The sequence below is a fragment of the Clytia hemisphaerica genome, unplaced genomic scaffold (genome assembly GCF_902728285.1).
Source record: "Clytia hemisphaerica strain Z4C2 unplaced genomic scaffold, Clytia hemisphaerica genome assembly, whole genome shotgun sequence".
NCBI lineage: Eukaryota > Metazoa > Cnidaria > Hydrozoa > Leptothecata > Clytiidae > Clytia > Clytia hemisphaerica.
The window spans coordinates 224,755-368,933 of NW_027103608.1; the positions used below are offsets into that span (position 1 = coordinate 224,755).

The 144,179-nt window shown below is 35.0% G+C and overlaps 7 protein-coding genes across 10 annotated transcripts in view; all 7 read left to right on the top strand.

Moving 5' to 3' along the window:
* Positions 1-14,533, top strand: part of LOC136802169 (probable UDP-sugar transporter protein SLC35A4) — a 17,918-nt gene extending 3,385 nt beyond the window's left edge. The window contains exons 4-7 of the mRNA XM_067058889.1: positions 1,153-1,211; positions 4,362-4,424; positions 5,131-5,255; positions 14,427-14,533. Coding sequence (XP_066914990.1) covers positions 1,153-1,211; positions 4,362-4,424; positions 5,131-5,255; positions 14,427-14,494 — 315 coding nt within the window. The 3' untranslated portion in view covers positions 14,495-14,533. The remainder of the gene's footprint in view (positions 1-1,152; positions 1,212-4,361; positions 4,425-5,130; positions 5,256-14,426) is intronic.
* An 8,452-nt stretch (positions 14,534-22,985) lies between these two features.
* On the top strand, positions 22,986-30,791 carry LOC136802143 (F-box only protein 36-like). Of its 2 annotated transcripts, XM_067058862.1 has the most exons (5): positions 22,986-23,037; positions 23,212-23,485; positions 24,767-24,802; positions 29,357-29,838; positions 30,301-30,791. In XM_067058862.1, exons 4-5 carry the CDS (start codon positions 29,374-29,376, stop codon positions 30,484-30,486), a joined length of 651 nt encoding a protein of 216 aa, XP_066914963.1. In that variant the 5' UTR covers positions 22,986-23,037; positions 23,212-23,485; positions 24,767-24,802; positions 29,357-29,373; the 3' UTR covers positions 30,487-30,791. The 2 variants fall into 2 exon arrangements, with proteins under 2 accessions (XP_066914963.1, XP_066914964.1); XM_067058863.1 differs by lacking the exon at positions 23,212-23,485.
* A 3,417-nt stretch (positions 30,792-34,208) lies between these two features.
* On the top strand, positions 34,209-36,261 carry LOC136802140 (uncharacterized). Its single transcript, XM_067058857.1, has one exon. It carries the CDS (start codon positions 34,264-34,266, stop codon positions 36,127-36,129), a length of 1,866 nt encoding a protein of 621 aa, XP_066914958.1. The 5' UTR covers positions 34,209-34,263; the 3' UTR covers positions 36,130-36,261.
* Positions 36,262-43,665: 7,404 nt separating this feature from the next.
* Positions 43,666-59,156, top strand: LOC136802158 (G kinase-anchoring protein 1-like). The gene is made up of 11 exons (XM_067058880.1): positions 43,666-43,902; positions 51,222-51,419; positions 51,819-51,899; positions 52,471-52,603; positions 53,345-53,382; positions 54,589-54,735; positions 55,547-55,627; positions 56,918-56,981; positions 57,719-57,789; positions 58,537-58,614; positions 59,115-59,156. Exons 1-11 carry the CDS (start codon positions 43,726-43,728, stop codon positions 59,154-59,156), a joined length of 1,110 nt encoding a protein of 369 aa, XP_066914981.1. The 5' UTR covers positions 43,666-43,725.
* On the top strand, positions 51,231-59,168 carry LOC136802159 (G kinase-anchoring protein 1-like). Its single transcript, XM_067058881.1, has 10 exons — positions 51,231-51,419; positions 51,819-51,899; positions 52,471-52,603; positions 53,273-53,382; positions 54,589-54,735; positions 55,547-55,672; positions 56,918-56,981; positions 57,719-57,789; positions 58,537-58,614; positions 59,115-59,168. The coding sequence occupies exons 1-10, from the start codon at positions 51,231-51,233 to the stop codon at positions 59,154-59,156; spliced, it is 1,041 nt and encodes a 346-aa protein (XP_066914982.1). The 3' UTR covers positions 59,157-59,168.
* Positions 59,169-60,431: 1,263 nt separating this feature from the next.
* LOC136802141 (uncharacterized) lies at positions 60,432-84,767 on the top strand. 3 transcript variants are annotated; one of them, XM_067058860.1, is made up of 4 exons: positions 60,432-60,528; positions 63,565-63,768; positions 81,340-81,412; positions 84,249-84,767. In XM_067058860.1, the coding sequence occupies exons 2-4, from the start codon at positions 63,757-63,759 to the stop codon at positions 84,713-84,715; spliced, it is 552 nt and encodes a 183-aa protein (XP_066914961.1). In that variant the 5' UTR covers positions 60,432-60,528; positions 63,565-63,756; the 3' UTR covers positions 84,716-84,767. The 3 variants fall into 3 exon arrangements, with proteins under 3 accessions (XP_066914961.1, XP_066914960.1, XP_066914959.1); XM_067058859.1 differs by lacking the exons at positions 60,432-60,528; positions 63,565-63,768 and adding an exon at positions 70,759-70,853; XM_067058858.1 differs by lacking the exons at positions 60,432-60,528; positions 63,565-63,768 and adding an exon at positions 75,285-75,620.
* Positions 84,768-117,404: 32,637 nt separating this feature from the next.
* On the top strand, positions 117,405-121,588 carry LOC136802142 (uncharacterized). The gene is made up of 2 exons (XM_067058861.1): positions 117,405-117,917; positions 119,524-121,588. Exons 1-2 carry the CDS (start codon positions 117,563-117,565, stop codon positions 120,591-120,593), a joined length of 1,425 nt encoding a protein of 474 aa, XP_066914962.1. The 5' UTR covers positions 117,405-117,562; the 3' UTR covers positions 120,594-121,588.
* The last annotated feature ends 22,591 nt before the right edge of the window (positions 121,589-144,179 follow it).

The window sequence follows — 144,179 nt, forward strand, 5'->3', positions numbered from 1 at the left end:
AAAACTTGCGTTGGATGAAGCGAAAATCAAGGCCGGGGCAAACCGATCCAACATTTCATCCGACATGACTTGGAAAAAAATGAAAATTCAAAAAAATAAAGAAAAAAGTACCACCAAACCAATCCAACACGATAAATTACACAATTCAATGAGAGAGCTTCTTTGATCTCGCCGCAAATGTTGGATGAAATGTTTGATGGCGATCAAACTTCATCCAACACCGTCCAACACGATTTTTTTCTTCTTTTTTGAATTTTCATCTTTTTCCAAAAATTTGAATTGACGCAAACTGGTCCAACATTTTATCCAACATCAGAAAAAAGGCATGTTGGATGAAATGTTGGATCGGTTTGCCCTGGCCTCAATCATGTTGGATGAAAATGTTTGACGTTTTTGTGCAAATGACTTTTCATGCAACTTTTCGAATTTTGCCACGTGACTTTTCGTCCAACATTTTGTCCAACAATGAATTGGAAATGTTGGATTGAATGTTGGATTCATTTGCGCCGGCCTTAAGAAACGCAATGAAAAATTCCGTTTTTTGGTGAGGTGCCCGCTATAGTCAAGCATGCTTGCTAGACTACGTTTCAGGTAGATTTGTGATGCAACGAAGTAAAAAATCGTCAAAAACTTCTAACTTTGATTTCCTATTAGAATATACTTTTTAAGAATGGTCAACAATGTTTCTCACATGTTGTCTCATTGAAGTCAAATGCGTGAATATTTCAGAATTTGGGATAAGTGGAAGACAATTTGAGGCTGGTCCAATAAACACTACTGCACATAAAACTTAAGACATTATTTGAATAACCGTCTCATATTTTCCTAAGTATTGATACTATTAATTTTGATAGAAATGTCTTTGATTAGACTATGCTTTAGTCTAAGACGAAAAATCACTATCTAAGAAATGAGCCCAAAACCCAAAAAGATAATTCGCAAAACGGGCTTTCTTTTGGCGAAAAGAGTTTGCAGTCAGTAGAGTTTGCCAGTCTTATCTTCGAAACTCTTCCGCTGAATTTTTCTCCGTATACCGCCATAATGCCATACCGCCATATTTTCCCGCCTTTACTATCACTGTAACGGACGATAACATCATCTTGTCCTTGATCTAATTTGATAAACTATACATATGCTTCTTTTCCTTTTTAGCTTCTGAACAACTTGAAAATTGTCAGCACAGCTTTTTTGTACAAGTTGATCATCAAAAAGTAAGAATGAAATTTCTAACCTGAGGATCATAGCGTTATTGTTTTCTGCACACCACGCTTTCTGTGGCTGTGAAAAGATTTTATTAATGACTGGTCGAAATATTAAGAACTTAAGTAGAAAACTAGAAATCCAAACAGAAAATAGACAACGAAAAATGTAAAGTCAAGTTCTCAAGTTCTTGTAAAAACGACAGTAAAAATAATTTTGCTTCTACTAGCACAACACACAAAAACGCTCTCTTTCTCTCTCTGTGTCGAACTAGTTTACAAACAAAATAGTTACAAAATATAAACCCAATTTAATTTCCCATGAGGGGCAATTATCTAGACGCAAGGGAATGTGACGCAATGCAAAACAAAGAAGCCTCATGAGACGCAATGAAATGAAAAGACACTAAACAAAAGAACTTATATACACCCGGGATTACAAATTAAACATAATTAAAACTAAACAAGAATCGCAAAATTGCGACTAAATATTTCCTTAAAAATGAAGGTCATTATTGACATATATAAAAAAGGGATAATTAGCCTTAGTAAAAGAAAGGTGAGAGTTACAAGTTACGTGGTTCTAAAGGTTCCTCCAAGTTCTTGTTTACGACTATGAGAATCAAACAAATACAATTTTGAATGTTTTAAGGGTTTTTTTTCTTTTAAAATCGAGATGTAATTGCCTTCAATAACAAGGAAGTTTTTATCAATAATGTCATCTTTGTCAGAATGTCACATTTCAACAGAAAAATCAACTTGTCCAATGACAGTGATATCAAAGTAATTATTTTCAAAAATAATCCGAGGAAGCTCATCATTTAACAAAAATCTTTTAATTCCAGTATTTTTATAAAACTGGGTCTCCTTTGTGTAAAAAATAATCTAGATCATAATCTTTTCAAATATTAACACAACGAACTTTTGTCCAACATATTGAAAAAAGTGTGTTAGTAGCACACTGCTTACCCGCAGTCTCTCCAAACATTTTGTGTGCCTGATTAAAGTTACCTTGGAGCGTTTTATTAGCAAGAGCTTTTATCGTGAGAAAATAATATTTTAATCCACGAAAGTGGTAAAAAATACTTAGAGAAAATGGTACTATGAAAGCCCATTCTATACTCCTAAATGATAGTTGAAAGATCATCAGTTGAGAGGGTTGATTAAAATAGAAATCAAAGCACACATAATAAAGTATACATATATATTTGTCCAGAAAGAACTGGCATGTTGTTTGCTTTGTTTTGGTGTTTAAAAATATGTACTTATCAGTCCTAAAAAAAAATACAAATTTGAATATAATGAGGGCAATAAGTCTGGTAAAACGTTACTTTATTCACAAGATTTAAGGATTACTGAAAAAATACTACTGCAGATGAACTAAACTCAAAAACTAAAACTTTACAATAAATTTACATTACGACAAAGTAAAAATTCATCTTTAATAGCAACAAAAAAAAAATATGCCTCAAAGTTTTAAAGCATTTAAATAGCTTTAAACAGAGCTAGTCAGAGCTTCAATTCAGTTCAGTAGGTATAGAGAATTCAAGATTTGAAAACAGACACTGCGTTGGTTTACAAGACTAGAGAAAGATGTCCATACGGTTCATGAAAAAAATAAAGTATTTATCAAAAAAAAGTTCTCTTTTTTTTGGTAATCAATTCCAACAAACAACAATCAAGATACCCTAACAGGATCCCACGGTGTAAACATTATCAACCAACAAAACCCACACCACCAAAATTGTAAAAATAAGTCAATATAATTTCTACGACAATTTCTCGTAAAATGTTTTTTTTCCAACATTCTGATACCAATCATGACTGGAGTCATCATGTGTAGAGTGACTGTGTATAACAACAAAAGTTTATTGAAAATCATCCCACGGTCATGGTAAAGCTAAAGATTTATCAACCAAACAAAACTGACGCCAAGTCAAATCTGTCGATTAAAAATTTCCATGAAAATTATAATTGAAACTTATCTCATAAAATGCTTTTTCAACATTCTGGAGGTGCTCAAAGTTAGAGGTATCATATGTAGAGCCAAGCAATACATGAAAAGTCATTTGCTATCCCAATTGCCATGAGATATATGAGTCAAGAAATCAAACAAAAACAAACAAATCAAAAAACCAACAAGTCTCTTCACTTTCATGTCACATCGAATCGTGTTTATTTATATGGGGTAACCAGAAAGTCAATCCACAAGAACAGCCATCTTCCTTTATTATGGAGTGTTCCAAAACTATTGGTAGGTTGTTTGGAAGTAAAGAAACCCACACAGTTTGATTTATTTTAAAAATTTAACTTGAAAACAAAACAAACTGCATCTTTCTAGCAAAAACTCATGTTTCAACCTGCTACATAACAATTGCCAGTCGGGTCTGCTACTAACATGTAATAGTTTTATTATAACCGGGCTTGAGAATCCGTAAGGAAGTTGTAACATATATTATATATATAGTTTACCAGTCGACTTGAATCATGATACATTACTTATATTTCACTGGATGCATTTTTCGCTGTGAAATTAAAAACGGGCGTCAGTCAGGGCGTACGGAAGGCGTTTTGACACGGGAAATTATTATGACGGAGAAAGCCCGTTTTAACAAATATTTCCCTTTTGGAAACGGGAAATATTTAATTATAAAGTTCATTAAAGATGGCTTTTCTGCCATCAACACTTTCTTCGAATAGTTAGGTTTCAAGCGTCTCAGAGTTCTTTACCGTGCGCGTAGGAAAAGTTATGGCCATCAGTTATCAGGTTAGAAATTTCCGAATGGAGAAAGTTTAAAAATGAAATAAATGATTCCTATATCGACCATGGACGTGTCAGATAAGCCAGGATATCGAACACATATCTTTCCTGACAACACACGAGGGTGACAGTGGTAGTTCCCTGCCGTAAAAACGCTTACTGCGCCCATTGGTTTATCCTTAGAAGCAACACAACATCAACTATAACATCACAAACATCATCGTCCAATATATATCTTTCCTGTCTAATATCTAACAAAAGCTCCATCACTCAGAGTTTATTGTGCCCTTATTAATTTCCTAAACAAAACCCAGTGAAACAAGGCGACCCTGAAATTCTGAATTTAAAGCATCCGTTTCCTTTCGTTTCAATTTGGATCTTCTTTTTATATTTCTCTTTAGGGAAATCACAAGTAGAAAATGGATGGCTATTTTTCTCCTTTTCATCGGTGGCTCAGTAAACAGGTCGGTGCTTCGAAAAGATACTTTTCTATTGAAAAGCATGTTTTTCTTGAAAAACAGTAATCCTGGAACCTAAAAGACTGATTGAACTTTTCATAAATTACGTCACGAACATCACTTGCCTCGTATTCAAACAATTATCATGATGATTGTGTTCCTTGAGACATGAAATGATTTTTTTATGAATAGGAAGTAGTTTTAAGAAAATCCACTGGGAGTTAATCGCCATGGCAATAATTTCAAAACGAGGCAAGTGATATTCGTGACATAATTTATGAAAATGTCTATTGACTGGATGATTCAGAGGATCAGCACTAAATAATACATGTTTTTATTACCTATTTTAGGGAGCCTTTCCTTCAAACATTTTGTCTTCTTGTTTTCCATAACCCATAACGTCAACCATCGTAATTAGCAAAATTGAAATTTCAAATCTCAAGAAAACAATTATTAACACATTTAACTTTCCATCCAAATGTTTCTCCTTTACAGCTACTTGTTTCAAATAAACGCCCCACCTAGAGGGAGGCGTTTATTCGAAGGGGGCGTTCACATAAGTTTACATGTAGCGTTTATGAAACATTTTTCCTTTAGGGGGCGTTTATCTGAAGTAATATGGTAGCTGAAGCCGTCTACCATTCTATTTAGTTTTTCCAAATCTCAAGTGATGATTTTCAAATATCTAATATGACCCTTCTCTTGTTTACAGCATGAGAGGTCTTGTGAAAACCGAAGAAAAACATACAAATGAGCTGAAAAGCTACATTACAACCACTGGTCTATTGTTGGTGCTCATTTACTGTGGTGCTTCCAGTTTAGCTGGCGTCTACACAGGTATTACATAGTTTCTACCCCCTACATTTAGGGGGGTCTTGGGTTTTGGTGAACCAAAAGTAAGGGGGTGTTAAAAGTATGACTTTCCTAAGGGGGTTTCCAGTTAAGGGGGGTCTTCTTACCTAAGGGGGGGGGGTCTTCTTAGATAAGGGGGGGGGGTCTTCCTTGAATTATGCGAAATTTCAATTTTTGGACCTACCCCGGTGGGCTGTAGGTCCTATAAGGGATCTTCTCAAAAATAAATTCGCTTAAATAATCGAATTTAAGCGAAAAATTCGCTTAAATAATCGAAGTACTTCGATTATTTAACAATCGAAATTCGATTATTTAGTCACCTCAGTTCGATTATTTAGTCCCCTCAGTTCGATTATTTAGTCCCCTCGGTTCGACTATTTAATCTTATTATTCGATTAATTAATCCTTTTAATTCCAAAATATAATCGAATTTTTTCCAAAAGCAAAACATAATCGAATATCGGTTATTTTTTCTTACGTAGATCGAAAACAGTGCAAACAAGCCTTTGTCTACTGTGGATTTGAAAGACAAGAAAAAATATTTTCAAAAAGCCGTAGTCAAATCAACCAATGACTGCATAATTCTTCTTACCTTTAAGGATTTTTGATCTACCAAGGGGCATCATAAATTATGAAATGATAGAATAATCCTTTTGTGAATCACATTATCGCATGATCTTTAAGTTTCTTAATGTTTGGATAACAATTCCACGATCCCTCCACGATAAAATACTTCTATCTTTTTCTATCTTTTTAATTTCCACACACTTTCCTCTGTCATCAACCTCTCAACACAGTTGCTTCTTATTTCTTTGTTATTGTTTTTCGATTCGAAAATAGCACTCCATCGTTGTGTTCATGTTCAAATCAAAAAGGCAAAACAAAAAAAAAGATAAAAGGATAAAAGGGAGAGCGCTCACAAGATCAAGAATACGTCATTACGTCATATAAAAGCAGGAAAAAAACATTCTTTTGCTCTATTGTTCTGTTCGCAAATGTCAATCATGGCGTTTTGATTGGTCAATGCAACATTTTTTTCTTACAAGTTACGTCATGCTCTATTATTCTGTTTGCAAGAATTGATTCGAATTTTACATCCAGGTTTTTTTTAATGGCTAGATAAGAGATCGAATCATCGCACAGAATTGATGCTGCACTATTTGTCATCTAAAAAATGAAGTCGTTGCATTGTTTTTCGCGCGAGTTCTATTTTCTGCAAATCAAATTGCGTCACGCATTCGAAAGATTCGAAAATGTTGCAATCAAAACATTGAATTCATTTGTGAGTTTGGTTTTGAGAAGAAAACATTTTCTGAAAATTAAACCTAAAATATTGTGATCTTATTCATATTTTGAAAAGACTTTGAAAACAGAAAGTTATAAAATTTATTACATTGAGATATGGTTGTAAGAGGTATGTATGTATGGAAATGGAATGCTTTGTTTGCTTCAGTTTTCACTTACAGACTTTCCTCCCCTCGAAATTCAGTTTTCGATGGGAGCCTTTATCTATCTAAACTTTGTTTTTATTAATGGTGATTCATTTTTGGATATCAAAAACTCCCAAGGATAACCAGTAAGTTTTATTTATTTTGGAGGTAAAAAATGCTAAAGAGAATGAGTAGATATGTGTCGGTGATTTGTAAAATAAAGGGATTTCTTTTTCGAAATTGCGCTTCCATTGAAACGTGAAGTTAAAATTGACGTTACAGCATTTGAAAAAAGATATAACTTCAAGGCAATGAAAAATCGATGAAAATTGGATTACAACCTGTACTTTTTTATATATATTTTTTTAGCATTTTTTATCCTCTTTCACTTGCGATGGGTGGGAAAATTGTCCAAAACAAACAGCCGAATTTAACCGAAAACCATTTTACCGAAATTCGGTATTTTTGAGAGGATCCCTAAGATATAAGCGAAAAAGGATTAATTAATCGAATACAAGGATTAAATAATCGAATAAAGGAGATTAAATAATCGAATATAGGAGATTAAATAGTCGAAGCTATTCGACTAAACAACGGCAGCTATTCGATTAAATAGTCGAATCATTAATCGAACTTAATAATCGAAAATCGATTATATTTTTGAGAAGATCCCTAAATTAACCTTTGTCCGTCCGTCCGTCCGTTAGTTACCAGCTTTTCTCGAGATTGGCTCGCTCATTAGTTTTTTCTGATTTTTTGCACAATGATGCAAAACGGCAATGCTCAAAATGTGACGGAGCCCGATTTTTGAAAAAAAAAATTTTCCGGCCGAAAATGGCGGAAATATGCCGGAAAAACTGGTTTTTCGGCATTTTCTCGAGATTTCATCATTAGTTTTTTCTGATTTTTTGCTCAAAGATGCGTATTAACAATGCCCAAAACATGGCGTAGTCCGATTCTCGAGAAAAAATATTTTCCGGTCGAAAATGCTGGAAATCGCCGTTTTTCTAGGTTTTCATTGGACTTTTTCCTTATAATTGGTTGTTTTTTCATTCAAAAACATTATCAATAGCAATGCCCACCATCAAGCATGTTTCAATTTTCAATAAAATTGATTTTTGAAGCCGGAACTATTTTAAAAGTCGCCGGAACAACCTATTTTCGCCGGAAAGACAGTATTTCTTGAATTTCTCGAGCTGTACTTTATATTTTTTTATGAAATTTTGCACATTGATGCAATATGACAATACCTAAAATGTGACGGACCCCGATTTTCGAAAAAGAAAATTCGGAAAAATCGGTTTTTTGATATTTTCTCGAATTTTCATTTTTAGTATTCGCAATGTTCAAAACATGGACGAGTTCGATTTTTGAGAAAAAAAATTTTCCGGTTGAAAATGCCGGAAATCGCCGTATAGTTAATTTATTGTGTTGTGTATTTTCGGTAAACGCTATATTTTCTGACTGATTTTTTTCATTTTTCTTTTCGCATTGCTATCTAACTTTAATCATCAGGTAGGTCCATTCAGCATATTGCTTGTTTCATTTATACTGATTTTCTAGGGGGGGGGGGGTGTGAAATTTTAAATGAATTTCCTAAGGGGGGTGGTTAGCACTTAAGGGGGGTCCTCTTACCTAAGGGGGGGGGTCCTCTTACCTAAGGGGGCGGTCTTGACCCCTCTAGAAACTATGTAATTAAATTACCACAGTATATAACTCTGTTCTATTAAGTTAAAGTTAAAGTTATTGGTATTCAGGACATTGTACTCTCAAGTGCCCAATAAACGGGCCTGCCACGTTTTTTTACCTCCCCCGAACCTTACTTCGACCTCCCCCCGTTTATTAATTTTTGAAAATATTTTCATCTGTCAAAAGAAGAGTCCCTTGCTTTACTTTTAAATAGTCTGGTTTTAGTCTATTTATTCATTGATCAAAGTTCTTCCGTCTCAGACGGATTTCCGTCTCACTGAAATTGTTGTCAAAGTTTTCCGTCTCAGTTAGAAATGATTATTTAGCAACAAATAGTGATTTTATTCTCTAGAATAATTCCATCAGAAAGATATATCGTATTAAAACTGTGTTTCTGGCTGATTTTACATTTTGGTCATGTTTATTTTTAAACCTTTTTAGATAAATGTGTATTTTCGCTGTATGATCGGCATTTTAAGAACATTTTGAGTTGTTTTAATTAACAAATTTTAGAGCCTTTCTAGCCAATCTAGGGGGTAAAAAATCTGAAAATTTTCTGGCCCTCGCCTCGGCCCCAACCATGGTGGGGCCTGCGGGTGTCACTGTACGCCAAAATATCTCTATTAAGAAATTTTCCGTCTCACAGAAAAAAAACATCTTTGACCACTGATTTATTACATTTTGGGGGGGGGGGAGTTATAAGTATAATTTCCATCCCCAGGCAATAAGTTCCCCCGTTTATTAGACACCCTAGAGAAGTTGCAGGGATAGTAAAATTATCTTGATCTGATTAAATACGAGCATGAATGTCTTAGTTTTAGTGTCTCGTGATTAAAAAAAATTTGTTTTTTTTTAATAAGAGTGATATCGTTTGCTTACTCGTCAATTTTAACTCGCAAGCTTATTTGGACCTACCGGGAGGTCCTTTAATTTGACCGTTGTCCGTTCGTCTGTTACAAGCTTTTCTCGGGATTGGCTCATTATTTTTTTTTAATTTTTTGCACAATGATACAAAATAGCAATGCCTGAAAAGTGACGGAGCCCGATTTTTGAAAAAAAAATTTGGGGGGCAAATTTGGGCCAAAAACTACCTAAAAATAAGGTTTTTTGGACTTGCAAAATTGCTTCATTAGTTTTTCTTGATTTTTGGCAGAAAGATAGAGTGCAAGGTACCCTAAAATGTGGCTGAAGTAATTTATCTCGGAAAATTTTCTTTCGTCGTAAAATACGGATTTTCGTTTTTTGGGGAAATTCCCTTTTACCATTTTCCTGTTAGCAGCTTTTCTCGGGATCGGCTCATTATTTTTTTTTCATTTTTTGCACAATGATACAAAATAGCAATGCCTAAAAAGTGACGGAGCCCGATTTTGAAAACAAATTTGGGGGGCAAATTTGGGCCAAAAACTACCTAAAAATAAGGTTTTTTGGACTTGCTTGGTGCAAAATTGCTTCATTAGTTTTCCCTGATTTTTGTCAGAAAGATAGAGTGCAAGGTACCTTAAAATGTGGCTGAAGTAATTTTTCTCGGAAAATTTTTTTTCGTCGTCAAATTTTCAAAAAAAGACGACCAAGTTACACAATGATAAAAGAAAATAAATCAGACGTTTTTGCATTGTTCTAAAACTTACTGTGTTTGCTCAATACCAATAGTAAAATGTAGAACACCTACTTTTATCTGATTTTGATCAACAGGTAGGTCCATTCAGCATGTTGCTTGTTAATTTCGCATAGCGAAAGTATTACGATTGTCTTTCGCGGTGCGGAATAAAATTTAGAAAACGAAAGTGGTTTTCATATTTCTAGAACATTCTCGAATATTCTAAGCATGGACTCACTCGCTAAGATTAAATCTAACGTTTTTCACTCCGCAAGTATTAGGTAGGCGTAACCAAGGATTTGTAAACATTACTAGATTTTAGAAATGGCGGCTTGCAGGATGCTGTAAGAACTGCATTTGCAATTTGGTTGTTTGGTTGTTTGTAATTTTATCATGTTTTTGCTTTTTTTTTGAGTATTTAAAGATATTAATATTTCTTTTAGCATAGTATTTTATGTTTGTGTAGTTAGTAAATGCACCAATATAGTAATGGGAATTACAATTAAAGAGTTGCTCTTCAACATCACCACCAACTACAACCACACAGACTCAGACATGACAAGCAAGCAAGGTACGGTATGATCTTCTTTTTTACAGGTAGAAATATGTGTTGATAGTTGATTTAGTTGTAAGACAGATTATCAGTTACTAAGTATTTTAGTGAATTTTACAGAGGGATTTATGGCAGGGTGTCAATCTAAGTGACAAAAGTTATATACTGTAGCTGTACAGTATGTAACTGTCCTACCGTGAGATAATGGATATAAACTTGCATCAGTCAGTGGAGGCAAACATGCATAGCCCTCAAATGAATGACCTGTCTGGTCATTGAAATAAAACAAAAAGATAGAGTAGATCTGCGAGCAGAGCTACGTAGTTCATTTGTTTTTAAATTTTGCCGCTTTGTTGATTGGTCAGTCATTTGATGGCTATGTAAGTTTCCCTCTACTGATGCAAGTTACACGCTTTTTTTTTATAAGAATAGTGTACTTTGGTTGAGGGTAAGCATTATTCTTATTTTTCTATTGTTCTAAACAATAGGCCTATTGTTTTAAACCCGAAATCTCACCCTGATATTCTTATAGAAGTTATTCTTATAAAAAAAAAGCGTGTACCTGACTTCACGGTATACTAGATATAATTAATCCAACACAACTAATTGAACCGTATTTTTAATCAAACTTTGTCAAACTTAGTTGTCCGATTAGTATTCAACTAAATTGGGTTCTTGAACTTTACCGGACTACTTAAAAATTCGATTAAATTTGATTTAAAGAAATCAAACTTAAAAGAACTTTAAAAAAAAAGACCTTAATAGTTGGATTATTTTGATTACATTAATCAAACTTAATCAAACTTTGTTGAATTTAATCGAGCAGTAATTTGAGAAAAACTCTTCAAACAGAATTTTCGTCAAATTTGTTGAACAGATTTATTGTCGAATTGTCAAACTTTTTTTGTTTTCAAACTTTTTCGAATGTAGATTTTTGTCAATCAAATTTGTCAAATTTGTTGCACATTTCTTGTTGTCGAACTTTGTTGAACACGATATCTTTTGTTGAACTTAATCGAATACTCACAATGCTACGCAGGTGACTGAGATTTCGATTTACGGTTTCACTTGGTAAGTGAACGAAAGTTCGCCCAGGTCAACCCAAAATGCAAGGGAAACATAACAATAACCAAAGTTATCCTTGCCGCAACCATTGAAACGTGGAGTTAAGTTTTTCTGATTTGTGCTGGAGTATTAATTATATATCCAACATGACATTGCGCCTCTAGCAAAAGGTCCATTGAATCAAGATGATCCAACCCAATCAAAAAGCAAAATAGACCTTTTCGCCTTTGCGTCCGCCATATTGAATTGTATGCAAAAATTATGGTTGCCGAATTGCCGTGGTGAAATTCCCTTAGAAAGTATGCAAAACATATGCAAAAAGAAAGTATTAAATAAAAACTTAGATGCATAATTGGCATTATATTAAAGTGTAATCTTGTAGAAGAAAGATTAAATTTGCTTCTCTTGAAAACTAAAAACAATTATATTCACTCATCTCTTAGAACAAGCACTTCAAAAGACCATAACATTAGACAGAATCTCAAACTGAAAAATCACCCGCGAAGGTAAAAAACAATCCTTATTCGGCTGACGGCAAATTATTCTCCTGGGAATAGAGCCGCCAAATGATCAAATCAAAACATTGATAAAGTGTGACGTCATAATTACTGCTTTCAGTTTGCGTGTTTTGAAAGTTTGATGTGTGTACTCCGTCTTCGTGGAATTTCTTAATGGCATGAAAACAGAATATGCAATGTCTTTAAGAACAAATTCCTAAAAGGCTTTTGTTGTTCTGTAAATATTTCCTTTTGGATTAAGAAATTCCATCTTTTATTGTTCTAATGATTATAATATTTATTTATAAGATGCTTTGTTGTCTTTTTAATCTTTGTGTAAACTTGCATATGTTTTGCATACATTCCAACTAAATCCAACCACGGCATTTTCGTTCCTGTATTTTTGCATACAATTCAATATGGCGGACGCAAAGGCGAAAAGGTCTATTGATTCAAGCTCAATTGAAGATTAATTTTTACTGATGAATATTTAGTTAGGAAAAGTGTGTATTTATAATATTTTCTTGACATTATTTTAATGCTGAAGTTTGTAGATGTTTGATGGGAATATTTCTACACGCACAAATTTCTTCCCTTAAGATTGGGCATCAACAGATGAATGATTCATCTTGGAAAATAGGCAGTTGAACTCTATTAGCTTTAAAGCTATTACAGATTTGTACACATTTTTCGACTTTAAGAATATATACATTAACATTAACATTAAGATATATAAATCATTAAAACCAATTGATTGGCCATTGATTAAGTGGGCGAGTCTCTGCTTTATGAGAAATGGAAGTCAATCAAAGTTGATCGACCTGCTCAAATGATAACGTCAGTATAATTCCATGTCTCAATGATATGGATCTGAGGCAAACAACAGCAATTACAAAGTTTTAGTTTTAAGGAAAAAAATTTATGTAGTACTGAAGTTGGCCTTAAAATTTATTTGAAATCCAAACTTAATTTCCACCAAATTTAGAATATTTCATGTACTTTCCAAATTTGTGCTCTATCGAGCTTTAAAAACAGTTATTTTTCTTATCTAATATATCAATATTTTGCCAAAAATACCCCCACAATGGCTAAAACTGAACTCTTGTTATATTTATTTTCCAAGGCTTTAGCAAAACTAATTGCCTCCTGCCAAAGTTGATTGTGTTTGATTTTGCTTGATTGGGTTAGTATTGTATCTAATGTCATTAAAGTCTGTCATCTAAAAAAGTATGTGGATACTTTATTTTTCAAACAATTTCTCAGCACCAAGTTATGCTAAGGTAGATAGTTAAACACCGTTGGAAAGATACATTAGAGATGAATAATCTAAATGATTAAAGGTTTTTGAAATTTGAGATAAATACTATTAAGAAAAATGAAAGAAGAGTAAAAAATGAGGAATTTTACTTTTTGCTTGATATGACGTGACACTTACTATAATATATATACCTGGCACAGAATTTACAGCCAAATTTATCAAAATAGCATATATACCTTGAGCTCTTTTATCTGATTTCGTTTAATTTTGGATATTGTATTCCCGGATTGTATTGTTGTTTTTTTGCTTTATCTACCAGGTGCTAACATCTTAATATTTTTTTAAACAATCAAAGATAATATGCAACTAAGCCACACTGGGACCGTTCACTTTTAGGTGACAATAAAGCTTTTTTCTAGCCCCGTTCTATTTATTGCATTCTATTTACAACGAGGATGGGTGGTAACGTAACCTGGCATAACTAAAACTAGGTGTTAAGTATGGGCTGAACCTAAGGTTCTGTTTTTGACGTTCCCAAGTCTCTGAAAAAGTCAAAAAAATCTCTAAAAGAATCTAAGAATCACTTTTTCGCCATTTCTTCTTTAAGGTTAACTTTGCTCTCCAATCAACTTTCTTCTCTATTAGGGCCAGTTTTCTCAGGTCCGATCTAAAATTCTGCAACCGCAGTACTTCCCGGTCGTTTAATATGATTATTTCATCTATGAATAATCGAACAATATGCGAAATTTTCGACTCTGAGTCGTCTTGTTTCACATTGAATTCACACGGATGTGGAGCAAGACTGGTCAGAAAGAGGCAAAGAAAAACATTCTCTCACTTATAATTATGCTGATAGTATAACAAAAGGAAGACATTGCCCTGATATGAAATATGTGTCTGATATGAAACGGGAACATGTAAAAATAAAACCTTTAACCCCTTCAAAACGTCAGAAAAGGCAATTTTACAAAGAGCCATAATTTTTAATCGAAACTTACACAGTTGCTCTTGTTCTCTTCTTTCTTAAAAAGATTTTTCACTGAAACCTTTCTTTTTTACTTTTTTAGAAGCGGTTTTAAAGAAATATCGAACGGTAAGCAGCATGGTCAAGTGGTCAAAGGTGTCAGCGTCTTAAACCATGGATTCGCTGTTCGAATCCTCACTCCTTCCAATGTTCCGTTCAGTTCATATATAGCCGAGCTGGCTGGCCATGAACGCCTTGAAAACAATCGAAATACATTCTAAAAGTCCTAGATCACTGGGCTATCCACGTAAAATATCTAGCATTTCATTTGAAGTTGTTTTTTGTTCACTCAAAGCTTTTTTACGTCCACGATGAAGAGGGGAGAAGGTTAGAAATCTTCAAGGATTGACAATAGATATTATTTTTTCTGGCCAGGATTGTGCCCTTTTTCGGTATGATCAGAAAGGTCTGAGAAAAACATTAATATCGTTAAAATTCCATTGTATTTATGCTAAAACTAAAAACTTTGCAACATGAGTATCTTGACTTTGGAAAGTTATCTAGCATTTGGATGGTTTTTCGTAGGAGGGTCACAAGACCATAGAATAAATCTACAGGCCAAAGATCTCAAACAATCTGAAAATCCATTTTAAGTGAAAATTGGTTCATTCATTGAATGGCTCTTTTTATTTCTTTCCGACTATATTGATAGAACAAATGTGGCAAATCAATGTCATCAATGTCAATTGAATTCTCTACCTGGTCAGGAAATCCCGGCTAAAAGGTTGAAGTTCATTTTGTTTTGGTCACGTGATCGAAACGCATGGGTAGGTTTTCGGCGGAGGCGAGTCTGCTACCTTAGGACTGTTCAAAAAAGTAAACATTACCTTTTGTTTTTCATGGAAACAAGATGGCTGAGCACCTTGGAACTGAAATCTTTGAAGAAATGGTTGAATCTGATACAGAATTTGACTTACTGGACCCCAATGAAGATATTTCTGCATTCTTTGAGGTTTTAGATGAGGATCTCGAATTGGGTGAGGTTGTCGTGGGCATGTCGAAGAAGTCCTCCCTAGTGAAGCTTCTTCAGAAGAGAAGGGGGAATCATCAAAAACTCAGTTTGTTTGTAAATATTGTGGTAAAATAACAAAATCAAAAGGGGGTTAACGAGGCAGCATGTCTTGCATGCATTAGAGTACAACTATGTAAATTACTATCAATCTAAGTTAGACGTGGCTCGTTGCATGACTTGATCAAGAAGCCATAGCAGAGCTTGAAAAAGACCTCTGCTATCCAAAGAAGTGAGATAATTTTCAAGTGCTATAAACAACCAAGTCTGTGAAACGCTCATTAAAGAAGCAAAAAGAAATTTTTCAAAATCCTTGAAAAAAATCTGGAAATGTTGGTAAGTTTCTCGACAGCTTTTTTGATGCGTTTGCCCCTTGATTCTTGCAGTTACTTTCCATCCTTCATTTTTCCTGCTGCTACTCTTTTGATAACAAGGTTAGGTGAGAAGATGGTCCATTTTTAAAATCACCTCAAGCTGAGCCTGATGAGAAAAAAACCAAGTCAAGCCCATTTCTAAGACTGAGAGAATGCCCTGCAATACTTGTCAGGATATGTTGTGCGTAAAAGTATAAAAAAGGCAAGAAACAAAAAATTTTCCAAAACACGTAACCAGCCATTATAAGTATATTAGAAAATGGTTATCGTTAGCGATGAAGGACAGACATTGATTGAAAGCTCAAAACAGGGGTGGTTTATGTTGTGTAAATGAAGATTTTCAAGCCATTTTCATTGAAACAGAAAAAGTATTCAGAAAAGAGACCTCTAAGGCTAATATAAGATCGATCGATATACCCTTCATTGTAAGTGTTTCTGTCTAAAAATGATACTGTTGTTGGCCATTATCAAAATATCATTCAAAGTTTTGACAATGTCCCTGAAGATATTTTGACAGAATTACTCAAATGTTTGATAGAGTTTGTATGTTAGAGGGCGCTCATTTTCATTTGCTAAAGATATCAGTCAAAAATACAAAATAAAAGAGAAAGCCAGAAAATCAAAGGGGAGTCTACGAAAACAACTTAAGAAAATAACGATAAAAAAAAAAAAAACTGTTGAAAATTTATTGGCTTGTTAAAGATATTTTTTGTTAATGTTCTTTTTTTTTCTATGATTATGGGTTAGATTTGTTCTTGTTAGTTACATGATGTTATACTATAGTGTTCAAATTTTTTTTTGAATTTGCATTCATGCAAAATTAACAACAAATGCAGTTTAATGAGATTGTCTCACAGACTTTCTTTAAAAGTGCTTTTTGTTGATTGATCTTTTGTTTTTTTGAAAAATGATCCTTTGTTTGCTCCAAAAAAATAATACACACAGTTTAGTGAGGGGTCAGGATCATCTCTAAAACTGCAATTTGTGTATTTTGTTAAGTTCTCTTGTTTATTGAATTAATAGTTGTTATTGTTACGTGTTGTTTTGATTATTCTGAGCTGATGTGTACGTTTGATTTTTGTTGAAAATCACTTTGTGCAGTTTAGTAGGCCAATTTTTGGTCCTTAAAACGCTATTTGTGTACCTCTGAGGGAGGTAACTCACCATTCCTGGTCCAAGCCCAGGAGTGTCAACATGTCTCTTTAACAAAACATGGGTAAAAACTAATTTCATTACATAACCAAATTTTGTGGAGCTGGGCTGACATGTTGACAAAGCAGGATGGACTCCCTCATGAAACTAAAGTTATTTTTTAAAGTAAAAGAATAAACTTCATTCTGCTTCATTGGCATTTTTGATTTTTGATTTTTGATTTTTTTGTGATTTTTCTAAAGGATGTACGTAATTTTTTTCAGTACTTAAAAACCCCTCGCATAAATCCATAATTATTACATGGCAAATTGAGGAATGTTCAGGGTCAACCTGTGTTAGGTATTTGCTTTATGCACTTTAACAGGTAAGTATGTAAATTGGCACTTTCTGCCTAACAGCCAGCAACTCCTCATATTTGCTATGTAATAATAAAATCTTAAGATGAATTCCCTCTCTCACCTTTACTTTGAAGTGAAGCGAAGTGAACTTCTTTCTTTCAGAGTCGATTTCCAAAATTTATCTGCCCCGTCTAGGATTTGAACCTAGATCTCCTATATCATATATAGGTGCTTTACATTAAGCTAACGTGGCAACTCATCCGCAATTTTTCTAAATAAAGGAAAAATACAAATTTAGATCAAGGAACATGAACACATCTGCAGTTTTTCAAAAGTTTAAGTTGATAATAAAAAATTACAGGCTACCGGTCCCCCGCAAAATCGTGTGCGTACTATCCACTCAGAGGTGGGGGTTTCACGACTGCCAAGGTACGCTCATTGTTGCCGGCTTCCAAATTTCAATTCGAGTTTAGACTACAATACAATAGTTGACCTGCCAGGACATTATTGGAAAAGCTAATTTTTGCTAAAAAATTAAACTCAAAAACCCGTGAAATACAATTTTTATGCCAGTTTCACCCAAAATTTACAAAACCCCTAGTAAAAAAAGGAAAGAAAATTTGTCTAAAAAGGCAAAAGGGCCAAAACCGCAAAAATTAATTCCACGAAATGCAATTTTTTCGTTTTAATTTTTCAACCGCGAAAATTATTCCCTTAAGGTAGACATGATTTCAATTTTTGATTTTTTTATTTCTATTTTCTGGTTTTTAAATTTCAAAACTTTCAATAATTTATATATTTACATGATTATTAAAGGAAATTATTACAATTCCGAATTTTTACAAAACTTCAATTCATGAATAAAAATAATAAATAAATAGCTGTATATTTCAATTTAATTTTTAAAATATTTTTTAAAAACATACTTTTAACCTGTTTTAACACAATTTTAAACATCTTGAAAATATTTAAAAGCAATAAGTAATGGCTTTGTAGTAAACATTGATAAAAATACATACATAATTTTTTTGCTATAAAAAATAAATTTCAAGTTTCTTTCCATGGGAAAATTGGCAAAGTTATTTCAAATACTGTATATCAGCAAAAAACATATTTTATAACTAATATCTTTTGGGAAAGAAACCTGTTGAATAACAAGGAAAGTATTTTAACTTTATTCATAAATGTAATATAGGAATGTTTAATTAGTCTAAAAACATGCAAACAAAATAGACTTGAAACTTATTACAAAGATCATGCTATTGTTAGGGAATTGGCAAAAAACGATGCTCTACATTTATTGGATGAGAAGCAACAGGCAAAAACAGAAAAAAACTGTGATTGGAAACACCGACAGAATGATTCATATAATATTATAAACAACTGAAGAAAGAAAATTCAAAATCTTGAATGTGAACCGATTAAGAACTTCAATTAAAAGTAAAAAAGAAGGAAAAAGGACAAAGCTATCACTGGGCATGTAGTCTTTTTATTAATTCTACTTATTCAAAGGACAAAAGGATAAAATTTCATTTTCTATCTATTACTGGACAAAACATTTAAAAGCAAAGTCTTTTTAAAATTTGACAAGGACAGAAGGACAGAATTCATTTCTTAATTTGACAAGAGGACATTGGCAGAAAGAAAAACTAAAGAATTTATTATTTAAGCTCAAAACAGCAGCAATGCAGAACAAACCAACCCGAAAACTCAAGAATTTATTATTTTAAGCTTATTAAAACAGCAACAAGACAGAACAAACCAACCCAAAAAATATTAAACAAAAAAGTTAAAATCTATAAGCGGGATAAAAAGGTAAAGTTACTGACGGCGAGAAACAGGAAGATGAGCAGGAAAAGGTACCGGATACATTGGTTGTTGGTAATTGAAAATGCCAGTTTGAAAAAATGGATGTTGTTGCTGTTGGAAGGATGGTAAGCTTTGACAGATGGTTGGAGGTTGACAGATGGTTGGAGGTTGAAGGATGGTTGGAGGTTGATGGATGGTTGGAGGTTGAAGGTTGAAGGTGGAAGGTTGATTGGTTGGAAAACTATTTAAAAGGGTACGTCGGGCTGGGTAATGGCGGTGTAACGATGCTTTGTTCTGCTTTGCTGCTGTAATGTTTTTGTAACGGTTTTGCTTGAAATTTTTCTTTTTCCAGCGTTTACAATTATTGTTTGTTTTAGTGTTCTTTGTTTCTGTGTCCTTCTTTTTGTCCTTGTCTGTTGTTTTGTTCTTTGTTTTATCGGTGTCTTCTTTATCCTCAATGTCCATACTTACTTCTGTTTCCTTTGGGTTTGACAGGCTCAATTTGTCCATTAAATCCTTGTTTTTTTGTTTTAAAACTGCAATTTCTTGCTCATGAAGTTTTTTTTGTTTATTCTGTCGGTGTCTTCGTTGCCGGTTTTTTTCTGTTTTTGCCTCTTTCTTTTCGTCCAAAATAAGGCGGGCATCATTTTTTGCCAACTCAAGGTCGAAAGCACAATCTTTGTAATACAACTCGAGCATTTTATTTATTTTTTGCTGTAAAAAGAAAGAAATTGAAGTAATTTAAAAGGTCAGAACTTGACATTTTTGAGCTCAAAACCTGTGTTGCAAGACTGACAGTCATTGAAGAGTATGAAGTTAGGTTGATGTGTGCCAGAGATAATTTTGGCAGCAACTTCAAACTGCGATACATGTCATCTTGAACCACATGCACAATTTGATTCCATAAAATTGGATTTCCATTCCACAAATCTCTTGTCCCTGTGCCATCCCTGCGAGAGTGGTAGATAGCATTTCGCATAGTTTTCATAAGATGTGGAGCATCTGAGAAAAAGAAAATGAACCTTCTTTCTGGGGAAAATATATTTATTGTCCTATAAATTACACTGGAGGAAGACTGGGATAACTCTTTGTGGCATTTAAAAAAAGCCCTGTTAAATGAAGCCCCATCAGACACAGTGACAATTACTCTTAACTTGCAAGTCAGCTCTAGTATGGAGACAGCTCTCCAAAAAAGTAACATCAATTGAGAGCCCGTGGCACCAACAGTGGCAAAGTAAGCGAAGCTGAACTTAAGATCTGTTGATATACCACGCACATAAAAGACAAGACAATGAGTTGCAACAGTATCTGATTCTTTTTAAAAGTAGAGTAGTTAATATCAGGGTCCCCAAGATCAACAAACCGATAAGTTCCCCAGTGTGCTTATCAAAAACAAGGTCTTCTTGGACTTTCACTTCATCAAAAGACAATGTGATGTTCTTTTGGTGGCCTTTCAAAATCTTTGTCAAATCTACCAGTTCTTTGAACAACTTCATGATTGAACCCAACGGTTGGTCGAATGGCATTTTTGTAGTCACGGAGAGTTCTTCTGCTTGGCAAGACTAAAACTTTGGAATCTCGCAACTCATCGTAAGCCTTGGCTGACTTTGAAGCTAAAGACAGACAAAAGCGTATCATCATGGGATGGTAAACATAGTTTCCCTGAGAAGACAGTTTTTTCTGCTCGCGCCAAAAAAGCTTCATGAAAGGCGATGAATCTTCACTTTGGTTTTTCATAATGGCATTGAATCATCAGCCATACCAGACGAACAGCAATACCTTTAGACTCCATTTCATTTTTTGAGGTGTTCAATATCAATCGTTAGCTTCTTTGTTAGGGCTCTTTCTTGTTGCAGGGCTAAGATGACTTTCTGCGGGTTCGTCTTTGATAGTGGTGCAAAACTTTGAAAGCTGGGTGAGGTTACTTTGTCTTTAACATCTTTCTTCTTTTCTGAGGAATTACAAATTCTACATATTTCTCTACTGCCTGGAACTAGAACTTCGCAAACATCACTTCTATAACGAATCTCTGACGGAACTTGAACTTCTTTGTCATATTTAAGAGGGATAGCATGCAATGTTGACTTTGGAGCAGTGGCAGAAGAAACACCTTTACAAAGTTCTAATTTCAAAATATCTGAGCAGAAGTCAGTTAATAAGATCTTTCTGATGGACCGGTTATGCTGTTTGTAAACATTGTGGTCATCAGGCAAATACCAACCTATACCCTCACTGTGAAATCAAGAGATGAGTTTATAATGATTTCAAGTTTTGGTATGGAAAACTTGGAATCCTCAAGCTCATAAGTGAGAAAGCATTGCTCACCAGTGAAAACAACCTTCCAATTAGAAAGTTTCCACTTCGAACATTGACTCTTGAAATCCTCATAAGTTTCAAATACAACAACCTCAACATCAGTTTTTCTTCTTCAAACCACACAAACCGGAGTTGGGTCTGCAACAGGTGGTGGGAGGCACACGAACAAGTAACCCTTCGAGGAGTAGTACACTTTTTTATGAGATTTCTCAGGAAGATTGATCGTAGGCAAGGCATTTAACTTTGGTTTTGTCTCACTCCACTTAATGTAAACTCAAAGTCAGAATCTTTGTAATGCTTCCCACATATCCAAACTTTAGATCTCTCAATTCTCTTTTTTAAATCACTGTCAATAACACGATATACTTTTATCACATCCACCAAATTTTTCTTCCACTCAGCATCAATTGGCCTAGAAGGCAGCTTGAACAAACCTACTCCTTTATATTGGGGAGAACCACGATAGACAGGACAGCCAGGGAAGACACATCCATCTCCATTCACCTTCACCATTTTTTTCTATTTGAAAAAAAATTGTTTGTTTTGATATTTGGAAAAAAATGTTTTGTTTATGTTGTTGTTTGGGTGACTAATTATTTTTGTCCGAAAGTATGTTAATAAATTATAATAATTGAAATAATTACAAGTTTCAGTCCTAAAGTAGCACCTTCGCCTCCTCCTTCTCCGCCGACTTTTACCCATGCGTTTTGATCACGTGACCAAAATAGAAAAAATCTCAACCTCGGGTCTCGCGCAAACCCGATTTCCTGACCATGTATTTCTTCAATTGACATTGATGTCATAGAGTGCTCGATCAGTTCAAAAAACCAGAGCCATGTATCAATATTTTTAAAAGTTATCTTCCATTTAAAAAAACTAAATAAAGTACATTACTATGAGTTTCGTGCTTTCACACTAATCATATGTACAATAATGATTGAAAAATCTGAAATTCGACGTAAAAAGTTCGAATCGGTCCCCCCGGACAAATCATAAATTTTATTTTCAATACTTTTTTAATGCTTTCATCATTGTTTTTATTACCTAGTTTTATTGCACCAATTATCCAGTTTTTTAAATTTCACGTCGAATTTCAGATTTTTCAATCATTATTGTACATATGATTAGTGTGAAAGCACGAAACTCATAGTAATGTACTTTATCAAGAAACTTGACTTTATTTAGTTTTTTTAAATGGAAGATAATTTTTGAAAATATTGACTATATTGATAGAATTTTTGGAATTTCTTATTTTAGACTTCGATCAACCTACAGAACTCCGTCTTGTACACTTTTGGTCTATTGGCTAATGTTTGTGTGTTTTTGTTTTCAAGTAATGATCAAAACAAACCAATAACAATCACAGGTATAAGTTGTTTGTCGTTAATTCTAATCTTGGTAGCTTTTTTATCTATAATCAGGAGAGAGATCAGAATTTTTAGGTAGGTTTTGTGATGGATAGCTTATTTCTACGTTTTTATTACACAAGATACACGACCAGTAGGCTCGGTTATCTACGAGGTGAACGTGACCCTGAAGAAGTGGTGACGTCTGGAAGATAGCTCTGTGCTCTTATTAAATTCGACATTTTGTTTGTTTTGTTTAGGCTTCTTTGATGGGTTTTCAATATACACCTGGCTCATTGTTTTGACGCAGGTATACAATGTCACAATTCTTTACTATGATTCATTAAATCATGGCCTCAATATGCTCTTTTTCGTGTAAACAAGCTCATTGGTGCAAATTAATGTCCTTGAGCTTTCGTCCTTTATCTCCATAAGGTTTTTCAATCATTTTTTTATCTCTTGCATTTCGATTCATACTTTTTAGGCACTGAATGGACTTCTTATCTCCCTAATAATGAAGTATCTCAGCAATATCGTGCGTCTATTCATGATTGCGTCATCTATGCTACTGACCACACTTCTATCAAGTGTCATCTTTGGTTACAAGCCAGATATCTACTTTGCTTTGGCCTTTCTTTTGGTTATATTCGCCCTCTATATATATCATTTTGATGGTTCACAATCTGGTATCAAAACGAACAAGAAAACAGTGAAAGACATTTGAAGATGAAATAAGAAGAAGATAATTTTTATTGGAGGTACACATTAGTTTATAAGAACATCCAGAATTTTTAAAGCTTTTGGATGTTCTTAACTTCTTCTTATTTTCACCATGTTTTAGAGTCTGCAAAGCCTTAAAATGTTCTTAGCTGGGCCTTCATGTAGGTTCTGCTTCTTGTTTTAGCTTTAAAAGCTGATGGAAGAGGCCCCCAAGCGGTTTTCGTTAAGACGTAATAGCGACTTTTTTGCAGCGTGATAACGTGATTTGGAATTTTTTTCTTCGTGATTGCGTGATGAGAAGTCAAAACGTGATCGTGATTTGAAAAATCACCACCCCGATACACGAGTTAGACTTTTTCAAAGGGATGCGTGATTATCCAAGTTTTTTGTTGTTTTGTCTGATCGTGATTGAAGGCAAAAAATTGCGTGAGATATCGTGATCAGAGTTACCGCTGGGCTGGGCCTCTATGGAACACGGTGAAATAAAGGAACATGAGAACAGGAATGACCCTGTGGATATTGATTGTACCGAATTTTAATACTGTAATGAACAAAATGATTTATGAATTAGATATTTTTCTAAACATTTTATATACATTTATAAGACTTATTTATTTGCACTTTTTTTATCAAAAGAAAAATCTATTCGTCCATTCAAAGAAATTTATGCATGATTTTTCATTTCATTCACCTCAAGTAATTTAACAGAAACTCCCTTCGCCACCTATCGCTTAGATATTGGGGTATGCCAGTAAGACTGTTGATGTTCTCACCCTTATAAAATTGGTAAAAATTATATTTTGTATTTATCGTGTAAGCCTTTCTACTCTACACGTTTTTTTTATAAGAACATCCAAAAATTTTTAAGCCTACGGATGTTCTTAACTTTTTGGATGTTAAGCCTGAAAATGTTCTTAAAATGTTCTTATTTTCTCCATTTTGTGACCATTTTTACCCATTTTTCTAAAAGATCGGGTGTTTTCGAATCTGAAAAAATGTGTTCTTCTTCTTATGTTCTTATATAGTTTGTTCTTATAAAAAAAACGTGTACGTTAAGAGTAAAAGCATCAGCGAGATATCAAACAAAAGATTTCATTTTGACCTAAAAAAAAAAGCTCTTTTGTGAAAAAATGCTTTTAAATGTTTGCGAAATTCTTAATTAAGACCATGAGCAATTTAATCTTAATTAGGGAAAGAATATTATTTAATTCTTTCGATTTCCCACAGCAATAATGATTTCTTTTTGAAATTTTGAAATATCAAAAATTCCGTTTTTCTTCTTTATCATGATTTTTCCATGTTTCGCATCTTGTTGTTAGGTTTGCAGAAGGAAAACTTCAAAGTTGATGGATGAGGTATTTACATTTTTATCACTTTTACAATTTTCATATTTTTAAAATTCCACGATTGTGTAGTGAGTTTCAGGAATATTTCACGTGCATAAAGTTTTCAAAGAAGAACATCCAAAATTTTCGAAGCCTTCAGATGTTATTAACTTTTGGAGTTTTAAGCCTAAAAGTGTCTTAAAATGTTTTTAATATTTTAACCATCGGAGCCTTGTGTTCTTATGTAGTTTGTTCTCGTAAAAAAATAGAAGAACATTATAAGGTATTATATAGAGGTATTATTTATTAAACCTAAAATTCATTAGTTTTGCCCTAGAAACTGCAACAAGACAACAAGGCTTAAAGTTCCAAAAAAATGAGATTAGCCATGCCTCATCAATCAGAGTGTAGCTGAGTCTAAATATAACCAAGGACCAATGAGTGTTCTGCTAAGGTCCCGGGGGGGGAGCACTCAAGGTAAATGACCTACCAGACGTTCGGCCCTTAAGGGTAGGTTTTTCATAGTTCAGCTAGTGCACTGTAAGGGTAGGAAATTGTGATAAAAGGCATTTTTTGGTAAAATTGGCACAAAATTGGTCAATTTTGGAGGAAAAATTCCACATTTTCTTGGAAAATTGCGACAAATTTTGAAACAGTGCACTTTAAGGGTATGATTTTTCATGGAAATTCACTGCACTGTAAGGGTCCGATTTTAGAAACCAAATTTTGGGTCGAACGTATGGTTGTTTTCAGATCGAGTGCCCCCCCCCCCCCGGGGCTAAGGTTAGAGATTTCCAATAAAGGCCATTGGTCGTTGGAAATTGCACACACGCACAACAAACAATACGTGCACGTTTTTTTATAAGAACAAACTATATAAGAACATAAGGACTCGATGGCCAAAATGTTAAGAACAAGTTTAGAACATTTTGAGACTTTAGGACTCTAAAACACCCGATTTCTTAGAAAAACGCACAAAAATACCCACAAAACGGCGAAAATAAGAACATGTTAAGAACATTTTTAGGCTTAAATCTGAAAAAGTTAAGAGCAACTGGAGGCTTCAAAAATTTTGCATGTTCTTATAAAAGAAACGTATATGGGAATTTGTGAAGGGTGCACAGGCACAGGGTCTCTGGGTTTTGTACCCGTTTAGTTTCAGGGTATAACCCGATGACTTCTTACTCCGAAATATGAAGCTATTGGTTCATCTTTTAAAGTAATAATCACGTTCAAGCTAACAATATAAAAGATGGGGAAATTTTAGAAAGTTTGAAATATGAGTCTCCAATATATTACTTTTCGAATAAGACACTCCTTTGAAAATCATTTTAATCTGCAGTTCCTTTTCAAAAAAGTATGTTTTTTCATTTTCTTTATTTCTCATTTTCACAACTATTTTTGGAGTGTGCCATTTTATATTAAAGCGATTTCTACATTCTTAACACTTTATTTAAATTTGGTTTTGAGATTTTAACTTCAACTTGATTTCCTATTTGCTAACCTTGAATGTAGTTTTTTGTATAGCTCTGACGGTGCTGACAAGTTGGTTGCAATTTGTAGCTTGACTTTTCCGATAAATTAATATTTCCATAACTGTCTTTGAAGATTTTTGAGGATATTTCTCGCTCTGTGTTTTCTAGGCAGTTCTGCTTTTTGGGTATTTCTTCTCGGACCGAAATTGGGTCGAAGGATCATCCTTCTTAAATTTAACATACTTCCAAAGGCTCATAATATACTACATGTGTTTTTATTAGTACACGTTTTTTAGTAAGAACATCCAAAAATTTTGAAGCCTTCGAATGTTCTTAACTTTTTGAATTTTAAGCCTAAAAATGTTCTTAGCATATTCTTATCTACGCGCCATTTTTTGAGTATTTTTTGAGTATTTTTCTAAGAAATTAGGTGTTTTAGTGCCCGCGAATCCTTAAAATGTTCTTACTTGTTCTTAACATTTTGGCAATCGAAGCCTTATGTTCTAATATAGTTTGTTCTTATAAAAAAATGTGTAAAACCAAATTCATATAATGCTGCAGCTTTCCCGCCTTACCGGGGTTCATGAATTCGCTGGACGGCTTCCAGCGCTCCAGGTCCAACATTGCAGTACTTAGTTCTTGTGTTGGACATGTTTTTTTTCTTCATAAGAACAAACTATATAAGAACATAAGGGTTCGACGGCAAAAATGTTAAGAACAAGTTAAGAACATTTTAAGACTTTATGGACTCAAAAACACTCGATTTCTTAGGAAATTGGATAAAAATGGTAAAAAATTGGTTAAGATAAGAACATGTTAAAAACATGAAGGCTTCAAAAATTTTGGATTTTCTTATAGAAAAAATTATTAGTTTTCGTCCTGAGTATCCAAGCCATTACTTAGACTTCAGATTTCAATTTTATTTCTAAAGTGACTGTTTTTCTTGTAAAACCTCACTCTTGAATTAAAACCTTTGGAAAATCCTTTTTATGAGTTTTGAAAAATATACAATTTTTTATAAGAGCAATTAAATAAGAACACCAGCCTCAAATGGGCGAACACCTAAGAACAAATTAAAAACGCTGCCAGCCTAAAATTTCGGGTTATAAGATGTTGACTTAAGTGAATGAAGAATTGATTGGCTGAATGAAGAAAGTATATTTTATTCATTTAGCCTTGGAAAGATGAAATTGAAAGCTGCGAAATTTACTGGGTTTCTTATAAAGAGCCTATATTAAGAAATATAAGCTTTGTCTCACAGTAGCCCTGCTATTTATATATCTCAAAAACCAAGAAGAATTATACTTACAACTTGAAGTTTTCATATCTGAAAATATTTTTGACCTTCTTATTACTTCAGAAGATGGCAAGTGTGGGATTACAATCAAATAGTGATTCCTTATGTTACAATCATAGTCGAATTATATTGAGATTTTAGTGTATTTTAACGTTTATCAGAATTTAAAGAGAATTGCTATTTTAGCACTTCAACTTTCTTTCATTGAATTTAAAACTCTATATTCCAACTGTAGTTTAACGCGCTTAAAAATCATTTGTGATGTTTAAAATCTCGCAGGGAAATCGCATTTGTCTCAAATATTTTGTCCATGATTGTAGTTATGTGAAAGGGTTATCAGATACATAGTGCGCTTGGAGATACAGCTGAAGCTCTCTAATTCGACGTTTTACTACTCGATACGCTTCATTATTCAATCGAAAATCGAACTAAAGAGCGCGGAGTGTACGTTAAAAATGTTATTTCAAACTGAGATAAAGTATAGTCTTTTTAATTCGAACCTTTATAACTCGAATGTCTCCTTAAATCGAACAAGTTTCCTCGCCCCTTCAGTTAACAATGTCTTATAAACCTTACTCCATAACTCGAGATTCCCTCAACATAGAACAAATTTGTGACCCCCGTTCGTATTGGAGTTATAGAGACTCTACTGTATTTAGCATGTGGTTTCAAAATTTTGAAAAATAAGCTTCCACGTCAAATCTTTTTCGCGCAAAATAATTCAGATTCATTGAATTCAGCTTTTGCAAATAATTTAGAATTCTCAAAAAATCTCAAAAAGTTAAGAACAGTCAAAGGCTTCAAAATTTTGGATGATACAGTGCAAGTATTCATTCACAACTTCCTAAAACGCTCATCCTTACAAAAGTGGGTCATCAAGTTAAACTGTAAACAAATGACGTCACTTTTTGAGGGGTGAATTTGGTATCATTTAAAAAAAATAGACATTTTTTCTTTTAATTCTGTAAGTTGACGTGGGTTAAATATTTACTCTGAAACTTATTACTTAACTTTGTGCCAAGTAAAATATAGTTTATATTAGAGAAAAGAAGGGAAGAGTAATATAAGAAGTTTGGCTTGGAGTAGTATTTTTTTATCACAATCAGTAACGTTGGTTGGTCGAGGAAAGCTGGGGGAAGGGACAGTTTCGATAGTTGAGATTTTGGCGCCCTTTCTTAAAATTAAATTATCTTTGTAAAATGACGCGAGTGAAGTGAGCAAGAAAATGTTTGGGTGTTTTTTTTTCTCTTTTTGGCTGAAAACTGCTAATTCTAAGGTGTAAAAAAGCAAAGGGGCGCCAAAATTAGTAATCAGAGGCGCCTTTTCCTACCAGAAAAATCGGCCGTTGCCCCCTTGCCACCACGCCACGCTACTGATCACAATCTTGTCGTAAAAATGGCACTTCAATCCCTATTCAAACTCGACTAGGGAGTTCTTTCTTACGAATTAAAGTAGAGTGGAGTCTCAATAACTCAAACACGCACGGGGGACACAATAGCGAGGTTAAGCACGGGTTTATTTTGACCGTAAAGTGCGATACCGTAGGCCTGTACATAACTTGCCAAAGCAAACCATGCAAGTGAAATCTTATGTACAGGCCTACGGTATCGCACTTTACGGTCAAAATAAACCCGTGCTCAACCTCGCTAATCTTGTTAGAGTATTTAAGAAAATTTCGAGTTATGGAGTATGGCTTATAAAATCATTAACTGGAGGGTAAAGAAAACTTGTTCGAGTTAAGGAGGTATCCGAGTTATATTTTTTCCTCTTTCATGATATTTAACCTAGAAATTTTTTCTTTTTTCTTTTCAGTAAAAGTTACACACAAAATGACCAGTTATCAAAAATCAATACACCATTATTCAAACTTCAAAGTTCTTGAAGATAAAGGAACATTTGGCTCGCCATTTACACAGAGAGCCAAAACTACCAAAAAGAAAACAGAACCACCCACATTGAAAAAGAAGATCTATTGTGTTACGGGTACCGCTCCGGCACCCTGTAAAGACTTTTTCGAACTAGTCGTTCACGTAGATGAAGTAATATTTCGGAAATGGCGCGTCAAGTTTAATAAAAATGGTAAAAGTGGCGTCCCATCAGAAGATCGTATGAACCATGAGCGGTTTTTAGATAGTGATGTCGTTCAGGGTGAAATTGAACGTAATCTAGGCGGTGACGCCCTACATATGGCGGTCGGTCATATCACTCAAGATTGGTTGCCAAGGTTACCTATCAAAGCATTGACAAACATTACGTCATATTTGGAACTGTCCGATATTTCAAGATTGCACCAGGTAGATATAGGAAGCTTTTTTTGGAGTGAAGAAAATCCCTTCCTCACCGATTAAATCTGATTTTACTCGTTAGACTAACAAACTAACCTATTGATCAATCAGGGCAGAGGGTGGGAATAACTGGGCGGTTGAGCGGTCGTTTGTTTGACTAAAATATGAGCTACGTTGGAGAGCGAGGAAAAGTGGGCGAAATGTTGCTAATAAATCGCTTTCAACCCATCCCACCGATAATTTCTCTTCGTACACTTGGCTAACTTTTACTCTCACTTTTTCCGGGTGATATTGTTCTAGCCTCGATTCTAGGCCTACTGGCGTACCAGTCTAATTTGCTCGAGTTTCAACTTTTGGTGCGAGAGTCTATAAAACTTTCTGAGATTTCGTATAGATAAAGCAATCCGATTTGATAGTTATTATAAACATTTTCCGTATGATTTTTTAATATCCAACATCGATTTTCTTTAGGTGTGTTCAGTGTTCAATAAACGTCTCCAACAAGATGAAATATGGAATGATCTTCTGTCACTTCATTTTGAAATAATTGTGGACGAAAATCTACGCGCGAAAAATCCTCGAAAATCACTGAAATGGATATACAGACAAGAACTCATTAAAATGAAGGAAAACGAAATTGATTGGGATAACATCTGAGAACTGTTTTTTCAAATCGAATTGAGTATACAGTCAATTTTCTCTAATTCGAACCTCTACTATTCGAATTTTTCTATAATTTGAACTAAAGTATTGGTCAGTTTAGCTGGAAAGTAGTATACATTTTTTTAATAAGCAACCGAGTTGTTAAGTTGCTAAGGCTCCAGCCCTGAGAATGGCCAAAATATTAAGCAACTTTGCCTTAGCAACCTAGAAAATCGAGGTTGCTTATAAAAAAATGTGTATGAAATAGTCTCTGTAATTTGAAACTTTCGAAGAGAATTCTTCTGCCAACTGTAATCTTGATTATTGGCCCAGCGCTAGCGATAGGGCCTTTCATTTGCAACTTTCCGTCCGCTGTCTGTCCGTCCGTTTTGGTAGAAACGGCGCTTGAAACCATAGTAACACACTTTTTAGTTTTGCCGTTTGGAGAGGGAAAAGGTTGCTAAAGTCGGATACTGGCTATAGAAGATATATTTTCTGATTTCGCGCTCCTTCAAAAACAAATTTCAAAACAAATCAAGATGGCGGTCGAAGCGAGGAGGTTGATTCATACTTTCTTGAACATTTTCTTTGCTTTAGTGGTCAAGAGACTTTCAAACCAAAGATATTTTGTAATGATTTTCTTTTATAAACCTTTTTCAACATTCTGCCATATCTTATAGTCTTTGCTCAAGTTTTCATAAAGTTTTATGAGTGAAAATTCTACCTTAAATCACTTTTATTTTTAGTTTATTGGTTTCGCAAAAAGACTTTATTTTTAGAAAATAATGGCTTCTGATATAGAAATAAATAAACTGAAATGCAGCTCATGTGTAAATTTGAATAAGATTGGAACTTTTTTCTTGATGCTACACAAGAAAACAGTCACTTCTGGATCTGTCGCTAACAACGGTCAGTGGCTGGTGGGACGTGGTATGATTTTCAAACTCAACACATGATTATTAAAAGTAAACTGATTCTAGAATTTGGTAATGGACACTAAAATGGAGCTCATGTGTAAATTGGAACAAGATTGGTACTTTTTCCATGAGGCTACGCGTGAAAATGGTTATTTTTGGATCGGTCTCGTTTAACGATTGGTGCGGTGGCTTGATTTTTCAAACTCGACACATAATTATTTCAAATCTGATTATTGGAATATGTTAGCGGAGACTAAAATGCAGCTCATGTGTAAACTTTAACAAGATTGGGACTTTTTTCATGATTCTACACATTAAATAAAATGGTCAATTCTGGATCTGTCGCATTAAACAGTTGGTGGCTTGATTTTTCAAACTCGACTCGCATACCGTCAACCGTCTCTAACTTGGGACGATTGGTCGAAACATGGGACTGTTGCATATCTGGTCTGTATTTTCACTTACTGTAAAATCGAAAGAGAAATCGTGTATTTTTAAATACGCCTTTCCTTAACTCAAATCAAATGACTTTGGAAGTTCGGTGAAATGGTGGCCGAATTGCCGTCCCATGTTTTTTCAGATAGTCCCAAGTTGGAGCAGTTGATGGTAATTATTTAAAGTATATAAACTAATTCTGGAATCTGTTAATGGCACTAAAATGCAGCTCATGGGTAAATTCAAACTAGATTGAACATTTCTCATGGTTGCAAGGCATGAACAGTGAAAATGGAAATTTATGGAAAAAGCTGACCTTGTGAAAAAAGATGAACAAATGAAAATGAAAACACAGGTTCATTTCTAAACAAAATAGAAAGGAGCCTTTTTAAAATGTGGCCTGATGTGGCTGATGTTTTGATGTAGTTTAAAGTAGTTTTGAAATTTTTTGAGTTTGTAAAAGAGGTTATATGGTAAGTTAATTATGTGTGTCTGCCTGGGTTTTGATAGTCTGTCACCAAGGGTTCACTCACAGGCAGTATCAAACAAACTGTACCCGACATTTTTAGTTACACCTTATAAGATTTTTTTTTCTGAAATTTTGAGTCTAGATACACAGGCTAGAATTTTATTGGAAAGTTGAACCTGCGCCTGTGTAGGCCCGGTTGGTAGGAAACCATTCAATAAATTTCAAGCGTCTAACCAATGAGAAGTACCGCGGTGATTTTGAAATTTTTTTTCCTGTCTTCACTTTGATCCATGTCAACGGGGTCATGCATTTGCTGTTTTGCACGCTCGTTTTCAACACGTTACTTTTCGCTGGGCCTTCACGCCCAACGGGCTTCTTGTTATATATTATATATAGCTGATGCACGTCGTTTCATCATTTTTCTAACGTTAAAACGACGTTATGTGGACGTTAAGCAGATATTTTGTTAACGTGTAGTGGACTGGAAAGTTCGAAACTTAAAATCAGGTCCTTGCAAACATTGTTTCCTGCGAATTATCGGATTTTCGATGCCCACTGTATTATGTATAGCACCAGATGATTCTCTGGTCCTTCAGTAACATATATAAAGCTTGGGATACAACATGGAGGCGAGGTTGGGTCTTTGCTTGAGGGTTAAATTGATGTAACCTGCATTAGAGTAAATTCTTTATTTTTCGAGAGAATGAAAATTTCGATTTTGATTGCGGAGAATGAACATAATCTGGTCACGTTGGCCAAAATCGCATCAGCGTTGTACCTGAGAAGCAAAGGATCCTTCTAGAAGTGTATCACAAAAACCCCATTCACTTTTTTGATTTTTAAAGAGTGTTCAAAATGTCATAAGTTTCTCGATTCTTTATATTTTTAAAGAACTTTTTCCCCTTGAATCTTAAAAATTGTCTCCTTGCCGTTCATTTTCGGGCTTTATATAGAAGAATTTAGTTTGATTGTTTTATGACTGTTTTTTTTATGGGGGAATGTGTGTTATCTGTTTATTTGAAATATTTTTTATACCTATAAGCTATTTGTATTGTACTTCCATTATATGGCAATTGCGAATTACAAAGACCTCTAATCAATCATAAATTGAGATTGAAAATATCTAGCCTAAAATCATGGCCAAAAATTTTGAGAAAAAAGTAAATCCCCTCCCCCCCATTTGCAATGTTAAGTTAACAGTTGCACGGCCGTGCACACTGAACATATCAGTTGCAGTTGGGGGAGGGCTATCTTTTTTCTAAATTTCTGAACTGACTTTCAGTGTTTTTCTTTAACATTTCTGTTCATGATTGTATCCTTGATACTCAAAAACTTGTTTGGTGTGAATTCAATTTTTATTTTTGTTGGACAGACATTATTCATTCAATCAATAGCGCTGATTTTTTGAAGCTGCTATCCTTGTTTTATCAAATCTTTCTTCGAATGCTCACCCATGCATGTTAGAATGTTTCCAAAACAAAAACAAAAAAGTTTCGTTTAAAAAGTTCGAAAAATATTTAATAAGTAAACAAAGTTTATATTGGAAAAAAGAAAGATGGCAGCTATCAAGGGGATTATGGAGAGAAAGTTCATTGTAACTTGGACTTGAGAACCTTTAATCAAACATAACATTAAAAATCATATTGGCTTCGTGTAATGCTTTATTTATGTTACAACTTGTAGTCCTGGTAGTCTATCCTACTTGATGGTGCTACAGATCTTTACGTTTGTTAAACTATACATACCAATGCCAACAAAGACTGACCAAAATCGGACTTCAGAAACAAAATGAATCAACGATTGAACGGAATCACATACTTAATAATCACTTTTATTTATTCTTTCCTAACTTTCATCGTCCTGTTACCTGAAGTCAGGAATAAACTCTACTCCAAATGTGTATGGAGGCTAGATTTCGTATCATGTAACAAACTGTTGGGAGTCGAGGCTGCATACCGATTAACGTTAACCATGTTTGTTTTTTACGTCACGCTGTCAATGGTAACAATAAATTGCCGTGGAAACCAACTTATCGCGTATTGCCAAGATTCTTGTTTCACGAAACTTATTGTACTCATTTTATCCAACCTTGCTGGCTTCTTATTTCCTTTCACACGACAAACGATGGAGAGCCTATTTCACATTTTTCTGGTCTCCTCTGCATTGTTTTTATTCGTCATGTTTTTCACGTATTTAGACTGTGCTCATGCGTTTCGCATTATATGGCTTCGCAAGGCTAGACGTTCAGCTGATGAGCCGACCTGTTATTTATGTACATGGCTATTTCTCATCCATCTCACGACTGCATTCTTGTATGCCATTTCACTGGATTTGATTCTAGCGTTTTTCTTTTTCAACAAATTGGAACAGTGCTTATCGACGATCGTGTTCTTGGGAATCAACATTTGTTTATGTCTAATATGTTGCACTATATCTTATTTCCCAAATCTACGGCAACGAGAATCGTCAAGCCAAATCGTATTCGCAACGCTTTTTTGTTCTGTTAGTTACGTCACGTGGATAGCTCTTTCAGACCCTGAAAATGAGCATTGTAATATGTATGGAACAATTTTCACTGGATCCATTTTAGAGAGTTCAACAAGTTTTCGTTCCTTGGCTTCACTTACTATGTTAATACCAGTCGTTTTGTATCAGTGCTTAAAGAAAACAGACACAAGCTCTTATACTCTATCGCTACTTATTGAAAACGCTGGTATCAATTTAATCCAATGTTTTGATAATTTTATTGTTCACATATCAATGGCAACTGCGTCAGCCTTTGTTTTAATGTCTGTTACTAACTCATACGAGCCTGTGCTCTCCATAGTCGAAACACTAGGCTCAGCTCCTAAAAGTTCGGTCGTCTATTTCGAAGGCTATAATCGAATTCGTTTTTTATTATTTTGTGCGGTGAGCTCTCTCCTCCCTATATGTTATTTACTCGTGCTACTGTACCGTGTTGTTGTGACGCTTGTTCAGAATTGTAAGCAATATAGAGAAGAACAACGGCGGATGAGAGAGAATGGTGAAACAGCATCAACGGTGGAGAACGGAGAGTTTGTTTACATTAGAATCTCCTTCGCGGAGGCTGTTCGTCAACTACAGCTCAGTCGAAGAGAATTAGAAGCTCTACCTTACAATCAGAATGAAACGACCCTTCAATACCTCTTATTGCAATGTTTTTATATTACGGGTCATGATCTAGCTTATTGGCATTTCCCAAGACATATATCGCAGACTTATTTCAAAGGTCGAAACGGGAGTAACGCTTGTACCGTGATTTCTATGATTGTCGGGCGGTTTTTTGCCCGTTCTGATCTCGCCTTTCAGAATGATGGTTATTTGAATACTGATTGGTTAAATTTGATTTACACCGCTATTGAGGATGGCAATCGTTATTATGACACCCTTATCAAGGAGGTTGGTGTTTTAGATTTGAGTATAGAAGAGGTTTATGAGCGCCTTGGTCCCGCCCTAAATGTGGCGTTGGTTCATCCTTCACTACCAATCTCATTTGAAGCAGAAGTCGAGACTGCAACTATCATCTATCAACTGAAACAACTTTTATTGAAGCGTCAAAAAATGGTTTGTTTGTTTATTCATAAGAAGCGAACTTCATCCTTTCTTATCTATGAAACGGGACAGATGGTTTACGTGGACTCGCACGCCTTTGGTGAAAATGGCGCACTAATGGTTTCATCATCAAGTGAAGATACTCTGCAAAACCTTTTAATATTTCTGAGAGATATTTTATGTGGCTCAGACAACCAGTTGGCTACACTGACTATCGTAGATTATGAAAAACGAAAAACTAAAGAAAATATGTTTTATAAATAGTGTAAATGTATGACCTTATCATTAGAAAATTCTGATATAAAATTTTGTTATTTTTTAACGACGAATATTTTCAGACGGATTAGTGTCGGCTTTTTTGAGGGATAAAGGCTGGAACACATTAACAAGCTGAAATATCATATAAATTCCTTTTAGTTTCTTGTGCATTCCTCCTTATCGTAACGTAAGTAACAAATTAGCCAAAATCCAGTGCTAAGATGTCAAATTTTAAACAAAGGATACCATATTACACGAATATTACTAGTCATTTTATTAACACGAATTGAAAAGTTTCGTGTTAAGAAAGAACCCCTTAATTAAAACCAGCCGTGGTGTACCCTGAGTATCAGAGGTTAAGTTTTCAAAGAAAATAGTAACCTCTGAAGACAAATAATAGAAATTTTATCGCGCATGTGTCAATCTAATCACTGTAGAAAAAATCAAAGATGAAGAGCAAATATTACCATATTAATGTCTAGCAGACTGTATCAGTATGCAGTTTACTATTTACGAATTCCCCAGAAACCTCCAAGTGTAGTTGAAATGAGTTTATTTCGAAAGAAATCTTTTACATGATCCCCAAATGTATAACAGTAATTACTAAACTTTTAATTATGGAAATGTCACTTTAATTGAATCGAAATAATAGACAGACTTTATGTTAAGATTCTCTACCACTGACTCTTTTTATAAAGCATTGATGACTTTTTGTAAGTTGTGTTTTCAACGACGGGAATAAAAATATCGACTATGACGCTCATCCAAGAACTTGGATGGTCGTCATGGTGACTTTTGTCTTCGCTGATTGCGCGATGAATAGAATCTCGATTCGTCGGCACAGCGTAAATATGATTTTGAGCTGTGCTTTTCACGGTAGCCGTGGTGTCCTTGAAAAAGCAAATAAAATTCGTGTTAATTTTTTGCGTGTTAATTTCAACGCCGTTGAATACTTGCCTAGTAATATTCGTGTAATAAGGTAGTCAAATTAAGGGCTCTGACCATAGTGAATTTTTCATAATTGCTGTGTTTAAAATGTGTTTTCTGACTGATGTAACCAGCAAAACTATGGCATGTTATACATTTTCTGTTAGACAAACTATTCCTGAATCTGAAAATTCAAAAATTGCATTGAAAAAATTTGATGAAGAAGAAAATGAAGACTTTTGCGAGGAAGAGTATTTCAACTTTGAAGAGCTTAGTTTAGGCGAAGAAAAAACATTTTGAAAAATTTTTCGCAGTAGATGGTGTATCTTTTACCGAACAATAAAAATTTTTGCGGAAAATTTTTGTAAATGCTTCTTTGTCTCGAAATCTTCAAAATAGTGGTTTTTCATCAATTTTTCATCTGGATTTTGCTTAAAGAAACATCCATAACTTTTGATACATCTTTTTAGAAAAATTCTCCGCAAAATTTAAAATAGTTCAATTCTTTGCGGACAGTTTGAAAAAAGTTCGAAACAAAAAGGTTAATTACCCATTAAAACTTAGCACTTTTTATAAAAGAAGGTGATGCAACATATTATTAACGTCTTTTTAAAGTTCATAACGTCATTTTTGCAATTAAGTTCTTAATTACTCTTAAGGGGTTTGTTTAAAAAGTAATTTATAAAGGCAATTTTTTGTTAAAAGTGTTAAAGAATCTAAAACATAACTTTTATGTTCAGATACTAAAATCAATTTTCTGACTATGGTCAGAGCCCTTAAAGAAAAATCGTTGGGTAAAAAAATATTTGTTGCCAAAAATAATCGTCGGCCATTAGCCTACCGGGTGCGCAAAGAAAAAATATACATGTTTGTCAATTTTATGAGCAAGCTTACGGTTGAAGATTTTTTGTTGATTTTTTTTTATTCTACATTTTCTTCGAATTAAATTTTGGCATATAGGGGGTATATAAAACTTTAAAATCTGTTCAGTCAATCAAAAGTTATGTTCATTCAATCAAGTGGGCAAAACCGTTAGTTTTGACTGATTTGATGATTTGTTAAACAATTGACTACAGTACAGAAAAAGACGTTCATTGAACATCGATGTTTTATCAATATTTTAGCAACTTTTTGTTTAGACTTTTGTTTCTTATTCTCAACCTGAGCAGTTCCTTGACAATTCTTTATCTTTCGGACCCCTTCGGATTTTCAACCGAAAGTTAACGGATTCTTTAAAAGGCGGAGATCCTTTGCCGCTCCACCGAGTCACACAACTCCTAAATTATTTGGACAAGTGCTGTGAAAGTATAGCTAACGGAAGTGTTGTCGACACTATATATATAATCTCCTATTTGCTGACGACACGAACATTTTCAGAGAAGTCAACTCAATTGAGGACTCATTGGCTATCCAACAAGACATACACAAGCTTGAAAAGTGGTCAAATGATTGGCTATTAAGATTTCACCCAGATAAGTGCCACGTTGTCACTCTCGGTAAATATTGGAATATTGTCCACGCGCACCCTTATTCACTTAGAGGTGAACAACTTGGACATGTTTTCGTTGAAAAAGATCTCAGTGTTCTGATAGACTCAGACTTATCCTTTGAAGAACATATATTGAAACAAGTGAAAAAAAGCAAATTTCATTCTAGGAGTCATCAGAAGAGGTTTCGAAGACCTACTCTTAGGTGCCAAATAAACGGGGGGGTTCGAATAAACGGGGGGGGGGGGGGCTGGAAAAATTTTTTGAAATTTCAATAAACGGGGGGGACCTAATTGCCGGGGGGGTTGGAAACTGTACTTACGAAAACCCAAAAATAAGGTAAATATAGGCTAAAATCAGGCTTTTTGGAGCAAAATAAGGGGACTTCTTTTAGCCAACTGAAAATATTCTTTAAAATTAATAAACGGGGGGGGGGGTCCTAATAAGGTCCGGGGGGGTTGGAAAATTTTCGAAAAATTAACAAGCGGGGGTACCGTTTATTTGGCACCTAAGAGTAAGCCTTAAAACTTTTTTTCACTCTGTACACAACATTTGTCCGGCCTCATCTCGAGTATGCCTAATCTGTATGGTCACCAAAACTACGTAAGGACACCAACTTAATCGAGGGCGTTCAACGACGTGGCACTCGGTGTTATAAAGGTGTGCACCAATTTCTTTGCAAGCTCTTTGTAATTCATTAAGAATTCAAAACTGAAAAAAGAATACAAAAGAAAGAATAAATAACTAATAAATAACTTGAACAAAAAAAATAAAGTCAAATTTGACACGCCTACTTTGTGAAAAATCTAAGTTCTAGCAGCAATGTACAAAGAAAATTGATATTGATTGAAAGTCTGAGTCTAAGTTGAAAGTATAAGTCTGAGTTGAAAGTATAAGTCTAAGTTGAAAGAAAAATGTAAAATATAAGTCTATTTACCAGCATGCCAGGAAATGTAGTGGTGAGAATCCTAGACAAAGTGAAGAGCTTGAATGAAGTATGCTTGAGAGCTTGAATTGAGATTTGCTTTGAATTGGATACTGATTGATTGATGTTCCCAACTTAGCTTAAGAGTTAACTGGAAGCCATCTTGAATTGAGTTGAGTTGAGTTCAGTTGAAAGTTTAGAGTGATGATAACTCCTCAAAAGCTAGTTGAAAACTGATGACAAAAAGCAAAGTGCTGGTTTTGTGTCAAGAAGCAAAGTGGACAAAAATTATAAAAAACAAAGTGGATATGTAATAAATTATGAATAAATCAATTATTTTTTGTGCATAAATTATATAAATTATTCTAAAATTGAATTGTATGTAAAATGCAGAACAAAACAAAGGACAAAGACCAGAACAAAGTGGACATGCAAGAAAACTTCCAAAATGTATCTAGACCCTTAAAGAAAGCTCTGTCCACATGTGACAAAAAACAGAAAGACACTGAAAAACAAGGAAAACTTAAATTTGTATATTTTTGTAATTTTTGAATATAATAAAATAAAACCAAGAAGAACACAAACATGAAATTTGTATTTCACGAGTTTCTCAGTTTACACTCGGATGGTCAGAAAGTTAAGTAATCTACCATAAGAGCAGCGCCTACGAAAACTTGACTTGCCTTCTCACGAATTCAGAAGACACTTCAGAGACATGGTCCAGACCTAAAAACGCTTGCACTTCTACACAGTTGGAAAGTTTATTCGCAGGGTGCGTCCATCTCGAACTCGTGATTACGAACTGATACCAAACTTTGCAGACGATGAATTCAGAGGTGTTCAGACCAAGTCGTTTTATTATCGATGTGTGACAGCATGGAACCAGCTAACAAAAGAGACTGTTAACGCTACTAGCATCAAAGCGTTCAAGGAAGAACTAACCAAGGCATGGATGGAACATCCATTGCGCTACGAACCAAGATCTTCTTAATTGTAGACGATAGATCGGTTTAGAGGCCCTTGTGTGCCTGGACCGTAAATCTTCATTAAAAAAAAATTATAATAAGCGGACCGCCTCCAATAAGTGGACAAAGTTTTTTGCATGAAATGGCCAAAACCCTGCTTTTCCTCTCTAATTAGCACTAGCACGGACATCCGACGGTCAAACTGGTCACAGACTGATAGATTAAAAAAAAATAGACATGAAAAAATTCCTAAAAATCGTAAATTTTCCGAGCCATATATAGACTTTGAAAGGTGACAAACCTACCCTTACCGTCCACACATCAGCACCGATTTTTGTTCTTCCATATCCTAGTGTATCTAGAAAGGCACTTCGGACCAAAATTTTAAAAACTTAACCCCTTAAAAGTACACATTTTTTAAAAAAAAACTAGTTTTACCAAGCAGCCTGCCTTACTCTTAGGTTCCAAATAAACGGGGGGGGGGGGTGGGGGGTTTTGAATAAACGGGGGGGGGTTGGAAAATTTTCTAGATTTTAATAAACGGGGGGGACCTAATTGCCGGGGGGGTTGGAAATTGTACTTCTGAAACCCAAAAATAAGGTAAAAATAGGCTAAAATCACGCTATTTAGAGCAAAATAAGGGACCTTCTCTTTGACAGCTGAAAATATTCTTCGAGATTAATAAACAGGGGGGTCGAGTGTTATAAATGCAAATCAAAACAGTGTATGATATAACATGAACTACAATATTACTTGTGCAAATCAAAACAAACAAAATGGCAGACTGGTTATGATGATGATGAGCTGATTTATTGACTAGAAAAAGTGTTTTGTATGTCAAATTTTGTTTCTTGTCTTTGAAACTGAATACTAACTACTGTAAATTAGTCAGAAAGTTCACTTCAGCAATGATTTCAATTCTTTTTCCAGAATCTTTAAAGAAATTTGCTTAAGTTTTCAAATGTACATTTGATATTTTTGTTCAAACGCTAATTTATTTTTGTCGGTCATTTTATTGATAACTAATAACTACCTTTATTGTTTATAGGGCTTCTTGAGCTTTAAATACCATCATACGGTCGTAACTCGAGAAAGTCCTTCTTAACTTAGTAAAACAACCGGCAAAGTTCAAAAAGGATGAATATATGTACGCATATGTAAAGTTGAATCCAAACGTGGTTGACTTTTTCTTTTGGTCTTCAAAATAATTTACCTCACTTAGAGTGTTTTTACGTCTTTTCAGTGTGGTAAATCTTTTTCAAAAACCTGAAAAAAGTTTGTTTACTCCTTAAACTTTACATATGCGCACGTTAAACTTTTTCATGCAGTTGTGATAGCCTAAATAACTTACGATCCAGTGGTTTGGTGAAATAGCTCCAAATTCTGGCTTTCTAAGTTAGGAGAGACCTTCCCAAAGGCATTTAACGGTGGTTAGACTAGGTACACAGACAGTCATACAGAAACACCACAAAGGGAAAGTATATCGCTAGCTATAAACTCAAAAAGTCTAGCTTCCTGAAGGCACGTCTCTTCATTGTCTGCGCTGCGATCAGCTTGGAGAAAAGATTGCATCATGAAAAAGGACTATGCACTTGAAAAGAAATTTAGGCGCATTTTAACTTTGAACCACAATGGCATTCCTTTACTTTTCTTTTGATCAACAACATAGAAGATTTTGCTTGAGAAGTGCAATCACAGCGTACGCTAGTGGAGCCCGGGCCTTAACTAGGATAAGTGAGTTTCTATTTCACCCAACTTAAGATGGCGCAGAACTTTTTGATAAATTTTATACGCAGTATCCTCTTGACTATTGTTTATTAGGCAAAGTAGCAATAGAGAAATGTTGAAATATAGCAGCCAATGAAAAAAAAACAAGCTATTTCTGATTGGTTACCTTGTGGATTTATTCACTGCGTATGTCCATAAATTTTGCCTACAATCTAAGATGTCTGCGACATTATTAAAAAAGGTCTATTTAGTAAATAATAATCATGACATATATCGTTACAAGAAAGAAACTAGGAGAAAAAACAAACAAACAGGAGATGTGAAAATCAGTAAGATAATGATACCATAACTTTTTAAATATATTTTTGAGAGGCTTTTCCAGCTTTTCCTTAAATTTTATTAAGTTATCAAGCTGCATGAATTCTTCAAGTATGTATTTTTTTATAATGGAATATAATTTTTTTTTTCAAGCAAACGCCTCAATCAATCAATAAATCAATCAATCAATCAATCAACCAATCAATCAATAATTAAATCAATCAATTATTCCTGATTATTTTTTAATGTTTAATCTTTAAAGCATTAAAGCTTTATAAGTGCATGACATGATCTTTATGTGGGGGCATTTAGTGAAAGCTATGACTAGTTTAAGAAATCGGCCTTTTGAGCCTTAAATGTTTCTTACATGTTTCTAAACTTTTTGACATAATCAGCCAATTTTTCATGCAAAGAAAAAAAAAACATTTGTTTTGATTGGAAGGTTCTTAAAATAACCGAATTAAAAAATGTTACTCTCTCATTCCCAGCCTCAGCATGTTTCTTAGATGTTTCTTAGTTTTTAGGCATTCTGAACCTCATGTTTCTTAAAATAGAAGTGTGTTTCTTAAAAAAAAACGTGTATTTTATGCCAAAATTAGAGCACAGAATTGAAAAGTTTCTAATTAGCGGACACTAACCCTATTCCCCGATGGTTTCCGCCGCTAATAGGAGATTCCACTGTAGTAAGTTTTAAAAAATTATCTATGCTGTTTGAATTCCCAATCTTGTTCCTTGCGTAATATCAGCGTATTATTTTATGCTTAAGGCGGATAGCGCTAGTCGTAGTTCCTTTTACATATTTAAAGTCGTGCCTAAACGATTTGCTGTGCGAACAAAAAAAGTGCGCGAAAATTAAAATTGGATTACGCTGACGGTATGTTATTGATTGAAATTATGATTTGTGTTAATTATATTACTTGTTCGTGTTATACAATTTTGACCATTGGAATTATAATCTGAAAGAGACTATGAGCAGAAATCTGCTACCCTGAGTATCAGAGGCCAAGTTTTCAAAGAGAAAATATATTTATTCGAGCTGTGATAGGTCTGAACTTTTTAGACAAGGCTTTCCCGCGTAAATACTTTTATTGATAAATATGTGTAGCAACGTATTGAGTATTTTTAAACCGCTGACCGTTTTTCTTTCTGAGAATGAGAAGCGGTAGTAAGAAACTTTAAAATAACGCTTCTCTTACAGCGTATGACGTAGTACCGTTCAACTAACTCAAACACAGGTTAGCAAAAAAACAAGATGGCGGACTTCAAAGTCAAAACTTACAGCAGATTTGCAGCCCTTGGGTTTGACAGTGATGAAGAGGGTAAAAAGAATGAACAATCAAACGACCCAAAAAGTAATGCAGCAAAGAATGCTAAGAAAAGAGCAAATAAGAAAAAGAAGAAAGCAACAGAAGCTGAAAAACGCAATGAGGTATGTACAAAGTCCAAATAAATATATGCGCGTTTCCGTCCTCCGACGTCCTCCGGCACGCGGCAGTAAGCTTGAACTCCCATATCAGGATTAGAAACTAGGCTAGTCTTACCTCTTTCATTTTTCCCTTTACAAAAATACAATGCTGACAAGTTGACACAACACATTGACAAGTTAAAATGAAAATAAAATCAGCCCGCATTCCAAATCCCATAATCTTGCTTGCTTGATGGGTGCATGTCACTTAGTCCGACAGTAAAATAGTCTGAATCTATGAAATAAATCCACAATTTAGAAGTCTTTCTTTCCGACGTCACTTTTGTCCAAAAACGAAAGATTTTAGAGTGTCGAATGGTTGAATAAGGGAAAATTTCACTGAAATAATATTAATAAAAGTTCATTTTGGCGGCATTTTGGCATAATTAGAAATAAAGGACCAATCAAATTTGCATGTTCAGAATTATGCTATGAGGGTTGTAAATCACAAACTTAAATTCCACCCCCCCCCTCAAAGAAAGGTCGTAAAAAATAGCTAGAAAATTTAAGAAAAGTTGGGTCTAGGGGCCCAGCTTCAAAGTCGGAGCTTTAGATTTCTATATTAAAGCATGTGGTTGCTTAAAAAAAATGTGCCTCGGATTACTGACGCATTCGTCAAATCCAATGTCAGACATTTTTACTGTCGGACTAGAAAGTGTCAGACTACTGACAACCTCCCATCTTGATAGAAGCTTAAGCATAGACTGTCAAAAAAGCCAACTCTATTGTTGGGTTAATAAACAGAAGTTTTGATTTCCTTTCACCGGAAATACTTTGTGCACACTTCATAGCATTCGTACATCCTCTCCTTGAGTAATACACAAGCTGTTTGGTGTCCAAAGCGCAAGACTTATCACGCCATCTATTTAATGTTTATGGTAAATCTGCCAACTCAAATAAATTTGTTCTTCGTAATCGACATTAATGCAAGCATAGCCAGCAGCTATAGAGGAACTTTGCCAATGATGGAATGAGATTATATCAAGATTATTATATCGAGTTAGCTTAATTACCGAGGAATCAATATATGAATAGTTTAGGCGTCAATGTTGTGAATGCCCCATCTGTCAGTAAGTTCAAGGAAGAACTTGCAATGGAATGGGAAAATAAGCTTCATAAATTGTAATTATAAAAGATTGTTCAGGTCAATAAACCTGAGAAATATACTTCTATAAATAAATTAGATGGTTTGCTCAATCTTCAAACCGCGCAATGAAATCAGACACATTTTTTTAGGTATCAGCAAAATTAATGGTTTTATTTAGAAAAAGGATACACCTTTCATACCAATTTCAACTAAAATTTTGATATAGACTTGATATAAAGGTTGCTGTTTTAGCCAATCTAACAAAGAGTCAATTTTCAAAAATTATCTGTCTTCTTATATTATCTGCAAAATAATACCGAATATTTAATAATCTTAATGATATATTTAAGTAATTTATATCTTTTCATTTTTGTAATTTTTGAAAATAATTAGAAGAACATTTTGTAAAATGCAAATAAGGTGAATGAATTTTAATCTCAAATATGAAAAACTATGTAAATAAAATAAATATTGGTAGAAATCACCCGATAAAAGAGACAAAATGTCAAAAAGCACCCTTATGCTAGCTAGCTACAAGACATTAAAAAAAACTCTTCATCATGATGATCGTGATTTTAGCCTTTTAAAATGGTCCACAGAATGTCCCCAAACTTGCCAAGAGCTAGAAGTGCTGTCTTTGCAGGACATAATCAATAAAATTATGAAATAGTTTACTTTTCAAAAAAATTGGAAAAATGTCACAAGCATAAACTTTTCAAGTAACTTTTTCTTGATGAACGAAATAATCAAGTACCATAGTGGAGAAAAAAGTCCCTCTAATATGCTTGCTGCTTTCAATGCATGATTTGTACTAGCCACATTTGGAACGTTATACATATATGAAACTGCTCTCATTCCATTGGATCCTAGATTGATAAATAAGCACAGCCAAGATACTGTGTCCAATCGTCTCAAAATGTACATTGATTTCTTGTATGGGTTCATTCGAAAGTGAAAATAAGCAAAAAATATGAAGACAGGAGTCAAATATATAATTCGATAAATAGGATTGGTCAAGAAAACTGATACTCCAGACACAACCAATCTTTCCACTAAACGCCATGCTTCCCACCAATAAAATCTCTCCTTGTATGGGTCTTCAAAGATCTCAACAAGACGGTCATCCACAGTTTGAATTACATAAAAATTCCTCCTTTTTTTGCTTCTTACTCTAAATATGAAAAAGACACTCAAAAATGGAAATGTTAGAAACAATAAAAACGTCCAGGGTGAAATATGTTTCATTTTCAACAAGCGATATCCACAAACTACTGCAAAAGGGAGTGGCGCAATCCACATTATCAAGAAAACAAAATTAACTATTTGCCATGGCTGGAAACATTTGATACTCCCATTGATGTAGAGGAATCGAACATTATTCACGGTCTTGCAGTTGATGAGCTTAAAAGCAACTTTTGAAATATTTTTATAGCAAAATGCTATAATAACAAAATACCCAACGTAAAACTTTCCAAAGTAGTATTTGGCAGTACTTTCTCTGTAGCTTGATGTTAAACTGTAAATTTTATACAGGCCAAGAGACAAAGTAACTGTTGATACCATAATAAGAGGATAAATATAACCCATCAAAACTTCACGTGTTACTATGGTAACTCCTTCAAATGGACAAAAATGTTGTACATGTTGTCTGCTCTGAATTATGAATTCAACATTGAAAATTTGATCAATTATTCCGGTGCTTTGGTTGAAACCTTGAACTTTAATGAGTGCTTTTAGTTGGTAGAATGACACAAGAATGTTGAATATACAAGAAACTGAGATTGCCTTTTCAGCTTTCTGCTTGCCTTCAATAATGTTTATGTTTTGGTCGAGTACTGGTTGTTCTGGTTTGCATGGCAACTTCATCAAAATATACGTTTTTACTTTTGATGTGACTGATTTAAAGATTAATTTTATCTCTTTAGACATTGTCAATAAGAAAGCAAGAATAATCGATAGGGAGATAAACAGGAACCAAAATTGCATTCTTCTTTCAAAAGTGCAAATAGAATTATGTAGACAATCATTGCCGATGAGGCTAACAAAGTGATCTTCCTTGCATTCTCCACACAATCGTCCTTTTCGATTTAAACCGCATGTGTTTACAGAGTGGCATGGAACTGTTTTATTACTGCAGCAGTATTGATCGGGACACAGAAGAAACTCATATTCTGTTTTTCCTTTTGTCGCAAAACCATGGAAGTTATCACGGGCTTTGATAACGTTGTCACACACCGCTCCAACTGGACAAGGATAACATTTTGAATCAGGCTTTGTAATTTCTGTTTGCTGATTTTGCTTTATAGAGCTACTGTCAATATTTTCAAAAAGAAAAGTTTCATTGGCTAATATATCATATGAATTACTTTGACATTTGTCACATCGAATTTCCACTGAAGATGATTTTTGTATCATTTTTGCGCTGAATGTCTTAGGACATACAATGGAAATATTTCTCAACGATATTTTTTCCAATTCAAATTTCAAATTTATGATCAAAGCATACACTTGCATTGAGAAGAAAACCTGAACTGTTAATGAGTCTATGTTTGCTTTTGTATTAACTAAATGCATGACACTGGAAAATGTTAGTTCTCTTTGGAATTTCACCTTCTTGAAAATACAGGTTGCATTGATCAAGTGTAATTTTGAGGATTCTGCTGTGAGCAGTCGATCTCTTCCAGTAACTATGCTTTCTGCAATATTCAAAGATCCAATAAAAACATTTGAATTTAAGAATTGAAAACCAGATTGAAATGTACACTTCAGGATAGTCAGTTCTGTTACGATGAAATGTGTGTTGATTAGTGAAAATAGAATAGATTCAATCTTTGAATCATTGACAAATATACGGTTAAGTACTACATTATATTCATTTTTCGCCTCATTTGCATCAAGGATGAATCCATTAACATTTGTTTTTACCAGTAGGAAATCAGATATAGTTATCCCGCTTTTTCGTACGCGGAAAACTTTCTTCAACACATGTGTGTTTCTTAAGACAATATTTTTGATAACATTTTGGCTTTGTTTCGTGGTCTCCAGGAAGATGTTTTTATAAGTTGAATTAACCATTGTTAAATTACTGAGAAGTAATACACTCTGGTCATTGGATTCGATACCAAAATTATGTACCACTGTACTTTTAATCTCTGTTTTTGTTATATTCATCATACTACTAGTAGATGACTTAAAAATATTCTTCAGTTGGCACTCTTCAATCGTTAAGCCATGGACGGTAAGTTTGCTAAAGCTGTGTACGTACAAAAGGTTTTCCTGTGACAAGGTCTTAATGAGCTGCATGTCTACAATTTGTAGACTACTATTATCGAAGATCTCGCCTATGTTATTATTGATGTTTGAATCTGTGATTGTGAAGCCATTAATTTTCCCTTCACTTTGAAATAATTGGAGAAGACTTGAACTATAGTGATAAGTGACCACTCCTGTAAGTCTGATGTGTGTCATTTCAAATGTTGATTTTTTGAAATCAATAACGAATTCAGCATCCCTCAGATTTAATGTTGCTAAGTTGACATCACAATTGGTAAGCTCGAGTAATTGTTCTATTTCAGTACTCTGAATTACTGTTCTTTTAATTTGAATAAAACCTCTTTCTTCATCTTCTAAAAGACATTGTCCCATTATTAGTTGGTCCACTTTCAAATTTTGAATTGTGCAATTTTCAATTATCAGCTTTTTTACTTGATTAGAAGCTATGAAAGGCATTAATGCACGATTTATATCATGTCGATTGAACAAGCAATTCGACATTGTGAAGCTGTTCAATTTGTTTACTTTGAAGACACCTCCTTTGATGACAGAGTCAGATACTTCAACCCGACTAAGAGTGGGTTTTTCGGATCCTGGCACATCAATAGTTAACCAATATGCATTATTTTGTGATTTCAGCGAACAGTTTTTGATCTGGATATCCAGATTTATTACATTGTTTATCTCAACAAATGAATTTGATGATGAGAGCTGTACGGATGAATCATTTAGATGTATTGATATATCTGAATATAGTTCTCCACCATCCAAGTGAATCAAATTCAAACCAATAATGTCAACAGAATCAACTATTACACTAGCGGATCTATTTGGTTGAAATACCGTCTGAGAATCTCCAGCTATGACAGGATTGATGAGATCGTCAGGGTTATCCTTTCTGAATGTTATAATCACGTTGTTTTTCAAACGGAGCGAACTTTTCAGGATATGGGTATAATCACTTTGCAAAATGAAAGTAATATCTCCACTTGTCTTTTTGTGGAAAGCATACTCAATGGATCGACATCTGTTTGAAAGGTTGCCACAATTGATGGTATCTTGACCAAATTGGGAAATGTGGATCACTTCTTCTGCGAGGATTCCTAAGAGGAAAAGAGAATTTGATTTTTTAAGTTGTTTCAATCTTATTGTGTTGAGAAGAAGCTATGACAAATAACCTCAAAAAGTGTTTCTGTAGCAGATCATTACTAAAGTACTAAAGAACTTGATCTCTTAATTCATGATATGCACCATTGCAATGTCTGACATTACATCACAGACCCAATAGCTGATTGGTTGCAAGTGACGTAAAATCAGTTAATACGTCACTTGCAACTAATCAGCTGTTGGGTCTGCGGAAGACATTGAATCGCACCATATCATGAATATTGTTAAGGATAAAGATTATCTGATTTCAAAAAAAATTATTCAGATCCACAATGTCTCTATGGAAGGAGCTATCTTTTTCCCTCTTAAAATAATTCAGAATTTTTTTTTTCACTATGATATTGCACTGATATGTCGAATTTATATACTTACTTTTTATAAAGATGAATATTACAATGTAAAGTGCTTTTATCCAAATGTTGTCGATCATCACTGCATTAACTTCCTCCTTCTGGGCCTTATCTAAAGAATTATACAATTACAATATAATTGTTAAAGCAGAAGGACCAATCTCAAAATGAGTCTCTTAGCATATTGAGATCAATTTCAAAACCATCTAGTACTTTAAGTTTAAGATGCGAATGACTCAAATAAATTACTACCGCCCTTACATTTTCAAATTCAGTCGACAGACCTTTGGTTTTCTTCACAGATATCCTATATAAAAAACTAGATAGAGCTTTCCTTCCCTTCCTTGAAGTAAAATAATCCACCATCTTAAATGAAGCGACGTCACAATTCATGATATGCACCACTGCAATAACTTCACGAAATTATGCAATTTTTCTGTTTTTGTTCCACCCAATAATTGGTTGAAAGTGACGTATTGACTGATTTTACGTCACTTACAGCCAATCAGCTGTTGGGTCCGTGATGTAATGTCAGAAGATATTGCAATGGTGCATATCATGAATTGTTTAAGTGACGTATTGGGTGGAAAATTTCAAAAGTTCTCAGAAGACTCTCCAGTGGTGCATATCATGAATTTAGTTTTCTCGATCCTTTATGTTTATTGCAGTATCAAAAACGTTTTCTATTGTTTTATTATGATATCTGTCCTTTTTCTCTAGTATGCAATGTGTTGCTTGAGTTACCTATGGGATCAATGTTTGTCTGTTATAAACCACAATATAGAGCTTTGGCTAACAACTATACTTTTTGTCATGGTAACAAACGATGCATCAGATAGAGAAAAAAGAATAAAAATTAAAAAATGAACTTTCAAATTGACCGAAAAAATATTTGGGTGGCTTTCATGATATACCCAATTATTCGTTTTTTATTTCCCAAAAACAACTTTTACAGCTTTTTATCTCAAATTAAAGGGGGAGGAAACTATGTGGTCATACTATGGAACAAATACATGCCCTCTGGCTTCGTAGTTGAAACTTTCGCCCTGTAGTATTCAGTATGTACGTTGGTCTTTTGTGAAATAATTAAATTTAGATATATTGTAACTCCTATTATTCGAATCTTTCTATAATTCGAACTTTTTTCCATTCCCCGTCAAATGAGAAACCCTCTTAAAATACGTTCTATAAATAAAATTTCTCTTTAATTCGAACAAAGCAGATTCCCTTTTCTGTTCGAATTAGCGAGGATTATCATTGTATTTAATATTCGCTGATACTCCCAAGAAATTATAAATGTTAAAGTTATATGGCTCTGGTTCTTAACTAATAAAGCACTCTTATGGCATTGATTTGCCACACTTGTTTGATGTTAATTTAGACATTTTTGTTTTTTTCATCTCCAGCTTCGAAATATGGCTTTCTCCAAACCGGTTTCAGCAGCGACCATCCAATCAGTGCACAAGATGAACCACCCATTACAACAAAATAATGGCCACACTAACCCCCCTCCTCTCTCCACAGCTTCGGTGAAACCAGTTCCTTCGGAAAGTGAGGCGGTTGATCCACAGTCTTGGCAAGATTGGAAGAATAAAGATGAGCAGGTATTGGGCTCTTCCACTGCTGTAACCCCTTATATTGTGAAGTGTGACGTCCAGGCTGGTATAGGATATAAAAAGTCCAGGGGGTCTAGTTTTTCAAGTGTAAAATGTCATTAAAATGAGGTGAAAATTTTCAGGATGGTCAGTTGAACGAGGTCGAAAATCCAGGTTGGTCCATAGATGATGAAAAAAAATCCAAGTTTTCCTTAAAAATTATAAACAAATCCAGAGGGTCCTATTCCATAAAAAAAAACCTTATCAACATAGGGGGTACAAACAACCTTTCAACCCCAATTGTAAAAGAGAGTTTCCATATTTTAGATTATCCGTTTCAGGCAATCTTGTCAGTAGATGAGGTCATGATTTTTATGATTGAGTTCTTTTTCTTCTTTCGATATTCAGTTTGTTACAGACCAATTTTCACAAGACATGGAAGTGGCGTTAAGACTGAGTGCTTCGGATGCATACACCACTACTCAACAGGTTTATTTCATTCTGTGTTATTGCACAGTGTGTCCGGAAAAAAGCGGACACATCGGACATCAAATTCATTACCTAAACTTGGTTTAGAATAATTGAGATGAGATTACAATTCTCTGTTCAATCTAAAGATATTCAATTCCCAAGACGATTGAATAGGATTTTGAGATGGAAATATTAAGTATACAAGTCATAAAATTTGACATAATTTATGAGGATTTTTCTCCATATAAGAATTTATCCGCTTTTTTCGGGACACACTGTATATACGAATTCAGTAAAAGCAATCAATTTAATCACAAACTAATGTTGAAGGAGTGCTTACAACTTTCAAAGCAAACTCATTCAATTTAAAAAATTCATCGATGAAATTATGTAATTCTAGTCATTTGGATGCTTGATGCGATCTGACCATTGAAATTCTTTTTAAAAATCACCATTTATTCAGTCTCTCAAGTAAAATACCTTTGTATCGGATTCAGATTTAGAATCGGGTTTTTGAACATTTTTTCTGAGGATATTTTCATACTTTCAGATAATTTTGCTATCTTTATAAACTTCATTCCTTCTAAAGAAACCAAAAGAAGAACAAAAGAAGAAAAGGAACCATAAGACAGCCACGATGTCACTTGAAGAATTCACACAAATGGCCAATGAACGAGCACTCACTGAACAAACATTCCCCTCCAATCATCCACCGTTAACAGGTTACAATCTCTAATATATGACTGGGAGTCCGGAGGGAGGGGGGGGGGTACTTAGGCAAAATGGGTGCCGGGTATGTGCGAGCGATAAGGGTCCTTTTTGCACACCCCTGAAAGTCTCTCAAAGGGTTAACTTACTTAAAAGCTCATCTCTATGACTTTCACATATGTAAGAGTAGTTACGGGCTTAGTTACGGAGTTACGGGAAAAATTTGGGATTTCGGGATCTGCACGGAAAATGTGACTAACTAGAGTAGGTAGGTCGGTTGGCGGATGGGGTCAGTTGGTGGACAAGCGTCTTTGAACCCCGAGAAAAAATACAATTTTTAAAGAAAAATAATTTTTCTTCTTTTTTAAAAAACCTTTATTCTATCATCTGTGAAAATATTGCATTTAAGCGACCTGTCTGACAAATTGGCTCGCATAGCAAACTGTCCACCATTCGGCCTAATGACTCTATATGTTAGAAAAATGTCGCAGATAAAAATCTTTTATTCAAGTTTTTTTGAATGTCACACACTTAACGATAGAATGCTCCTTAAGTGAGTCAACTGTACGATCAGTTGACATTAGAAAAAAAAATCAAACTTGAAGCATTTTCCACACAAACTTATCCCTTAAAGTTAAATAATTTTTCCCTCAACCAAAACTTTGATTAATGAACCCAACAAGCTCAACAAAAGTTAGACCTCGATGACCCCGGATTTCTTTTAATGATTACCTGTCTTTATTTTCTTTTTGCAGGATATGCACCGGAGGAGCTTGATCCTAACTACTTCGAGGTAATAAATGGCTTATATTTGTCATCAAACAATACTGTAGAAATTTTATAGAAATAAAGCGGCCTTTGCCTATTAGAAAACAGGAAGGACACTGGCAGAAAATATACTCGGCTATTTACTGGTCAGTTTCAGCGAGATTTAATTTGGCGTTTTCGCAAAATTTTGTATTTTCTTTGAAAATAAATTTCGTGATTCCAGCTCACGAAATTAAATTTCACTAAAATTGATCCTATTAAATTATAACGCTGGCTGTCATTCTGTTTTGATTCAAAACCTATTAAATTCACTTTACAAAGTTTCGACCATCTACAAGAGCCGAAAGAATTTAAAGGTCGGGCGAGAATTGCAGTTGCGGTACTTCCACTTTGCTTCATTGGATTTTTCGATTTGGGAGGGTTTGAGTGGCTTTCAGGCTATAATCTCAGCCTTATTGGAACATTTAAGTTTGTACTTTGTACCAATTATTGTAAAGGCCAGTGTGGGTAGGTTTGTAATATGTACAGATTTCCCTCCTAGCTTCATGATTTTAGCATCTACAATCAGTGACAAAATACTTGGCACAAAAGGGAAATTCACCGGGGTGTTTTGAAACCACAATCGATTTGTAAGTGCTCTAAAGTAGGTTCGAAGGGTAGAGTTTTAACTCTGAGTCTTAACGATAGACTTAACACTTAGGACCTTAGGATCTGAGGATCCAAAAGTTCAAAAATGGTCCAGTAGGGCTTGAAATATAGCCAAGAAACCAATAAATCCCTCCCAGATCGAAATCGAACTTCAATTTTCGAAAAATGGTAAATTAGCCAAAAGTGCCAATATATTATGGCACTGATTGTAGAAAGGGAAAACTCTCATCAGTCGGTGACTCTTCCTCTTTTGTGAACATAATGTTCGTGTGTTTCCCGCTCAAATAATTGAAGAACGGCAGTACGTGGACTGGTTGTTGAAAAGTAAGAAGTTATCATCTACGTAACGTCGGTAGTATTTAGGGGGTGTTACGTCTTGAGGACAATTTCTGAAAGCATTTTCCTCAAAACTGCTCATAAAGATGTTAACTAATACTGGAGCCAAGGGTGACCCCATGGCGACTCCATCAATCTGGTCATATATCTTTCCATTGAAAATGAAATTAGTCTCTTAGAATTTCCTGTGTGCCAAATATTTCGATGCCGATTATAGTCACTCTGAGTGTACTTACTTAATTTGTAGGTACCAGAGGAGCCAGTCTTATCAGCTGCACCATCCAAAACATCCAACGATGATAAGAAGAAGAATAAGAAAAAGAATAAAAAGAAAAACAACCAACCCAAAGCAACACTATCGGATATTCTCTCACCTGAACAAACCAATGGAACCGTAAAATCTTTTTTTTAATATCTTGCTTTGAAGATATCAAAAGTTGTTTTATACCTTATATCCTATAGTAGACTCGGTCAATTTTCTTAAACCCAGTTATTCTATAAAGTCAACCCGACTAGCTTAAGTTTCTTTCTGTTCTAACAAAATTTGATCTTTATTGAACGTGACTAACTATGCGTTGAAAAATAAAATCGCAGAGAAATCTTTTGTTCCAGTTTTATTGTAGATTAACTGTTCACATTTTCTCTCTAAATGTCACATACCACGTGACCATGGAATGTGCTCCTCATAGCTTTGCGAGAATCTTGTGGAGGGGCGAGATGTCGTATAATGGAAGGATGTACTTTTAGGTTCCAAATAAACTGGGGGAGGGGGTGGAAAGTTTTCAAAATTCTAATAAACGAGGGGACCTAATTGCCGGGGGGTTTGAAATTTTAGTTCTGAAAACCCCAAAATAAGGTAAATATAGGTTAAAAATCAGGCTGTTTAGAGCAAAATATAAAGCGACCCTTTCTTTGAAAGCTGAAAATATTCTTAAAAATTGATAAACGGGGGGGGGGGGGTCTTAATAAGGTCCGGAGCGGGGGCCGTTTATTTGGATACTAAGAGTATTCGTTTTCGTTCAAATTTATATTACAATGTTCACCCCTAATGGATCTTATGGATGAAGCCTCTAAAAGCATCAGTTTCGTTTGTAAAGTAATATTCTAAGGCCTAATGCTCCTATTCTTTTATATATCCAAGATATGCTTTAGAACAGAGAACAAATTAAAAGTCTTTTTCACATTTTTTCTTCCGTTCCACACAGGATCACCAAATGACGACTTCAGCACAGCCAGGAATGGACGTCACCAGTCTAGCTATTTATCAAAATAACTTGGAAGAAAAAGTAAAAGAAATAAACAACCTCAAAGATGAAAATGAAAAACTTATGGTGCATAAATTTAATTATCATTTTATCATTTCCTTTGGTTATGCAGGGATTTCTCTAAGCACTTTGAGCTGGGGTCGTTTAGATTTAGATTGAGTTTCTAACAGAAAAGCTGTGCATCCATGAAGCACGGGGTCTGAGGAATTCAGAGGGCAAAGCTCCCGAAAAATGTTAAATATGTATATAAATTGGTTATTTTTGCTTGTCAACATCAACAAAGTTAAATTTTGCTAGAAAATATTTGGGTTGGGTTTCTAAAACTTAATCTTGGATTAAGTATTTTGGCCGGTATACGGACATAAAAAACGAAAACAGCAAGCGAGGCGACCTTTTTTTTCGATGTGTTCTGAAAGCATATTTCAGCTAGAAATTTTGATCTGTTCTAATCAGGTCTTCGAAAATTAATCAGCTAGAAATCTCTAGAAACGATTATGTGTTCTGACGAGACAGGATTATAATTAAGGTCATCTAACGTGTTCTTGTTGCCTAGGTAACCCTAGAAAGCTTCAGAACACGAACACATCTTTTAAGGAGACAGGGGTATAATCAAGAAAAAATTCATGTAATCTTGTTGCCTAGTAACCCTAGAAATTTTCAGAACGCCTCTTTCGTGGAGAAAAACAAATATCTAGCAAATTTGTCTTGGCGTACTGTTTTTCCTAGATTTTAGAACACATCAAACTATAAAGTAGTGATAAGTTTAGGGAGACAAATAATGCGATAAAGGTTTCCTAGAAATCAGAACACATCATTTGTATAAAAAATTGAAAAGTCATAACATGTGGTCTCCTAGAAGATAAGAACACATATTTCTAAAAAATCGCTTCGCCGGCTGCTTCTAAAAAAAGTGCTTAGAAAAATCCCTGTTATCATACAACTTCTTTATAGGAATAAAACAGAGTAAGGTTATACCAAATGTCTCTTATATCTCAATACGCCTCTGAATGTTGGTGATATATTAATAGTTTAGCTCAACTTTTCAAATTGCACGTACACGTTTTTTTATAAGAACATCCAAAAACTTTGAAGCCTTCTGGTGTTCTTCATCTCAACATTATTTTGAGTATTTTTGTGCAATTTTTAAGAAATTGAGTGTTTTAGAGTCAATAGAGGAGCCTTAAAATGTTCTCAGGCCGTTCTTAACATATTGGCCATCGAAGCCTTATATTCTTATGTAGGTTTTTCTTATAAAAAAATGTGTACTTTAATTGCTACATAAAACTGATCAAATGAAATGAATGCTTTTAGGGTGAATTGGCACAAGTCAAGAAACGAAATAAGCAGTTATGTTTTATCCTAGCACAAGGAGAAAGTATGTATTTTTGTTACCTAAACAATTCAAACATCTTAGTCCATTCTTGAGCTGACCAATAAATAAATGACGTCAGAATATGAAAATAAAATGATAAAATGTTTTTACCTGTATACACGCTTTTTTGACTCAGGCTGGGATGTTCTTAATTTTTTTGAAATTTTTTAGGCTTGAGTGTTCTTACGACCCGGGGGGGGGGCACTGGGTTTGCGGACTGACGGTATGTGCGGGCCAAAAATTGGCCACCCTTACAGTGCAGCAAAAATCAGTGAAAATCGTACCCTTAGAGTGCATTTTCCCCCAAATTTTAGATCCCTTTCGTGCAAAAAATGGTCAAAATTCTAGCATTTTTGGTCAAAATATCTAGATTTTTCAAGAATTTTCTGAAATTTCTACCCTTACAGTGCATCTCTATTTTTTCTGACCCTTACAGTGCATTTTAAACATATAATGGAAAAGGTACCCTTAGGACCCGCACATACCCGTCGGTCCTTTTGCCTAGCTGCCCCCCCCGGGTCATACGATGACGCTTAGTTTCTTTACTTTTAAAACTTTAAATAAGACTAAAATCTCTTAAATCAGTACTTTTTTTTAGTAATTTCTGAAATCTGAGGCTCAGGGTTGTTCTTAAATTTGTTCTTAGATTTCTTATAAAATTGTTTTTATAAATAAAAAAACGTGTAACATAGCTCCAAGAATTTCTTAAACTTTTCTGATTGTATTTCCAAATTTTTCAGTGAAAGAAAAGGCAGATATATTACTTCAAGTAGACGAGTTGAACAATATAAAAACAGAACTTTCATCTGAGGTAAGCTGGCTACTCTCTCACCCTGAGTATCGGTCCTCTCGTATAATTCACTCCAACATTCAATTTGATATCGTATAATGGGCTGTTCCACTTAATTTCTATACAGGGGGGGGGGGTTGGACGAACCTTTTCAAGCCAGAAAAATTCTTCAAGACGAGTGTATAAAAAAAACTTACCTTAGACCCCCTGGAAATTCTTCTGGGATACCCCCTGGAAATGTTCATCCACCCCCTGCATTCCATATAAAATGGAATGGTCCAATACCACGATTTTGCATCTTATCTTATTTGGACTGTTTTAGAATCTTGGTTGCACTTTTCCTCGGAAAGTAGTGTATTATTGATCATACCTTTAAGCTAATCAGTTTGCATTCAGACCATAAGATAATGAACCTGGTTAGGGGTTAGCCTTCGATGTATCTCTCCCCCGGAGGGGGGGGTAATAGGTCTGCGAAATGACTGGGGTGCCGCGCGAGTTTTGAAAATTGGAAATTTTAGGGTCTAAAATCGAAGAAATGTTAGAGTTCTTGTTTTTTGTAGCCCTTAGGGGGCAGGCTGAAATTAGATATTGTGATTTTCACGACCCTTGAAGGGACTTTGAAGGCCCAAAAGTACCTTGAAGGGCGGCAGCTACCCGTACCCTCCAAGTATTCCCCGGGTCTCTACCCAACCACTGGTCAATGTTTTGACAAGTGTATTCTCCTTTTTTTTTATTACATCCAAAAAAAATCTTTGTTGTCTTTAATAGCTTGAGACTGTATACTCAGAGCTGGAACAAGAACGTTCCAAAGTATCGCATCTGAAGCAAGAATTATCGAAGTACCAGGTAAAATCCCATCTGTCAAATAAACAAAAGATTGCTATTCTGAATTGACCCAAACTACCTTAAAGGAAGAAATCTTCGCGAGAATTTAATTTGGCGGATGGATTGACAAATTAAACTTTGTGGGAATTTAATTTGCTGGACGAAAGAAAGTTTTGTCCCTGTTTTAAGGCCTGAAATAGCACGTGTTTAGGGAATGAGTACAATAATTTAGATTTGGCGGGAATTTATTTTGGCGGATGGCGGGAAAAATGAAATTTGACGAACATCCTTGCATATGATGATTATAATAATTTGGAAAGAGTGAGCTAGTACGCTTTTGTCGAAGAAATGACAATTGATTCGATGACATTGTTTCTCTAGCAACTCATTGAACATTGTAAATGGAGGAAGGGGGGGAAAATACCTTAGAATTAGCTTTTTTTCTCCTCATTTTTGTCAACGATTGCAGCGTCACCACTGTTACACTTCATTGATATTCATAACTTCTCTTTCTATTTTAGGGCTCAAGAACTCACAATAAATCAATTTCTGAGGAAAGATAATTCATACATTCATTGTATCCTTTTGTTTGCGTTCGATACGTTCGTTATTTGGGACTCAAAATTTCCAAAATTAGTTGTTTTTACCAAATTTTGTGTTTTTTTTTATCAAAAAGCAAACTGTTTATATTTTTTGCGCATTATCATTCTTTCGATGTAATTTAGAAAACATTATCTTTAAGGTTTTTTATATTTAACACAATTTAGCGTTTAAAAAAAGTTAAAATTATCAAATTACTTTAACGAGAGATATTTTTTATACACTTTTGCAAAACTTAGGGGCATTGTTTATAGTTTTTATTCTCGACTGATCCAGAAAATTTTTGTACATGTGGGGGGGGGGGGGTGGAGGATATATTGGATATTTTGTTCGGGGTAGTAAAAAATCTCCAGTTTGGGCAAACTTGCTATGTTTAGGGGTAATTTTGAATGTCCGGGGGGGTCGACTGATGCTTGTCCGGAGGTGAGATCTGTTGTCTGGGGGGTCATCATAATTCACAATGTCCGGGGGTAAATTTCCAAAAAATGTTATATCCTCCACCCCACATATTCAATTTTTTTCTGGAAGAGCCCAAAAACAACAGCCAATACATAATCTATTCGATTTGATGTGGCTTCATAAAAAAGTGGTCCCATCAGCACGGTCGAGTCTTCTTAATTGGGTTGAGTGTTCTGAGAAAAGAAAACTGGCAATTTATGCAAGTTTAGGATTGACCTTTGGTTAAGAGTTTTGACAAGCATTTAAATTTGATAGACCACCATTGAAGAGTCGACACTCTAAGTTTTGAGAGAAAAGGGGAGGAAATTGCTACCTTTTTATAAGAAATCTTTTATTGTCTTTCGTTTGTTCTTAATAACCGAGTCAAAAAATTCGAATGATTCATATAAGTGTTTATTTTGGGAGAAAAGGTCAACCTCACACGTCATTTTTCACGAGAAAGTTTCCATCAATGTGGACTCCATTTTGACAAAACGCCTACTCTTTCTAGAAACCTTCCTTGAGGGGAAGTGTTTTCAGATCATTTAATTTTCGGCATTTACTATCCCTTTTATCTACCAGAATTTTGTTTCTAAAATTTGTACTTACCATCTGTTTGGCTTTTTCGGAAATTATCTGTACCCCCTGTTGTGGATATCCATTTTGCGAGTACCACAGCCCCCTCAATGTCTGGTTTAAAAGTAAAGAACCCCTGGATATCCGATCTGTACCCTCTGTATCCTGTGCTATTTCTGGAAAAGCCCAATGGCCGAAGAAATTTTTTTTCTTTTTCAGATGCCCAAAACAGAAACAGATTATACAAATCTTCATTTAAATTTGAAACAATTATGGTTTGAAAATGGAAATGCATCGTACACAGTTATGGAATTCTACTTTGTAAGTTCACCTGTTTACTATTATACTTCCCATGTTCCCTTAAAGGTTTTGTTTTTACATAAGTGTTCCCGTTTCATATTAGACACCTTTTTGCATACCAGGACAGTGTCTGAATTAAAATTGATGAGTAAGCAAACGATATCACTCTTATTTAAAAACAAAACCTTTAAATCGTTTGGATACATTCCTATCAATTACTCACTTCCCTCGTTACCGTAAGTTGGTCTAATGCCGACATCCCTCACTCATCTAATTCCAACACCCTTTTTAGGGATGGAACACAGTAGCGTAGCCAAGAGGGGCGCAAAATTTGTGAAGGAGAGCAGAATTTTGTAACACATTAATTATCTTTTTATATTATAAATATATAATTACAATTTTATAAAAAACTGCTCTCCTACACAAATTTTGCATCCCTCCTATCTACGCTACTGGAACAACAGGAAGGTCAAAATCGCTGATTAAAAAGAATTATTCTCCTCTGAACACTAAGCAAAGAAATAAAGTTTCAATCAATGATTCCGACCTTCATATTATTCCTATCTCTTAAAAGAAGGATGTAATTAAAAGAGGGATATCGACATTAGACCGACTTACGATACGACTGAGTGCCCTACAATGTTTTCAAGTGTTTGCGTGACCCTATCTCCCCGTTTCTTTGCAAATGTGAGTTGTTAAAAGAAACGGAATATTTGTGGTTTTCCATGGACCCAAAAGTCAACAAACAACAAACAAACAAACAAACAAACAAACAAATTTGTTTTTCCTTGTACGAGAAGGTATGGTTTTCCATCTTACCATCTTCCATCTTGCTTTTTTTATAAGAATACATTTTATAAGAATGTCCATGATGAAAATGGCCAAGAAATTAAGAATATGGTAAGAAAATCACCATCATGGAATTTTGCTACTCAAGCTAAGAATGCCATTTTTAGAGCATTTTCAAAAATGACATTTTAGGCTTGAGACGTATGTACTAAATGTTAAATCTAGTCTGAATTAGGATGCTAACCTAAGAATGCTTTAAGAATATTTTAGGATGATTTTCCCTAAAAAGTTAAGAATATCTATGATGAAATGGATTTACACCATTCTTATCTGTTCTTATATAAAAAGTGTGTATTCTCAGAAAACGAAGTTGCGGAGTCTCCATAACTCGGACACGCACGGGAACACAAATCTGTTTGAGTTTAAGAAATTTCGAGTTTTGGAGTAAGGTTTATAAGACATTGATAACTAAAAAGACGAGAAAACTTATTCGAGTTAAGGAGACGTTCTAGTTATAGAGGTTCGAGTTAAAGAGACTCCATTGTATTTTGATCAATATTTGTGACCCCTTTTCCTACATTCTGTGGTTCAAGTTTAAGTAACCTGAGATCAGATTGTGGTTGTTTTCTGCCCACCACGCTGAAGCTCTTAAGGGATGGGTGAAAACATAACAATCTGACGAATATGCAATCTCGAAATCGTAAGGACCGTGTTCGTCTAAAAGGACTGGGGATGACAACAAAGCTGCTAATTGTGCTTATGAATAGGGCTCCGTATCAGTTTTTGACTTTCTGGCGCACAAGAAGATTCTTGTTGTAAGATTTTGCGCGGGAGGACTATTTTTCTCAGATGTTTAATTTTCAAGCGCCTTCAGAGGTTTACCGTACGCGTAAGAAAATTATGAACATCTGTTATCAGGTTAAGTTTGAGCGGTTTCCCACGGCACAAAATCAACAAACAAATTATTCACATCCGATAAAAGGGTTATCTGTTTGATCAGAAGTTGACATTTAATTCATCGTGTTCAATTGGAATTGTCGCCTCAACTGTTCTGTGTTCGTTTTGCACTTATTGCAAAGTTTTATTGAAAGGGGTATACGTTTTTTTATAAGAACATCCAAAATTGTTGAATCCTTCGAATGTTCTTAACTTTTTGAGTTTTAAACCTAAAAATGTTCTTAACATTCCTTAACGTTTTTTTTGTCCATTTTTCTAAGAAATTGTGTGTTGAAAATATTGTATTTTTTAAAATATTGTATTTTTGAAAAGCATCTTTATAGTAATTAAGTCACAATCGGATTTTCTTTGCGACGAGATTTCCTGAAACCTCTTAACGCCCTTCGAGCTTCCTATTTACCTGTGTTTGTAAAATGATTCATTATGTCATTCCACTTTATAATTCATTTCCTAAATATCAAATTTATTTTTTTTGAATATTATTTGATCAAGTAATGTCACGCGCCACAGCGGAAGTCAGCTAGTGGTTTCCTACACAAAATATAATACAAGATTTGTACATCTTTACCCCCTGAATGCCCTATTTAGTGCTGTGTTTATCAATACATATTTATTTATAAGAACAAACTATATGCAAGCATAAGGCTTCGATGAACAAAATATTAAGAACAAGTTAAGGGCATTTTAAGGCTTTGTGGACTCTAAAACACTCAAAAATACTCACAAAATGGTGAAAATAAGAACATTCTAAGAACATTTGTAGGCTTCAAATTCAAAAAGCTAAGAACATTCGAAGGCTTCAACAATTTTGCATGTTCTTATAAAAAAAACAACGTGTAGTTCGTCATCATAATTCTGCGTTAACGTTAGAACTAAACAGGTGTATGTTTTCATAGTTTTTTAATAGAATGCGACGAACTCCTCAAAATTGATTTAGTAAGATTTGATACCTTTGTATTACGCTAATTATAGAACCAAAGTTTCATAACAACTCCTTCTATGCTTATATTTTCAGGGGGTAAAAATCAAAAACACATTTCTACTGGTAACACGCAGTTGTTTGAATATTTTTTCAATAGCGCTTCGTCGTGCAAACGTCACGATTATTACTTCTCTCATTTGACCGAAATTCAATCCCACAATCCTTTTTTGTTTTAATTCAAAAGTCGTGGAAGTTATTACTTTTTCTTTGTAATTGAGTGTAATTTGCGTGCAAGCATAATTAACGCAAAGGTTGACGGGATTGAAATCGGTCAAACAGAAAAATCAATGTCTATTTTTAGATTCGCTACGGTATGCTATTCTTTTTAGATACATATATCCGAGAGAATGGTTTAAACTTGTGAAGAAACATTTTTATTTGAAGGATCCTGACGCGGCGTTTCTTTACGGATTTTTGAACCATCGTACAGAAAAAAAGCTAAAACAAAACATAGTGCTGCAACTTATCTTAACTCTCAATTTCAATTTTCATCGAGGCTGATTCACTGATACAACACAATAATGCGGTTACCGGTATGTTTATGAATTTTTATTCTTATTCGAGATATTTAAGTAAGTGACTGCAGTGAGATGCGACCCGAAGGCTCCTCTTTCGATAGCTATCTACCCGAAGGTAGGGGAGGGTGTCACTCTTTCTCTCTGAATTGCTCTACTTACCATTGATCCGTCTCTCTAGTTGCTCAGCATCAAGCAGAGAGGCATTAAACACCATTTTGAAAAACTTTGGTATGACCCGGAGGGGGATTGAACCCATAACCTTGCGTATAGTCAGGCAGCTGAGGTCACATAAAAAGGTGCAGTAGCTACAAAGTTTGCGAGCAAACTTTAAACAGTTGTTTTCAATAGATATGACCTTTCTGAACACAAAATCATCAACCGGACATTTTGAAAATATTTACCGGACGCGTCCGAAAATATTTTCGTATTTGATGACGTCACAAGCAAAATAAAATTTTTTATGAAAAAAAGCATAGACATATTATACACCAATAGATGCGTTTTTTGACGTAGATTAAGAAAAAGGTCAGTAACTATGTCTGAAAATTTGATAATAAAAAGTTAAAAGCTTCCGAAGTAGGATCGATTTTCTCGGGTTAGGTTGAGAAATCATATATATCCACTTAAAAGTCTTCTATATCGATTTTTGAGAGCTTTCGGATGGCAGTCTTAGATTTCAATTTTGATAAGTTTGAATTTTTGATTTTTTTCTCGTCTCGGACAGGTAAAATTGACGTTACGGACATAAAGAAAAAGCGTTCTAACTTTTTATAGCAAAATTTTCAGATATGGTTACTGACCATTTTCTTAATCTACGTTAAAAAACGCTTCGATCGGTATATAATATGTCTATGTTGGTTCTCAAAAATTTTTCAGTTAGCCTATGGGCACGCATGACGTCATCAGGTTCTAAAATATTACTGGACACGTCCGGTAATTAATTTCAACAACTCCGGTTGATGGTTTCTAGATATTTAGGTTGTATATTTTCAATTAAAAGTGGTTTGGGATTGTTCGCACCCCGTCCAATTTTTTTGTGACCTCAGCTGCCTGTCGCTATTTCAGATAATTAAGCTGACTTACTCTCACAATCAAATATTGAGGTTACCGGTATGTTTTTACGAAATTATTTTTATTCGAGATAATTAAGCATGAGTTTCACTTTTAGAAGGTTTCATTAGTGACTTGTTAAGTGCTACATACAGTAATAATGTCTACACTACATGTGGGTGCAAGGAGGGAAAAATTACATGCTTTTTAAGCATTGCATTTATAAGGGTATCTAGGCTCAGATATGGCAAAAAAAATAAGCATGTGCTAAGCATTACCTACATTTTCTGATTTTGGCTGTTTTTTTGGCTGGAATTTTACGGATTTTACGGATTTTCTGAATTTCCCTACAATTTTGTTTAGTATATACACATCTTTCAAGCATTTCCAGCCTTGTTAATCACTCGATCTAAGCATCTCCGAGCCAGTTTTTGGAATTTTGTATGCTTATAAACAAACATGTTGCAGGACAGACCCATTTATCAATACCCAGCAGCTCCCGCAATTGAAACTCTACATGGCCAGGCAGTGAAGTTGAATTTATAAATTTTCCAAACGGCCTGGACTTTCAATAACCAAATAAGGTTGGTATTTATCGCTTACGAAGATGGGTATTATCAGTCTCGTAAAGGTCTAATTAATTGTAGTACTTTGGTTGGTCTATCACTATTTGACATTTGGAATTTGTATGTAGCTGATGATTGTACGCATGAAACTTAAAGTACTACAAAAATAAAGTTTCCTCCTTCTGGTAGAGCACTTTGTTGTTGTTGATAATCATTTTCGTCTTATTTGATATTTCTATGGACTTTCAGATAACCTTTCTTTTTAAAATTGGAACACTATTTGGTGAATTCGGGCTGCCGTTCCTAAAACGCTATAGCTCTAGATAAGCATTTACAATATCGCTTTGGTGAAAAATGGTAGTTGCTATTCCCGCAGGTTTCCCCTCAAAACGAGGGCTTTCTGTTGATATTCTCTTTTTGTGAATGAAATTTGTTGTGATCAGAAGAAATTTCTTAATTCAAACCCTCTAGATGTTAAAAATTCTCACGACTTCCAGAGTAAGTGTTTGTAGAAAATTTCTACATCGGGTGCCAAATATCTTTATTTGTGTTTGGGGTCGATTTCCGAAAGAGAAGAGTCTAACTTCACTGAGATCGTTACAAGTGAGTTCGATTTTAGTGAAATTCATTTTTGGAGCAGATTATATCCTAATTCCCGGAAATCGCGTATCGCCTGGTATTCATATCTAAATTATTTGATTTTCAAGCGATTTATAAGACAGGATGTGATTATGCATTTCCCTACTCTGCTACAGTGGAACATAAGTCTGTTCGAGTTAAGGAAATTTCGAATTATAGAGTAAGATTTATGAGGCATTGTTAACTGAAGGGACAAGAAAACTTGTTCGAGTTTAGGAGGCATTTGATTCATAGAGTTAAAGAGATTCCATTGTAAATGGTGAATTTTGCTTATAATAAAATACGATGAAGATCACTCGAAACTGCTTGACAAAATTCTTACAGTGTAAAAGTGAACTCGAGTATTTTAAGTGTTTTGCCGTCGATTTATCTGGTTATGTAATTTTGGATTTTGGATTATAAGAATACTAACCTTGCATCTCCTCTCCCCTAAACAAAAACGTTTACCATCGTAATGAGCTTAACAGTTTTACCATGTGCACCAAATTCTAATACACAGGTTGTAAAATTAAAGTCTGAAGGCAAATCACGCTTTACTCGAAATTTTTATGTGCTTGTTACATGACATTTATTTTGGATTGGTTCGAATTTATTGACACTAATAAAGTTGCAGCTGTAAGTTGTAAAGCAAGTAACATGGGAATAAAATCACGTGAATCGAGTAATCACATGATATAATTTTGCAACCTGTGTATTGGTATTTCTGCTTTGTGAGAGTTGTCCGTTTGAGCAATGGTTAAATTTTACGGTCAGAGCACTTGTTAATCTTGAGACTTGATGGAGGAGCACCCTCAAAGGTGTTTCCCTAAAACAAATGAAAGATGAGGCAGGGGGCAAAAAGTTAGCAATAATAACAACCTTTAGACTAGTTAATGGAAAAGTAATTTTCAACAAAATGATAAGAATTCTAATAACTTTTCAATTTTTCAATTAAAAATCATATTTATCGGTTTTTAAAACTTCTATTTACAATATGGTTAATCCAGGAACAGTATTCTTTTTGTTAGCTCAACCTTGGTATCCTTCTTGATAATATTTGCTCTCGTTGCTGAATGACATCAGTGATTGCTCAACCTACTAAACTATTTTATAACATTTTGTAGTTGTTTACTATAACATTAAATGCGTGCACTCCTTATGATCTCTAACTACTTGACTAGATCGGGCTTATCATATAATAGTAGGGGAAATTTGTTCAATTTTTTAGGTCGCTTGACTTTTTTAGTCAAAGGACTTGTTATGCATTTTTGGAAAGATAATGGATAGGGGAATCAAAATAACATAGGTTCCAAATTTATTTTGGTCACTTTGGTGTGTTCTTCGGACAAATATGACGGTCCCAGGCAAAAATCATATGGTCAAAATTTGATGAAAATTTTAGCTTGAGAAAAGACCTCTTGTATATTTTTGGAAAGCTCTCAAAAAAATAAGATTAGATATATAAAAGGAAGTGTAGTTTTAGAGCTGACTAGCTCGGCACCTTGTTTTCAATTCTGGTTGTCAACAGTGCGATTCGAATATTTTGAAATTTGAACGTTCAAAAATCCAAGGTAAAATAGAAAACAACATGACGGGCAGTTGTGTGGTGGTTCAACCAAAATTTGGGCAACCTGGGAGGCAAATTTAGAAGATTTTGATTTTTGCGTCCCTATTAAAAGTAAACATCTTTGAAAAAATGACGCGAGCGAAGCGAGCACGAAAATTTAGAAATATCCCCTGCCTTCCTGCCACCGCGGTGACAGACTAGTCGACTTCAAAGTTGGAAACACTCCCACGGGGAAATCTGTGAGCAGTATAGTCTATCTAGTGTATAAAAGAGGATATCTGTGATGTCTATTATGTAAAATGTCTTCATTTTGATGTTTTCTGATGCATTTCTTATTATGACTTTTTTACGTCGGCTTGTTAGTAAGGAAAGAAAATCTGTCAAACGAAGCAGACCACCTCAGGGTTAAACCACAAGGCTGTTTTCTTCTTTATAAGAACACCTATGAACATTAAAAAGATTCGTCAGTGTATTACACGCTTAAACGTAAGAACAATTTTAACAAGAACATAATGGCATAATTTTGACAAAACCTAAGAACAAATTACGAACATAAAACCTTAAAATTTAAAATCTAAACTTAAAAATTAAGAACAATCCCAAGACACAAGATTTAAGCCTGGAAATCACTGAACAATAAAATCAACCAAACCTCAGCTAAAATTTACGATTCCTAAAAAGCGTGTATATTCTCGTGAGAACAATTATGTAAGGACGCTAGGGTTGAATTTTTAGTGAATCGACTCAAAGCAAAATTGTAGCCAAAAAACAAATTTACTCTACGCGTTTTAACAGGATCAGTTTTAAAAATATTCCTAAAATTTGAGCGTAAAAAACTTTTATTTTAGAATTTGGCCAATGTTGAGCCGACCGACGTGTTCTTATAAAATTGTTTTCGATGATGCATATGAAATCATGATGTACTTTCTTCATGAAAAAGTACTTTTCCTATAAACAAATTATCTCATGACCAGACGCGACAAAGATGTATCATGTTCTGCCGGCTTTGATAACAAGTACATGGTTCTTTATAAGAACAAACTATATTAGAATGTAAGGCTTCGATGGCCAATATGCTGAGAACAAGTTAAGAACATTTTAAGGCATTGCGGACTTGATTTTTCAGGAAAACGGGTAAAAATGGTCACAAAATGGCGAAAATAAGAACATTTTAAGAACAGTTTCAGGCTTAAAACTCAAAAAGTTAAGAACATTCGAAGGCTTCAAAAATTTTGATTTTCTTATAAAAAAACGTGTAATATGATCGATGACCCGGCATGAGAGGGAAAGGTTAACTTCATAAGAGGGCAAGAAGAAAATTGATTCTTTTTCCTTCACCACATAGAAAAATAACAAAGTTGCTTTTTTGATTTTTACTATATGTTTACTATAACAAATGAAAACAAACATACACTTGGAGATTGGTACTAAGTACTCATGTCTTTGTAAGAATTGTTGGGTATGATCAAGATAGTAGCGACTTTCTGTACCGGGGGATATCGCGAGCCATGATAAAAGTTGATAGTTGTTGCACCACGGCTCTATATCGCCTTTGCTCACCTAAACAGACAACGATATTTTAGTGTTTTTACCGTCGTCAAGCAAAGTGGACCGTGGTTTTGTCAATTTGCTTTATACCGTCCCCTTCGATTTATCTCGAATACTTAAACTCACAAATGCTTCGATCTATCTAGCTTGGATTGCGATCATGTAACTTCAAGACGACTATGTTGAATTTAGATATGATTTATCTTGGTTCATTTTGTTCCAAATTCTAGATTGTTTTCGGAGAGATAAAAAAAGAGTGCGTTTCGCCTTTTAGAAAACTTAGAAGCTTGAAAATAATGGTATCATGGGCCTTTGTACGAGAGCCATAAAAGTCACAGATCCTTATAAGTTGATTGATTTTCGCGTTGACTTTTTTTTCGCGAATTGAGAATATAAAATTTTCGCATGGACAAAATTTCGCGAATCGGCCTCTTTTCCACCCAATTCCTTTCATTTTCTGGTTTTGGTCAGAATTCAGATTTTAAATTTTTCGCGAGGACTAATATTCGCGAAAAATAGCCAAAAATCGCGAAAATTAATCTGTACCCATATAGTACCCATATTAAATTATTTTCTCCATCCTCTCAACATGCATTGAATTTTGTTTCTTTGAAATGTTCTTATAAAAAGAGGCTTTCATTCTCAGTCCAATTCTCCTTAATGAGAGAGCGAGAGTAAGTGTGTGAAAAAAAACAAAACAAAAACATTGAAATCTTATACCATTCAACAGTGCGAGGATATGATACATACAAAGTTTCACAGTGTTTGTCTTGACAGATGTGGTGCCTGCCTGGTGTTTTCTTGTAATTTTGAATATCATCCATTGATTTTTATGTATTTTTTTTTAACATTTTGACCGTTATGGCGAATTGGGTCTTTTCATATGGAGTTGGGCTGGCCCGTTTAATTTAGGATATATAGCTTACTTAGGATATAAGCACTTTCAGCCTTGTCAATCTCTTGATCTAATAATCTCGGAGCCTGTTTTTGGATTTTTGTTTGCTTATATTAAAAGACATGATGTATTTGTACAAGGAGCTTAGGTTTATTGCTGGAACTGATGAGGTCGATAATTTCACGGTTAAGTTTTGCAATGTATTTATACAAGGCTTAAAATTTCTACGTATTTTTCTAAAATAATCCACATAGTGCATTATCAAGGTGAATAAAAAACATGTACTAACTTGCCTTTTCTTTCCTAAATATATAATGTGTAAACATAATTAAGGTTCCTGAAAGCCTGGATCTTTTTTGTTGATTTGACACGCCTTAAAAATTTCGAAAATCTTAAAAAGTCAAAGCCAGGATAATGGGGCTATTTTGTTAAATTTTATTTTAAACTAATATAGCCCAAACTTAAATCTAACCCATTATTAAACCCCCTTCTCACATACCCGGTAGGATTTTCTTAGCCAGTGGGGATAAAAATAACGGACTTAAACTCGATGGGGATTGATATTCCCATATTTTTTATGTTCAGTGTAGACAAAAATTAGAGTATAATTTTCCACTGGGGACGATATTTTGGTTCAATTTTTTCAGTGGGAAGGGGTCCCAGTGGGTCTGTGAGAAGGGGGTATATTTCTCGATATGTTTTTTTTTGTCTGTAAAATCTCGCAGAAAACAAAGTAAAGAATTTTTTCATTTCATTAAAAGAAAAGAATATATTACATCGAACTTGGTTGACCTTGATTTCCTGGATGACGCTGATTGGTTGTGCTGACAATAGAATGAGTTCACGTGTCTTAAAGGTAATAGGTGATTGATCTGTCATTTATTTTAAAATAATTTTAACATTTTTAATTTTGGGGGGATTATGCTATATACATATGTTTTTTATAACAGGCCCGGTGGAACAACCGTAAAAGTGGGGTGGCTGAAGGCTCAGATGAGATAAAATTCATTTGCTCAAAAGTGGGGAGGCTGAAGTCTCCCCCGTCTGCCCACTTCCGCCGGGCCTGTATAAGCATAATGTTTATAAGCATGGTTATCGATCATGGGTTGTGTACTTAGGAAGGTTCATTTTTCTTTTCCATTTTTTTAATGAAAAAACTTTTTTTAGGAAAAATAAGCATATCACAAAAGTAATTTGAGCTTGATTCCAAAATATAGCCTAAGTATAACTGAGCCTGTTTTCCAAAAAAGGTATGCTATATTCGTCAATTGTGTCCAATCCAACTCGATTTGATGAATTGATCCCGGGGAGGCACTTGGGTAAAATTGGGTACGGGGACGTGCCGCTGGTCAGGGTCCCTTTTTTAAGGCTCTGAAGATAACTGGCAAGGTCCAAAATTTACTAATCTTCAAGCATGTGTGTCTGGCAAGGTTGGTTATTTTGGAAGAATTTAAGGGTGAAAATTAAAGAAATTATCATTTTTGGACCTACCTCCGGGTACTCCGGTGGAGGTCCTATAAATTAACCAATGTCCGTCCGTTCGTTCGTTCGTCCGTTCGTCCGTTCGTCCGTCCGTCTGTTACCAGCTTTTCTCAGTATTGGCTCATTAGTTTTTTCTGACTTTTGGCACAATGATGCAAAATGGCAATGCCCAAAATGTAACGGAGCCCGAATTTCGAAAAAAAAGATTTTCCGGCCGAAAATGCCGGAAATATGCCGGAAAAACTGTTTTTTTGGCATTTTCTCGAGATTTTATCATTAGTTTTTCTGATTTTCTGCTCAAAGATGCGTATTAACAATGCACAAAACATGGCCGAGTCTGATCTTTAAGAAAAAATTACTTTTTTCACGGTTTTGATTGGACTTTTTCCTTATAATTGGTTGTTTTTTAATTCAAAAACATTATTAATAGCAATGCCCACCATCAATCATGTTTCAATTTTCAATAGAATTGATTTTTGAAGCCGGAACTATTTAGAAATCGCCGGAACAACCTATTTTCGCCGGAAAGACAGTATTTCTTGAAATTCTCGAGCTGTACTTTATATTTTTTAATGAAATTTTGCAATTTATTGTGCATTTTCGCTAAACGCTATATTTTCTGACTGATTTTTTAAATTTTTCTCCTCGCATTGCTATCTAACTTTCATCATCAGGTAGGTCCATTCAATATCTAGCTTGTTTCGTCTACTTTTAGTCATTTTGCCACTTTTCAGATTAAAAATGGGGAATTTTTTCAATTTTTGGTTATGACAGGGTCCCGAATTTATCAAACATTCATGTCTGACAGGGTCCACTTTTTGGACTCCAATGGCACGTTCCCATCGGCCGTCAAGGTCCCGGGATCGATCATCTTAATTTATTTATAAGGAATAATTTTAAGATGATTATTTTCTTTTATCGTCATGAAAAATATGAGCAATCTGATTGGCTAAAAACGCGTACATAAATGCTGTATTTCATACTGTACCGTACAACTACAAGACCGTGTTCAAAAAAGGGTCTGGTAAGCGAGAGATCATATTTTGTACTTACTTTTGTATCTTATTCCAAATTGGATTATCAGGGATGCTTTCTTTTTTCCTCTCAATACTCACAAAAGTTGTCCATGTTTTTATTTTTTTTCATGTTTTGATTCCATTCGAATCATCTTCAAAGATTTTCTCGTTCAGAGTTTTCTATATTTTGTTCACCTAAAGGCTCGGAAAATATATCCTATATTGTACTCTGTACCGTGCGATAACTATTACTTATTATCTGGCACTGACTACCTGTACAATGACATTTTGACACTTGTTACGTGAAATTAGTACGTTGCCAAAATTTCTGACATTTCGTATGATTTCATTTCGCCGGAAATTCGGCACTTAGTCTAAACCCTCTCTCCAGTAAACTTCTTATTTGACGCACGAACGAATTTTTTTTTTACAAAAAGATTGTAAACAAAACACTTGGTTAACGGATGTTTAAGAGGTCTAATGACTCGCTTTTCAGATTTAGAATATTTTTACCGCTATTTAACATTTAAACTTATTACAATTTATTTTTGTGAAGATTTAGGAGTGCTAGACGTCCTAATTATTTAACTTTTTTAATACTCTTACTTACACCTTTAATTTTCAATAAAAAATCAAGGTTTCTTTTTTTTCCCTCTTCATGTTTCTTCGTTATTTCAAAAAAAATATATATATTCTTTGAAAACTGCTATGAAACATCTGATAAAAAATTGTTTTTTCAATGCAGGTGATATTGTTATGTGTCAAGTGATCGGGATTCCCATGGGAATCGATCCGGCGCCATTTTGGGCTAATCTTTTCCTCTACCAATACGAACAAAGGTTTATGAGCAGGGTCATTGAGGAAAATAAGGTTAAGGCTCGCCATTTTCATTCGACTAAAAGATTCATTGATGATTTGTGTGCGATCAATGACGGTAACTTGTTTCAGTCTGTGTATAGAGATATCTATCCAGATGAGCTTGAACTCAAAATTGAGCACTCGGGTAATCATGCTTCTTTTTTAAACCTGGATATTACCATCAAAGACGGGATATTTATTTATAAGTTGTTTGATAAACGGGATGCATTTCCTTTTTCCATAGTCCGAATGCCACATAAAGATAGCAACTTGCCAGAATCGATTTTTTATTCTTCTTTTGTTGGTGAACTTCTCAGGATTGCTCGTTCTACGTTACTTTTCGAGGACTTGAAAGTTAAAGCCAAAGTTTTTATACAAAGAATGCGATGTCAAGGTGCTGAAAACGCAAAGTTAGATTGCAGTCTTCGACGGGTTATAGTTCGTCATTTTTCAGAATTTTCAAGATTTCAACTCTCTCAAGATTCACTCGTTCGCCAGCTCTTGCGGTGAGCGGTCACGGTGTACGGGGCTTCGAACCGGGTTATAGTCCGATTTTTTAAATTCTCATTCTTTCCCCACTCTTTCCATCTTATTCTTTGAACTGTAAAATGTGTGTGAGAGCCACAGGGTTGGATAGTGGCAATCCAATCCCAGTTCCTTCTCTTCTAGTATGCTTTCTTCAACGTTGTGGCAGAAACGTGTCAAAGGTGTGGCAACTTTGTCTAGTAGAAAGTATACTTCTTTTCTCATTGTAATTTTAGTTTCTTCGACAGGTTCCGTGGTTTTTACGTTTTAGTTTATTTTATATTATTGCGCGCGTTTTATACTTTCAATAAACACATCTTTTTACTATCTTTTATCTGTGGTGGTGTTTAATTAACACTGCTTGGCCTACCTACACAACCCTATTTCCATCATATAGGAGGATATTTTCGTAAAAGGCCGAAATCCTGTGTAGGTCGAAAACTGAGGAACAGATAATGTGTTTTCTTGAAATATTTTTTGACTCATATTGAGTTACTTCATTCCATCTTAACTCATATTGAGTTACTTTCTTCCTTAAAGTCATTTTAGATCACTAGTTTTACATTGACGGATTTCTATGTCATCATATTTTCCTTTTCTACTCCAACCTGATTGATTTTCTGTGAATGTTCATTCTAGATTTTTGTTGTATTTGTATTATCTTTTTGTTTTGTGGATTTTTGTCTTTATTGTTTCCATTTTGAGTAGTTGAAGGTTTTATACTTCTAGACTATATATATTTTTTCTCAAAAATTACAATGCTCTAAATTATCTTTTCAACGGTATATAATTTGTTAGAATTGAGATATTACTTGAAAATAAGAATCAGTGTACACTTCAAGCCTAAAAATGTTCTTAACTTGTTCTTATTTTCATCATTTTATGAGATTTTGCCCATTTTCCTAAGAAATCGGGTGTTTTAGATTCTGCAAAGCCTTAAAATGTTCTTAACTCTTAACTTAGCAGCATTTTGGCCATCGAAGTCTTATGTTCTTATATAGTTTGTTCTTATAAAAAAACGTGTATTCTAGAAGCATTTGACACGTAGATTAATTATTGTAGACAAAGTATACCTTCCAGACTGCATCCTTTTTTTTGGTGCAAAAAGAAACTCACATGATTGAGATTTAAAGATTTATCTAAAGGATTTTGAATGGAGTTAATCTGCTTAACTTGTCAAATCCGTATGAAATGAGAAACACACAAAAACTACGTGTGTCAACATTTACTGCCACAACATCTCCGCGTCTCCTTTTCCATGCATCTTTATTTACCAGTAAGGTCGTTTAACGTGCAATACACGGCTAAGAAGTATTCATATGATTTTCAATAGTTCGGTTGAGAACTTCGATGGTGATTTTGTATTCTTAATTTTGAATATGCTGTAAATCAAATCAAATCATTTTAGTTTGATTAAGGTGTCCATAGGCGGTTTTAGACCACGTCGAACTTATCAGAGGAAGAGATTTGTAATTGTAATTCCATTGTCTTTTAACGAGCGTTGCACTCCTTCGCATGTTTCCAACGCACTTGCTCTATTGTCTTAAATTCGCTAGTGGTGACTGTTTAGAGCAAAGTCGATTTTGATTATAACATTTTGTTGTTGACACCAATCATTACAATTGACCGAAACGTCAGGTTAAGTTTATCTGACAATGGTTCCAATGACATTTTTATTTCCACCACATACTTGGCAAACACAAGTTCTCGATTCTTGTGGTGGTTTCAATGGACAGAGAAAGGTATTATAAATCTCTTATCTTAAAGATACTTTCATAAGATAAATGTTGGGTGAAATTTCGCGGGGACTTATTTATTTATTTATTAAAGAATTACAGTCCAGGCACACGAGGGCCTCTAAACCGATCTTGTACAAAAAATCTTTTTTAGGTACAGTTTGTCACGAGGACTTCCCCGCACCCTCCAATTAAAGTCTTCATTCGACTTGGCTTTATTCATCTCGTCTGCTCTTCTTTTCCATTCTTTGATTTGCTCTCTCTCAATTTTCGTTAAATCGTCGGTGATGCTCAATTTTACGTACTTCTCGTGCTGTCTTAGTTCAGTCAACTTCTTCATGAAGCGGTACTTTATATGGCTGTCTTTGAAGGCGACTTTGATTGGACGCACATCATTTGATTGTTTTCCAACTCGAGAGACGAAGGTTGGTTGAGTTTTTACGTTGACGTTGTTCAAAAGTTCGTTTACGAAATCGATATCTTCTTCATTTTCTTTTTCACGCACCCCGTGGATGATGATGTTTGCGTCAATTGACAGCTTTCTTTGGTCTTCGATTTGTTCTTCGACTTTCTCCCTTCTGAGTAACTGCTTCATGTTGTTTAGGTTCAACGAACCATTTACTTTCGCAGCGTCGGCAAAACTTTTTGGTTCTTTAGCCACTTGGACTTTCGAAATCTTAGCATTCACTGTCTCTTCAATTTTAGTGGATAGCTTCTTTTCCAGGACGGAAAATTGGCTCTGGATTAGATCAGTTACATGATTTTTTTCTTTTAGGTATTCCTGACATTTTGCCTTTAAGTCCTTGACCACGGTGTTAAGTCTCTTTTCATTCTCACTTTTATGGTGTATTATGGTTTCACATGCATCAATTTTTTTATAGCTATGTGTACAGCATTCTATTCTTTCTGCTTGATGATGGATTTTTATGCTGAGGTCTTTTGCCGGAGAACAACAAGTTATGCATTGGTATTTTCTGTAACCTTTATTCAAAAACATATTCAGCTGGTATGGTGGTAGTCCAGTGCAGGCATAATGTAGCATTCTTTGACATTTATGGCATTGAATCTTCATTTTTTCATTATCTTTAATGCAATTATGCTCCGTACAACGGTTGTTGTCAATCTCATCTTCATCAAGGGTCAGGTTCTTGTCAGGTGATGCCAGTTTTTGTCGAATTTTTGTTGTTTTTTCCATTTTTTGAAATTTTATTAAAAGTTCTCCATTTTTTTGAAAAAACGAAGAGCACAACCTTTCTGATTGACGTCAAATTTTTATATATCTTGATTTTGCGAATGGTACTATTGGGAGACAATATTTTCACGATTTTATGCCTTTTTTATTAGGGCTTTTTTGATACCAGTAAACATCTATAACGTAGTTTATTTGTCATTTTTTGAGTTTTGTTAAAAATAGAAGACCTTTCCAAATTTCCAGTGGAACTTAATTTCGCGGATGGCATCCAGATCCGCGAAATTTAATCCTCGCGAAATTTTATCCCATTAAAGATAGGTGATTCGCAAAACCAGTCATAAAAATCAGTTAAAGCCTAGAGTTTTCAGAAGTCAATTCGCCCAATCTCCAGTTTTTCTCTCTTATCTTCGTTTATAAATTGCTTTGGACATTTTCAAGTTTTTCTAAACTTTTTCTTGCCTTGTTGCGTTTTGGGCTTCAAGAAAAAATGTCTTAATGTAGTACTGTCATTTTACGCATTTATCACAGATTTTAGTCATTTACATTATTGAAACGTTTGTGAGATTTAAGAAGGTTTTATTTTTAAATACCTTATCGGCCCTTTTTTCGCCGGCCCTAATTTAACGCCGGCCCTTATTACGTACGCCACGAGCCCAAAAATAACGCCAATAAGGGCTGATAAGGTAAGTGTTTCGGTTTCATATCAGACACATATTTCACATCAGGACAGTGTCTTGCTATTGTTATATTATGCTGATATAAGTAAAAAAATGTTTTTCCTTTCCTCTTTCTGACCGATCTTGCTCCACATCCGTGCCAATTCAATGCGAAAAAGCTTGTGAATTAAAATTGAGGAGTAAGCAAACGACATCACTCTTATTTAAAAACAAAACCTTTAAGAAGGTTTCTTCTAGCCTCAAGTGTTCGTGCACTTTGTGAAATTTGTTCTGGAAGTGATAATGCCAAAGGGTGTTTATATAACATAAGTATTTTTTTGGACACTGCACTCAAATGTCTCCAAAAAATTGGCAACCGTATTTCTCAAAGATATTAGCAAATTTTTCTTCTTGTCACTTCTGATGCCTTAAGCATTAGAAAGCCCACCTTTTGACAGGTTTATTTTGGCAAACAACAAATAAAGTTTTTCGACACTTTTTTTTATTTTAGTCTGACAGTAAGTACAACAATCTGGTGCAAAACTTATTTTACTTTTTAACACTGGTTGACCAGAGATGATAATTTGTTGGTTTTTGAGCGAATAAATTGCGAAGAATTACGTTTTTCATCTGCTATGTGGCGACATTTAAAAACTTTTGAGATTGATGAGATAGAGCATGTTGCATTGCATCGACATAGAAAGATGGTATGTCATGATGCAAAAAAAGAGAGCATTTTTTAGGAATTTTGGTTGCTCTTATGCTTTCTAATGTATCTTGTTTCACCAATAATGTTATCCTCTGCATATATGGCCCCCATATAAGGAGATCGTAAATTTACTTAACAAACAAAAATTAATTACACATTTTTAGGGGAAAAATGTGGGGTATGATTGGGTCAGTATATTCTGTGTTGATCAAGTTTAACCGAAATCCCATCTCAACGTGACGCCTTTTGGCCAATAATATTGCAGAATAACTTGGGAAGAAATTTCAGTGAGAAGAAATCAATGTAAATTTTTTGGTCATTCGCCTAATTAATTATCGCCAAATCATTTTAAATTAATTTTAAGTTCAAATTTATCCTTAAAAACACCGTTAGGCAAAAATAGGTACTGGGTATGTGCGGACGGCAAGATTCGGTTTTTTCACCTTCGATAGTGTCTTTAAGGGTTACGAAAATTTTTCAGTAAAAATCAGTCCCTCTAATAAGTGTCTAATTTCTCAAAAAGATTTCGCCTAATTGTATGTAAATGGACATATTTGACTCATTCACTAAAATTTCTTCTCACTGAAATTTCTTCTTTTAAAATAATCGATGTGGGCTGATCTTCCCAGCTGGCCCACAACGTTGTTTCAACATTTATCTAATGTTCATAACGTCCATATAACGTTAGATGAACGTTGAAACAACGTTGTGTGTCAGCTGGGTTGTACTATTTTGTAATCATCCTTTAAAAACACGTCATGGACGACCAAAGTTTGAAAAATAATCCATATGGATCCCACATCGGATTGATCTATATTGAACCCATTTCTCACTAGCACACTAATTCAAGTGTTAAATTTCGATTACACTATCTCGTACAATTCATTTGTTGAAGCGTTGGCTCCAAAAGCGTGAACTCCAACATTCGTGAAAGAAGTTATTACAAAAATATGACACCCTGCTCAATGATTTTCAAGACTGTTAATCAGATTGTGACATTTTAAACCCAATTTCTATTTTTCAGGGGTACTACTAACATGATGTTTGAATCGATTTAGGCTAGTGAGACAGGATCTTAAATCGCTAGTCAAATTCACATGACTTCACTCATTTTCTTTTATAAGAACAACTTATAAGAACAATGAGGCTCATAATTGCCAGATACAAGAATAATTTATGAACAATGCTGGGCCCGAAATTACTCAATTTCAAGCAATTTAGGGGTCAAAGTAGTAAAAATTGGGTAAAAAGCCTGAATATAAATAAGAACAGGATAAGAACAATTTGATTCTCAAAGTGCCAAAACATTAAGAACTTTTACTGGTTCTCATAAAAAAGAAAGAGTGTATTTGAGGTTTTGTTTCCTTTGGCCCATATAGTCAAATTCACTCTCTGTGAAATGCGGCTTCTTTTGGTAAGTCATTCAGTCGTGATTTTATGTATGTTAGACTTATCACCTTAATCTTTGAAGTCTGTCCTGTGAAAGTAATATCCTCTGGTGTCGAGTGCTTAGATATCCTTATATGATTAAATATTTGGTCCTTTGAGTTTGTTTAGAAAGATTTCACCATTTACGGACCTTCCAATTAAAGAATTAACACTTTATTTTAGGGACTTTAAATGTGTCTGATAAACGCCTGTGAGTTTTTGAATTTGTTTAAACTTTTGCCAAAACCTTTTCTAACTTTATCTTTAAGCAACCGTTTCTTCGGGATGGTGACTTAGAGATCTTCTCGACATCTTAAATACAATTCATTATCGCCTAGTCGTTTCCCAGGCGTTAAATTTTAGTTCAGTTTTTGTTTGGCTGCTTCAAAATTCAGAATTTTCTACTATTCGTTTATGAAAATATGGACTACAGCACCATCCGTTTTTTGTATTTTCTTAAAAAATTTTAAATTCAAAATCGTTTACAGGCTCATACTTACTTCCTCTTTGTTTTCTCTGAGATAACTGGACTTTATTACAAGCTCGTGATTCTATTGGATAATCAACAAACAGAATCTGAATCTTTCCAAGCACAAGAGACCTTAGAGAAAGGTTCTGAGTAAACAGTCTTGAAACACAAAATCTTTTAAAAGAACCCGAACTGTTAAAATGATTTTATTTATGCATTTCTGGGGATTGGAGAACTAGAATGGAAAGAATAGCAGAACTTTACGAATTTATAGATATAATTGGAGGTGGAAAACAGAGTTCAAAGACTAAACGCAAAGCAAGTTTGTTAATAAAGTCAAGTCCATCCATAACTTGAACGCGCACGTTGGGGGTCCTTCAAAGTTCCTCAGAGTGCCGTCAAAAACCGGCAAAAATTGCCAGAAATGACCTCCTCAATTGGGAACACAAACTTGTTTGAATTAAGGAAATTTTGAGTTATGGAGTAGGCTCACAAGGCATTTTTAAGAAAAATTATTCGAGTTATCGAGCCATTCGAATTAACTGGTTAATTAATTGGTTTTGCAACAAAAGGCGCGTCATAACAGAGGCTCGAATAATGGAGACTCCACTGTAACAGAAATCTAAAATCTTACAAAACTTACTACATTATTTTTTGAATTTTGTATGTATTTAGGTGACCCAACCCTTTTTGTTTTTTAAACAGTTTAGACAGAGGCTTGCTGTTAAAACTGACATAACATGCATAATTAACTGAAGTCTGATAAAAGTTCCTTAAAAAGTAGGCCTAAAACGGCCAAAAGTGACTAAAAACAATGCTGTAATTTTTTATCGAACTATACGAAAAATCTGAACACAGATTTGAAATCAGCAAGGTTCACAGTAGAAAAAATCTTAATTTTTTAAAAACTTCTATCTATTCGGTTATTCTTCTTGGTAATATCTTTCCAACGGTGTATAGCTTTTTTGTACGTATAGAATGAATACCTACTGCAAAATTGTTAAAAAGTAAAATGTCCACATACTTTTGAGACAGGCTTAGACGATGCTATCGTCCGTTTAAAGGTCAGTAAACGCGGGAAAAAGTTCGGGCGTCAGGGCGGTTTACGGGAAAAAAGTGGCGGTAGAGTTTTGGAACACTGTAAACATCTCCGCCACTGCTTACTCCACCCAAATTTATCACGCCTCTCCTAAACTATTCCCTTTTTTAGTGATCGATAGGATCGTCTAAGACAGACTTTAATTGAATCTTTCAATCTTCATTTTCTTCAGAAATCGTATTCGACAAACACACTGACACGAGCTGATTCTACCGAAGAAGAAAATGAATGCAAAACTTATGAAGGTTGGTTGTTTTCAGAGGATATACACGTTTTTTTTGAATTAGAATAAATTGTATAAGAACATAAGGCTCGATGGTCAAAATAATTGGAACAAAACAAGATCATTCTAACCCTTCGAGCTTCTTCCTATTTTTTTACTAGGGGAAGCATATTGCCCCCCCCTTAAAATCTGAAGAACGACAAGTGCTATGAACTTGAAATTTTGACCAGTGGTAGATATGGATTATTGGAGCTTTTTTAACCAGGCATCGAGAATAGTTCGCCATTTGGCTATTAAATTCAAAATTTAATGAATCTGCGATCATGTCAGATTTTTATAAGAACAAACTGTTAGAAATGAAATGCTCAGAAATGCTCAGAACTAGCTAAGAACATTTTGAGGCTTAGCGCATTTTTAAACACCCAAGTTCTTTAATAGGCCCAGAAATACTCACAACATGGTGAACATAAGAACATTTTAAGAACATTTTAAGCTTAAAGTTTAAAAGTTACGAACATTCGAAGGCTACAAAAATTTTGGACGTTCTTATAGAAAAAAATTATTTACAAGTTTCAAAAAGGGATCCTAACAAGTCAAGGCAAGTCCTTCGACTTAAATTTTACTAGAGTCAGTCCCACCATTTGTGCGAGTTTAGAAACTGATACAAATTGTCATACCGCGAACACCTTATTTTAGCTCCCTCTGAAATTTAACCTGTGGCGACCTACTATTAGAATTTTATCGCGCATGTCTCAATTATATTGCTTTTTAGCCTCGATTTCCAGACCATTATTCTTATTACGCAAAATAGGGGCAATGTCTGCCATAAAAAAAACCGCGCGAGAGAGTGTTTTGAATATTTTTTCCTCTTTTGAAGAGCCCACTTCTTTTTTGCAGTACGGTGTACCTTTTAGTGTTTGATAATTAGGTGAAGCTGATTATTGACCTGGAATTATAAATTATTAGTCTAGATCTAGACTAATTACTATTCAAAAATTCGAAGGTGGAGAGTATATCCATGTTAAGCTTGAACGACTTCCGGGGGGGGGGTACTAGGTTTGCAATGTCCGAGTCAAAATTTGAAAATCGACCCATAGAGAGACAGAATTTTTCCACAAAATTTCAGCCAAAATTTGTAAATTGTAGACCAATTTTCAAGAACTTATGACCCTTTGAGGGAGTCGATTTTTGATCAGAGACTGAATTGCTTTTTAATGATTTTCGTACCCCTTTGAGTGTGTGAAAAAGGGACCCTTATTTCCCGGAACGACTTAAACAGACTATATGTAATTACATATTTCCAGTTTTAAAATTCTTCTGGGACTTATATCAGTGAAATGAAATCTCCTTTCTATCAGCCAAAATTTACGTGACAATGATTACCAATTCATTATCAAATTATCAATTCCCCGAAGTTACTTTAATATCGATTCCTAATTATGTTTTGAGCTAGTTGTCTTTCATTGAATCTTTTCTACGTTTCTAACTCGTGATTTGATTGGTAAGGCTTCATTCAAGATTCTGGCTAATTGCCATGACTACTAAGAACATCTTTTTGAGTTTTTAGCCTAAAAATGTTCTTATCGTGTTCTTATTTTCACCATTTTGTAAGAATTTTTGTCCCACTTCCTAAGAAATTGGGTTATTTAGAGTACGTAAAGCCTTGTGGTCAATATTTCGGTCATCGAATCCTTATGTTCTTATATAGTTTGATCTTATAGATAAAACGTGTAGAATAGAATCCTTATTTGTCGTCACAGTGTAATATTCATACACTGTGACACTCCTCACTAGTAGCCTGGTAGACAAAAACCGCTTTTTTATCGTGATTTAAAACAAAGAAAAATTTGGTTTGTGGGAAGGCACTGGCTAACTCACTAGTGAATCTACTTTTACGTAAAGTTTTTTTACAACCGTCTTTTCCTTGGCAAGATCCCGTAAAACTTGACCTGCTACAATCATATGTGTGTTCTTGTACAGAAATTCGATATTCTGATGAAAACTCCTTGAAAAAACACTCTAGAAATCAAACAAACTTACCAATATCAGAATCACAAGAGGTCTAGATCAATAATGTCATTTTTTGGCCGAAGGGCCAACAAAAAAAAGCTCATTACAATTTTCAGACAGAGAGGTTGAACAAGAATTTGTCATAATCATAGTTTTGGAGTTGAAGTTTGTGTTTGGTAATATCGGATTTCCGGATTTTTCTTTTTTTCTTAGAATCGTTTTTTGTGGTTCGAGAATTTTTATACCTCGTGATAATCGTATCACTTGCCAAAATTTCTTATTAACCTAGGGTGTATTCACTTGAAGTTTGCTTAAAATACAATCACGTGATCGTGCAAACTTAGACAATAAGAGACAAAGGTGAAGTTTGTGCAATTCTTTGTTCCCATATTTTCAAAACTTCAAGCAACAGTGTACACCCCTATTTCAGAAGGTGTTATTTTCGATTTTTCGATTTTCTCCTGTGTTGCTGTTGTTTTTGTTGAGAAATGAAATTATTTTTTTCAAAAAAACGTAAGCGTGTAGCCCATCTTTTTTCAGCCGCAATTTATATGAATAGTTTTAGGCTATTCAGCGTTATACATTAATCCTATTAATCCTGTTAACCTAAGCCGTCAGTGGAAAAACACCCATAGGATTCGTGTATCTGTTACATGCTATTTTCTATTCAATTTAAAGGGGAAATTGCATGATGTGTGCAGATTTCCCTTCGAAAAAAACATTGAAAAAAATTGATTTCCATTATTTAAATGACTTTGGGATTCATGAACTCTTCTCTATTGCTAACGTAGAAAAATATCATGTTGAAATAGGCTAATATTGAAAATGGACTTTTTCTCCCCTCATAGGTATCACATTATGCGTGTATCGTCTGGAACCAGAAATCACGAAAGAACAGTTGAAAGAAGTCTTCTCTAAATTCGGACACGTTTTAAAATGTACCGTAACAGAAGAATGTTCCGGACCTCTACCCTACCGCATCGGAAGCATCGCGTATTATTCCCCACTAGAAGCACAACAAGCTATTCGATATATGAACGGTAAAGCTATCATTCAAAACAACATTTATGTTGGTTTACAGACACGGAAAAAAGAGAGGCGACGATCATCAAGAACTAGCCCGCCACCTTCGGCATTGCTTCTCCCGCCCCCGAAAGAGGGCGTTGAAATTGAAAATCGGACTGAAAGATCTTTTAGTGAATCAGTAACGACAAGTGGTAGTGGTGGTCAGAGTGTGGGTGAAAAATTGATTCAATTTAAAAGACTTTGTCGCACGAGGTCGTTGAACACCAGTGCTTTGGATACTCACTCTTAATTCAAATATTTTTTAAACATACAGTGTGTCATGAAAAAGCGGACACATTTTTATATAAAGTAAAAACCTCAAAATTCATTACTAAAATGGACTTGGAATGATTGAAATAGGATTGCATTTCTCTTTGCAATCAATACATGTCAATTCCCAAGATGATTGAATAGTTTTTTGAGATTTAAATATTAAGTATGCAATAAAATTTGACATAAATTATGAGGATTTTACTTTATATAAAAATTTGTCCACTTTTTTTGGGACACCCTGTAGTCTGTACATAATTGAAATTTTCCCACTAAACACCTCAGTTGTACTTTAACTACTGTATCTTACCCTTTAATTCAACTACAATGCTCTTTAGTTTCAAGGTCTCTTTCTTTAAAATGTAATCACCTTACTCACTTAGACCACATTCACACGCTACGGTTCCGTTTCACTCCGAAATGAACCCATTCTATTGGTTAGATTCAAGTTTTACGTCATTTCTAACCAATAAAATGGCCTCATTTCGTTTCAGAGCGAAACAAAACCATTACGTGCGAACATGGTCTTAGGGATTAATATCATCTAAAGTATATGTCTTTATTTTTGGTTTTTGGTTGTTTTAAATAAACTTAAATTTAGCTTTCATCGTTCGCGTAAATGTTTTGTTCAATAATAAATTTCATACTTTTGCGATAGTTATAAAATTTTATAGCATTTTAGTATTGTTTACAAATGAAATGCCCGGGGGGGGGGTACTTAGGGGTGAGAGCCGTAAGGGTCCAAGGGTCCACACTCTCGAAAGTCCCTCAAAGGGGTACAAAAACCATTAAAAAGCAATGAGTCTCTGTAAGGGTTCCAAAATTACAAAAATGCAAAATCAACTCCCTCAAAGGGTCATAAATTCTTGAAATTTGCCTTAAAATTTAAAAATAAAATTTTGGCTGCAAATTTTGGAAAAATAATCTCTCTAAGGGTAGATTTTCGAACTTTGTCTCGGATAGCCGTCACCTCGCAAACCTAGTTCCCCCAACCCGGGATGAAATAATTTCCAAATGACAAACTATCTTTATCCACATAATGTAAATATTTTGTGAATACTTTTTAAACTTTTGTTTAATTTAGTCAGCGTATATTATATGTAACACAGCAATCTTGACCCAATACCAATCGATAATTTTTATAATATTTTATTTGAAATTTCAGACATTTTTTTTATATTACACCCTCCATAATAATTTTATTATAACTTCAAAATTGTATTTCATGTATTACAGACTAAAATTTTATTATTTGTATATAGTCTTTTTTTATTTACTTACTTTTATAATAATATGATAATGACTTTTTTGTAACCAATCTAAACATTTCCGAAAGGCCTTAGATCCTGGATGGGGGGGGGGTCATTTTCACCTCCATAAGTCCCACTTAGGGCCGCAAAAACAGGAAATAGAAAAATCAGTCCCACGTAGGCCGCGTAGGGTACCTTTTTGGAGGAATTTGGGAAACTGGTGGCAAAATTTAAAGAACATTTTGGAATTTCAGTCCCATTCATCGCAATTTTGGCATAATTCTTGAACCACAGCGGTACCACCAGGGTCTTTGACATCACCGAATAAGCAATAACAGACGACTTCATTTTAAACTCCCATCCGTATCGTTATGATCGCAATTTTTAAGAATTGTTTTTATACCCTAATCCAATTTGTAATTCAACTTAGAGATTTAGTTTAGGCGTTTTCCAATGACGTCAGCATTTTGCTGATTTTTAGAAAAAATCATTTCTACAGATGGATAGCCCTTAGTTTGTAGTATCCGAAAACGATATGATTTGTTAAGTTCTTCGTAGTCCATAAAATCAGTCAATTTTGGGTATTTTAACGTTTATCAGAATTTAATGCTCGGACAAGAATGGCAATTTCAGTACTTCCAATTTGTTCCGCAATGGATTTTTTGATTTGGGAGGGGTTAAGTGTTCTCAGCCATATTGGAACATTTTTAAGATTTTAGATCCTGAGATCTGTAAGTATCAAGTCTAATGTTAAAAGTCAGAGTTAAAACTCTACTTTGTAACCCTACTTTAAAGTACTTAAAAATCACTTACGGTTTTAAAGTTTTGAGAGAATTCCCCTTTTGTGCCAAATATTTCGGCGACGATTGTAGATGCCATACGAAGACCTGTTTTAAGAGGCCCCTTATTGGTTTGCGTGATGACGTGATAGGGACTTTTTTGTAGCGTGATTACGTGATCTGGAAATCACCAGCACCACCCTGCTATGAATAATCATGCATATGTAGCCCCTGCTATAAATTTGTGAGCAAAAAGCCAACAAACCAAAAGCTGTATATCTAGCCTCAGTAGCAGCGACTATGAGCTGCCAACAAAACATTAGTTTTATTTTTAAATTGTAAATTAGCGTTGACTTTTATTAGTCTTTGTTGTTACCTTTTCGTCAACATCGTCAACTATTACTTACTTACTTACCACAGCTTACCTTCCTCTGAAATTTTCCATTTCCAGCTTTTCGTACGTCTGCTGATGATTGTCGTAAGGCATGTAATTTTTTTAACATGGAAATTTTGAAATGAATTTATAAATTTATCTATTTCCAGCTATTTAAAACTCTTTTCAGACTTATAAAAATCAGTGAAGCGAGTTTCCAAAAGTTGGGACAAGCTGGAGTTTTTACAAGCTCTTATTTGATTTGGTTGGTCGTTAAGATGTAATAAAAGAATCGTATTACTTTTTCTAAAGAACGCGTCATCTCTATCACTTTAAATGACCAATTAGTGAAGTATCTTGTAAAAACTCCAGCTCATCCCCAAAAGTTACCTGTCAATAAAATATTAAAATTACTAGAGTGCTGTAACGAAGAACTTTGTAAAAGACCTAAGTAACTCGGTCTACCATTGGAACTTTTTTAAACAAGGCAGAGGTCTTGGATGCAATAAAAACTTAAGCAGTCAGAGATGAAAATACCAATGAAGTATATACTGTTGGAACTTTTTTAAACAAGACAGAGGTCTTGATGCAATAAAAGCTTTAGCAGTCAGAAATGAAAGATACCAATGAAGTATAAGCCTGAAGGACTAGAAGCGAATCTCTCTTTCAATAGAAAGACAGGACGAAACACATTAGTTGATACATGTCACAAACTAAACTAAAATTCTTTGTCAAAAGGTGCCTGTATCGACCTGGCATCATTCCAGCAGACTTCCCAACAATCACTTGCAAGCAAAACGATGTTAATTAACTTTATCGAATCAAAATCGACCTACCTGAATCACCAAGACCCATCAATACCAAAAGTTGTCGTATGCAAATACCCAAAGCCTTGCCTCTCTTCTCACAGACCTACCACTTCCACCGACCAAGTAGAAGATCCTATCGTCTACACAAGACCAGTAAAAAAGGAGATAGTTCAGGAGGTGGGATAAATGGTGGTTAGACCGGGGTGGAGTATGCAATGGCGGAGGTGTTTACAGTTTTGTTCAAAAATCTACCACCACTATTTTTCCTGTAAACCGCCGTAATGACTGTGAAATCTGTAATGACTGTGAAATCATAAATTGAGTGGAAATCGACAAAGATTATGAGAAAAGTCTCTCTAGATGTCCCAAAAGCGCCATTTTTTCCTCTCTCTAAGTACCCTGAGTATCAGAGGTTAAGTTTTCAAAGAATATATTAACCTCTGAAGACCAATAATAGAAATTCTATCGCGCATGTGTCAATCTAATCACTGTAGAAAGAATCAAAGATGAAGAGCAAATATTACCTTATTAATGTCTAGCAGACTGTATCAGTATGCAGTTTACTATTTACGAATTCCCCAGAAACCTCCAAGTGTAATTGAAATGAGTTTCTTTCGAAAGAAATCTTTCACATGATCCCCAAATGTATATCAGTAATTACTAAACTATTAATTATGGAAATGTCACTTTAATTGAATCGAAATAATAGACAGACTTTATGTTATGATTCTCTATCACTGACTATTTTTAAAAGGCACTGATGATATTTTTTAGTTGTGTTTTCAACGACGGGAATAAAAATATCAACTTTGAACTTCATCCAAAATCTTGGATGGTCGTCATGGTTACTTTTGTCTTCGTTGATCGGGCGCTGAATAGAATCTCGATTCGTCGGCACAGCTTCGATATATGATTTCGACTTGTGCTTTTCACGGTACTCTCTAAGGGCCGGCTTTCAATTATTGGCTTGGACATACCCAGCACCTCGCAAACCTAGTATACCCCCGGGCATTTATGGTATTCAAGAAGAGCTCGCATCCGATGGCAGTCCAGAATGTGACTCAAGAGCAACTGATGTCTCCCTGAAGTCATGGGAGTCCAACATCGACTATGGTCCACAGCCTTTCCACACAGCAACAACCACGCTGAAATCGGAATGAAGACTGTCAAGCGCGTGGTCGTTGGCAACACTGTTTCCATGGCCGTCTCGACACTGATGTATTCCAGAAAGTGATGTTGATTTAAAGAAATACTCCCATAACCTGAAACTTAGACCTCAAACAGAAACGTGCACTTTCGGACGTCCAGTACGCTTATCCGTTCTAATACTACCAAGGAAATTTACTCTTAGGTTCCAAATAAACGGCCCCCCCCCGCTTGTTAATTTTTCGAAAATTTTCCAACCCCCCCCCCCCCCCGAACCTTATTAGGACCCCCCGTTTATTAATCTCTAAGAATATTTTCAGCTGTCAAAGAGAAGGCCCCTTATCTTGCTCTAAATAGCCTGATTTTAGCCTATTTTTACCTTATTTTTGGGTTTCAGAAGTACAATTTCCAACCCCCCCCGGCAATTAGGCCCCCCCGTTTATTAGATCCAAGAAAATTTTCCAACCCCCCCCCCCCGTTTATTTGAACCCCCCCCGTTTATTTGGAACCTAAGAGTACCTCTCCACCAAGACACCCTCCAGAAACATGAAGAATTTCTTCACCATAGACACCTCAAGATTTCACAACGACTCACAATCAAGGTCATAATATTTGAGAAAAAAGGGAAATACACCGGGAAGTTTTTGAACCACAAGCGATTTGTAAGTGCTCTAAAGTAGGTCGGAAGGGTAGAGTTTTTAACTCTGAGTTTTAATATGAGACTTATGACTTAGGAGGACCTTAGGATCTGAGGATCCAAAAGTTCAAAAATAGTCCAATAAGGCTCAGAATATAGCCTGTAAGTCTGCCAAACCCTTCCGAATTGAAATATCCGATTAAATTAAAGAGATAGTCCAAAATCGACTTTCTCGCCGGAACTTTAAATTATGAAAAACGTTAAAATAACCAAAATTATCAAAATATTATGACCTTTATTGCACTATTGGAATACAATTAAAAGTTGGAGACCACGTTCGCATGCAAAACTTGCAGAACTGGTACCGTTGTTTAGGTCAAGCAGTTTGATCAAAGTTGATGGATCAGGAAGAGTTACCCTTCGCAACAGCAAATTTCTGAGGCGCTTCATCTAGCGGTAGCCCATACCGCTGCTAGAAACCAAGACTAAAATGATGGCCTAAAATATACGGAAAATTGGAACGAAATCGAATGTTTTTGAAAACGAAATCGAAAGTGTATGTTGTGGTGCATCTCAATTTCCAGTAGTCTGAATCGCAGACCTCTACAAAACCCCATGTAGTATAAGGAGCACGAATCCGTTAGTGGATGCCAGCAGCCTAAATTTCCAGGTATTTCGATTCCGCGATAATCCGCTCGATTGACGAGATATTGCGTCTTGTTTATACGTGATAGTCCCACTGCTTGAGCTACCATGATGCTGGAAAAAATTCTGTCAAAAATGGTCGACACCAATTGGCTGAAATTCCAATTCCGGCGTTCCGATTGGTCGATAGATGACTATTACTTACTTACTTACTTACTTTAATCATGCCTAAAATCCTTTAAATTGAGAAAAAATGAGAAAAAATGGGCAAAAATTAAGGCTGCTTTTAGGTAAAAATTTCAAAGTTAACACCGGCCTTTATTACGCCACAAGCCCAAAAATAAGGCTTGTATTTGTATAAAAGTGATGCGGGCAGCAAAGGAGTGTGCAACTTAGGTAGGATTTAGAGGCTTCAAATCCGAAGTATGAGATTCGCTTCTAGCCCTTCTGTATCCTATGTATCAGAGGTCGAGTTTTCTTTAAAAAAATATCAACCTCTGACGACCAAGTGTATCTTTAAATCTTTAAACACCCCCTTCTCACAGACCCATTGGAAAATTTGGTCAAAATATCGTCTCTGGTGGAAAATCATCTTTCAGTTTTTGTCCCCACTGAAAATAATTGAATAAAAGCAATCATCGCTGCAAAATATTTACTATTTTTCCAATTCTTACTGAATTTTCTGACTTAAAAACAAAAGCATTAAAATTCCCAGCTGTAAAAAATATGGGGATATCAATCCCCATCGAGTCTCAGTCCGTTATTACTATCGGGTCTATGAGAAGGGGGCGTTTTTATCGCACATGTGTCAAAATAATCACTGTATAGAAAAAAACAAAGATTAAGATCAAATGTTACCATATTAATGTCTAGTAGGCTGTATCAGTATACATGCTTACTATTGACGAATTCCCCAGAAACCTCTAAGTGTAATTGAAATGATTTTCTTTCAAAAGAAATCTTCTACATGATTCCCAAGTGTATAACAATTACTGAAATTAATTATGGTAATGTTACTTCAATGAAATAGAAATAGATTGAAATGCTTTTATTTTTCTCTACGCTAATTACCTGCTGAATAAAATCATGATTGGTCCGCACAGGTCGGAATATGAATTCGGCATGTGATTTTTACGGTAGCCTTTCGGTCTTTTACTTCATTGACCTTACTATCTTCAAAACGGAAAAAGTGATGTATGTTTTACTAATTTTAGAGAGAACGCATGTTTTGTTCATTGCACTGGTACTGCTTACATTGATCACAAATTTGTTACAAAAATTACCACCGAAGCTTATGGATGTATGTTTGTTCTTTCGTTAATTGACAAATAGATCGAATGTACTGATCACAAAACTTCACGGCTTTTTCACTTTTATTGATGGATGCTAAAAAAATCTTCATTAAAACAGAACTAGAACTGGAACGATAAACTCTGTACACATTGATTCACCATCTGGAACAGGCTAACACTCTTTCTATATAACACTTATAAAGTTTCAATTATAGACTCTCAACGTAATGGACTTTGTTTGAATTCCAAACACTCTTAATCAGGGTTCATAGGAACAAATGGCAAGAGAACCGAGGAGTAAGATATTTCTGTTTTGTATATTGACTATTTTTCCATTTTCCCAGTATTTCAGAATCCTAAAATTGATTCAGTATCGGAAATGATCTATTTTTAAGTGTGAAATCTCGCTAATGAGGAGATTTCATTATTAAATTTCAGAATTTTTGTGAAAAGGTTCAAAAAAGATAAATATGGATATTGAAATTAATTCAACATGATGGAATTCGTCCAAATTTCCGGAATCAAAACAAAAAGCCAACCAATTCTACCTTCATAGATCTTCTATCAAAAATATATATGCGACCAAACCAAATCTCCCCGATCGACGAAAAACCCTAATGCCCCTAAATAAAATAACCAATTCATTAGTTGAGACATCTTTAAATTATATTTTACTTAAAGACTGATATGATACATCTCTTTATTTTTGACAATTTACAAATCACGAACGTATTGCTTGATCCAAGGCAAGTATTTGTTGACTGGAGCGTAAGCTGTGTAGTATTTACAATAAGTGTAAACATAACTAGCAACACCTTCGACAGTCCATGATCCGTTTGATTGTTGACACATCAATGGGCCACCAGAATCACCACGGCATGCATTAGGTTGTTGAGAGCCATCGGGTTGATTAGTAAACCCTTTACCCACGCAAACAACTTCTTCGTTGTAATGACAACCTTTGTGTGGAGACTGGACAACTGGAAGTTCAGCTTGTTGGAGAAATCTTGGTGAGCTTATTCCTGGGTAGCTTGTGCTTCCCCATCCTTGAAAGAGAGTATAATCGATAAGTTATTAGTTTGTGTGTTTACTACTATTTTTTTACAATCTACTACAAATGAATGAAAGTCCCAGCCGGGACACAACGTCAAAACAACGTCCATGTGACATTCATAACGTCCAAATAACGTTATTTGAACGTTAAAACAACGTTGTGTGCCAGCTGGGGTGTAGCCTTCTCTAAATTTGACCTGTAACGACGTACTATAAGAATTTTAAATTACACTTTCTAAATAGCACACATCTTTATGTTAAACCATAGAGGTAATAAAAAATAGATGGAGTAACAACTTTTCTGTAATAGCCAGAGAAGTCATAAAACTCTTTAGAAATTTCTTTCAAATCGGCCTCCTTTGATTACCAATCCTTGATAGCAAAAATCAGTCAAGATATAGATTATAAGAACTAAAGTAAAGTTATTCTTTCTAACAAAACCTCGCATTTTTGGGTAAAATGCGAATTATTTTCGAGTAATAATTTCCTTATAGTTTTAAAAGAAGTTTTTATTTTATCGGGAAACTTTCGAGAGGTAAACTTCTTCAAATTTCGCGAATTCTTTGCTGTTTGTGGAAGGTTCTTTGCTATAAATATCTTTAGATTTAAAAAAGCAGCTGCCTCAAAATTTTGATAGAATATAGTTGAAAGATTGGCATTAGTAAAAATGTAAAAATTGACAAAAATTGCCGAGGATTCCCTGAGCAGCGAACATTTTAAATTCGATGTTCTGTGCTTATTCTTGCAAGGTTTTCTTATGTTTTATAAACAAAACTGTCATCACACAATGAACAAATTAAAAATGTAGCGTGATTTTATTCAAATTCTCTTCGACCTAAGTATTCCCATGAGCGGAAGCAAAATTAATGGCTTTTTCCCAAAGCAACAGAGCAACAGTTTGCTATCAACGATACAATACAATAGAATAATAGGAGTGGTATCTCCATCTATATTTTTATTACCTCCATGGTTAAACTAAAGCAGACTACAGGATGTCCGGAAAAAAATTATCGAGTTGTACCACTTCTATAGAAAGAAAATTCTTGTGCGTGTTTCACTAAATTTGCAAGGTTTATCAAAGTTTCTCTCTTTGTCATATTAATTGTCATGAGACATCTTTTATGAATAACTTGTACAAAAAATAATTCTCAATAACTTTAACATGCTTTAACGTTATGAAATTTGTAAAGAAAGTTATAATAAGCAGATATTCAATAGGTAAAAGTTGGTTATTGAGATTTATTAACCCGAGGTGAATATCATCACTGAGGGTTGATAAATGCAATAACCAACGTAAAACCTATTGAATATACGTTTTATTCTATACCTAAAGGCAAAAACAAAAGAAAAACTTGAAACATTTTTTACAAAATAAAAAGTGCTCACACAATCGAATGTTCGAAATTTTTCTCTTTATCAACTTTTTAATTACTTTAAGTCATTAAAAATGTAAAGTGAAATTGACAATAGAACTATTTTAAAAGTTTCTTTTCTAGCAAGAGTAAAAACATGCAAAAATCCATGACATCTTCAAAAAAATTTGAATAAAAAAATTGCCATGTGATAATAGCCATGTGATATCGTTAATTATCAAACGGCTGTTTTTGCCTACAGGTATAGAATAATTCTTTTTTATCATAATGACTGTTGTAAAAACAATTATTGTGTTGGTATTATTTTCTTACATTTTCTTAAACACATACAACAACCTTCTACTCGCGAGTTCGAACATGATTCCGACTCGGAATCATGTTCGAACTCGATACCCTGTATGTCATACTATACGTCTAGTTCTTACAACTTCTCTGGGACTTTATTAATAAAATAAGTTTTCTTCAATAGAAATTCCAAGAGTGTAACAGTAACCCAGTGATTAATAAATTTTCAATCCTCTAACATTAGCTTAATCGTTTTCTAATTCTATGTAGAGAGATCTGCACATTTATTTTTGAAATAAATCTCTTTCAGATAAATTCTTTCGCGTTTCTTATTTGTGATTTGATAGGGGTACAGCCTTTTCATGAATGATTGCTACGGGTAACTTTGTAATCACTGAATGCGCTCTGAATCCTGATTTTCTGTCATAGTATAAGATATGCTTTCAAATGACTCATAGTCCGAATAAAAAAACCCGGTCTGGAAACCTTTTGTTTCTTTTCTTTGTTTCTTACTTGAACTTGCTTTGAGAGATTAGATTGTTATGCTCACTTTTTGATCATGCGATTAAATCTTAAACCAATCCCAAGAGGAGAGTTTGGTAAACGTGATCAAAAACTGAGCAAATCGATTTTTAACAAAGATTAATTAAACCAAGGAAAAAGCTAACAAAATCTTTTAAATCAATGATCTTCCAGACCATTTTTTCTTATACAATCTATGTTAGAATTGAGCTTTTATAAATAAATACTTATGGGTGGCCCATGAATCGTGTTCCTATATGACGCACGGGCCACCGGGTGGCCCATAGCTTTGTAAAAGATTTTAACAGTTTTGGTGCCAAAATACAATAACATGGTTTTGAATAATGATTTAGAGATAAATTTCCCGTAACCTGCAAAAAACCGCTTTTCGATATCTTGTTTACAACTAGAATTATAAATTTTTTTTGGATTTGAAGCCTAAAAATGTTCTTAAAATGTTCTTATTTTCAGCATTTTTTGAGCATTTTGATGTAATTTCTTAAGAAATTGCATGTTTTTAAGTCTCCGAAGCCTTAGTATGCTCTTAGAATGTTCTTAAATTTTTGGGCCTCGAAGCCTTGTGTTCTCATATAGTTTGTTCTTATAAAAAAAACGTGTATGTGTTATTTTGGTAGTTTAATAAATTCCCATTTGGGAATTAGCGTATAATATCGCGTTTTTTAATGTTTAATTTTAATTAGTTTTTAACGCTCCAATGCACAAATTTTCCCGATTTATCTCGCCTTGTTTTGCTTTTGGATTCAATCTAGCCTGGGAATCCAAGCGTTAAACTTTTTTCACAGTCTAGTTTATGATATTTTTGCTGCTGGTTTAACGCTTGGTGCAGGTAGCTCGCTTGCAGGGACATTTTCCCTGCAATGCAGGTTCGGCCTGATTGGTCAGCTTTTGGCGTATTACTTAGCAGTACTTTCGCGCGCATTTTTATAATTTCGATGCGCGCGCATAATTTATGGAAAAAGCTGACTCTGCAGAAAAAAGGAAAACAAATGAAAATGAAAACATAGATTCATTTCGAAACAAAATGGCTGTTGGCTGGAAGTCTAAATACATGTGGCTGATGTTTTGATGTGGTTTTTAGTAGTTTTGAAAGTCTTTAGAGCTTGTGAAAGAGTTTTTATGGTAAGTTGATTATGTGTGTTTGCCTGGGTTTCCAAAGTTCAGAAACTCTGTCAACAAGGGTTCACACACAGACTGTTTATAACATTCTGTGTCAGACTAATCTACCTGCACCAAGCTCTATAATTTTAGAACTTTGTGAGGTGAGGTATTTTTTGTTTTTTCTAAAATTATGAGCTTGGATTCCCAGGCTAGATTCAATCATGAAATTATTATGAGAACGTGTAGACATTTTGAGGCGTTTGTAAAAACTCAATTCTGACTTCTCGTTGGAGAATTTTTATTGATAGATTGAGATATATCATTTTGAAGATACTTGGGAAGTCATTCTTGGTATCCTTACACAGTGCTATGGAGCTTATGTTTCAGTAAGTTTTTACTATATTTTTTTACTTATAATTTTCCCATTTTTTGTACATTTTTTCTGTACTAGATTCCCTAGTATTCTTTAAATTTTCCTTGTATTTTGGTCACCTTTTGACCTTTCATTTAGTCGATTTGGAGTCATTTCCTAAGCATATTGTTCTGGTCATAGACCGTTAGTCTTTTGAGCATTACATTTCGTCCTTTAGTCCTGTTGGCTTCATACTATATGTCTGGCCTCCATTTTCCCTCTGTTTGCTCTAGTGCCATTTTACTTTCGGAGTTCCGCATTTCTTTTCGTATTCTAAAATTGGCCCTTTCTGTCCGGAACTGGCTGATTTCCGAAATTCGGAACTTAGCTATTCTTATTCTATTTTAAATTCTAATTATAAGGCTTTCTTTTGTAATTTTTCTAGTCTCTGATTCAATAAAGAGCGTTGTAACACACTACACTGTTTCGGGCTTTCACAGTAAGATTATATTGTTAATACAATACCTAACACTTTCCTTAATTGAATGCCCGATACAAATAAATGCTAAGCTTGACACACCTCTCACAATCTTGAAGAGACTTTCTCTTTAACGGGCATAGACCATTGACTTCCAAGCCCGAATGGTAAGACACGAAACTCCTGGATGGGAAATGAAGTCACTTATTTTTCATCCTAAACGCGTGGCCCGCGTGGTTTTCACACAAACGCTAGATTGAAAGTAAAAAATATCGCAATATTGCCACATGAAAACAAAGAAAGTGCTAAATTTAATCTGCCATTCTAATTGTAGCGCAAATCTTAAAGGGACATTGCAGGAGTTGTGATGTAAACCGATGTAAACATTGTCGCGCTTTCAAGTCAAAACAAAACATACAAAATCAAAACAAAAGTCACGTGGGAAAACAGAAAAACCATAACAAACATGGTAGACTTTCCTTTGGGCGAAAAGTCGCAGGAAGCCTTTTGCATATGAATCCTTCCGATCTTTCTTGTAATATTAGCTAACGAAGTAATATTTTCATTCACAGAGAAACATTTCCAACAAAATAAAAAATCTTTCATTCATTTCTTGTCATTTTGTTTTTGTTTTACTTTTTTATTTCTCTGGACGGGGGTGCTGGTGTGTTTCTCTATCGCTCTTGTAAAGAGTAATGCCCTTGCCAAAAAAATTTTGCTTTGAAAATGGGATACTTGACCATTAAAATGCACTTCCTGAACTCCCAAAAAATGTCCCCCAAAAGTTTCCCTATATCGTCAAACGTCCGGTGGGTCGCTTTACGTTTTAGATGCCCCCCCCGGGTTTATTGCAATTTTTCGAACGTCGAGGTAATCGATTTCATTGCTCTCTCATCCGCAGCTAAAAATTGAAATTATAAAAATGAAAAAAGACACAACGGTAAGTGCGCTACGATTACGTAATACTTACTGAAATCTAATGATATTTTTGACCATTTTGTAGCAAATACGTCTTTGTTATTATGACAGAAAGCAGACAGAAGAAGAAGGAAAAGAAAAATGGATGATTTATTTTGCAATTGTAAAAATACCTGTTGTAGAAAAGATTACAATCTCAGAAAAGGATGTCCCTGCAAAACAAGGGTTGTCAAATGCTCAGAAAAGTGTTCTTGTGGGAAAAGAAAAAGAAGAGCCTATCCTGCATGAGATTATAAAGCTAAGTTATAGTTACAATTTCCAATTTAAAAAGCATAATAATCCACATTTTAAAGAGTACAAAGTTCTTAGTAGTGGAAGCCAAGGGAAGATCAAACCAAGGATTTATTATACACTGGATATACAAGTAACAGATTTTTGCCGATTTCTCGTGTACTAGCTATGTCCGCAGTAATGATATTATTGTTCACTCTCCTTCCCTCATTAAATAATTTTTCGAAGCATTTTTATTGCATTTCTTATCGAAAATCACTCATCCAATTCCCAAAAGAGACTTAAAACTTTCCTGTGAGAGTAAGATTCTTCCACTTAATTGCTAATTATAAGTCGTTATGACGTTTCAAGCTGTGAGAAAGATGCAAAAGACGTGTCGTGTATAAGAAATTTAATGTTGACACCGGAAATTTTCAAACTTCAACCTCAAAAAAAACACTTTGCCACCACGTGCCTCCAAAAGGATTTTCATATACCACAGTGGAGCCAAGACATCAGACATTCAAGTCTTATGTATGTTAATTTAGTCTCTTCTGGGGACAGTCTTGGAAAGATATTTCCAATTGAAAATTTCGTGTCACTATAAGCATTTTGCGTGAATTTCTTGTCTAATGATGTTTTTCTCACATTATATTTCACAAATGTATCCAGCTTGGAATGCTAACCTTACTTTCAAACTTTTTTTCTGCAAATGTACAAAAATAAAGAGCTAGAGAACTTTTTAAAAATAAGACTGATAAACATTTTTAAAAATTAGACATCTTCGAGCCGCCATGACAGTTGTCCTTTGCGGACAAAGCTAGAACATCAATTGTTTTCTGAAACAATGAAAATACAATGATCGCTCTCCATCGTTTTATGAGTCGTTTATCCAGTGGATAATAAATCTTTGATAAAACAAATTTTATATTTCTATGAAATCCAAATAATATGCATTGCATTACAGAAATCTTTATGATTGCTAACGAAATACTTAAAGTCATGGATCGAAACTTCGCAGACATCAACTTTGATAAGTCTCCTTTCAACTCCATACATTCCCAAAGAAATTGGTAAAATAAAAGACAACTACTAGACCATTAAATTAAAGTGAAAGAAACCACAGAGAAATACACATGTTCTTGCCGACATCTTGAAAAATATTATAAAAATAATCCGCAGGTTGTATCTCAGTGGCTGGAAAATGAATAATATAATCTGCAGACCTAGGCTTTAGTATAAAGCGCGCTGGTCTGTAAAATACACAAAACACAATCTACCGATTCTTAAAAACGAAAGGCTTCTATTGTTAAAACTCCCGCAATGTCCCTTTAAGGCTTCACTTTTTCTTGTTTGAGAAAAGTTGAAGATTCTCATTTTCTAATTCGTACCTCAAACGAAAATAACATATTTATTTCAACACCAATCGTATATTTTATAAAAACATCCTATAAACATTTTACAAATAGATAAAGCATAACGTAGATCTAGCGATAAGCTATAAAGACAGGCCAGTATCACAACCCGATTCTACAAAATATGTAGTTCTGTAAATTCTAGAATCTACAAAATGTGTAGATTCTGTATTATCAGAAACTACATAATATGTAGATTTCAAAATCTACATAATATGTATATCCTAGAAGATTCTAATAGCTACGTAATGTTTTAAAACAGGCCAAAATCACTCCAGAATCAACCAAATAAGTAGAAGTGTCAACGATTTTAATTATGTGCGTGCTCGAATTAAATTCAAGCTCCAACCCTAACCGTAACTGTCTAGATAGTGCGTTCTCGAGTTAGTTTCGAGCTCCAACCCTGACCCTAACTGTCTAGATGGTCATTTTCCCGGGATTCTCGGTTTGAGAATTGAATTAAGAACCGAGGGGGGGGGAGGGTGTTAGGGTAAGTGGGTGAGGGGTATGTGTGGACGGGGACATCCGAAAACCGACCTTTAGAGAGACCGAATTTTTGGTGAAAAAGTGCCCCTTAGAAGAGAGACCATTTCTGAAAAATTTTCTTATGTCTTACCCTTAGAGAGACTTTTTTACAATTATTTCCCTCAAAATCAAAAGATTTCCTAAAAATCCTAAAAAACGACCCTAATCGTCCGCGGTTACCCAGCACCAACACTCATTTTTACGTAAGTATCCCCACCGGGATTAAAGAGCTAAATATCGAAAGAAATTGATGTTGGCCACCATGGTTGGCAACGGAGAACATTTTTCACTCTTAGATTTGAGAGTCTGCAATTGCTATTTAGGACTCAGCTTAATAGACCTTAATAGACCTTTTCATAAATTACGTTACGAGCATCACTTGCCTCGTTTGGAAATTAGTGCCATGGTGATTAACTCCCAGCAGATTTTATTAAAACTGCTTTCTATCCATAAAAATATCATTTAATGTCTCAAGAGACATAATCATCATTGTAATTGTTTAAATACGAGGCAAGTGATGTTCTTGACATAATTTATGAGAAAGTCTATTCGCATAAAGGAAATGGAAAGTACATTTGAAATATTAGGGCACATGGGTTACCACTCTGTAGAAGCTAGCATTAATTCAGAAATAGTTAAACTTCCAAATTTAATGTTGAATTGTTAAGTTTTTAGCGCAAAGAAAAATATGCATTGGTCTAAAGCGATCGCATGGAAAATTAGGTAAAGTCCCTTGATGGTGTAGATAATACAGTAGTATAGGCGTTATATGATGATACGATTATTGTTACGGGATTTAGTTTGTTACCTCCAGTAAAATTCTGCAAAAACTCCGAAAAAAATTTAGACCTCTGACCTCAGGGAATCTTTTTTGCGCTGTTAGGAAATGACTTATAGCACAATTCTTATATTACAATGACTCTGAATTCTTATAGTTGAACCTAAAAAAATAGTCACAATATAGTCTATGCTTCTGACACGTGAAAAGAGTTTGAAGATATTACACATTGCGGGTTTCAACAGGACACTTTCTAAAGGAGGTGTTGAAATCTCGGAGAAAATTCAAACACGATCTGTTGAGAAATCTTTTTGCCTTATACGATAGTGGGTAGTGCAAAAGATTAAGGTCCATCGAGTAAAGTCTAGTCTTCCGTCAAAAACCCCCCTCTGAAATGACAAAAGAAAAGTCGAAAGAGCGTCCCGTACATTTCTAAAGATGACCACCACAAATGTTTGTAATAAAATGCAGTCAAGTCATTCGCACCTCAAAAATTCCTGTAATTCAAACTAAAAAGGATATTGAAAATTGTGAGAACATTCACGTAAATTTTTGAGACTCAAGCAAACCCAAAACCGTGAAATCTTTCGGAAAAAATATGGGAAACATCTGGAAATCAGGGAAATTTGCCCATAATCATCAAAAAAAGGGAAATTTCACGAATTCACACAATCAAAAAGTGAATTTTCACGTTCACGCAAGTTTTTTCGATTCACGCATTCACGGAAATTTTTTCAATTTTCACGTACTCACGCAACCAAAAAAGTCCATTCGCGCATTCAAGCAAACCGCTGGGGAGGACATCATAGAATGGCCAGGCTATTCTTAAGCGCTATTAGATACATATGAACTTAAAATTGAATCTAAGCAAGCTACAATATGTAATCTTGAAAAGGAGGAGCTTATTTAAAGTATTTTTTTTTAAGTTAAAGAAGTGGTGGCGATACCTACTCAATACGAGTTTTTGAAGTAGGATCTTATCTTATGTACTGTTGTTTTTCCAGTTGAAGTATAATAATATCTGTTGAATACAAACGTACATCTTTGTCTTATGACTTTGAACTCAGTGCCAAATTTTGTCTTTCGTTGCATTGTCACTTGTTAGTTTGCCTCCTTAAATATATCATTTGAAAATACACGTTTTTTGTACAAGAACATCGAAAAAGTTTTAGGCCTTCGGACGTTTCTAACATTTGAGATCTATAAGCCTAAAATTGTTCTTAAAATGTTCTTATTTTCATAACTTTATGAGTATTTATGGTCATTTTCGTCATTTTTCATTTTTCATTTTTCATTTTTCATTTTTAGGATATCGAGTGTTTAAAAGTCTTAAGATGTTCTTTACTCGTTCTGTTCTTATATAGTTTGCTCTTACAAAAAGAAAACGTGTACTAGAGAATATTTTGAAATCTCCTTGACATTTCATTCGAACATAGTCATACAATGCCAGAAAATGTCTGAGTGGTTACAGGAAAAATTTGATACATAGTTTTCCTGTTAAAGCTGTCGTGAATCTTACAGGGAGGGAAAATTGGACTCGAATTTCACCTCAAAAAGTAAGTGTCGGTAATACACTTGCATTTTATTAGAGCCAGTAGGCTTTTGCTAAATATTTTTATAAAATTTTGGCGCCTTTAAAATTGTTCTTATTCTATTCTTATTTATTTTTTTCTTATTCTTATATTTAAGGTTTAATACCCTGTTCTTATTAATTTGACTCTTACTTTGCTCAAATTTTAGTCGTTCTAGAAGCAGCATTGTTCTTAACTTGTTCCGATGTATCCCAGCTGGCACACAACGTTCATAAGTGTCATTTATTTCTACTGTTCTAATTATCTTTTATCGCAAAATTTACATGATGACTGACAAAATGTGTTTGGAGTAATGCTATTTTTTCTCTATTTTGGAATTACTTTAATGATTTTCAACAGGGAGATTTGACTATTCGTATTGTGAATAAAACAGACAGACACTGTTTTTTTTTAAATGAAACAATATACCCTATCAAAAGTTCCGCAAGTGCTAAAATCGCTAGCGAAAACTGCAAAAGAGGTTTCAGGCACTTACGGCTATTACTACACCCCCTTCTCACAGACCCACTGGGAATTCTTCCCACTGGAAAAATTGTCCAAAACATCGTCCCGGTGGAAAATTATCCTCAAGTTTTTGTCTCCACTGAAAATAATCAGATAAGCAAATCCTCACTGCAAAATAGGGTGCTATTTTTTCCATCCCCGCTAAATTTTCTGACTGGAAAACAAAAGAATTGAAATCCCCAGCCATAAAAAATATGGGAATATTAATCCCCACTAGCTGAAAAAATCCTGACGGGTCTGTGAGAAGGGGGTGTATTACTTTATAGATTTAACTCAGCAAATGGTGCATAAACGGTGTTTTAACATCTCATACCAGCTTCGATATTTGATAGTTGATGTTGTCACTTCATAAATTTCTCAAAAGTTTCTTGACCTTGGTTTTACGTTTCAAGCTCTTACAGAATTATCACCACAATTTTTCAAATTAAGTGTGAAAAGTGCCTGCCGATCGAATTCTGATCTGAGCCTGTCGTACTTGTTTTCGGAACCTTATCAAATTACGAACGAGCCACACCAAGGCACATCATATTAAACCTTGCGTCCCTTTTCATACAATTCTATCTTACTTTAAATTACTTTGAAGAAAATTTCAATGCTTTGATTCTTCTAATACTTTTCTGTGCTTAATTGTAAGAGGGGGGTCGCTTTGCAATTATTTGAAAAGAAATCACCCCAATAGCATTTTTACGACTCCCTCATGTTATTGAATTTTCCTGAAAAAAGACTGAGAAAGTGAAAAAGCCTTCATTTTCTTACGGGCTTTTTGGAAAATCACCCCAAAATCACTTAATATTGACCCCCCCCATTTTATGAAATTTCTTCCAGAGTACCAAACCCCTGCTTATTCCACTCTCCCTACAGTTAGGCACAGAAGAGTAGTTGTTAACATGTCTTCTCCATTGAGATCTCTTATCTGTTAGCGATTGTTTCCTGGGTATCAAAATCTAATTTTGAGTCCTCTTTGGTTGACTTTGTTTTCGCTTATCCTAGACCATATTCGCTGTTCTCAAGAACTGAACAGTGACATGCAGAAGATAAGTGAGTGGGCTCATCAATGGAAAACGTCCTTCAACCCTGATCCTTCTAAACAGGCAGTTGAAGTGTACTTTACCCGGAGGTTTAATCCAGCTGACCCCCCAGAAATTACTTTCAATAATGCAGCCATCGCAGTTCAGGATCATCAAAAACATCTTGGTCACATACTTGATCAAAAGCTGGCCTTTGACTGTCACCTTGATGAAAAATAAAAGAAGCTAATCAAGGTATTGGTCTTATTCGCAGACTTCGTAAATTTCTACCCAGGGATTCTCTTCTCACTATATACAAAACCTATGTTAGACCACACCTAGATTATGGAGATATCGTATATGATCGTCCTGGTAATTCTACATTTTCTGAAAAACTCGAGTCTGTTCAATACGATGCTTGTCTTGCAATTACTGGATACTTCAGAGGAACATCCAGAGAAAAAATTTACCTATTCATCTATATTCAGCCGATTACAATATTCATTCTTATTTTTGACCTAATTCTGAAATTAAAACAAGAAAGTTCTGAGACCTTTTAGCTTGCGAAGTCGATCAGATTTAAAGTGTTATGAAACACATCCTATGTCATTTTTTTTAACTATTGTGCCTTTAACCCACAAAATCTGGGCGCTTCACGAACCCTTTTTCAGTTTACATAATTTAAGTAAATGAAATAGTATTACAGTGTATCAAATTTTCTAAACATTCGATAGCATTGTCTACAATGTCATATCTATTTTGGGACAGATTTGCATGGAGGCTGAAACGGGATATCACAATTGATAAAAATTGAAATGTTTTAATTCACACACTAGACCACCCCTGTTTTGATTTTTCTTTACGCATTTTTTTTATAAAAACAAACTATATAAGAACATAAGACTTCGGTGGCCAAAATATTGAGAACAAGTTAAGAACATTGTAAGGCTTTGCATTATATGTCTGCGATCGCAGTCAGAGAAAAAATTCGTGCAAGAGATTTCTTATTACGTAATTTGTCAAAAGATGGTGTCAGTACAAGGCGTCCTCTGAAAGCAAGAATCATTTTTCAATGAATTATGAATTATGGTCCTTGAGATTTATTCGGCCACACATACTCGAGACATAACTTTAATGGCTCTTGTAAAAATGCAAATATTTTTGGGGAATTTCGTCTCTGCTATATCAAAATTTTCAAATTATGATTTTACAACGCGTGTAAGGATATTTTCTACTGACGCCTAGGCTATGAGGAACATTGCTTGGTCATGTTTTATCCCTTAATGACGAATTTCAGGGAAGTATTGTAATTAAGGTCCTGAGTTGTTAAACATTTTAGGAATTTAACCCGGGGGGGAGGGTACTACCCTTGCCGACCGACGGGGGTGCTCCACTGAGGTTCGAAAAATGAACCGATTTTTGCCGAAATTTGCGAAAAAAGTGACCCTGAATGGGACTGCGAAATTCCAAAATTTTCTCAACTTTTCTACTTTCTCCGCAAATCTTCCAAGACAGGACCCTGCGAGGGATTGATCTTTAAGTAGACAGAATCTACCTGTTAAGCGCAATGGCGAATAATAAAAATTCCTGCAAATACGTCCCCAGATTATACTATGGTCTAGTAAAGACATTTGCTGCCAACAACGAGTATATTCACACCCCCTTCTCACAGACCCATTGGGAACCCTTCCCACTGGAAAAATTGGCCAAAATATCGTCCCCAGTGGAAAATTATACTCATTTTTGTCCCCACTGAAAATAATCAGATAAGCTAATCCCCACTGCAAAATATTGTGCTATTTTTTCCATCTCCACTGACATTTTTGGTTAGAAAACAATGGAATTCAAATCCCCAGCCATACTTAAAAAAACATTAGAATATCAATCCCCTTTGAGTTTCGGTCCGTTACTCCCCCCCCGCTGGCTGATAAAATCCCACCGGGTCTGTGAGAGAGAAGGGGTTGTATATTCGTATTAGAGGGGTCAAAATGCTGGTAGTACTTCAAAGGGCCATAACTTGTAATACAGAAATCTTTGCTTGCCTTTTTAATGCATGTTTGGAATCTTCGTAAATTTTTAATCACAGTTTAAAGACATTTGAAACAAAGCTCGGGCCACGAGAGCCTCGGAAAGTTTCAGAAACTTTCGATAAATATAAAAAAGGTCGACTTTTTGAATGTTCGAAAAAAGCATTTACAGATGTTAGGGAAATGACACAAGCTGTGGCTTTAACATTGACTTGCATTTGTTACTCAAATTAAAACTCATTATAAAAGCTTTAAATTAGTTTGAATTATGATTATAATCAATCCTTTCAGATTTGATTCGTCGTAACATACATATACGTCATCTTATTTGACATCACAATGTCAAATCTATGTCCGTATATCATCAGACTAGGGTGCGCAAGGTTATGAGTCACAAACAGGTACCTGATGCCTCCTTGCCTAATGCACAGCAAAATAAGAGACAGAATTTATTAATAATTTTTTCGAGACATTTTTTGTTTCAGAAACCGATTTGTATATGTTTTCTTTCCGCCATTTGAGGTGGGGCCACTACAATCAGTGCAATAATATATTGGCACCAGCCTAAAAAAAACACCACATATTAACTCACTTCCCTCTCCTAAATCCCCTCCCCCTATTTTCAATGGTTCAAGAAGGCAACAGGGCTGCAGACTCAACCATTGAAGCTTTAGGGGAGGGGAAATAGGTCGTAACATCAAAAATCAGTGTTTACTGCCAAATATTATTCCAGTGATTGTAGCAACTTTTTCATCTTTTCAAACTTTTTGCCTGTTTCCAGTTCTCAAATGTTTCTATTTTATGAAAAATGTTTCAAGTGGCCCCAGACCCTAAAATTCGTTCGAACTTTTCATAAACTATTAGAAATCATATGAAATTTTGTAGGACATAAAATGATAACAATCTTGTCATCACATCTATATGCGTTTAACATATCAACTCAAAGTTATAATGAAGTGCATACTATTTAAAATTTGACATGATACTTACCTATCTAAAGGTTTCATCAGAGATTTCAATTCTGCCCTCAGTCAAAGACTAGTGTACAGGCCTCAGAGTATAGTCTCAAAAACAGCCAAGTTAGGTTGTCAACACGCTTAATTTCCCACATTCTGGCCCTCATTAGATTGGATTTCAGATAACACTTTCCGAAAGATTGGGAATGTCGCAGGCTTATCCAATGAATCTCAAAATTTGATGTTTTTTTCCGAAGAGCTCGTCAGTTTTAAGATATCTAATCGGCTACCATATGAACGACCGTGTAACATGCGCCTTGGGACTTGACAGGACTGAAGCTAACCATGTGACTAACTTCATCCATTTTCATCACCTTGGCAAGGAGCTCGTCAGGTGTGTACTACTGAGACAGGGCTATGTTATAGTTCACTTAAGCAAGCTATTCAAAGTCGTGTTCAAGCTTAAAGGTTTTATTTTTACATAAGAGTGATATCGTTTCACATCAGACACATATTTCATATCAGGACAGTGTCTGCCTATTGTTATATTATGCTGATAGAAGCAAAAAGTTGTTTTTCTTTTTCTCTTTCTGATCAACTTGCTCCACATTCGTGTCAATCCAATGTGAAAAAGCTTGTAAATTAAAATTGATGAGTAAGCAAACGATATCACTTTTGTTTAAAAACAAAACCTTTAAGTTCAGTCAAATTCTTCTGGCGAGCATATGCGTTGTGAGATACCCTGCAAAATTTATGGATGAGAGTGGTTTTTACGACACTGTAATTATTGCCTTTGTTTTATATCAAAAGATATCGAATATGTCATAAACGTCTGCACTCCCTTGTAAATTTTGCAGGGTATCTCGCAACGCCTACGGCGAGAGTAAGAACACAGTTCTAATTACCCAGCTGGCACACAACGTTGTTTAGACGTTCAAATAACGTTATTTGGACGTTATGAACGGCACACGGACGTTGTTGTTGTTTTGACGATGTGTGCCGTCTGGGTAGGGGGGGTCAAAATATAATACATCAATGCCTTTAGAACTATTTCTATTTGCAGTATTTTCGTCAGAAATCTAAATTAGGAATATTTCTTTATCAAAACAACTTTAAATGTGAAGCAATCGAGGAAATCCTCACTTACTACCAATATTATTCAAAAATCACGTCTTTATGGATGTTCAAAACGTGAATTTTGTGGCCAGCCTATGGTTTGTTTTTTAGGTATTATGGTTATTTTCTTTTTAACTTCCTGGATATTTTTGCAGTGCTGTTTATATGGTTTGTTTACAGCGTTGCTAACTACCTAGCTAGACAGGAGCCTTATTGAAATTTGCTATAGCTTTCATGGTATCATATCGTGGGTAATTCTCTCACCTTAGATCAGGGCAAATTTTTGATATTATGCTTCTAATAGGGTGTAGAATTGACAAAAAAATTGCCCTTCGAATCTCCTGCAGTTTTCGAGTGCATCGATTTTTAGTTAATCGATAGAACTTATCAAGGGTCCCCCCTCTACTAACAGTTTTTTCGAAGTCTGAAAAATAAATATCTGAGGCTACCAACGGATTCAGCGTGAAAAAAAGATAAAGAAAATGGGGTTATTTGTTAAGTTTCTACCACCTGGTGTCGAGAAATGGCATTTTTAAGGCGAAAAATCGACGTTTTTGGCGTTTTCCGATGACATCAGCATCTTTCTGGGAGCATTTTCAGAAAAAATCATTCCCACGGCTGATCTTTTTTTTTGAAATTTTGATGACATCAGCAGAAAGGAGCAAAAAATTGACGTAATCAAAATTTTGAAATATTGTTTTTTTAAAAAAGATCGACTTTGGCGAGATGCATCTTTGGTTAAAGTTTGAAGGAAATTGAATGAACCATTCTTGAGAAATTCAATCTTTAGTTTTTATGACGTCATGGATTATGACGTCATAAATCACTTTTCAGAAAATGAGCGAAAAAACAATTAGGTTACACATCAAGTTAGAAACTTCATCATAGTATCCTTCATGTTCAGTCATTCTATTGGTCATTTTCTGTCAACTAATGCGATCTAAAATTTATGGTAATTTTCAGTTTTTGAGACATGCCATAACTTATCCCAGTACGCAATTATTTTGAAAAATTCTTACTGGTATCAGTAAATAAATATTCAAGCAGTATTCTGTGAAAGTTTCATTCGAAAAACGGCAGTATTGAGTTGAAAATTAGTTCTTGTTATAAAATGTGCGTTATTTGGTCCTAAATTTCTAAAAATTTATTTGAAATTTACAAAAATATACCCCAAACAAGCTAATTAGAGAGGGCAGTGAGAAAAATTTAAGACTTGAAAAGTAATTGTTCTTCAATTGAATATTATAATTACTTTTAAGGTTAAGGGTTTTATTAGCTAACGATTTAGTTCTTATAAAACACGGAGATACAGATAGAATATCGATTAACGACAAAAAACAATAGCATCATTATTCCAGCCTCGGCTTTCTTATACTATGGTGGAAATTATCCTGTAGATTTTGTTTTTGCGACATCTCCGCGATATATGGGTGACCGAAATCATCGGTTTCATGTATGTACGTCACACCCAACATGACGGGTTTAAAATCAACGGCACTTCATACACTGTTATTTTACGTAGATTTACTTTACGTAAGACTACACCTACGTCAATAAGAGCCCTACGGCCTAAACGCTATTTAGACTTTTAGATAGTTTTCTTTTCAGTTGTCATCGCTGGTCACGCTAAAAATTCTCAACTGTACACCCCATGTACCCTGTAAATTTCTCTTATAGTTGTCATCACTGGTCACGCTAATATTCTCAACTGTACACCCCATGTACCTTGTAAATTTATCCTTATAGTTGTCATCACTCCTTAAAGATTATTACATAATCGCACGGTCGATTGCCGACCTAAACACGTGGGTTAATATTACATAACCTGAGTTGAATCTTGCTACGCGAAGAAAAATTCAGTTCAAATATCCTGGGAAACCGTAGATTTGATATTTCTTGGAAAAATGATAATTTACTTCATCAAAACTAGCCTGTACCAAATTTACTATTTTGGAATTTACCTTGGCTACGATACTTTGTTCATTGATACAGTCGAATGCTGAGGTAGAGTGACACAGCTAATCTCAGTTCCAAGTAACTTATTGGCTAAATTAGTTACCCAATCAAGGCTAAATTTATTCGCGGTTGGCGGCGACCATGAGTTGAACCCACAGCCCTTGGAATATAAGGCGAATGCTCTACCGACTCTGCTACCCGCCCAAAGACTGCCACACTATATAAAAGAACAACGATAAAGCGATTTTGGAAAAAATTTGAAAGTTCTTTTTGAATTTTGATGGGCAGTAAAGATCACAAGTATCACAATAGAAAAAGTGTTGGTCTAAAGTACCTTGGTAGAAACTTTTAATAAGTCCAGATCAGTAGCGTGGTGGCAGGGGGCACCTCCCAGTGGCCGATTTTTTGGGGGTGTGACGAAATACAAAGGGCGAAAAAAAACGTCTCTTCTTACTAATTTCGGCGCCCTTTTGTTTTTTTGCACCTTAGAATTGGCAGTTTTCAACTAAAGAGAGAGAAAATATCCGAAAGTTTACTTTTAATTAGGGGCACTCAAAATCAAAATTATATGGAGTTGCCTCCCCAGTTTACCCGAATTTTCGTTGACCCACCACGGCACTGACTGATATAGATAGAGTTACGGTCCCTGTAACAAAGTAGTTTAATTCCACGTGAGTTTTCTACGTGTTTTCTGTTGATGGTGCATGAAATACGTCAATAATATGTTTACAAAATTCCTAAGACCTTAAGAGTATTTTTCCTATTTTCTCCCTCCCAGCTTTCGATTCTCAAAATATAATATCATTTTCGTTCAATCAAGTTCATGGTTCAATTATTTGTAAGTGTTGTAAATAGAGAGAGTGTATTATACTCTGAAGCTTGCTAACTGTACTATTTTTGGTATTTTCAAGCATAGAAGGCTAGACATGTTATTTTCTATAGGCCAGTTCTAGGAAGCACCAACCTAGGCGTATAGCACTGACCCGTGGCGCCCCTCTGCATGAATAAGCCAGAAAACTTCCCTCTGGGAGGAAACCATCCTGAAATCTCATCTGTATCTCAATATTGGACTGAGCTTACTGTATGCTCTTATGAAAAGATACTTTAATTATGAGAATCTTGTCTTTTGAACTGCTGGGCATAGATTTTTCTCCTTGCTGATCGACTGAACATTGTTATGGCTCTTATAAAAATATTGTACCTAATTCGTACAAATTTTAACTGTTTATTTTTTCAATCACCACTGCATTTAATTTCACTTGAAAACAATTACCGTGAATAGCACAGGTCAAAATCATATATTGACGCTGTGCCGACGAATTGAGATTCTATTCAGCGCGCAATCAACGAAGACAAAAGTAACCATGACGACCATCCAAGATCTTGGATGAAGTTCAAAGTTGATATTTTTATTCCCGTCTTTGAAAACACAACTTTAAAAAGTCATAAAAAGACTGTCTATTATTTCGATTAAATTAAAGGGAAATTTCCATAATTAAAAGTTTAGTAATTACTGTTATAAACTTGGGGATCATGTAAAAGATTTCTTTCGAAAGAAACTCATTTCAATTACGCTTGGAGGTTTCTGGGGAATTCGTAAATAGTAAACTGCATACTGATACAGTCTGCTAGATAATAATATGGTAATATTTGCTCTTCATCTTTGATTTTTTCTACAGTGATTAGATTGACACATGCGCAATAAAATTTCTGTTATTGGTCTTCAGAGGTTAATATATTCTTTTGAAAACTTAACCTATGATATTCAGGCTAGAAAACAATGGAATTCAAATCCCCAACCATAAAAACATAGGATTATCAATCCCCATCGACTTTCAGTCCGTTATTTATACCACAATTGCTTAAAAATATCCAACTGAATTTTTTAAATAATTCCAAACCTTGTTTAGTTGGATTTTGGCTTTTCTCCAACTGAATCTTAAAAATTCCAAAATATCAGCCTGACTACTAAAAAATCCTACTGGTTTGTGAGTAGGGGCTGTCTACAGGAAGAAAAGTTCGTTTCTTACCAAAATTTAACCAACCATGTTTTCTTTGGAAAATAAACTCGCCTCTGTTTTCTTCTTTTTCATGTTTTCATGTAACAGAAAGCTGTTTCTTCACTAGCAAGTAGAGAGTTACCCTATTTTTGTTGCAGAATGTCTCCACGCCATCAGATTGGTCCTTACAGTTTTAGCGGAGTGAGCGCAAGAAAGTGGACTGTATTCTGATTTGAGAATGAAATCTTTACAGGCGGTATAGAAAAAAAATATTAACTAGACTGTGCAATAGTATTTTGTGAAGACAAATTTTGTTGTCTGAAAAATTTTGTTTTCAGTTCTTACAAAAATTTTCGGAAATTTTTTAAATTGATGTATCAAAATATGACTCTCTTTGTATGGAAAATTGGGATGAAAAATTGGCCCAAAACTACAATTTTTAAGATTTTGAGACAAAAATTTTCCTAAATCTTATTTTTAGTTCGGCTAAAGTTACACAATCTTGCGCAATAATTTTTTTCAAAATGGTTTTTTTCGTCGAAAATTAGGTCTTCAAATTTGAAATACTCTTCTTCGCAAAAGTTTTCATCTTTCTTCTTCAATTTTTTTCATCAGGATTTTTACTTTTTTAGATTAAGGAACAGTTGATTTAACAGAAAACGTATAACATGTCATGGTTTTGCTACGTAGATCACTCATTTTATACATGCAAATATGAAAAATCAACTATGGTCAGAGTCCTTACATCTCTAACTTTCTTTCATTCAGGTGTTTTATCTAATGATGCTGTCGTGATGCGGTTATATCATTAGAATTACTAAGAAACTCTGAGCCAGGAATCATAGGGATCTTTTGGTCTGAGCGAAGTGTTCCAGCGCATAGGCGCGTAAGGTGCGTCATTTAACAGCAATTCTTATAAAGGGGTCAAGGGGAGTCAAAAATTAGTCAAATTACGAAAGCTTCGAGTATAGAGATTGGTTTAAAAGACATTTTTAACTGAAGATACTGAAACACTTGCTTGAGTTAGGAGTTAGAGGGTCGAGTTATGGAGACTCCACTGTCTAGGCCGTTTGGATCAAGCTGGCGCACGCATTGTTTAAATAATAATTCAAAATTCATATAAAAAGGTAGTAATATTGTAAAAGGTTGGGGTCTAGGTTATTAAAAAGATGATTAAGATAATTAAGAAACTCCTTACACGCTAGTATACCATCACTGCACGTGAACTTCTCACATGGAACGTCCTATTTACCGGATACGAGATTTTAGTCAATACGTCAGATGTATCACATTTATCCGTGATCAAAGTGTGATTGTTGTCAAAGTTTGACTTGACAGAAAACTTTAAGACTTGGTGACAGGAATGGGCTTATTCTTATGGGCTTTCACTGAATATGTTTTTCAAACCACTCTCCCGCGGCAATTTCTATTTTTTATAAAAACTCTTTATTATAAGCACTATTCCCGCGTTCCTTGTGCCCAAGGAAAGACAGACGCTTGCTAGTCTAGAATTCACTTTGAATAGCCGGGAGTTTGAGTAACTTAAAGTTCGAATTTTTAATCGAACCTTTGTGGAAAGGGTTTGTTTTAACGGAAAGTTAAGAGATTTTGGTTTTAAAGAACTTTCCAAATGATGCAGATCTATAGAATCTGTTTAAATAATTTTTGTATATCAATCAAGAACTTTTTGAGAAGAAACATTGTGACCATGGTGTTAAAATCAATGGGCTTGGAACACCCATTGAGTTTAAAGTCCCGAAGAGCTAGAGTTCAATCTCTAACCTTTCTCAGGCAAGAAAAAGTGAAGCCTTAAAAAATGCGCCGTATTTTTGACGACAGATTGAATCTAGCAATTCCTGTTGTTTACCCGCGCAACTTGGTATATTTTTTTCAAATCCTAGCCAAGGTAAATTTTAGCCCTTCGGGCTCAATCTGTCATTGTGTAAAAACCTTAGGCGAGCCCGGTCGGCCGCCGCCGGCGAACCAGTACCGAGTTTATGTATTTGCACTTTTGAGGACGGTAGAGTGACTGAAGCGATTTGGAAAAACCCGCAATTCCGCCCCGCAAAATCGAGGACGGTAAAAGTGCTGATTTACCGTCGTCCTCAGCTGGTCAGGATCTACTCAAATTAGAACCTTACCGTCTCCGTCGCTGAAAAACGCACATACATAAACTCGCTAGTGTTCTTCGCCAAACGGATCTATCCGACATTAGTGTTGCCAATTCAGTTGAGTTGTATGTCCCTGTATCTCTTCTGAGGGTATCCCAAAGAATATTGTAAAAGAGGTTACTCACGAAACGAAAGTCTCGTGTTCGCAAGCGAAAGGTTTTTATAACAGTCTGACAGTACCGTAAGAAGCTTATTTCTCATTCCCGGCGAAATTTTCCCATTTACAACAAAAAAGGACCGAAAAGTACAATTACGTTTGTTTTGGTCTTCCTTGTTTGCGATGACCATGCTTCGGTTCCCAAAAAATAAGGTGATGAGTGCTGAGCTCAGGATGACGAAAACAATGACCAGCTAATTGGAGTCCTCTTGATGCAATCTTATTGCTTAAAGATGGAAGTTTCCCGTATAACTCTGTGTTAGGCATCGATCACTCCACTGCATATTTTTGACGAACTTCAACATCCTGGTGTAAGAGCTCAAGGCCTTTTTTTGGGTTGATGTTAATGTCCAACTTTTACAACCGTATAATAATACAGACTCGACAGTTGCTATGAAAAGTTTCACTTTTAGGGAGGTGTTAAGGTTAGATTTCCATATCTTCATACCATTAAGTGATTGCCAGGCAAGGGCTTTTCTGACACTGAAATCTTTTTCAGTAGAGTTAACTCAGGACCCGAGGTATTTGAAATCGTCCACCCACGTAAGGTTGGTGCCATTGGATGTATGGAGTGGTGTAGGACTATCGATGTTATATGCAAAAAAAAATTGTATTTTTTGCGTTCAGTCCGAGTCCCACCTTAATACACTCTCCTTCCACTGCAGACAACAGCTTTTGTGCCTTCGTAATATGGAACAGTCGGAAAGTAACTCATTGGATCAGTGAGGTGTCGGGAGCTGCCAGCAGTACGTGCATGAGAAGAACAAATTCAAATTCGTATAGAAAATTGGCTAGCTTCACGGACAATCTGGCGTTCTATAAATGTTCTAATTACGGCGCCCTATACGGCGCCCTATTTTCAAACTCAATCACGCAACTTTGTTGTCATTCCTAGTCCTATTAGAACAAGCGCAGTCCTTACAAATTTGAGGTTGTATATTCGTCAAATTGTTATGTTTTCACCCATCCTTTTAGAGCTTCAGCGTGTGGGCAGAAAACAGTCACAATCTGATCTCAGGTTAGTTTAATGTAGATGTCTTGCCGGCAGTTTAAAAGAAGAGTCAAAGTCGTATTGGTTTTTCAGTTTCTTGATTGAGCAGTTTAGATTATGCACCACAGGACATAAATATATCTTCTTCCTAATTCTTGGTTCCATTAATCACAGGGAAAAAATTTTCGATTTCCAAGGTTGGAAATTCAATATTTTTGGGTTGGAAATTTTGTTTTTATAATTTAGGGTTGGAAATTTGAGCGATTAACTTAAGCTGATTTGGAAAACGTAAATTACCCATAGGTTTTGTAGAATAAACCAATGCCCTTGAAAAATCAAGTGAAAAAAAACTCTGTAGAAATGACAATTTTCCAAGGCTGGTTGGAAAACATGACTTTATGGGTGGGAAATTTTTATTTTCCAAACAGTTTGGGAATTGAAAAGAAGGTCGAAAATCGATTCGAAAATACATTTTTTGTAAATTTGATACCTCGGGTTGAAAAACTAGACTTTTTGGGTCGGAAATGTGTGTTTCTCCCAAACAGTGTTGGAAAAAACGTTTTCCCAAAAGTTGGAAAACGTTAAAAATCAATGTGGAAATTACGTTTTTTCAACCATTTTTTGCGCATGTCCTTTGAGAAAACCACAAGCAATTTTTCGCTCAAAACTGTTTTGATGTATAGCTAGCCTACATATTAGGTTATAATGTGAGCAGTCAAGCTGTAAGTTTCCGTCAGGTGAGGCCTTGGTCAATCGCAGTGAGTTCGCACAGTGAAGCACATAGGGTACTTGTGTCATAGTTTCAAATAGTGCCCTGCTGAGCTGTGTGAGTGATCTAGGATCAACCACGTATCTGTGCGAACAATAACGAGAGATTGACCGGGAGCCATCGAGCCTAGGCTAGCGAGTGTGACTGTTCACAAAAACAAAAACATTGTTTAAGATCTCTTTTTCCACATCTCTGCCCATCACTATTTTGGGATTTGGCTTTTTTGGCTTTTTTCTTTTTTCCAACGAATTCCACCTTGTTAATTCTTTTTTGCCTGAGTTTTGTTTTTGCTTTTTTTTGGAGTTGAACCTTCCAGCTTGGAAATTTGAATCTTTTTTTCAAAATTCCAACCTTGTTTATTTTAAATTTTCAACCAACAATTTAATGTTATGAATTTTAAGGCTTAAAACCCAAAAAGTTAAGAACATCCGAAGGCTTTCAAATATTCTAGATTTTATTAGATAAGAAACGTGTACATAAGAAGAAAGTTTTACAGGAATTTGGTTTAGTTGATGATCGATAAAGAGTAGGAGTGGGTCAAAAAAAATCAAAACATATAACCGCATTTTCTTTGAACGATATCTCGATCTTTACAGATCTTTATCAAGCTTGAAATGCTACAGATTCTGATACCTTTTTAATAGATCTTACTGGAGTTTTTGATATTTTTAAAAAGGCGATGCATTGTGGGATTGTTTCGAGTGTATTACAATAGAAATCTCTTAAAAAAATCCCACAATGCATCACTTTTATAGAAAAATCAAAAACTCCGATAAGGTCTATTACAATGTTAAAAAATCAGTACAATGGATAAAATGTATTATTAAAGCTACCAATGAAATAATAAAGAAAGCTTTCTTATACCATGCTTTTGTATTTCATAAGAACAAAGTATATAAAAAGCCATAATTAAAACCATAAGGTTTCGATGGCTAAAATTATAAGAACAATTTAAGAACATTTTAAAAGGCTTTGGCGACACTAAAACACCCGATTCCTTAAAAAAAATGTACCTTCCAAAAAACAACTAAAATCTGGCGGACTGTTTTACAGTCCACCTAAGCAAAAGCATATTACCATATACTACCGGGCCACTTAATCGCGCCATCCAGCCTATAAAAAAAGCTTTAAGTGGACCCCGGGTTAAGTCCGTATAAAAAAACCCGGTCTGGAAGCCTTTTGTTTCTTTCCATTGTTTCTTACTTGAACTTACGTTGAGAAATTGGTTTGTTTTGCTCACTGTGATCACATCATCATGTGATTAAATCTTAAAGTTAAACCAATCCCAAGAGGAGTACTTGGTAACGTGATCAAAAACTGAGCAAATCGATTTTTATCTTTTGATATTAACAAAGGAAAAAGATAACAAAAAGTTAAAACAATAAGCTTCCAGACCAGGGTTTTTATACGGACTATGATGTGATGCAGCTGCTGTCATGTGTGACATGTATTACTTGACGTTGAATAAGTTTCTAATAAGTCTTCATTCGAGAGAAATATTCTTGAAAACAATCCATTACTGAAACCTTGTTGCTATTTGCTGTGTTGTCAACATTCGAGACATGAGTTATCCAGAAATTTCAAAAGATTGGTTACATCGACGTGGCTTTACCACCAAAATTTTTTTTCTACAAAATTTTGTGTTTGGGATGGAATATTCATTGACCTTTGTCACTTTGTACATTTATTTAAAAGACGTCTTAAAATCACAACACGTCGATTTTTTCTATAGTCTCATATCCGGCAGTTATTTGGGATTCATAGCGATAGCTGGGCTAATTATGAGTAAATTGTTCGACAATACACGACGAACCCGTCTCTTGTTTATCATTGGAAATATTTTGACGTGTTTTGGAAACATCCTTTATACAATCCCTTATTCGCCTTGGTTGCTGTTCGCTGGCCGCACCATATCAGGTAGAAATATTTATAATCAAAAAAATTATAATTTGGGACCGCCAAAGACGGGGGTAAATCGTGTGGAATCAATAAAAAATGTGATCTCAGGATCAAGGCCTCCTAAAACCACGGGATAAGTTCTAAAAGTAATGTTATCATAAAATGAATGCCCAGTAAAGGTTTGGTGGCCATATAACTTCAATTTTCATGAAATTATGAGCAATTTTCTAAAATTCAAAATGACAGACGACCTAGCAACAAAAAATGGCTTTTAGCAAGGTGAGCGCTTCGTCCAACCCCTATGTTGTTATACATTTTTGAAACCTTTTATCCAAAAGAAAAGTACGTTATTCAATTCTTTCTTGGAAAAAGTCCTTTTTAAGGATCTTAGGCTTACTCCCCGGCATTAAGACAAAGATATCATGAAATTTCAACCTTTTTTTCACAAGATATATAAGAAAAAGAAATATGTTATATTCATTCGCGCTCTGTTGGCTTTTTAAGCTCAAAAGTTTGAAGATTTTTGAGAAATCGCAAAGTTTGTCTACAAAACATCCACGATGGTGTGTAGAAATAGAAAGTTCTCTCCATCCGTGGTGCTCCATTTTACAATCTCACCATTCTGGTCTGTAAAATGCATAATTTTGAAAAAAAAAAAAAAAAACTTTATCTCAGGAACCTTCCTACCAAGTTTTAATGCTGTAGCATTAATAGAAATAAAAATTATTAATAAAAGCATTTTTAACATAACCCCCGGATTTTTCGTTTTAACCATGATTTTTTCAAAAACCTTCAAGAATCGTCCGATTTTCGATGAAAATTTGTTTCGGCCGAAAATCGCCTTTTTTGCAGATTTTCATTGAATTTTTTCGTTTAATATTTTTGTTTAAGAATGCCCACAGTTAAGCATGGTTCAATTTTCAAGGAAACTGACTTTGATAGCCGGACCTTTCTAAATATCGTCAGAACAGCAGAGAATCGCCGGAAAAACGGTTTTCCATTCCGGAAAAATTGGTTTATTAAGTGATTATAATTTGGATTTTGTAGATTTCGAATATTTATCATTTGTTACCCTCATTTTCTTTTTCCTTACACCTTATATATCCCCCAATCAACAATCAATGTTGAAATTTAATGCGTTATGCTTTTTCGCTAACACTATATTTTCTGACTGATTGTTGTCACATTTCTATACAGCTTTCATCATCAGGTAGGTCCATTCAGCATACATTCAACTTGTCAAATCAGGTTTTCACGCCGATTCCGAATCTGAATTTTATTTTGTCATAGCTATTACGCTTGACCTTATATAGAAGGCTTTATTTATTCAGAAAATATCGCAAAAATGGTACGAAATCAATATTTTTGAAAGGAGATTCCGGATTTCAAATTCGGAATTAGCATGAAAAATTAATTTAAAAAAGATAGTTAAACATAGATATTTCCAAATAAAGTCATTTTTGGACCCCCCATGAATGACCAAAATAAAACAACTTTCCGGACTGACCGATCCACCTCAAAAATCTAGGGTCGATTGACGGCAAACCAAGAATTATCTTTTTAAGTCCAGTCTTATTCTCATAAAAAAAGTAGTCTGACGCCTTTTAATTATTATCTTTTACAGGTTTAAGTGGATACATATCCCCTATCTTGACATCAGAGATTGCTCGTTCCTATCCACGAGATGAAGTTTTAGGGAAACTATCAACATTATGCTTTTCCTTCTCGCTGGGTTTGATAGGCGGTCCGTGTATCAATTTCGCCTTTATACGAGCTGATTTTCGGTTATTTGGTGTTCATATTGGATATGCTAACGGTTCTGGTTTGGCTCTCACGATCATTTACTTTTCAATGATGATCTTATCGTTTTTTGTGAGTGATCTCTCAAGAGAGTTTGATTTGAAAGAAGCAACAAGGAATTACCATCAACATAACAAATCTTTGGAAATAGAGAAAGCAACAGAGGTAGATTCATTTGAGAAAACTGATGAAGCATTGAAAGAAAGTGATGTTCAGACATCAATACTGCCGACAAAGCTAGAGCCAGACCAAGAAGAACCTTTACTAAACACTATTGAGACAATCAAACAACTGTTAACTAATATAGATGCTATGATTTTATTGATGATTGCGTTTTTCTTTTCTTACTCAATTGTTACATTTGAATCTTGGATCCCCATGACATGTGTTAATTTCCTGCACTGGAATTTGGCTGAAATCAACGCAATTGTTTTGGCGACTGGTGCTGTTTGCAGCATAAGTCTTTCAGGTTTCGCTGTTATTAACGTAAGTCACTTTGCTTTTCACCTATTGGCTGTCTGCAGTTGCATATCATTGGCGTTTGTTTACGTAATGTTTTTATATTTCCATTGGTACGGTGGTTTGATTTTCGCCGTCGATATAACGATTTGGATATGCTATACGTTCTGCTTTTCACTCCTCGCAATTGGCTTTGAAATGTTCACGTCGATAACATTAGCTTTGATGGTACCTTCAAGAGTACAAACTTCCGCTGAAAGTATCCGACTAGCTTTTTCAAGTGGCGGTGCTTCAATTGGTATGTTTACGGCTGCGTTCCTGTTTCACGTATTATCGTATTTCAACCCTATATGCATTGTTCTGTGCTTTGTTCTGTCTTCTATGTTAGTGTGGAGACGGAAATTTTTCCAAAATCCGAAAGAAATTTTACATTAGACGATTTTTGATTAGTAGTAGAATTCACTAATTTTGATCTCATTATTTTTTTTATTTTTTGAAATTCCACTTTATAGGAATTTTGGGTTCTTAGTAGGGGTTCTTATCACAGATCTGTAAAGCCCGAAAGGCTAGATCCGCGGCCTTTATTTTGATAGGATTTCTTACCAAAGAAATCACGTGACAACAAGCAATTTCACTGGTTTGAGAGTAAGGACCAACCTTAACCATAGTTTTTGTTTCGACGCTGCGAAGACAGATTTTAGGGCGTTGAAAAACATTGTTCTACCTTTAAATTTTCTTCGTTTGTAATTATATTTGGAATTAGGTTTATTATCATACAACTGAGGACCATTTATTTCTCCCTTGCATAGAATTTTAATATTTAAAATTAGTTATAACTCACTACAATCAGCGCCGAAATATTTGGCACAAAAGGGGAATTCCGTCAAAACTTTGTAACCACAAGTGATTTTTAAGTGCTTTGAAGTACAGTTCGGAAGTAGAGTTTTAACTCTGAATTTAACATTAGACTTAAGACTTAAGGCCGGTTTCCACTTGCGCGCGCTGTGATCGCACTTTTTGACTTCAATCCTTTTTGCTTGGAAAAAAGATTACGTCATAAAAATGTAGTGCTCGCTGGAAAAAAAAGTTGAACACATTTCAACTTTTTTCAACCGTTACGTCAGATCGCGCCAATGGAGTTGCTTCATTTTTCTTTTGACCAATAGCGTGGAAGCTTTGCTCGAAAATATGCGATTGAAGCGCGCGCAAGTGGAGACCGGCCTTTAGGAGGACCTTGGGATCTCCGGATCTAAAAGCTCAAAAATGTTCCAATAAGGATGAGAATATAGCTTGGAAGTCACTTAACCCCACCCAAATCGAAAAATCCAATGAAGCAAAGAGGAAGTACTGAAACTGCAATTCTCGCCCAACCTTTATATTCTGAAAAAACGTTAAAATACCCAAAACTCCCAATAAATTTCAGCGCTGATTGTATCAAGCATCATATTTGGTATGTAAACTTTATTATTCTAACGGCATGAAGATATTATAAATAAAAGGGAATTTATTTACTGTTTTAACTTCGATTCGGATCGCATAGGAGGTTTTGAACTTAGCATTTAAAGTTAAGTTGTTTTCGGTTAAAAATATCTCAAAAATACTGAAAAGTCAGTACATCAACCAAAAGATCGACGAATGGACCCAGGAGATTAATCTTCTTGCTAAAATCGCAGCAACTTATCCACAAGCAGCCTACTCAGCCTACGTCAGCAGCTACCAACATAAGCTGACGTACTTCCTACGCACCATCCCAACAATCAATGACGAGCTGAAAAGAGTCGACGAAGCTGTGAGGCACCGACTGATTCCATCACTAACTGGTGGACGCATCATCAACGACCAGGAAAGAATAATGCTTTCCTTACCTCCACATCTCGGCGGAATGGGACTGAAAATCTACGCCGAAGAATCGAGCCACGATCACAGAGACTCGATGAGTGCAACCGTGGCACTGCAGAATCAAATCCTTCAAGCAAACGATGGTGCACCCGAAGCGAAATCTAAGTCTCGTCTTCATAACGAACGGCAGCAACGTCACCAGGAAAAGCTACGAGCTTTCTTGGAGACAGCCGACATCAACACCAAACGAACGATGGAGACGCTCAATCAAAAAGGTGCTTCAAATTGGCTGACATCCATCCCTTTGAAGGAACAAGGTTTCGAGCTGACCAAGCAAGAGTTTTGGGATGCCATCAGAATTCGATACAACGTGCCTCTCGACCGACTCCCATCAACTTGCGCGTGCGGATCATCGTTCGATCTAGCACACGCGCTCTCGTGCAAGAAGGGAGGATTCGTGTCTTTGAGACACAATGAAATTAGAGACATTACATCCAAATTGCTAGGAGAAGTGTTCGTAGATGTAAGAACTGAACCCCTATTAAACGAACTTAATAACGAAGATCTACCAAGACATACAAATGTCTCATGCGAGGCGAGACTGGATATAAGCGCTCTCAGTTTTTGGACTGCTGGCCAAAGAGAATTTTTTGATGTGAGGATTTTCAACCCGTTTGCTCGAAGGTACAGAAATTCAAAAATTGAGAACTGCTTATCACCCAATGAACGCGAAAAGAAGAGACAATATGGTCATGATATGGTGAACGTATTTTGCAAGCCGAAAATGGGACTTTTTCTCCGCTTGTTTTTGCGGCAAATGGGGCGATGGGACGTGAATGTACGTTATTTTACAAGCGTCTAGCTGAAATGATAGCAGACAAAAGACATGAAACTTTCTCAAAAGTTACTAACAGCATTAGAACTATCATATGCTTCTCGCTCGTTAGATCTACAGTGAGATGCATCCGTGGATCGAGAGGTAGAGTACGACTCCCTCAAGATGAAGTTTGATTTTTTTTCCTTTCTTATACATAATCCATAATTCTAGTAGAATTTTATTTAAATCCAAAAGATCCATGCCGGGACAGGCTCCGGTATATAGTATATTTTATATTTTTCAATACCGACTTGTATTTAATTTCTCTAGTATATTACGTTCCGAAAATGCTTGAACGAAAATAGATTACCTATATCCGTATACTCTTTAAAAATAAAATACTGACTCGCGACACGCAGGTTCTATCAAGATCTTATTGTAAAGGCCGAGGTAAACGATTCCAACATTTCATCTGGCCCAGTTTAAATGAATAATTTGGAAATTTTCAGCTTGAAATTTTTACAGTATTATCTTAACCCTTTAAGTGCCAATTTCATATATATCAGACATGGGCTATGCCCTCCTGTAATGCCCAGTTTCAGTTAGAAATCGTCATTTTTGGTCTAACTCGTAGGAATTGAATTGGGCTTTATGGTGAAGCAAAAACACAATCGAAAGTGAGTCTTTCCAGCGAGATTTTAAGCCAAAAAGTCAAAAAAAATGCAAAAATTTGACAAAAATCTACTTTTTTTCCGATTTTGACCATTCTTGGACCATTTTTGGTCAACGAGTGATCCAAGAACCTCCAAATTTTGCCCTGCTTTACTTGATTCTGTCTTCCAGCGAACTAAGTTGAAGTTTTACCACTGGGCACCTTTCTATCATTCAGGCAGGTCCACGCAGTCCACAGCAATTTTTTATGAATAGGAAGTAGTTTTAATAAAATCCGCCGCGAGTTAATCACCATGGCACTAATTTCAAAACGAGGCAAGTGATGTTCGTAACGTAATTTATGAAAAGGTCTATCAGTTGAGAATTTTTAGCGTGACCAGCGATGACAACTGAAAAGAAAACTATCTAAAAGTCTAAATAGCGTTTAGGCCGTAGGGCTCTTATTGACGTAGGTGTAGTCTTACGTAAAGTAAATCTACGTAAAATAACAGTGTATGAAGTGCCGTTGATTTTAAACCCGTCATGTTGGGTGTGACGTACATTCATGAAACCGACGATTTCGGTCACCCATATATCGCGGAGATGCCCCATTATTTTTATCCCCACTATATCTGAAAAATCCTATCGGGTCTGTGAGAAGGTGGTGTTTAACTGTTTAAGTGAGAGAGTGACATCACATGAGATTGATTTGGTTGTTTTGGTACCCGTAAGAAAAACTTGGTTTGTGGAAAAATGTAGGGTCATTACTAACGGGGTTATTTTAATAAGTGACCCCGATTAGGACACAAATTAGGTATTGTATCGGGACAGAAAAATACCCAGCCTAATGTAATAAATAATTACGTAAGTATGACATCATTTACAGATTTTATGCTGGTTCCTTTGGAATCTAGACGTAAATTATGCCGAGGAGGGAGGATTACAGGAAACCTTCCTAGTTTAAAGTCTGTCGAATTTCTATTAGAGCAAATAAACCTTTTCGTATGCCCTGACTGAAAATTTCTGGACTGAACATTGACCAATGATATTTATAATTTCAGTTACTGTGAATATTTTCCTATCTTTTACGAAATCGAAATTATAACGAAAAAAATTATAACCACGGAAACCCTTGTGTTTTTGTCTGGTAGGTAGCTGCAAATATAATTTTTCCTCCAGCCATCTCTTTTTTTTTTCTTTTTTTTTTTATCTATAGTATAGGTAACGCGAACAAATAGTACAAAACTAAAGGTTCCTAACCTCCCGCAAAAGGACCACCATATCATACTGCCAGGAGGAAGGAACCCAAACTAAGCTAACAATAAATTAATAAATAAACTAATAAATGGAGAAAAAAAAACTAACTACAGAGGATAAATACTAACAGAAATGAAAAAAAAAACACAAAAAAAGAGCTAGGAGAGCAGTTAGAGTAAAAGACTAAAATAACGGCCCCCAAAACGACTTGTATCACAGATAAATTTTATCGTTATGCTCAATCATGGAATTATTATAGACACTGGAAAAACAACGAGCTGAATTTTTCCAATTTCTCATGTACAAGCCTTGTCCGCAGTAATGACATTATTGTTCACCCTCCTTCCACTATTAAATGATTTTTCGTAGCATTTTAATTGCATTTCTTATCAAAATACACTTATACAATTCCCAAATGAGACTTTAAGTTCTCCTCCGAGATTCAAACTCATCTAGTTAATTACTAATTATACTTCGTTATGACGTTTTAAATTTCGAGAAAGATGCAAAAAGATGCTATGTATAAGAAATTGAATATTGACACCAGATATTTTTAAACTTCAACCTAAAAAAAGCCACCGTGCCACCACGTGCCACCAAAAGATTTTCATACCACAGTGGAGCTATGAGACTCACATCTAATATATACCAATCTCAGCTCTTCTCGGAGAAATATTGGAAAGTTATTCCCAATTCAAAATTTCGTGTCATTATAAGCATTTTGTTTGATTTTACTCGTCTGATGATGTTTTTCTCACACCAGATTTCATAAATGTATTCGCCTTTTTAGAAATAAGAGTATTAATCATTTTTCAAAATCAGAGTCCTTCGAGCCACCATGACAGTTGTCCTTTGTGGACAAAGCCTGTACATCGATTGTTTTCTGAAACAATAGAAAGACAATACTCCGCTCTCCACTGTTTCATTCGATGTTTATCCAGAGTCTCTATAATAAATCCATGGCTCAATATATCATGATTTTGGACAATGCTAAAATCGGGGTCGCCATAAAGAAGTAATCTACACAATGTTTTGGGATTAAATGGAAACAAGGTTATGTCAAGTTGAAGAAGGCTGTCGAACATCACAAGTCTGTCGTTAGAGTAATCAGAGCAATGCATCAGAAAATGTTGTGTTGTTTCTACTGAACTTTGTCGGCAGTTGCAGAAGGGGTCAACTGTGACTGCAAAATGATGTCTGAACTTATGCTCACGAAGATGACTAAAACCAACCCTCAATCGGTTAAGGAGAACAACGCCATCGTTGTCACTAGCTCTGAAAACTGAGTTAGCACTGCGTCTGAGGAATCGGAGAATAGCTTGCTTGAAAGACTTAATAGTGGGAAGATTTCGTATATGATCTCCGAGGTTATTCCATTTATTTATGCAAAAGGGAAAGAAAGAGGCACGATAACGATCGGTTCTACAGAAAGGTACCTCGAGTGGTGGTGTTATCCTTCGCCCTGCATTGCGCTCTTCCTCTCCTCTCTGGGGTAATAAAGAATGATTTACTGCGCGCAACAGCAATTCTTCATCATGATGCTGATTTTTTTTCCATCTCCTGCTAAAGGCCGGTCTCCATTTTCGCGCGAAATGGGCGACAGTTTTTTCTTAACCTTTTTTGCCTGAAGAAAGATTACGTCATAAAAAAGTTTCGTTCGAACAAAAAAAAACTTGAAGAAAATTCTACTCTTTTCATCCGTTACGTCAATTCCATTGGAACTGCTTCATTTTTCAACCGACCAATGATCTTACAAAAAAGTCAAAAGATTTCTGCTCATTCCGCGCGAAAGTGGATCCAAAAATGGCTTATCTTGAGGAAAAGCATTTTCTTTAAGATTTATCAATTCAGCGTGCGATTTTTTGGATTGGGCTCTTCCAAATAGTGATCGTCCAAAGGGATCGAGGTGATATTTTTAGGGGTATGCAAATGTCGTAATTGACCCATGTCCGGGTAGAGGGAAGCTGGTTGTGGGTTTACACCTTTAAGGGGTAACTCATTGTTTGGGAGGGGTTGAAACTGGTTGTCCAAGTTAAGTGACCAACAGTTGTGGCGATTGTTGGAGTATGAATGAAATTTATATATTCTTGGTGTGGGATAGAAGTATTACGCTCAGAAATTCGGTTCTTTGAGCACTTTATAGACTCTGTTGAGGAGCAAGCTCTGTTTCTCCGTTCACCACAATTGATTATGGGAAGCCCAACACTTAGTGTTTTAAGCACTCTGGTGACAACAGCAGTCTATGCTCGCTTACCCAAGCCTTACTGATGATTCCTGGGAAGGACGAAACATGTTTTTGCGGATAAATATATTCTTGGTGATTTATTGGATCGTGATCTGAAAGCAAAAATCTCTGAGTGATTGCCTTATGAGTGATATTACCGAGTTCAATAAAAAGAGATATTCAAATTGACTCACATTGGATTCTAGTATTTGCTTGTCATCAAATTAAATCCTTTGAGATATAAGAAAAATTCAACGTAAGTAATTTAGTACTCTCGTCTCGAATTATGTGATGAACTCATTGGTCAACGATTTTTCGATTTGTTTTACTTTTTTTCTTCTGTTATCTACCGTAAATATATTAAATACTTTTCTTCAATATCTGAGTTTGAGCTGATTCAGGTCTTTTGTGATTTAAAATCCGCGGTTAAAAATTGATAACGTGTGTATGAATTGTCTATACACTATAATCTTCGTGATTCAATCAAATTGGTATGACCTGAAACTTTTTGATTGGTTCTTTTCCCTTTATGAGATTACAGTTTAAGGCCTTGTTACTAAATCTCGAACCGCAAGAAGGATTAACAACTGATTCCCAATCTACCTTATGCATACAGTGCATACAGTGCCCAAGCTTCTTTTTTCACTCAGATTTACAGCTGAAAAATATAGTGCAGTATAAGGGTTGAGCAAATCCTGAGAAAATGCACTGAAAGCTTTTCAGCCATATTGAACTGCACTGTAAGGGTACGATTTTGAAAAGCTGATTTTGCGCGGCACATACCGTCGTTCTGAAATCGAGAACCCCCTCCCCAAAGCGGTTTTCGTGATTACGTGATTTGGAAATTTTTCTTCGTTATTGCGTTATGAGAGGTCAAAACGTGATCGAAAAATTTTTGAGCCGTGATACGTGATTTGGACTTTTCAAACGGATGCGTGATTGTCCATTATTTTTGCTGATTTGCGTGATCGTGATTGGAAGACAAAAAATTTCGTGATATTGTGATTAGAGTTACCGCTGAAGGGACCTCTTGAATGGCCCCAAAATGGTATACTCTGAATACATCCCTCTGTTAAACCTCCTTCTTTCATTTTCGAGGAAAGAAAATCTAACAGAGCATCATGCTAAGTAAAGTATTTAATAAAGTATTTAATAAATGTTATTCATTTAAATGACTGATGACCTTAAGAATGTCTACTATGCTAAATAAATGTCATTCAATAAATTTTCTTTCTCCTCTATCGTATATTTTCTCGAAATCTCATTAATTTTCTTTGTGGTATACAGGCACACTAGGTTGACATTTTGCTTTGAAAGAAAGATGTGTTTATGTTCTGTCTGCTTTGTCTAACTTCTTTCTCGTGTATGAGGCGATTCAAGGAATCACCCTTTGGAGAGAATTTTGAGGAGATCAGACTAGACAGTTCATCAAATGTCTGGAAAATCAATTGGGTCTTAAATTATGTTTTTATTGGAATACTCTAATGTCCCGAATAAACACCCCCGGCTGGTTATTAATTTTTTTTATATGTTCGGATTTCCCCCGTTCTCATTAGGACCCCTCCATTTATTTTTGAAAATATTCTCAGCTATCACAAACTGAATTGCCTGTTTTTAGCTTAAAATATTTTCGGAGTTTTTGGAGGCACAATTTCGAACCCCCATTTTACTCGAACCCCCTACTATTTGGAACCTTAGAGTAGATACCTGTGTCGCAGAACCGATGTACTTGGGAGCAGCCTTATCACCTTGGTTTTTATTCTATTCGTTTTATTCCAGGTAGTTTGAAAATTGTCAACGGAAATGAAATCAATTGTCACCGAGACAGGAGTGTCGTAATGAGGCCCCCCAGTCACCTTTCAAATCACGCAATCACACAAAAGAAATTTCAAAATCACGAGTTAAATTTCCTTTCTATAAGGATCACGTTGATCACGTTGGTTCTTCCGACCACGTAATCGCGCACTTTAAAATCTTAAATCACGAAATCACAAACTTTCAAAAACGCCAATCGCGCCATCACGAAAACCGCTGGACGGGGGTCTCTGTAATTAGCTGAATAATCCACATCTGAACGAACACATCATATCATATCATTCTGAGGCAGTGGATAATTTTGTATTTGCATAAATTGGGCATATAAATAGCTGGGGATGAAAAGCCCGTAAAAAGGTGATCAGGCAGCAATTATACCAAAGGTCGCAGATTCAAATATTTTTCTCCAGAGAATAAAGTGAATTTATATTATTGAACAAAATGGTCATCCTCATGCTGTGTTTTATAACTTTACAAGTATTTTTAGAAATTACAGAACACTATTTTCGTTAAAATACCACGATCTTGTCATGTAAAATCAATCAATATAAACGGCAAGGACCATTCCCATTCACTTGCAATAATTATAATATTTCGAACTGTATGTATGAGTTTCAAGCTCTTCTTTTTTCAGAAATCACAGAACGAAAAAAATGTCTCAAATGCATAGTTTCGTTCGGTAAAATAGACGAACATATATCATTATTTAATACAAAGCGGGTTGACTTCGCGGTCATGACACACATACAAAAATATTTTTCCTTCAGATTTTTTCTTTCGTTTGACCCCCATTTTTATTAGTTTGAATTTCACTCTAAAACCCGATTAAGTTTATCATTTCTTTCAGTGAAACATTATACACGTTTTTTAAATAAGAACAAACTATATAAAGAGCATAAGGCTTCGATGGCCAAAATGCTAAGAATCAGTTAAGAACATTCTAAGGCTTTGTGGTAAGGCTTTGTGGACTCAGAAACACTCGATTTTTCAAGAAAATAGATAAAAATGGTCACAAAATGGAGAAAATAAGAACATTTTTAGGCTTAAAACCCCAAAAGTTAAGAACATCAGAAGGTATAAAAAAATTTTGGATGTTCTTGCAAAAAACGTGTGTATTAGCAGTTGTCTGAGAAGTCAATTTGGTGTTGGTCAGCTAAGCTTTAAAAAAACCGCCATCGATTTTTTTCATATAGAAAGATAGACATGTATATATTCATTATTCTAATGTGATTTCTTTTATGAATCAGATTCTAATCTTTCCGAAAAATTCTTGTCTTCTCCAGAGTCTGAAAATCCCGGAAAATCCATCTCAGTTAAAACCTTTTCTGATTATGCATAATTTACACCTATTTTCAACATGGCATAGATAGATAGAGTCGATATTTTACATGAATAGCCCAGTAATCTAGGACTTTTCGGTAGTCTTTCGATTGTTTCCACGGGGTCCACGGCCAGCCGGCTCGGCTATCTATAAACTGAACGGAACACTAGAAGGAGCAGGGATTCAAACAGTGAACCCCTGGTTTTTAACCCGAAGGCAGGAAGGGGCGCTACTCTTTCTCCCTGGATTGCTCCACTTACCCTAGCCCGGGGGCCACTTATAGCTTTTTGATAAGATTGGATGGCGCTGATAAGTGGCACGGGGTAATTTGGCAGGCTTCATATTTTGGCTTTGCTTGAGGTGGTAGCAAATACATGCCAGTTACACATCAAAATCATCCAGTCCTTTTTTAGAGAAAAACAAACAGAAAACTATGTACAACCAAAGAAATAGAAGTAGAGAGAGGTGATTTTCATGTTTTTTTTATAGTTTCATAAACTTTGATGGATTTTAGCATATATATTACTGTTAAGTGAAAAAATTCAAGATGACGATATCCTCTAGTCTACTTCACTGGACTCAGCGCCATCAAAATCATCAAAAAGCAAAGTTCGGTCAGAAGTAGACTCTAGTCTACACTTGCCCTCGATCCTTCTCTTAATAACTAAGCATAAAGCAGAGAGGTATCAATTACCATTTTGGGAATCTTTGGTATCACCCGGCTGGGGTTGAACCCGCAACCTTGCGCACCGTGGCCAGATACCATACCATTGCACTATACTCACTAGCTTCTTGGTTGGACCAGATATCAAGATACCATAACTGTTACAAAATTTTCGACTTTTACCAATTGTAAATTAATATTGCTAAGAAAATTTTGATTTGGGTTGTCATAAAATTGTGGTAGGTCAAAACTTAATCCCTTTACGAACATTAATCTCGAAAGGAATTTACAACATCGAGAATGACAATTTCTTGCCAAGCTGCTTAAAAATGTTTTGATATGTGGCCATCAGTCTGACAGATGTTCAAGCTGTATTTCTGACTAGACTCTTTTTTTATAAGAACCAGTAAATTTTTGAGGATGCTCGGCTGTTCTTGTTTTTTGACACTTTGAGCCTCAAAATCTTATTTTCCTATTTATAGAGTAAAATTTTAGGCTTTATACCCAATCTTTTACTACTTTTTACCCCTAAATTGCTTGAGATTGAGTAATTCCAGACCCAGCATTTTTCTTAAATTGTTCTTATTTTTTGGCAATTATGAGCCTCATTGTTCTTATAAATTGTTCTCATAAAAGAAAATGAGTGTAAGTCATGTGAATTTGACTAGTGATTTAAGATCCTGTCTCACTAGCCCAACTTGGACATCATGTCATTAGTATCTCTGAGAAATAGAAATAGAAATAGAACTTGGATGTAAAATGTCACAATTGCATTACTATAACGGTCTTAAAAATCATTGACGGTTCCAGTATCGTGTACCAGTGGAGATGGTGATTAGGGCAAACGCTGGACCAGTGAGGGTTTTGGGCGAATTATATGTACTAGAGGAAATGCTTGCTTGAGATTGAGTAATTCCAGACCCAGCATTTTTCTTAAATTGTTCTTATTTTTTGGCAATTATGAGACTCATTGCTCTTATAATATTGTTCTTATAAAAGAAATAGAGTGTAATTTCTTTTCCATCCTATATTCCATTTCCATTCCATCTCAAATCATCGCTAATCCAACGTCCATCTAACATAATGTCAGTATAGGCCATTTCACGGTCGAAATGGATCATGGGTAATCAGGACTGATTGCGCCTCCATTACGGCTTCCCGTTGGCTAGACGCAAAAATCTTCAATTTTTTTCAAAACTTTGGACCAATAGTAAGTCGTTATTAGCGCGCAGTGGTCCTGATTACCCATTACGCTTTGCGACTGTGAAATGGCCTATAGTTATATTTTGCCTTAAGGGCTACATACACTACACAATATATTGTCGGGCAATATATTGTCGATATATTGCTGAGTGCCGGCAATATATTGAAAAGGTGTCCGCAATATATTGTCAGCTTGCATTTGCAATATTCTAACAATATAGGGGGATTGTTTACCGAAAAAAAATTCCTTTTTATAATAGAGTACCAGTTGTTTACTTCGTACATTACGGTCCGCAAACCATATTGTCGAATATTGTTCGCCAATATATTGTGTAGTCTAAGTAGCCCTTTAGAGCTAGGACTTGGTTCAGCCAAGGTTCAAACTTTATCACATCTACGTTATGCTGACGTTAAATAATAGACGTTGAAACAACGTTGAAGGACAGCTTGTGAATAGATACTACAAACCTTTTATGGCAAACCCTTTGCGACTAACCCTTTACGACTAACGCTTTACGATTAACGCTTTACGACGAACCCTTTACGACAAAACCTCTATGACTAACCCTTTGAGACAAAACCTTTATGACTAACCCTTTGAGACTAACCTTTTGCGACAAACCCTTTACGACAAATCCTTTATATTAAACCCTTTACAACAAACCCTTTACGACGAACCCTTTACGATGAACCCTTTACGATGAACCCTTTACGACGAACCCTTTACGATGAACCCTTTACGACAATTTCTGTACGACAAACCCTTCACGATAAAACCTCTACGACTAACCCTTTGAGACTAACCCTTTGAGACAAACATAAAATCATCAACATTCCTGAAAAGAGTTTTTCTCGAAAAAGTTTGTCCGAGGTGTAAAATCAATCTTGATCTGACGTTGTCGATTTGAATTTGATTTGAAAGACCGAAAAAGAACCGATCCCGCTTCTTTGCCAACCTTGACCCCTAGCCTCGTTCTCGGCCTCGTTAAAGAGAGTATCCTTACTTAGACACTTACAAAGCTCGGTCCAAATACACCTTTTTGACCGTAGCCGCCAATTGCCACGCGGGTATTTTTACCACCCTAAACTCGATCCAATCCTTTTTTCTATTGTCTTCCGGCGCGAAAAAAAGACTGGGCTACGGTCGAAAAGGTGTATTATTGGAATACGTGACCTCTTCTCAAAAAATCCATGCATTTTTATAACCTACTTTGTAACCCTCAATATCCGAGACCCACAAAACTTTGGACTCTAATCAAATGTGTGTGATATTGCATCATCGCCAGCCATCGTTCATAATAAAGCTCCTTAAGGCTGGCTACCTCTATGATATTTTTACTTTAACAAGTTTTTCCTGTTTGATTTTTATCTGATGTTTAATGTTTCGAAATATGTCTTCTAAGTTTTGAATAAAATATTTTTTCTCTCAAACCCTCCTGTCCCTGGTTAGTTTTCTATCAAAACGTATTAAATGGGAGCCTGCAGGTGGTGCTTATTTCTGGATAATTTTAAGCCTAAAATATTTATATTTTCAGAATAACCTTGAGTTACGAAAATTGACCAAGTTAAACAAATCTACCAATTTAAAGTTGAGAAATAACAGACTGACTGCAACAACAAAAGTTGTGCAAAAGTTTCATATGAATTCAGATAACTTTGAACAAATTCAGCTAATTTTTTTCAATTCTCAGACGACTTTTCTTCCTTTAAATCCAACTAAAAGAAAACCTTTGCTGTGCACTCTATCAAAAGCCCTAACAGTGCATTTCGAGGGTCTCGAAAAACCTAACCTTAAGGGCGGCACATGTCGTGGGTCAGACCATATGAGTCCCCACCCCCCCTGAGGCATTGTGTATTTAAAGAGGATAAGGAAAGCTATAATTGCTGCCTCAACTACCCCCGTTTTCATAATTGTCCCGAGGTCAGGTAGGTAAATGTCGAAACGCCTCGACATTTTAACATTTGTAATAGAGCCAAAGCCTCCTCATTTCATAATTTATTCATTTTGCATCGATCGCATAATTTATGCAAATTTATGATAATCAGCAATCAGTAATTTATTCAAAGGGTTTTTCTCTGAGATATATCATTGTTTATGCTGTATCTTGTTGTGAACTATTGTTGATGTTTTCGCTGAGCCAACAACCTACTCAGTTAAAGTCAGTTGTCAAAATGTATTTTTCGAAAGCCTGTCCCCTATTCATGGATTATTGATACCTTGTTTTTGAAAAAACAAAGATTTTTTCCTATCTTTAATTTGTTATTCTCGATTTTTGCCTGTGAAATTCTAGACTGCGTTGTATCCTCTAACGAACTCGTGTTTTTTATAGACTACACTATACTACCTGCGGTTTTGTAGAGGTCTGCTATTCAGAGTAGTTCAAATTGTTTTTCTTAGTCCGTACTTTCATGATTACGTAATTGGCCTTCAGACAGAGAGGCGATAAAGCATCGTAAGAGGAGAAAACGTGCTTCATGTCATTCTAACTTACTTTTGTCATCCATTAAACAGACAATTTTCCATTCGACGGTGAAAACACAAAAAGGTTTTTGGTCGTTTTCAGATCGAAAAAATAGATGCGAAGTAGACACTTTCTCTATGTACGAGTGCCTTTTTTTTCTATTATCAAATTACCAGCCACACCCAACTTTCCAGGTCGAGTATAATTTTCCTTTTTCTATTATCAGATTACCAGCAGCCACACCCACCTTGCAAAATAGTCAAATCAGTCTCAATAGAAAATTGACACAAACGACCAAAAGGGCTCGTTTCTCTTTGAGAATAGTCCGGTGAGAATAAGTCGAAGGGTTAAAGACTCATAGGCGAAAGAATTCTTCATTGAATTTTATCCATAAATAACAAAATAACAACTAAGTAAAATAGCACCATTTAAAAGTCCAGAGAGAATTTTTTATTGGCTATCAACCATATATTCCTAGTGCAATACAATCAAAAGTCAAATTCAGGTGGACTCACTTTTCTTATTTCCTAAAATGCTTCTACAAGACAAGAGTTCGGATTAAATTTTGCCAAAATTTGACTTTCTTAAGGGCTACTTAGACTACACAATATATTGGCGAACAATATTCGACAATATGGTTTGCGGACCGTAATGTACGAAGTAAACAACTGGTACTCTATTATAAAAAGGAATTTTTTTTCGGTAAACAATCCCCCTATATTGTTAGAATATTGCAAATCAAGCTGACAATATATTGCGGACACCTTTTCAATATATTGCCGGCACTCAGCAATATATCGACAATATATTGCCCGACAATATATTGTGTAGTGTATGTAGCCCTTTAGCATTTCCACTTCAAATTTGCCGATTCGATTCTTCTCAGCTCTGTAAAGAAAAAAAAAACATATAAATTTAAAATGTGACTTGTGAAAACGATTGCGAAATTTTCTTCTTCATTTTTTAACACTTTGCTGTTCTTGAAGGATTTGAAATTTACACGCAGATAGTCTAACTTGTTAGAGGTATATTAACTTGTTAGAGGTAGGAGGGGGAGAAAGTGCCTTCTTTACAACATTAAAAAAGAACGACCAATTTCAAAAAGAACCACAAATTTAAAAAAGAACGACAAATTTATGGTATTTTTTCTATCCGGAACGAAATTTTGGGCAAATTTTCCTGTGGAGCTGGGGTCCCACCGGGTCTGTGACACAGGGGTGTATTCAACGTTTAACCTGACCTGAACTCTGGTTGGATGTACACCTTTTTATTTAAAGAACAAATTATATAAGAACAAAAGGCTTCCATGGCCAAAATATTAAGAACATTTTAAGAACAATTCGTAATAATTTGCAGACTGCAAAAACACCCGATTTCTTAGAAATATGGACAAAAATACTCACAAAATGGCGAAAAATAAGAGCACTGTAAACATTATTAGGCTCAAAAATCAAACAAGAACATATCCGAAGTCTTTCAAAGGCACGTGTATTCACGTAATATCTTTAAGCGATTGAAAACATTTTGAAAAAGAACTTCCGGGAAATAAAGTAGAGATGTTAAAGTTTTTCATGCAGCAACAATTTTTGTAAAACCTCTTTTCCTCTAGATTTGAGAGAAGTTTTAAATTTGATCAACGTTTTTGGGGCCACATACTGTACACTAAAATAAATACCCTAAATTGTTTGAAATATAGCAATTTTAGGCTCAGTATTATATTCAGATTGTTCTTATTTTTTGGTGATTTTGAGCCTCATTGTTTTTATGTGAAGTCGCGTTTTTTATAAGAACATTCAAAATTTTTAAAGTCTTCTGATGTTCTTAATTTTTTGGATTTTAAGCCTAAAAACTTTCTTAACATGTTCTTATTTTCACTATTTTATGACTATTTCTACCTATTTTCCTAAGAAATTGGATGTCTGCAATGCCTTAAAATGTTCTTAACGTGTTCTTAACATTGATGACATCGAAGCCTTATGTTCTTATATAAAAGAAACCGTGTAAGCGAAAAGCAAACTTAAAATTTGAAGAATCATCTGAATCATTTGAATCTGAAGGAAGAATGAGTTAAACAAAAGATTCTTGTGGTGATCAAATCATTGGAAACGGAATCAAAAAATGAAGAGAAGAAAAATTGATGAGTAAAAAGTGTTAGCTATTACGAAATTTTTAATCGAGAATATTAGCTTTTGAGTGGGTGAAAGAAAGAATTGAAAAATATGAAAGAAAAATGTACTAAAAGTTGTTAAATACTTTCTCAATATCACTTTTAGTTTCACTTTGGACTTCTTTTTCATTTCCAAAGTTTCATCATATTCAAGCTTTCCTTGATTTTTTTACATCTTCATTTGTTCTTTTTAAAGCATTTTGCGTTCGATCAATTCAGGGGTTAGTGCGGCACAGGGGGGACAGTTTTTTGTCATTATCGAGATCATATTCAGGAATGCCGACATTTAGCACGCACGTGTTTGAAATATGAACTGGGAGCAAGTTTAAAATGTTGTCACAATTAGTTTGCGCTAAATTTCCCTCCATAAACATCCCTTCCAACTTTTATTTTAAGTGTGACTGCAGCTTGTGTTTAGTACGCTATTGCAATATCAAAGTAAATATATACACAACTAGTAAATTCTCCGGATCATCGGGAACAGCATATTACAGATATGGTGGAAGGTTTACCATAACATTTTCAACATCGAGAAGATTTTGGTTAAAGGAACTCCATCAGAACGCATCATGGATTATTTGCAGTGGGATTAGCTCTCGTTTTCGAGGACTGTCAAGTCCAGCCGAAATATTTTCATCCCTACGCACAGGAGAAGTCGAACCCGACTAGAGACGGGATAGATCAAAGAATGGACAATCATTCCTCTCCCTTAGGCAATCGACATGCTCCTTCTTTAGCGTAGTCGGTAACTTATCCGAAATTGGAACCAAGCAAGCATTTTCGATTCCGCCAGAAGTTATCTATGATGCCCTTCCACAACTGCCTTAAATTTAAGGCTATGTATTCATGCAGCGTAGTATATTTTTCTTTTGATGCTTTCGCATCTGGTCAGCAATATAATTAGAAAGGGTTTTTATTACAGCTTTCTGTTTCTTTTGGACCCTTTTAAAGTGACCTTTTAATACAGTTGATGCTCTCTAATTTCAAGGGGAATATAATTTTCGTCGAATAAGGGAGCGCATCGAATAGTAGACCGTCCTTTATGAGAGTTTCTTGTTGACGTCGACTTTAAATTTCGTCGAATAATGGAGCGTATTGAATATGGTAGAGAGTGATTTATGAGAGTTTCTCATTGGCGGTGACTTTCAATATTATCGAATAATGGAGCGCATCGAATAGTAGAGCGTCAAATAAGAAGGCGTCAACTGTTTAAAGAACTCCAATGACTTTTTTCTATTTAAAAATTAAAAATATTGCGGTTGGTTCAAAGTCTTCTAATTTCAATTTTTGAAGTGTGGGTGGTTTCTATCTTTATTTAGTACGTGTCCGCTCATCTTTCTTATTTATTCAGCTTTTTAGGTCAAGTCGTTAAAATGAGCCCCACGCTAAGGGCACTTGTATAGCCCACGCTAAGTATATTCATTTATGATAAAATCCCTAACTGAAAACCCGTGAAAATGGGGGTTTTACTAATTTCCTTTTTTCGCGCGGTCCTTTTATTTCTGGTCTATTTTAAGGAACAGTGATTCCCTTGTTGTCAAGGACAATAAAGAAAACATCCTCTTTCAATGAAGGGGTGATTCCCTCTTTGATAAAGATTTTTTCTTACTATATCACATGTGAAAATGAAGATTCATTCATATTTCATTAGGGTTCAAGTTCTCCCATTTTTCTTCCTCTTATCCCCCTTTCAGCTACAAATATTAGCAAAATATATTGGAAATAATACGAGGGTGTAATATTTTTTCATTGGAAAAGCTTTGAATCAATGAATGAAAGACACTCTCATTTTTCACCTATTTTCGCAATAATTGGAGCAGGTCACGGAAGTCAAGATAATCTGTGAAAACCCCTTTCACCCCATGGTAACACCATAGCGACAATGAATATCATATTCATGATGGCGTACTGTGATGTGTGAATGTCTTCATTTTCCAGTTCTTCACTATTAATTTTATATAACTTTATGCCATAGTAACGAATAAATAAAACAAGTGATTTCGACCAAAGATTAATTTTTGCAAATGACACACTAGTATTTAGTATTGACAGCATGAAGCTGAGTGAATCAATAAGTCTGGTAAAAATGTCAACCTTAGCTATCCACATCTACAATCATAGACAAAATATTTCAGACAAAGGGGATTTGCCCGTGAAATTTTGAACACCACAAATAATTTTAAGCGCCTTAAACTACAGTTGGAAAGTAGAGTTTTAACTCTGACTTTTAACATGAGACTTAATACTTAGGACCTTAGAGGATCTCTAGATTTAAAAGCTCAAAATTGTTCCTATAAGGCTTGGAAGATAGCCTAGAAGCCACCGAACCCCTCTAAAATCGAAATAATCAATGAAAGAAAGTGGAAATGCGAAAATAATGATTCTTGCCCGAACTTTGAATTTTGAAAAACGTTAAAATACACTAAAATCTCAATATATTTCGACTATGATTGTAGAGTTAAACTATCATTTGATGAAAGACTCGACAAGTGTCTTATTTGAAATTTAGATTACAATTTGAGCCGAAGTTGAGTAAATTCGGGCGAAAAATCAACCCTTACGATGTATTTTCTTCAAATTCTTTTGACCAAAATAGGGTCAGATTTTTCAAATTTTACATCCTTTAGGGTACACTTTTTCTCATCTCACCCTTATTTTGGAAAAAAAGGACCCTTCAGGGCTGCACGTGCGTACCTTGAGAATCCCCCGCGTGCTCAGAATCCTCAGATTAACGGACACTCTTAAGAACTGTTAAATGTACAGACGTGAGTTGCTCTTTAACCTAAGTTAAGTTATCTAGAGTGTCCAAATCTGTTATCTACTTTATCTGTTTCAATCTCAGTGACGTCTCAGTGATCCGGTTAATGTTTTTAGACACTCTGCAGAAAAAAATGAGCTATATACCAATAGGGACGGAATTTTTTTCAACATTACCTACCAGGCCTTATACTCGAAGCTTATTTTTAATAAATGAGCCACACCCGTCAATTAAAATATAATCAGGTAGATTAATCTTTATGACGCTTATTCTTATGACGCTAAAAGTTCCCATAAACCTAGCGAGTGCCTCACTAAAAACCGAGATTTTTTATCCCGTTTCTTGCGTAAAAAAAACGCGGGTGACGTCTAGTATAGGCTACCATAAACCCAACAGGAGACTAAAATGACGTCAGTTTGGGGAAAAAAGCGAGAGAGGAGACGGATTTGTCTTCAGTTTCCCTTCGTAATTTCCTCGCATTAATTATTTAACACCAGTCCCTCGAAACTTGTTTCACCCCTAAGCTTTCAAATTTTTTCTTTTTCCTTGTTTAGATATGGATATTAGTTCAAAAGTATTGGACCTTTTTAGGCTCTATGTTTGTTGCAATAGTAGAAAGATATAGCGAGATTCCTCTTGTTTTCCTTTTAAGGGATAAAATTAAAGACATTTGAATAGTTGAAAAAAAGAAACGAAGCACCTTGCTATTTAAGGAATTTCAGAATTTAGAAATTTCCATTTTTTGAATTCAACTTTTTTAGACTTTTAAGATATTATAAGTCTGTTGAAAGTAGCAAGATTAAATTTGCTTATACCTCAAAGTTTAAAAAGTACTTCTGAAAATTAATCAAAAAGAAGAAACTAAAAAGAAACTGGGGAAAAATGTATGAAAGATCACCATTTTTTGTTAATTGACAGTAGAATACCTGCAAAAGAGCACTAAAATGGCACTTTGATTTTAGGTCGCATTACACCTTTTGACCGTAGCCGCTAATTGCTGCGCGGAAATTTTTTGTTTGTTTTACCACCCTAAAACCGTTTCAGTCTTTTTCGCACTTATAAGCAAAAGAAAATGGGGTAAAAAATAGGATTGGATCGAGTTTAGGGGTATAATCAAATAATAAAGTTGCACGTACCTGACCGCGCGACTACGGTCGAAAAGGCACATTTATGTAAGCATTTTCAGATCGATTTAATCTCGAATTTAAAACGCCTTCATACGGGTCAATAGCAAACAAAGCTCTGCGGTGTACTTATTATTACCCCGCATTAACTAACAGTTGGTTAGTTTTGTTTATAATTTACACACCCTGAAACTTAAAGTTTGACGACATCTTCTTATTATGTTTGTTTTGCTTATGGTGTCTTGCTAAGAGTGGTTTAGAAAACAAGCGCAATTAACAAACTCGTTTAAAGGTAATTAGATTAAAATAATTTGCCTGTTTGTCAAAAATGTTAATGAAATTATAGCTAATTAGACTGATACTATAGCTATTGTAATTTAAATGTCGATTGCTTGCGAAAAACAGACTGCCATCTCCAGCTGCTAACCCATTGGATTTGTTCGGAAAAGGCTTTGATAAAAATAACCACCACTCGACGTTAAAGTTCAATTTAGCAGTTTTTAGGCCTTTTAATATTTTATCTATAGAGTATTGCTAGCAAATCATACATGGGCATCTTGAACTCATACTAATGCAATATCATCATGAAAATCCACCACGCATTACGTTTATTGGATGAAAATTACAGCACTGGCGAATTTCTAGCGAGCACCTCACCAAAAACCGGGATTTTTCATCTCGTTTCTTATAGTGAGTTCCACTTTGACGATTTTTGAAAAATAGAAGCCTTTCAAGTTAAAAGTGACGTCAAAAAATCGAGTCTTTGGAGCCCGAAAACCTGGGCTCCAAACATTCGAAAAAGTCTCCAGCTGGCACACAACGTTGTTTCAACGTTTATTTAACGTTCACAACGTCCATATAACGTTAGATGAACGTTGAAACAACGTTGTGTGCCAGGCTAGCGGGTTTCAAATACCGAGTAGTAATTATCAATACTTTCAGTTCTAAAATCAGGTTTTTATCAGTACCGATTTTTTAGTATTCCAAAATTCTTTTGCATAATAAGTCTAGCATCCTTGGTAGCGCCCCTCCCCAACTTTGACGTAGAATTGAGACATAATTTTCTGAAAATATTCCTGTACTTCTTGTTATTATATAAATCATCAACTTGTTGGTAATAAAATTTACACCACCCAGTTCCCAGCTGGCACACAACGTTGTTTCAACGTTCATCTAACGTTATATGGACTATGGACGTTGTGAACATTAGATGGACGTTGAAACAATGTTGTGTGCCACCACCCAGTTACTTTGTTTACTAGCTTCTGATAACTTTGTCAATTATATAATTGGTGAAATGTGTATTTGTCAAATAGTCAGCCAAATTACTTTTGCTAATTAACATATTCTTATTTGGTGTATTAATTAAGCATTATCTATCACCTGTTTCTGATACTGTCATGACTTTGGTATGTCATGTTGATGGTGAAAATACGATTCAGATTATATCACTTTGTTAACCCGGGGGGGGGGATACTTAGGATAAATTTATGTTGGGTATGTACGAGTCATAAGGGTCCCTTTTTAACACCCTTGAAAGTCTCTCAAAGGGTTACAAAAACAATTAAAAGCATATTGAGTCTCTGTAACGGTTCCAAAAATATGGAAATTAAAATCGACCCCCGCAAAAGTGTCTGAAGACTAAAATTTTGGAGAAACGGTCTCTCTAAAGGTAGTAAAAAACGTTCGAAAATCGTTCAGAACATCCTGATTGTTTCAGAAAACACCATGAGGTTTTCAGCGTTTCCATAGATTTTCTCTGAATTAAGTCTTTTTTAAACAATATCGGACAAAATCTTCAAAAAGACTCAAGAAATCATGATGATCGTGCAGCTTAAAAGGGATCAAGCAGTTGTTACTTTTTAAATATTTCCTTTCCAGAAGGAAATATTTGTTAAAACGGTAATAACGCTCGGTTTTGGTCAATTTCGTGAGTTTGTACATGAGTCTCTTTTTAAATCAAGCTCCGGCGGTACAAACAGTAGGATGTTCTTTTTTTCGAGACGGAAGAGGTCATTTTTTCAAGACACGTCGTAGGAAATATGCGTACGGTGGTCTATTCTCCTTGCCGATCGGAAAACGTCACCAGGTCCGAAAGCGTATTGTTGATCGGACCATACTGCTTTTTAACAGTCATAACAAAGATGGAGTAGAGGCAAAAAATAGACAACAAATGTTGCTCTTTCGCTATTTTTCTTTGGTTTTTATGCTTTCATGAGTTGAATTGGATCATGTTTTTTGTACGATTGTCTGGATTTGATGTTTCGTTTACATACTCTTGCTGTGAGAGATACAATCTCTTATCTTGATGGTCTTGGAAAATCAGGACATTTTGTCAACTTTCACAGCCCAAGCTAACTTCAATTTTGCCTGTATATTTACCTAAAGTGATTGTGGATAAATCTAACCATGTTATACCTGAAGAAAATATACTTGCGACATCAAAATAGTTTGAACTCACTTTTATGGTATGCACCACCCAATGCGCAATGGTCAGATGGCGATGGTTGGTGATGAACTTATGATTTAGCTAGCTTTGAGCTAAAAATTTAAACATGGAGCAAAATTGACTGGTTAATGATTGAATTTCCCTTGGTATTTTTATCTGCAACAATGAATTAACTGGTTAGTGGCAGCTAGTGAAAACTCTCTTTGTGGGGAAAATTCTGTTGCGGTTCACAGAACTGTAATTTCAAACTTTTTAAGCTGATATAACCGGAACACCTTGGCCTATATGAAGAATGTTAACTCTTAAAATTTTGATTGTACTGAATATAGAATTAAACAATTGGAATCATTGTCTTGAACTTGGTACTTGGAGATTTTCTTCCCTGTGCATTTATAATGTGGAAAACTTTGGTCGTGGAGATTTTTTTCCACGTGCGTTTTAAACGTGGAAACTTTTGTTGTGAATTTGGAGATTTTCTTCCCCGTGCATTTAAAACGTGGAAAACTTTGGTCGTGAATTTGTAGATTTTTTTCCATGTGCGTTTTAAAGGCAAAAGGTTGAAACTTTTGTTATAAATTTGGAGATTTCTTACATGTACATTTTAACGATGGACGCCGGGTGACGGCTAGTATAATACTAAAATCCAACTAAAGTCCACCTGGCCTACTCTCGGGTACCTAATGGCCGGGGGGATTGGAATAAGCGGGGGGTTGGAAAAAATCTCAAAACTTAATAAGCGGGGGGGGTTGGAATAAAAATGTCCTGGGTGGCAAATTTTTTAAAAGGAGGCTAATACAGCAGAATTGGGACAAAAAAGGAACTTTCAAAAACATTTTCCCAAAAATTAATAAGCGGGGGTGGGAAAATCTTCGAAAAATTAATTAGCGGGGGGGCGCTATTAGGTACCCGAGAGTAACGAAAATAAAGGTTGTCTAGTCAATTTGGTTACTGCATTGTTATTCTCAGTCGAGTTCAGCTTGGATATACTCCGTAATCCGTAGGTTTGAACCTTCGCATGGCTCCGCCCCCCCCACTTATTTGGGGGGGGGGGGGTGTAATGGGTGTAATTTAAATCTCAAATTGGCTTAAAATTGGGTGGGAGCTGTCTCATTTTTTAAACTCAGGGGGGACCTAAAAAAGTGGGGGGAGCTGAAGGGCTACACTAAAGTTCTGGGGGGCTAATTAAGAAACTGTAAAATACCCCCTCATTATTGTTTTGGTTAATAAGTTAAGGGTTTTTCTATTGAATTTATTATCTCTTACATTCTAT

Bases quoted from the DNA above. Each gene is read 5' to 3' on its own strand.
- LOC136802140 (XM_067058857.1), top strand. From the start codon at position 34,264: ATGTTTGTTTTTTACGTCACGCTGTCAATGGTAACAATAAATTGCCGT.
- LOC136802158 (XM_067058880.1), top strand. From the start codon at position 43,726: ATGGCGGACTTCAAAGTCAAAACTTACAGCAGATTTGCAGCCCTTGGG. The intron at 51,420-51,818 runs GTATTGGGCTCT...TTCGATATTCAG, and splicing joins GGAAGAATAAAGATGAGCAG to TTTGTTACAGACCAATTTTC. The intron at 55,628-56,917 runs GTAAAAGAAATA...GAATGCTTTTAG, and splicing joins AAAATAACTTGGAAGAAAAA to GGTGAATTGGCACAAGTCAA.
- LOC136802159 (XM_067058881.1), top strand. From the start codon at position 51,231: ATGGCTTTCTCCAAACCGGTTTCAGCAGCGACCATCCAATCAGTGCAC. The intron at 55,673-56,917 runs GTGCATAAATTT...GAATGCTTTTAG, and splicing joins ATGAAAATGAAAAACTTATG to GGTGAATTGGCACAAGTCAA. The intron at 57,790-58,536 runs GTAAGCTGGCTA...TGTCTTTAATAG, and splicing joins AAACAGAACTTTCATCTGAG to CTTGAGACTGTATACTCAGA.
- LOC136802143 (XM_067058862.1), top strand. From the start codon at position 29,374: ATGACCAGTTATCAAAAATCAATACACCATTATTCAAACTTCAAAGTT. The intron at 29,839-30,300 runs GTAGATATAGGA...GATTTTCTTTAG, and splicing joins ATATTTCAAGATTGCACCAG to GTGTGTTCAGTGTTCAATAA.
- LOC136802142 (XM_067058861.1), top strand. From the start codon at position 117,563: ATGAGTTATCCAGAAATTTCAAAAGATTGGTTACATCGACGTGGCTTT. The intron at 117,918-119,523 runs GTAGAAATATTT...TATCTTTTACAG, and splicing joins CGCTGGCCGCACCATATCAG to GTTTAAGTGGATACATATCC.
- LOC136802141 (XM_067058858.1), top strand. From the start codon at position 75,534: ATGGTTCCAATGACATTTTTATTTCCACCACATACTTGGCAAACACAA. The intron at 75,621-81,339 runs GTATTATAAATC...CATTTTCTTCAG, and splicing joins GTTTCAATGGACAGAGAAAG to AAATCGTATTCGACAAACAC. The intron at 81,413-84,248 runs GTTGGTTGTTTT...CTCCCCTCATAG, and splicing joins TGAATGCAAAACTTATGAAG to GTATCACATTATGCGTGTAT.